The 143,197-nt window shown below is 40.2% G+C and overlaps 11 protein-coding genes, 1 long non-coding RNA gene and 3 pseudogenes across 13 annotated transcripts in view; 1 reads left to right on the top strand and 14 right to left on the bottom strand.

Annotated features, from left to right (window-relative positions):
- Window positions 1-260: 260 nt before the first annotated feature.
- LOC121645989 lies at window positions 261-3,743 on the bottom strand (annotated as a pseudogene).
- Window positions 3,744-10,664: 6,921 nt separating this feature from the next.
- On the bottom strand, window positions 10,665-14,004 carry LOC121645971 (extracellular calcium-sensing receptor-like). Its single transcript, XM_041994792.1, has 6 exons — window positions 13,937-14,004; window positions 13,490-13,787; window positions 12,512-13,303; window positions 12,205-12,435; window positions 11,941-12,064; window positions 10,665-11,563 (listed from the first exon to the last, which is right to left on the bottom strand). Exons 1-6 carry the CDS (start codon window positions 13,987-13,989, stop codon window positions 10,665-10,667), a joined length of 2,397 nt encoding a protein of 798 aa, XP_041850726.1. The 5' UTR covers window positions 13,990-14,004.
- Window positions 14,005-28,342: 14,338 nt separating this feature from the next.
- Window positions 28,343-29,489, bottom strand: LOC121646361. 2 transcript variants are annotated; one of them, XR_006011611.1, is made up of 4 exons: window positions 29,420-29,489; window positions 29,213-29,282; window positions 28,969-29,123; window positions 28,343-28,426 (listed from the first exon to the last, which is right to left on the bottom strand). It is a non-coding gene; the product is annotated as an uncharacterized LOC121646361 (long non-coding RNA). The 2 variants fall into 2 exon arrangements; XR_006011610.1 differs by having other exon boundaries at window positions 29,213-29,470.
- A 2,316-nt stretch (window positions 29,490-31,805) lies between these two features.
- LOC121646359 (extracellular calcium-sensing receptor-like) lies at window positions 31,806-34,905 on the bottom strand. The gene is made up of 5 exons (XM_041995285.1): window positions 34,627-34,905; window positions 33,661-34,452; window positions 33,354-33,584; window positions 33,069-33,192; window positions 31,806-32,704 (listed from the first exon to the last, which is right to left on the bottom strand). Exons 1-5 carry the CDS (start codon window positions 34,888-34,890, stop codon window positions 31,806-31,808), a joined length of 2,310 nt encoding a protein of 769 aa, XP_041851219.1. The 5' UTR covers window positions 34,891-34,905.
- Window positions 34,906-36,559: 1,654 nt separating this feature from the next.
- LOC121645514 (vomeronasal type-2 receptor 26-like) lies at window positions 36,560-37,740 on the bottom strand. Its single transcript, XM_041994007.1, has 2 exons — window positions 37,726-37,740; window positions 36,560-37,299 (listed from the first exon to the last, which is right to left on the bottom strand). Exons 1-2 carry the CDS (start codon window positions 37,738-37,740, stop codon window positions 36,604-36,606), a joined length of 711 nt encoding a protein of 236 aa, XP_041849941.1. The 3' UTR covers window positions 36,560-36,603.
- Window positions 37,741-39,408: 1,668 nt separating this feature from the next.
- Window positions 39,409-44,458, bottom strand: LOC121645515 (extracellular calcium-sensing receptor-like). Its single transcript, XM_041994008.1, is given in 7 exon segments — window positions 39,409-40,307; window positions 42,251-42,374; window positions 42,509-42,739; window positions 42,816-43,607; window positions 43,777-44,036; window positions 44,039-44,073; window positions 44,226-44,458. Coding segments are annotated over 7 exon segments (2,574 nt in total).
- Window positions 44,459-45,716: 1,258 nt separating this feature from the next.
- LOC121645981 (extracellular calcium-sensing receptor-like) lies at window positions 45,717-49,163 on the bottom strand. The gene is made up of 6 exons (XM_041994809.1): window positions 48,897-49,163; window positions 47,947-48,771; window positions 47,636-47,866; window positions 47,333-47,456; window positions 46,313-47,200; window positions 45,717-45,736 (listed from the first exon to the last, which is right to left on the bottom strand). The coding sequence occupies exons 1-6, from the start codon at window positions 49,146-49,148 to the stop codon at window positions 45,717-45,719; spliced, it is 2,340 nt and encodes a 779-aa protein (XP_041850743.1). The 5' UTR covers window positions 49,149-49,163.
- Window positions 49,164-52,936: 3,773 nt separating this feature from the next.
- LOC121645516 (extracellular calcium-sensing receptor-like) lies at window positions 52,937-59,512 on the bottom strand. The gene is given in 9 exon segments (XM_041994009.1): window positions 52,937-53,166; window positions 53,260-53,383; window positions 53,525-53,752; window positions 53,842-54,457; window positions 57,229-57,693; window positions 57,695-57,795; window positions 57,965-58,262; window positions 58,415-58,564; window positions 59,451-59,512. Coding segments are annotated over 9 exon segments (2,274 nt in total).
- Window positions 59,513-60,005: 493 nt separating this feature from the next.
- On the bottom strand, window positions 60,006-63,413 carry LOC121646002 (extracellular calcium-sensing receptor-like). Its single transcript, XM_041994849.1, has 6 exons — window positions 63,208-63,413; window positions 62,760-63,045; window positions 61,807-62,631; window positions 61,501-61,731; window positions 61,186-61,309; window positions 60,006-61,053 (listed from the first exon to the last, which is right to left on the bottom strand). Exons 1-6 carry the CDS (start codon window positions 63,411-63,413, stop codon window positions 60,140-60,142), a joined length of 2,586 nt encoding a protein of 861 aa, XP_041850783.1. The 3' UTR covers window positions 60,006-60,139.
- Window positions 63,414-64,746: 1,333 nt separating this feature from the next.
- On the bottom strand, window positions 64,747-67,931 carry LOC121645987 (extracellular calcium-sensing receptor-like). Its single transcript, XM_041994820.1, has 6 exons — window positions 67,711-67,931; window positions 67,344-67,632; window positions 66,322-67,119; window positions 66,005-66,232; window positions 65,739-65,862; window positions 64,747-65,645 (listed from the first exon to the last, which is right to left on the bottom strand). The coding sequence occupies exons 1-6, from the start codon at window positions 67,929-67,931 to the stop codon at window positions 64,747-64,749; spliced, it is 2,559 nt and encodes an 852-aa protein (XP_041850754.1).
- A 7,663-nt stretch (window positions 67,932-75,594) lies between these two features.
- LOC121646656 (extracellular calcium-sensing receptor-like) lies at window positions 75,595-78,809 on the bottom strand. Its single transcript, XM_041995777.1, has 6 exons — window positions 78,631-78,809; window positions 78,257-78,545; window positions 77,177-77,974; window positions 76,860-77,087; window positions 76,599-76,722; window positions 75,595-76,505 (listed from the first exon to the last, which is right to left on the bottom strand). Exons 1-6 carry the CDS (start codon window positions 78,807-78,809, stop codon window positions 75,595-75,597), a joined length of 2,529 nt encoding a protein of 842 aa, XP_041851711.1.
- Window positions 78,810-82,649: 3,840 nt separating this feature from the next.
- On the bottom strand, window positions 82,650-85,801 carry LOC121646657 (extracellular calcium-sensing receptor-like). The gene is made up of 6 exons (XM_041995778.1): window positions 85,644-85,801; window positions 85,272-85,560; window positions 84,447-85,196; window positions 83,927-84,154; window positions 83,708-83,831; window positions 82,650-83,554 (listed from the first exon to the last, which is right to left on the bottom strand). The coding sequence occupies exons 1-6, from the start codon at window positions 85,730-85,732 to the stop codon at window positions 82,650-82,652; spliced, it is 2,385 nt and encodes a 794-aa protein (XP_041851712.1). The 5' UTR covers window positions 85,733-85,801.
- A 20,659-nt stretch (window positions 85,802-106,460) lies between these two features.
- On the bottom strand, window positions 106,461-110,612 carry LOC121645518 (annotated as a pseudogene).
- A 13,130-nt stretch (window positions 110,613-123,742) lies between these two features.
- Window positions 123,743-127,895, bottom strand: LOC121645519 (annotated as a pseudogene).
- Window positions 127,896-142,641: 14,746 nt separating this feature from the next.
- Window positions 142,642-143,197, top strand: part of LOC121646420 (extracellular calcium-sensing receptor-like) — a 3,431-nt gene continuing 2,875 nt past the window's right edge. Inside the window, exons 1-2 of the mRNA XM_041995369.1 lie at window positions 142,642-142,781; window positions 142,903-143,197. The exon at window positions 142,903-143,197 is cut by the window's right edge and continues 9 nt beyond it. Of these exons, the coding sequence (XP_041851303.1) occupies window positions 142,657-142,781; window positions 142,903-143,197 (420 nt within the window). The 5' untranslated portion in view covers window positions 142,642-142,656. The remainder of the gene's footprint in view (window positions 142,782-142,902) is intronic.

Below are 143,197 nucleotides of genomic sequence, written 5' to 3' on the forward strand. Positions count from 1 at the left end.
AAACAAAGGAAGCTAATGGATTGGGTTTAATCTACAATCTTATTTAGTCTTTCATCCTGGGCTTGCTCTGGGAGGCAACTGACATTGGTGAAACAGAACCAAGAATCATGGCCATCTGCCTGAGCTGTTTTGGTTGTGGAAAGAGACACATAGCAATGCAAAACCACAAGTTTAACAATTTCCCAACGTATAGGAAAATGAAAGTGAAAATCATTATTATTTGGGTCTTTGGTTTCCTGCTTTTCTTTCCATTTTAAGAATTATTTTTGTCATTGCTTCCCCATCATATTCTTTTTTGTATTCCTGTCTGGTTTCAGTAACATGATATAACATTTTGGGAAGAAGATACAAATTAGCAGCCCAAAACTGGAAGCAAGAATAGCAAATATTTCTACGGCAACACTGAACTTCCCAGGAGAGCTGACATATGCTGGGATGAAAGTGATCCAGACTGCACAGAATATCAACATACTAAAGGTGATAAATTTGGCTTCATTGAAGTTATCGGGCAGTTTTCGAGCCAGAAAAGCAAAAATAAAACACAACATTGCAAGTATACCAATATACCCAAGCACAGCCCAGAAACCTACAACTGAGCCCAAAGCACACTCTAAGATGATTTTGTCTTTAAATTCCTTAAAATTTTTGAACGGGAAAGGAGGAGAAATGGTCAACCAGAGGATACATATAATAACCTGTATAAGAGTAAAACCCAGAACACTGAGTCTCTGGTTTGTAGGTCCAAACCATTTCATCACATTTCTCCCAGGAAGTCTGGCTTTAAACGCCATTAAAACCACCATCGTTTTCCCAAGAACGCAGGAGATGCAGAGGACAAAGGTGATGCCAAAAGCTGTGTGTCGCAGTTTGCAGGACCACTCAGAGGGTTGGCCGATGAAGGTCAGAGAGCACAGAAAACACAGAGTCAAGGAGAAGAGTAGTAGAAAGCTCAACTCAGTGTTGTTTGCCCTGACAAGAGGAGTTTTCCTGTGTTTGAAGAAAATCAGTGCAACAACAGTAGTGATGCTTGTTCCAAATAAAGAGGCTCCAGTGAGCAGTGCTCCCATAATTTCTTCATATGATAGAAACACAGCCTCCTTCTGGATACAAGCATCTCTCCTTTCATTTGACCAGGATTCATGGGGGCATCTCACACAAATAGGAGAATCTGCAAGTTAATATTAAAGCAGATTGTTTTTTGTTTTTTTTCATAAACTTTTGATGACTCATGATATTTTTTTTCCTCTCAATATTAATCAATATATAAGATCTTCTAGTTCCTCTGTTGGAAATTAGGCTATAAGAACTACTTTTACATGGCTGAAGCAGGGAGAGATTTCATCTGATGCTTGAACCGCTAATCATGCATATTTGTTTTGGCTTCTTTCTACGGACAGTTTGAATCACTTTGAAAAAGCATTTTGTTCTTTTAAAGATCTCATTTATAAATAATAAAAAACTTAAATAAATGAACAAAAAATAAAAAAAACCATTATGTAACCAATATTCAGTTTTAACTACATTTTTCCCCACAATGCTTAAGTATGCAATAAATAAATAAAAGTTTTGTATTAAAAAGTACTAAACCTGTAACGTTGCTTATTTCTCCCTCTGCACATCGTACACAATCATAGCAGCAGACCGGCCTTCCTTTCTGAAGCACCTTACGTGTTCCTGGGGGACACTTAGCACTGCAAACTGAGACAGGCACCTGTATAAACAATAGCAGCATGAAATTAAAATCTGTCATGTTGTCTTCATGAGCTTATTTTTATTTATATATATGCAATTACACCAAATAGAAGGAAACCAAAATAATGTTATCTAATATTCTGGTATTTCTCACCTGCAGTGAGTTCTGTGTCCAAATTAAAGACTTATTTGGATTCAGATTCAGTTTCTTGTCTGACGGTAAAGATGTATCATAAAGACCAACAGTGACAAAATCCACAATGCTGTTTTCTCTTGGCTGCCAGTTTATGATTTCATACTTTGCTGCTGGATCTCCATTCTCATTAAAGTAAACCTCATCTCCTTCCTTTGTTTTGAAGTGAATCTTCTGAATGTGCTGTAAAATCTAAGAACAATGGGTATTTTCTTAAATGTATTTATTTTCTAGTAAAAACTATAATTAATGTTGGTATTTGGCTCACCGTGAATGGATCTAGCTGCACGTTTGTGTCACATGTTTTATTGCAGTGCAGAACAGCATGAAGGGCATGAGCCACTGCATACACTCCTTTGTACACATTATTAAAGATGGGCATGAGTGACATGTCAGTGAAGCTGTTTTTCACTTCAGCCAAATCCTCATGTCCAGTGCAGTCTTTCCGAATTTCTCCTGACTTTGACTGCTTGAACTTACAGCTAAATAATGCCTCCCAGAACTCTGTGAACAAGTCATTGTTGGATGAGTTGAGCGGCTTCACGTCAAACATGAACTCTCTCAGTCCACTGACATGTGCTTTTGGGATGGAAAGACCTATAGCTCCATCCAGGATGTGATTCTCATCTACTATCGGAATTTGAGAATCAAAGATCCAGGATTCACTTCCTACCCACTGGTATCCAGTCATATTGTGGTTGGAAAACTCGTGTATAAGCACATCCATATCCATATGGTGGAGAAAAGCAACAATGACTTTTGAAGTGGAAGCCTTGATAATGTCAATAATCTTCAGTATTTTTTCTAATGGATCTGTTCTAAAGAAAGCTACAGAATATTCCAGACAGATGCCCAGCTGCTGGGCAGCTTCTGTGAATGTAGCCATGCCATTATTACCATAATCATCATTGGTTCTAACAGCTCCAACCCAAGTCCAACCAAAGTGCTTGACTAACTGGGCCAGGCCTCTGCTCTGGTAGTAGTCACTGGGTATTGTTCTAAGAAATGATGGGTACTTGGTCTTATCACTGAGACAAGCACATGTAGAGAAGTGGCTGATCTAAAAGAAAAAAAATAAATTAGTAAAACCTTCATGATAAAACAATAATAGAAACCAAATCTCTTAACAAAGAAAACATTGATCCTGTATTTGTTCGATCTGAAAAAGAATACCAAGTCACTTGTTTTCAGAAAATATATTTCAAAGTTAAATCCTACCTACCAGTGGGATGTGAAATGGTCCAATCACGGTAGCTGTCGCTGTGCTGAGAGAGGAGGAGGTTTCTCCTACTATGGCCTGCACTTGTGCAGGTCTGGTACATGGTCCTTCAGTAGTTGAAAAGATTATATCGTTGCCATTGGTCAAGATAAGTGCCACCTTCAAACTTCTGACAATCGAACTACAAGTATCATATATTTTATATCCCAGAGAGATACCCGGCAGCAGGTCTGAGCTGTTATTTATCTCCTCAATGGCAAAAAGCATAGCTTGAGCAAACTGGAACTCTCTGAAATTCAAACTATAGACTCAGATAGTCATGAAGAGTTTATAGAAAAAAACAGTTTCTTTGTTTTAAATAAAATTAAAAGCACAATAAATAAAATCATTCATTTACAATATTATAATTTCACAAAATAGTGACAATGTGAACATTTAATAACATTATTTACCTGATGCATTGCAGTGGCAGGGGTTTTTGTTTGTAGGTATTCTGCCTGTTTAACCAATTGCTGTGGAAAGAAAAGATCCCCCCCAGCATAATGTCCCCATCCTTAAACAGCTCGGGGCTCTCAGGATCTCCTCTCTGCCTGCACTCTGGCTCTTTAGTCTGAGAGAAAGACACCAACAACAGCAGTTGTAAAAGTGCACAGCCCTGTTCTGACCACCTCTTTGTGGATGTCATGCTGACTGGACACCTAAATCATTGAGTAGCACCATATGTAGCCTAATGGAGATAAAACGCTTGCACTGATATTTATGCAGTGTAGAGGGATAAAAGAGATAATGTATAAAAAAAAGAGAGAGAGTGAAGTGATGATCCATCTCTATGGACTTACAAGGTGGGTTGGGTGAAAGGAGATACTACAACAAAAAATTATTTTGCATACCTTGTTTTGAGAAGAAGAATAATAATTCTCATCACCATCCTCAGCATAATAATAATAATGATAATAATAATAATAATAATAAAAGAAAATGATTGTTATCTCATGAATATGTGTGCCAGAGTTTAGAAGGCAAAAAGGTCAATAAAATTGTGCCTCTAATGATAAAGCCCAGTTTTCATAAAACCAGGGATGTCAGCAGCAGGTGGGGGACAAATATCAGGTCACCAAGCCTAATATTTATTATAGATTGAAGCAATTTAAGGATAAAGGGCTGCACGGTCCAGGTTCTACTCTGCAATCATAAACAACAGTCCCAAAAATTCTAAACGACTTTTCTCAACAATAGATCGCCTTCTCAAACCACCCTCTCTCCCTTCCTACTTTGAGGCCACTGAGGACAGGTGTAATGTGTTTATCACATTCTTCAAACAGAAGGTGAATAACATCCGTTCACACCTCTCCACAGCGGGGGCTTTGTCTTCCCATACTGCTGACTCATCATCGGCGACCATCCAGGCCCTTTCTACTTTCCCTGCAGCCACACAGACTGAGGTGATGGACACCATTAAGAAAATGAAACCATCTACCTGTGCCCTGGACCCTTTCCCTTCTGTATTATTGAATGCAAATTTCTCTGCTGTTTCTCCACTTATCACCGAGATCATAAATCATTCCTTTCTGACTGGACATATTCCACCAGCGCTAAAGACTGCTGTCATCAGAGCTCTGCTGAAAAAACCCACCCTGGATCCGGAAGTTCTCTCCAACTACAGGCCTATTTCTAATCTTCCTTTTTTGTCAAAAACCCTGGAAAAAATAGTTGCGGCTCGACTTCATGCCCACCTTAAACACAATAACTTATATGAGAAGTTCCAGTCTGGTTTCCGCCCTGGCCACAGCACAGAAACAGCACTGGTCAGGGTTATAAACGATCTCCTGATGGCAGCAGATAATGGTTCCCCATCATTACTTATTCTTTTGGATCTAAGAGCTGCTTTTGATACGGTGGACCACAGCATTCTTCTCCACCGTTTGCAACATACCATTGGACTTTCAGGACAAGTCCTCAATTGGTTCACATCATATCTCACAAACAGAACTGAACACGTTGCCCTGGGGAACTCAAAATCTCTGACACACAATGTCACTTGTGGTGTCCCCCAGGGCTCTGTGCTTGGTCCCACTCTTTTTACCATATACATGCTACCCCTCCGTAATATCATCAGCAAACATGGTATATCTTTCCATTGCTATGCCGACGATACTCAGCTCTATCTCAAGACGACCCCTACCCATTCTGTTCCCTCACCGTTATCCAACCTGACTGCCTGCCTGGAGGAGATAGAGGCATGGATGAAGATGAACTTTCTTCAGTTAAACAGCTCAAAAACAGAAGCCATTCTTTTTGGTACTGCACACCAGCTCCATTTCTCCACCACCATCTCCAACATCACCTTCTCTGGGCAAAAGATACACCTTTCCACATCTGTTTCTAACTTGGGTATTAAAATGGATCCACACCTTGCTTTCGATGCCCATATCAAATACCTCTGTAAGATTTCTTTCTTTCATCTTAAGAACATTGCAAAACTTTGCTCATCACTTTCCCTGGTGGATGCAGAGAAGCTTGTCCATGCCTTTGTCTCCTCTAGGCTTGATTATTGCAATGCGCTCCTCATCGGGATCCCTGACAAGAGCATTCAGAAACTACAATATATTCAGAATAGCGCGGCCAGGATCCTGATGAGGGTGCGAAAGCAAGACCACATCACCCCCATCTTAAAATCTCTTCACTGGCTTCCCGTCTCGTTTAGAATCGAATACAAAGTATCTCTCCTCTCTTACCAGTGCATCCATGGACATGCCCCTACCTACCTACAGAAACTTCTTTCCCCTCACACTCCTTCACGTACCCGCCGGCCTGCCTATACAAACACCCTCCGTGCCCCCAGGACTAAGCTTCGCAGCATGGGTGATCGAGCCTTTTCAGCCGCTGCTCCAAGGTTTTGGAACGCCTTACCAGAACATCTGAGAGGCTCACAGTCTCTAAATGACTTTAAACGAAACTTGAAAACCTATCTTTTTAAAAAAGCTTTTTGCTAACCAGCATTTTGCAAGTTTTTAAACTTTTATCTTGGTTTAATATATGTGAACGATTGTAGTGAAATTTAATAGTTGTTCTTTTATCCTTTACACTGTTTATTATATTTTTATGGTGTGTTTTGTATGTTACTAAAATCCATTGTAGCACTTTGAGATTCCTTGGAATGTAAAGTGTGTTACAAATAAAATTTATTATTATTATTATTAAATATTGAGTCTAAAAAGGAGGCAGTATAGCAAGGCAATCAAAGGTCAATGATTTTTGGTCTTTTTGTCTTGGAATGAACCAGCTGTAGATGTTGATACCTGACTGATACCTGAGTATGGCGTCCATCCATCCATCCATCCATCCAGCCATCCAGCCAGCCAGCCATCCATCCATCCATCCATCCATCCATCCATCCATCCATCCATTCATTCATTCATTCTCTACCGCTTGTTTGAGGTTGGGTCATGGGGCCCCAAGACATCTCTCTCCTTTGCCACTTCCTCCAGATCTTCCAAGGGAATCCTGAGTCCTTCTAAGCTCAGCTGAGAGACATCCTGGTTCTTCCCGGGGCCTCCTCCCAGTGGGACATGCCTTTAACACCACACTGGGGAGACATCCAGGAGGCATCCTAACCGGATTCCAGAGGCACCTCATCTAGTTCCTCTTGAGTAGAGGAGCAGTGGCTCTACTCTGAGCCCCTCCTGGATGACTGAGGTTCTCAACCTATATTTAAATTTCTTTTGTATTTATTTGCTGTTAAGATCTAATATTTAGTGGATTTTATGTTTATAAGCCTGACTTGACCTTTTAAATGAGTTTTTGTTGGAAGTTGATTATGTTCCATGAATTATTATCCAATTGGGCGCTTTGTTGTATGTGCAGTTTCACATACATGTAATATATAAATGTGATGGTCTCATTGTATCATGTCATTTTTTTAGATATATATTTTATCATGTCATATTTCACAAGGTTTTAGCTGTTAAACTACAAGTGGGTTTGGTTTAGTTATTAGAATCAAATCCAGAGTGAGATCAATTAAACCCAAACAGTGTTCAGATCTGACTGGGCCCCAGACCACTTTGTACTGGGAAAGTTGGGCCCCCATGTAAAAAAGATTACCCCAGCCTTACACATTGTGATTAGTCTTACAGAGTAATTGAATGTGGACCATATTAAATAAATGATAATGCCATATTTTTCATCATGAAGATTTTAAGTTATTACCAAACTACAAAGATGTATCGATTTTGTTGTGTGCTGATGTCAGCATTATAATCGAGTAATATATCATCATTTTGCTTTACTTTGAATAATTAGTAGTTCATGTGATAAAACTGAACTGTGAGAGCATTTAAAGTTGTTTTGTTTAATATTTTACATGCACTTTTAAAGTACGTCTGTTAAATTCAACAACCTGTTGAAGAGCCAAATAGTGCCTCCTCAGTTGTTGCTGCTGGAATTTCAGGCAAAAAAAAAATCCACGTGTGCATTTTTTACATGTTTTGTTTTTGGGGGTGGCACAGTTGAGGCTCACCAAGGGCTCCACTTTGACCAGCACTGGTACAGCAGAGGAAAAGGGTTAAGGTGTCAGATTTGGAGGTGCTGGATCCTCATCCAAGCACTTTCACACTCGGCTGCTAACTGTTCCAGTGAGAGTTGAAGATCATGACTATTCTACAGTCATTTAGCAGACGCTTTTATCCAAAGCGACTTACATTTGAGAGTAAGAGACTCAATAAAGTAAACAATACTACACCATCCACAAAAACAGAGACCCAATCCTATGAATTGCTATCCACTGTTGCTATTTTCCATTATTATGGTTTCAATTTTTGATTCAAATATAATTTAATCTGTTGTCAGCCAAAATGGAGTAGTGTGTTATGCATGGACCCCACGGAGACACATGACAGATGAACAGACTTTATTATAATTCCAAGAATGCAAGGAACTAGGCTTACAGACTTTGCAGAAGACGGCTGGAGGAATAGGAACCAGGGAACCAGGGAAGGAGAAGGGATGAGTCCTATGTGTGCGTAGGTTAAGGTCCGATGAGGACTAAGGACAGAACAGGGGATTATAAGGACTGGAGGACAGGTGTGACTGACTGGACTTGATGATGATGAGCAGATCAGCACCAGGTGTGGAGGATCAGGGGATGGCAGATGGAGGAGTGGCATGACAGGCTGTGACCCCCCCCCCCAGGGGCCGGATTTCACATGGCCTGGGAGGACGGCAGGAAGGCTGCGACGATAGGAGCTGGATCTCTGGAGGACGACCACAAGGGGGAGACAACTGCAAAACAGGGCTCAGGCGATTGTCCTGGAAGACGGGCAAACCTGGACCAGACTTCTGGAGGACGATCAGACCAGGGCCGGATCTCTGGAGGATGACCCATAGGGTGAGCAGACTAGGGCCGGTCCTTGGGAGGATGAACTGACTGTGACCAGACCATGGGAAGATGAGCAGGCCGGGGCCGGATCTTGGGAGGACGAGCAGGTCAGGGCCAGGTCTCAGGAGGACGACCCAGTGGACGAGTAGAATTGGGCCAGGTCTCTGGAGGACGACCGGGAGGACAGGCAGGTCACGGCCAGGACTTTGGAGGACGGGCAGACCTAGACCGGATCTCTGGCAGGGGCGCAGAGTGGAGCTGCTGGATCTCTGGCAGGCGTGCAGAGTGGAGCTGCTGGACCTCTGGAAGGTGCTCTGACAGGAGCTGGATCTCAGGGATGTGTGCTAACTGGAGCTGGAGCTCAAGGATCCGCACTGATGGGAGCACTGACTGGAACTCTGGAAGACACACAGGTGTTAATATGATGTCTTGCAGGCGACCATTGCGTGGAGCACGGAAAGTCGCGCTGACTGGAGCTGGAGCGCAGGGAGGTGTGCTGACTGGAGCTGGAGCCCTGGAAGACAGGCACAATTTATTAATTCTGGCGGGTGACCGGGAGGTCTCACAGACAGGAGCAGAGTCTCTGGTGGGCAACTGGGAGGTCGCACAGACAGGAGCAGAGTCTCTGGCAGGCGAACGGGAGGTCGCACAGACAGGAGCAGAGTCTTCTCGGCAGAATATAACCCAGGTAACTGAAGAGGAGCGTCTTGAGCTGAGACCCCCTCGGCACTGGAAACCAACGGACAGGAAGGAGCCAGGACCTGGAGAGGAGCGTCATGACCATCGACCTCCTCGGGGACAGGAACCGACAGACAGGAAGGAACCAGAGGCTGGAGAGGAGCGTCTCGCTCAGAGACCCCCTCAGAGACTGGAGCCACTGGTTGGAGGGGAGCATCGTAACACTAGACCTCCTTGGACACAGGAACCACCAAAGGCTGTGTGGACCTAGGAGATGGCATCAGACATTGAAACGCCGGGCAGGACCAGGGCGCAGGCGTGGAAGTCTGCGTAGCCAGGCGAGACCATTGCGCATGTGTCGGAGGCCAAGCTGGAGCAGACCGTGGCATCGGCGTCGGACGTGGGAGAGCCGGGTAGACCCAAGGAGCAGGCATAGGAGGCTGCAGGACAGGCCCTGACCATGGCTGTGGCAAAATAATATGGTTCAGCAAAGAAATACTGGCATTTTTAATTTATTGGCTGCTACTTGCTTCTTCAGTTAAAACCATAACAATACCAGAGGGTTAAATTCCTCTGCGTTAGTGTGAGGCTTTTTAGATGGTTAAATCTGCACACTTGTTTATATGGAGTATGTTGAGCATTTCATGAGACAGATTCTGCTTTAGTAAAACAAGTCTGCAGTCTCCATGTAATAATAGTAAATCGATAGAGACAATAATCACAAAAAAATCAATGAAATAGTCTGCAGAATTTAAGTACTTTTTAATTTGTTTTAATTTTTTTTTCTTTTTCTCCCCTGTTATGTAGTTTCTTTTTGTTTTAATATGGATGAATTGACTTTTGCTGTAAAGCACTTTGTGTTGCCTCAGCATGAAAAGTGCTTTGTAAATAAAGTTTGATTGATTGATTGATTGAAAACATTTGTCAAACTTATAATCACATAAGCACAAAAACAGTCCTCAGTAATAAACGACTGAAAACAAACCCAATGCTTAAAACTAAAAGTCAAATTCATTGACAGTCTGGTTAATTGAGTTCAATTAATTGTAATCATACTACACCAGTTCAGAACAAATGTCATCATAGGAATCATTACAGATACATGTTAAAGTCAAATGAAATGAAATGAAATGAAGATGGAAATCAACAAACACTAATTCAATCCAAGTTAATTTAATAGAATTCAGTTGAATAGTGCCCTGTAGTATGTATGAAATGATTAATTGTAAAAAAATCAAACAAAGGAAGCTAATGGATTGGGTTTAATCTACAATCTACTTCAGTCTTTCATCCTGGGCTTGCTCTGGGAAGCAACTGACATTGGTGAAACAGAAACAAGAATCGTGGCCATCTGCCTGAGCTGTTTTGGTTGTGGAAAGAGACACATAGCAATGCAAAACCACAAGTTTAACAATTTCCCAAAGTATAGGAAAATGAAAGTGAAAATCATTATTATTTGGGCTTTTGGTTTCCTGCATTGCTTTCCATTTTAAGAATTATTTTTGTCATCGCTCCCCCATCATATTTTTTTTTGTATTCCTCTCTGGTTTCAGTAACATGATATAACATTTTGGGAAGAAGATACAAATTAGCAGCCCAAAACTGGAAGCAAGAATAGCAAATATTTCTACAGCAACACTGAACTTCCCAGGAGAGCTGACATATGCTGGGATGAAAGTGATCCAGACTGCAAAGAATATCAACATACTAAAGGTGATAAATTTGGCTTCATTGAAGTTATCGGGCAGTTTTCGAGCCAGAAAAGCAAAAATAAAACACAACATTGCAAGTATACCAATATACCCAAGCACAGCCCAGAAACCTACAACCGAGCCCAAAGCACACTCTAAGATGATTTTGTCTTTAAGTTCCTTAAAATTTTTGAATGGGAAAGGAGGAGAAATGGTCAACCAGAGGATACATATAATAACTTGTATAAGAGTAAAACCCAGAACACTGAGTCTCTGGCTTGTGGGTCCAAACCATTTCATCACATTTCTCCCAGGAAGTCTGGCTTTAAACGCCATTAAAACCACCATCGTTTTCCCAAGAACGCAGGAGATGCAGAGGACAAAGGTGATGCCAAAAGCTGTGTGTCGCAGTTTGCAGGACCACTCAGAGGGTTGGCCGATGAAGGTCAGAGAGCACAGAAAACACAGAGTCAAGGAGAAGAGTAGTAGAAAGCTCAACTCTGTGTTGTTTGCCCTGACAAGAGGAGTTTTCCTGTGTTTGAAGAAAATCAGTGCAACAACAGTAGTGATGCTTGTTCCAAATAAAGACGCTCCAGTGAGCAGTGCTCCCATGATTTCTTCATATGATAGAAACACAGCCTCCTTCTGGATACAAGCATCTCTCCTTTCATTTGACCAGGATTCATGGGGGCATCTCACACAGATAGGAGAATCTGTAAGATAACATTGAAGCAGATTTTGTACTTGCAGTTTTGATCTATATTCTCTGTGCAGATAAAAACCCTTTGCTGATGTATATATATATATATATATATATATTTATATATATATATATATATATATATATACACACACATCAGCCAATTGTCTAATTATATAGAGCTGTATGGAATTTTTAAGAAACGTTTTGCATTTCAAAGCTGTGTTAATGTGTGAATTTTTCATTATTTTTATAATTGATATATGTTATTTTTATTGTTGGGGAATAACAGCAAAGAGTGTCAATTTTTGAAGTTTGCACACCATCACAAACCTTTATTTAATAAAACCTAAATCAAAGTATTATTTCTTGCATTAAAAAGTACTAAACCTGTAATGTTGCTTATTTCTCCCTCTCCACATCGTATACAATCATAGCAGCAGACCGGCTTTCCTTTCTGAAGCACCTTACGTGTTCCTGGGGGACATTTCTCACTGCAAACTGAGACAGGTACCTGTATGTACAAAAATATGGTGAAAAATAATTAAGGATTTATCCTCTTTTCTTTCAGAGATTGTTTTTTTTTTTAATGTTATGATTTATATAAAAACCTATTATGAAGCAATATTGTCTAAACAATAAAGAGAAGCTTACCTGCAGTGAGTTCTGTGTCCAAATTAAAGACTTATTTAGATTCAGATTCAGTAGCTTGTCTGAAGGTAAAGATGCATCATAAAGACCAACAGTGACAAAATCCACAGTGCTGTTTTCTCTTGGCTGCCAGTTTATGATTTCATACTTTGCTGCTGGATCTCCATTCTCATTAAAGTAAACCTCGTCTCCTTCCTTTGTTTTGAAGTGAATCTTCTGAATGTGCTGTAAAATCTAAGAACAATGGATATTTTCTTAAATGTATTCATTTTCTAGTAAATACTATAATTAATGTTGGTATTTAGCTCACCGTGAATGGATCTAGCTGCACATTTCTGTCACATGTTTTATTGCAGCGCAGAACAGCATGAAGGGCATGAGCCACTGCGTACACTCCTTTGTACACATTATTAAAGATGGGCATGAGTGACATGTCAGTGAAGCTGTTTTTCACTTCAGCCAAATCCTCATGTCCAGTGCAGTCTTTCTGAATCTCTCCTGACTTTGACTGTTTAAACTTACAGCTAAATAATGCCTCCCAGAACTCTGTAAACAAGTCATTGTTGGATGAGTTGAGCGGCTTCACGTCAAACATGAACTCTCTCAGTCCACTGACATGTGCTTTTGGGATGGAAAGACCTATAGCTCCATCCAGGACATGATTCTTATTCAATGCTGCAATTTTAGAATCGAAGATCCAGGATTCACTGCCTACCCACTGGTATCCAGTCATATTGTGTTGGGAAAACTCATGTATAAGCACATCCATATCCATATATGAGAGAAAAGCAACAATGACTTTTGAAGTGGAAGCCTTGATAATGTCAATAATCTTCACTATTTTTTCCAATGGATCTGTTCTAAAGAAAGCTACAGAATATTCCAGACAGATGCCCAGCTGCTGGGCGGTTTCTGTGAATGTAGCCATGCCATTATTACCATAATCATCATTGGTTCTAACAGCTCCAACCCAAGTCCAACCAAAGTGCTTGACTAACTGGGCCAGGCCTCTGCTCTGGTAGTAGTCACTGGGTATTGTTCTAAGAAATGATGGGTACTTGGTCTTATCACTGAGACAAGCACATGTAGAGAAGTGGCTGATCTACAAGAAAAAATGTAAATTAATGAAAATACACAATAAAACACAAATCGAGCAAGTAGTAAAACATATATTAGACTACGTCTGACTATTACATAACATAAAATAATAATAATAATAATAATAATAGTTTATCATCATATGATCGATTATCTGAAATATTCTTCAAAGTCTGGCAACCTTACCCACCAGAGGGATATGAAATGGTCCAATGACAGTAGCTATTGCTGTGCTAGGAGAGGAGGAGGTTTCTCCCATTATGGCCTGCACTTGCGCAGGTCTGGTACATGGTGCTTCAGATGTTAAAGATGTGATATCATTCCCATTGGTCAAAGCAAGTGCAACTCTAACGCTTCTGGCTATGGAGCCACAGGTATCATAGATTTTATATCCCAGAGAGATACCCGGAAGCAGCTCTGAACTGTTATTAATCTCTTCAATGGCAAAAAACATAGCTTGAGCAACCTGGAACTCTCTGAAATTCAAACTATAGATTCAGATGGTTATAAAAACTTGGTATGGAAAACAGTTTTTCTTAAAAATGAGACAATACCATAATTTATATAAAACATTGTTATTCATAGCATTTTCATCCAAAACAAAGATAAGGGATGACTCTTCTGCTAGAAAATTTACCTGTTGCATTGCAGTGGCAGGGGCTTTTCTTTGTAGGTATTCTGCCTGTTCATCCAGCTGCTGTGGAAAGAGAAGATTCCCCCCAAAATAATGTCTCCATCCTTCGACAGCTCAGGGCTCTCAGGATCCCCTCTCCATTTGCACAACGGCTCTTTAGTGTGAGAGAATGTCACCAACAACAACAGATGTAACAATGCACAGCCCTGCTCTGGCCACTTCTGTGTAGACATCATGCTGTCTGACAGATCTGAATCACTGAATGTGATCTCATGTATTTCTGTGTAAATGAGCGATTTGAATAGGTATTTATGAATTTGAAACAGCTTATACATATTAATAAACGGTGATGCTTCATCACTGTGCAGTCACAAGGTGGGACCAGAGGAGGAACATGGTGACATGATTCCCTTGTGTCTGTGTAATCAGACAAAAAAAAAAAAAATGCTTCCCTGGTTATATGAAACTTTAAATAATTTCTTTCAGTGATCAGTGACTTTCTGCAGCTTTTTCTACCAAACACAAGCAAAATCATATAAGGATTTTTTTATTTTTATCTTTTTAAGGATGTATCAACCATCTTTCTGCTGTTCTAACCACACTGTTGTTTATATTCGCCATTGTTTTGTTGTGTAATCTATCTTTCAAAAGATAAGTTCTAACAATGAGCTGAACAAAAAGACCTAAGATCCGGAGAGATCCAAGAATGATACAAGTCTCCGTATCCGTGGCATATCCTGACTGTTTCTGGGTATATACGGGAAGATCGGTCTGTAACAGATCCTATTGTAGGATATCCTCCGTATACACATCTATAGCAAATCCTAGTATAGAATATGCCATTGATACACATCTGTGATAGATCTTAGCATTGTACCCTCCATATACAAAACTTTAAGAAATTCTAGTGTATGATATTCTCTGTATACACATCTCTCGCAGATCCTACGTCATATTCTCCGCATTCGTATCTGTGATAGATCCTATGAGATATCCTCCATACATACGTCAGGAACAAATCCCATATCCCAAATCGTACACAGCTTAATTTTGCCCTCTCTGGTGACCCCCGTCCATTTTTACCTCTTTAAATGACATTTTGTTTGAATGACTTATTTACTAATTATTCACTTTTTTACGTAAAAGAAATATAACAATTGGAGTTTTGGATATGTCCATGATTGGCAATAAAAAAATGGAAATTCTTTTTCATTGTATATTTACTGTTTTTTTACTGTATCAAATGTGTCTTCTTGAGATTTATGGGTAAAACTGTTCCATTGATTTTGATTACAACTATATATTTTAATTTAATTGTAATTATAGTTTAAAACTATTCATTATTTAAAGTTAGCATTTCATTTGCAAAAATGGTTAATTTTTGATATTTTTAATTTTCACCAGATTCAGCTGTTTTCCCATTGTAGGCAGATACAGGAAATCCTGCAATTTTCGACAGTGATGTTATGGCATCATGGACCCACCTAATGCTAATAGTGATTTCTTTGCTTGTGTTATTGTATTATTTCTGAATATCAACATGTTGATTTTGATGTTAATTATAAACTTGTTTCACACATACACCGGAAAAAATAAAAAAAATAAAAAATAAATCTCGGTGTTCCCATGTGGTCCCAAAGCTCCATAATATAACTCTCCATGAGAACGTCATGAGAAGAAGCATCTATTACTACATAAAAACAGAGGTGGAAAGTAAATAATTATATTTACTCAAATTGCTGCATCTAGAACATATGGATCTTCTGAACTCTTTTCCAAAAATAAAAAAAAAAACTGTCTCTGAAACTCAACACCGGCCTCTTGAGGACATCTAAGAGGTGGACCAGTGGAGCTGTGGACTGTACAGACGTGTTCAGGTTGTCCACCAACCCTATGCTTTTAAGGACAATGTGTTGGACCCAACATTCCACAACAGTCCCAGCAAACCAGCCGGTGTAAAGGTGGCAGCAGGGTCTCTACTGTATCATCAAATGTGAAGTCATGCTGAATATCATCACTGTCTGACAGAATTTTAAGCTTATGTAACTGCTCCATGCTTAGTATGTAGCTGCATTTTGATGCTGTTGTTTTTAATTCTATGTGATGGGATAATGTTTCGTGTGAACACTGTACCGGGTTACAATGTATTTTGTAAAAATCTCCAGTTGTCTGTGTCATTGCAAATCTTGAGTGTTTGAATAGAAGGTAATTAACTACTTGATTCTGGAGATGGTTCAGCTGTCTTGTGAATGAGCTATTCAGCTGTTAAACACACAGGTGGTAAAGTTTAGACTTAGAGGCTGCTGTTGGAACATCCAGGGCCGTTGAGGTCCCAGTCTTCTCACCAACACACTAACTATTCTCTTAGTCATCTGGAGCATTGTCATGTCTGAGCTGTTTACCCCCCTCAACTGGACAAGTATGGAGCTGAAACTGCCCTACTTGAGTAGAAGTATTGTAATGAATATTCCAGTGACTCTTAAGCTTTTTTCCATGAAGACACCTTTATGCAAATACCCAAAAGCTGTGCACCCCCACAGCCGCACTTTCCTGAAACCATACTTGAGTACACTCTATCACATTTTGGCTGGGTTCACTCGTTTCCTTTGACTAAACCGGAATTAACATGAAGCCTTTTACACTCATACTTTTTCTTTTTTAATCGGAATGCATCATCTGCACTGCAGATGCAAAATGGTGCAGTAAAAAGTATGGTTACCAAAATACACTGTTGCGCATGTTGCCAGAGGTGCGGACCCACTTGCAGGCAGTCGAGGCAGGAGACAGGTCGGTACAGATAAAGAAATTTATTAGACTCAACTCAGGGACAGGAAACACACGATACAGGTGCAGGAACCACACACAAGGATCTGACAAGGCAAAACTGAAAACCAACAGCATTTATAGACAGAGGGAGTAACAAGGAGCAGGTGACGTGAATGAAGAATCAAACCAGGTGGAGTAACGAGCTAGGAACAGAAACCAGAGCACATGAGGGAAAACAGGAAAACAGAACTGGACATGACAAAAACCCAGAAACCCAAACTATAATCAGAACCTAATAAACCAAGAAACACAAAAACCCAGTAACCATAACAGAACCCTAACATACACATGCATTACTAAAAAAAAAAAAAAATCAGTTGGATTTCTATTTCTATCTTGGAAAAGTGGCAGCTAATTGATGCTAGTGGTGTCTTCAGTCACCACCAAACATTCATACACAAGCAATGTGGATGCTGGAGACAAGGGGGCTGAAGTGTTTCAAAGTAACCAGTTACCACAGAATGACTTGGGGGCAGAAATCTGACTGCAGGCCTTTTAGTCACCGGATGACCAGCTTTACCACAATGGCCACTGCTGGCTCTCTACTACTGTAGCTCCACCAGTTCATTAGCCTCACCAAATAACACAGTACATGGACTCCAACTGTTTGTATGCATGTATGTCCGACTATTTTTTTAAATAGCAGATTCTCATTGCCACCATTTATTTACTGTTTGACCTGGCTTAAAACAACTGGTGTTTTCAGGCTCCTATAGGTTCCATGCCAACAAAATCGAAACTATAAAAACCTTAGGCAGATGAAACTCAAACAGTCTACTAGACATTGGCCTAATTTTAATAACAACACCTGAGTACAACAACTCTGATGTTAATGTCCAAAGCAACAGCCTTTAAGCCTGGAAATACCTACCATATGAATGAAGAAAGAAATAGCCTATTCATATGAGAACAGAAATAGAATCTCATTTTGCATACTGTATAGCTTACCTCTTTTTCGTCACTTTCAGGATCAGCTGTGGTTTCCTTGTTTCCACTTCCATTCCGTTGTTTCATTTCACAGTTTTCTTTGGGGCACCCCTGTGAGGAAGCTGCATACATCTCCTCACTAAGCAGGTGCTCAGTATGAGACCACACACACACATGCCCTGCATACACCTTAATATCCTTTTATTTGTGTTTCTTTAGTTTTTGTTAATGTATCTATCCACTAATACTGGATCCTATTAGGTTGGGTAATACATTGCGTTTGGATTATTTTCAGCATGTGTTTTTATTGCTAATCTCTCTCTCTCCCTCTGATGTGGTTTGGGGATCAGTGCCTTCATGGAGGCGCGCCCATGAGGGTGTTAACCAGGGCCTGGTGTGCTGAATTGGCTGATTTGGCACAAACCAAGTGACCAGAGAAAGGGGGGAAGGATGGGATGATGATAGTGTTCATTTTTTGTATTTGCTTTATTGATTTATGTAATTGTGTTAAGTTAAGCATTTGGGTTAAAGGGGGATGTAATGGTGTATTTGGTGGGCAATGGTGTATGTTAATCTGTGGTAGTGTTTTAAGAGTTACAATTGTATATACACCCGTTTCTGTATGGTAATGGGGCTGACCGTAGGTTTTTATGCACTGTGTAAATATGTAGGTGGTTGGCCTTGTGAGGGTCGGTCAGAGAATTGAAGTGTATACTGCTGATTGTAACTGGAAACCTGTGAGTAAAAACCCTGAGCTCAGTGAAGACTGGAGTTGAAGTGGGTTCTGTTCGTCATTGCTTGGATTACTCCGGAGGAAGTCGGTGTTCGGTCTCTTTAAAGGATTGAGGATCCGTATTGTGGGAGCCTCAAAACCTAACAACCCCCATGAGATGAATATTAAAAAACCATAGTGAGTGCATTTTATGAGTAAATGATACTTGCAAATGGAGGAAAAGTTATTGACACAGTTGTCAGTTTAGTTCAGAATGACCACAAATCAACATACTGTACACCAGAGAAAGCACACAGCAAAAACATGCACACTAAGAAGTTTACTATAGACCATGTACTTGTAGTGAACTAGATACTATCCTAGCAATATGTTTTAAGACTAAATATAATATTTTTTTAGGTTTTACACGGTACACTTTAAGTATATTACTTTATAAGGCAAGGCAGTTTATTTGTATAACACATTTCATGTACAGGACAATTCAAAGTCATTCTCCATGTTTAGTCTGGACTAGTTGACCAGAGTATTTGAATTTAAGAGCTCTGCTAGGTTTATATCCTCTGAACATATCACAGATGTATTCTGGGCCTAAACCATTCTGGGATTTGTAAACAATCAGAAGGGTTTTAAAATCTATTCTGTGAATAACTGGAAGCCAGTGTAACGATTTTAAAACTGGTGTGATGTGTCTAGTAGCACATCGGGACAGTGTCATCATCGCAGCTGGGGACTTTAACCACGCGGATCCATAGAAAACAGTGCTTCACAAATTCCACCGAAATGTGAAGTGTGCTACTAGAGGAGATGGAACGTTGGACCAGGTGTATACCAATGTAGCAGAGGCATATAGAGCCCAGGTCTACCCCCACCTGAGTCTTTCAGACCACCTTTCTCTTCTGCTACACCCACAGTACATACCAAAGATCAAGAGTACTGGGACCACAGTCAAAACAGTGAGAATATGGCCAGGGGATGCAATTGCTATGCTCCAAGATTGTTTCCAACACACGGATTGGGATGTATTCAGAGAACAGAGCATTGACAAGCGTGATGCACTGGATTATTACACCTCCACTGTTTTGAACTATATCTGCTTCTGTGTGGATTAAGTTACATTCTGGAGACAATACCGTGTATTTTCCAACACATCACCCTGGATGACAAAAGGAGTACAATAACTCATCCGACAAAGGAATCTTGCATTTAACTCTGGGGACCAGGGGGCATACAGCACTGCCAGGGCTGAGTTGAGGAGAGGCATTAAAGCTGCCAAAAAACAACACAAGAGGCGCATTGAGCCAGATTTGACATCACCACAGACCCGAGGCAGGTCTGGGAGGGCATCAGGGCCATCACGGATTACAGGAGGAAACCATCACCACCCTCAGCCGACTGTCCCACCTTGGCTGAGGACTTAAACCTCTTTTATGCCCATTTTGATAGGGATAACACTGACCCTGCCCTGCCCCCTCTCCCCTCTACAGATTTTGCTCCAGTCCTGAGCACACACAAGGTGAGACAAGTCTTCCGAGGCATAAACATCAGGAAAGCAGCTGGACCAGATGGAGTGCTGGGCTGTGTACTTAAGGACTGTGCTGTGGAGTTGGCAGATGTATTCACCTCCATCTACAACACCTCCCTGTCCTGCGCTCTGGTGTCCTGCTTCAAGGCCGCCACCATTGTTCCCCTCCCTAAACAGTCAAACGTCACATGTCTTTAACGACTACAGACCTGTGGCACTTACCTCCATTCCTGCCAAATGCCTGGAAAGACTGGTTATCAAACACATAAAAGCTGCAATATCACCTTCAATGGATCCACACCAATTTGCCTACAGAGAGAACCGCTCAACTGAGGACGCCATCGCCACAGTGCTGCACACGTTACTGGAGCACCTGGAACACAAGAACAGCTATGCACGGCTCCTCTTTGTGGACTACAGTTTGGCCTTTAATACCAGCTCGGACTCAACACCACCCTGTGCAACTGGATTGTGGACTTCTTAACTAATCATACACAGAGAGTCAGAGTGGGGAAAAACACCTCCTCCACCCTTGTCATCAACACCGGGGCCCCCCAAGGGTGTGTTCTGAGCCCCCTGCTCTACACTCTGTTTACCCACGACTGCTCTGTCACCTCCCCGTCCAATCTCATTGTCAAGTTCGCTGATGACACCACAGTGCTCGGTCTTATCAGCAATGATAATGAAACATATTATAGGACTGAAGTGCAACATCTGGTGTCTTGGTGCCATAATAACAACTTGGCTCTAAATAAATAGTCTAAAGACCAGCACCACCCTGCTCATCACCTTTTCCACCTGCTGCCCTCAGGAAGAAGGTACAGGGCCATAAAGGCCAGAACATCCAGACTGGCCAACAGCCTGTATCCTCAGGCTGGGAGATTACTGAACACTGCCCCCCTCCCCTTTCTGCCCCCCTCTCATGGACAATAACCACACCCACCATCAATAGCACTGAACTGGTTTTGCATTGCTGCATAATGTCACTATCCTCATGTATTTGTCTGAATGTCCCTGCTCTCAAATGCACTTTATCAACAACATGCCCTTATGCTGCTGCCAATACTGTTACTGTACTGATGTCATACTGTGCTAAATGTTTACACTAGGGTTTTTAGGGGTTACTTAGGTATTTCACTTTATAAACTATGCATGTGGATGCTTCAAACATAATTTCGTTGTTCTTCTGTGACAATGACAATAAATACTTGAATTGAATTCAGATCTCTTAGTCCTGGTTAAAAACTCTAGCAGCAGCATTTTGTATGAGCTGCAGATGTTTAAGGCTCTTTATAAGGAAGTTCTGTTTAAGGACCAAGGCAGACCATTTATAAGCTTATTTTAAGTTTCCACATTCCATTGCCAGTGTACTAAGTAGTCCATATTACATATTCTGAGAATACTTTTATGAACTATCTATGAACTAGTTATAATTTTTACTATTTTGTCCAAATAGTGATAACGTTAGTCTACACTGCAAGTACATGGTCTGTAATATACTTGGTATTCTTATACTTTAACAGTTATACTTTTTGCTAATGAAAAGACCGTAGTCATATAATTTGTTGATGTAGGTACAGCTGTTTATCAGATGTCCAATACAAAAAAAATAGTCTATGTACCATACATACCTCTTTTGTATCCACTTGTCCATATTTATGTAAGTGGTCATAGTTTTAGACACGATCCCTCTACTGTGGTCACAGTAGAGGTACCTAGTTTTTCTCTTACCTCCATGTTTAACTGGCGTAGTCATGATATCCTTCTGCTAAAGATGTAAACAGCACAATAAGGTAATGTATTATTATTTAAAACGTAATGTATTGCAGTTAATATGATTCAGCCTTGTCTCGTAAATTCTCGGGATATTGGACTGTTTGAGGAGCTTGATTTCATTGGCTACTTCCGCTAGCCAGTCATATTGAATCGGTTCGTATCTATTGCAGCTACGCTGCTGTCCCGAATTGTGTGTTTTCCAGTAGAGTTCTGGTCGGTTATTGTAACATAAAAGATATCTAGCTCAAGAAAACGACTCCTCTCCATATCCTCAGACCCTGAGGACTCCGACGACAGAAGTGCTCTTGTCAGCGGACGTTTAACTGAAACTCCAATATGCAGGTCTTCTCGGGCCGACACGTAAGGCGGCGGCACCTTACTGAAGTCAGTAGAGCCTATAGTCCCAAGACTACGGGCATCACATCAGATGATATGTAAGCTGAAACTTCTTTTGTAAACATTTACAGTTGTACAGCTGTAGATGTTGATACCTGACTGATACCTGAGTATGGTACAAGAGTGAAGGCTAGTTATTCATCCATCCATCCATCCATCCATCCATCCATCCACCCACCTTTTCTCTACCGCTTGTTTGAGGTTGAGTCATGGGGCCCCAAGACATCTCTCTCCTTTGCCACTTCCTCCAGATCTTCCAAAAGAATCCTGAGTCCTTCTAAACCCAGCTGAGAGACATCCTGGTTCTTCACGGGGCCTCCTCCCAGTGGGACATGCCTTTAACACCACACTGGAGAAACATCTAGTAGTCATCCTAACCAGATGCTAGAGGCACCTCATCTAGTTCCTCTTGAGTAGAGGAGCAGTGGCTCTAATCTGAGCCCCTCCTGGATGACTGAGCTTCTCATCCTATATTTAAATTTATTTTGTATTTATTTGCTGTTAGGATCTACTATTTAGTGGATTTTGTGTTTATAAGTCTGACTTGAGCTTTTAAATGAGTTTTTGTTGGAAGCTGATTCTGTTCCATGAGGCTCCAGTGTAAAAAAGCTTACCCCGCCTTAGACACGGTGATTAGTCTTACAGACTAATTAAATGTGGACCATATTAAATAAATGATAATGTCATATCATTTATCATGAAGATTTTAAGTTATTACCAAACTACAAAGATGTATTGATTTTGTTGTGTGCTGATGTCAGTAGCATTACAATCCAGTAATATATCATCATTTTGCTTTACTTTAAATAATTAGTAGTTCATATGATAAAACTGAACTGTGAGAGCATTTAAAGATATTTTTCTTAATATTTTAAATGCACTCAGAACAAGATCTGCAATGCTCCCAACACACGACAACCGTTCATGGTGTTTAACTCTCTTCTATCTCCACCACTTGCTCAGCCTCCCACTGTGCTGACTGCAGAAATGTTTGCTTCCTACTTCACTGAAAAGGTTGCTACCATCAGTAACCAATTCACTGAGCCTGACCAACTCAGCCTTACCAAACCAGTTACTGGTGCCTCACTCTGCTCTTTCTGCTCTCTAAATGAGGATGAAGTCTCTAGACTTCTAGTCAGCTTAAAATGCACAACCTGTCCTCTTGATCCTGTTCCCCCTGACATCCTGCAGCGCATTTCACCTACAGTCAAAACTGCAGTAACCCATATTATCAACTCCTCTCTTAAATCCGGTGTCTTTCCTTCTGCCTTCAAGCAAGCTCGGGTTACCCCGCTGCTGAAGAAACCCACACTCAACCCAGCCCAGGTTGAAAACTACCGGCCGGTCTCACTGCTTCCATTCATGTCTAAATTACTAGAGCGTGCCGTCTTCAGTCAAGTCTCACAGTTCCTCCAAGACAACAATCTGTTAGATCCATATCAATCTGGCTATAGACAAGGTCACTCTACTGAAACTGCTCTCCTGTCAGTTACTGATTCCCTACGGCTTGCCAGATCCACTGGTCAATCCTCAGTCCTTATACTGCTGGACCTGTCGGCTGCCTTTGACACGGTCAACCATCATATACTGTTCTCCACTCTCTTGGAGCTTGGCATCTCAGGATCTGTCCTCTCGTGGTTTACGTCCTACCTCACAGAGAGATCATTCAAAGTATCTTGGCAAGGGGGGATGTCCAGATCACATGGACTGACAACAGGGGTGCCTCAGGGCTCGGTGCTTGGCCCTCTTCTCTTTTCACTATACACCTCCTCACTCTGTGCAGTCATTAGCTCTCATGGTTTCTCCTACCACTGCTATGCGGATGACACTCAGCTTTTCCTTTCTTTCCCACCTGACGACACAACCGTCTCAATGAGAATATCAGCATGCCTTGCTGATATCTCCGCATGGATGAAGGATCGCCACCTTCAGCTAAATCTGTCCAAGACTGAGCTTATTGTCTGTTGTTCGCCGGTGGTGGAACGATCTACCAAACTCCATCCGATCTGCAGAGTCCTTATCCACTTTTAAGAGAAAGCTAAAGACTCAGTTGTTTAAAGGTCCCATATTATGCAAAATTCACTTTTTAATGGTTTTGGAACAGTCATACTGGTCCCCCCGCATGTGTAGGAGACCCGTAAGTGTGAAACTCTTTCAGGCGCTCTCTCTCCCCCCTGCTCCACCTCTAGGGAAGTAAGCGCTGAATTGAGCGAGTTTGAAAACGTGTACGTTATGACGTCATAAGGGACAATAACCACTCCCCACAGAGCGATGGACCCGCCTACCGGCTCTCAAAGCCCGCCCTCTAAAAATCACCTAGCTCCCAGTGTTTTTCCTTTTCGGCAACCCTCGTTAGCGGACATGGCTAAGCGACAGAAGCACTGTTCTGTTTGTGGCTGCATAAATGAACACGAAAACGTTTTTTTACTTCCATCCACTGAACCCACGAGGACTGAGTGGATTAATTTTATTTTTGGAGGAAATGTACCCGGAAAACTTCCAAAGGTTTTGCATGTCTGTGGCCAGCATTTCAAAGAGGACTGTTTCCACAACATGGGGGCATGGAAAGCAGGCTTCGCCGACCGTTTGAAGCTGAAGCCAGGTTCAATACCAACTGTCCGTGACACAGCTGGAGAGGTAAGAGCTGGCAGTTATTTTATCGTTTCGGCCTTATTAGTCTGATAGCTTGAAAATATATTAGCACTGTTGTAAATGTAGCCAAGTCACTGTTTCTACTGTTTGTATCCGGTGCCATTGTGCATCAGATTGATGAGCGTAGCTGGCTGTGTTCTACGTGCGTCGCGGTTTGGGTCGGGATATTACTATTGATTTCAGTTACCATGTAAACAGGGGTAACTGTCTGCTCATTCATGTCAACAGGTTATTCCTAATCTTTCTGCAACCTAGAATATTGACCATAACCTGAATTTTCATGGCATGTAAACATAGTATTGTTTACATTGTGAACACCTAAATTACAGTTCATGGATGTTTTTCAGATTACAGTATCTAACATTCTGTGTGTTGTGTACATACAATATGTAAATTATTTTACTTTAGTGCATTTGCTGTCAAAATGTTAGTGGTCTGCAGATGTTATAGATAATAATTTGAAAGCTGTCCTAGTGTAATTTCTGAGCATTTTATTCATTCCAAATGATATTTGGTTACAGGTGTACAGGCTACTGTGTCCTGCATAGATTTTGGTGTTGGGACCTCCACTGCAGACCCCATCTTTTTTTCATCCACACCTGTGAGGAGACCTTCAAAAAGACCTCGTTTTGCCCTTGAGGAAGAGCTGGAGCGGGATGACGATCCATTTGAGGGGAGCTCTTCAATGGCAGCCTCAAAGGGGCTAGATTCCACTTACGAGCCTGGTGATTCTGCCACATTAACAGAGCCTCCAGATTTGTTGTAAGTCTCTATACATCAAAATCATACACTAACTGGAACGAGTGTTGTACTTTTAATTACAGTACTGATGGGACACAAACTCTTTCATTGCTCAGAACATGTCTTCTATTTTTTTCCACATAGGGAAGAAAGCCAGATGCCTGTCCAAAACATAAAAAAATACATAGTATATGAGAGCTGTATCATGGAGCTGTTTGCAGTGTGTCCTGTCTGCACGCGTGCATGTGAGGTCAGGACACGAAAACTGGGAACATTCCTGTCTGTGGAGCAGCGTTGCCCCCATTGCGACTTCTATAGACAATGGAAAAGCCAGCCTCTACTTGGAAGCACACCAGCTGGGAACCTCCACCTTTCTGCAGCAGTGTACCTGAGTGGTGCATCTTTTCCAAAAATCGCAAGGGTAAAAGATTTTTAACTGTCTATTCTTGGATTGTGAATATGTTGTTGACTATAAAACTAATTCAGATAACATTACATGCATTATGTCAAGACAGACTTTTTGTGTTCTTTTTTTTTAACAATAGGTCTTCAAGGCAATGCAGCTGCAGTCATATCAATATGACACTTTTCGCCGACATGCCAGAGCCGTCATTGAACCTGCAGTCATTCACCACTGGAAAACATCACAGGATGCGATGCTGGAGCGGCTCAGTCAGGAGAGCAAAGTAATACTTGGTGGTGACATGAGGGCTGACTCTCCAGGTATTTATGATTTAAAATTAAGCAGGAGGTGATGGATTGCTACTGAGTGTAGAAAAATTTGCTTCTGGTGCTTAGCTGACATAAAGAACATACTGACATGAAGTAACATGAAGATTCGTACCCATGTTTAACAGGGCATTCTGCAAAGTTTGGGAGTTACACTGTGATGGACCTAAGTACAAACACGGTTGTGGACATCCAGTTGGTTCAGGTGAATGTTTCAAATTACAATTCTAATAAGATTTGTCAGTGTTATTTCAAAATGAATGCTAATTATATATTTTCTAATATGTTTTTTTTTGCCTGTATGTGTGTCTGTCTGATTTTGTGGTTGGGCAACAGAGCAATGAAGTTGGTGGTAGTTACCACATGGAGAAAGAGGGCCTGGTGAGGAGTCTGGCATTGCTGGAAGCACGTGGTGTGACTCTTGATTGCATAGTCACAGACCGTCATCCACAAATTCAGAAGTTTCTCAGGGACAGAAACATCACCCAGTACTATGATGTCTGGCACATGGCAAAAGGTAAATCTCCTGATCCTCTTTTTTTATCCATATCCTCATAGTAGCTGTCACTAAAAGTGCTTTATAAACAAAGTACTTATATGTATGAATTCAAAATGTATGCAAAAAAACATAAGATTATTTGTGTACAAACCAAAACATTGTAGAGGTATAAGTCTTTAGTATTGGATACTTTGCAGTTGATTATCATATGGTGTACTTGACTTAGGACACAGGGATGTTTTTACTATAACTTTTGTATCTTACATGGATTTTAGGAATTTCAAAAAAACTGGAGAAAATCAGTAAGCAGAAAGGGTGTGAGAAACTTCAGAAGTGGTTGAAAAGCATAAACAACCACATTTACTGGACTGCGGCTACCTCAACCACTGGGCCTGAGAGAGTGGCAAAGTGGACCTCTATCGTGAACCATGTGCAAAACATACACACACATGAGGATCCTCTTTTCCCCAAATGCCTGCATGACGCCCGGCAGACACGGGACAAGAAGAAATGGCTCCAACCAGGTACTTAAGAAACTACAACTTATTACATTAGGCCTCATTTATAAGTCATGGTCAGATAGTAACTTAGAAGCTTTCAAATTCATCATAGATAGTAATAGTGATTTTTTTCTCTGTTGTATTTCAAAATATGCTTCTTTTTTTTTTGTTCATAGCAACTCCACCATTCTACAAGTTGGAGAAGTTGCTGACCAACAAAAGAACTCTGAAGGATGTTTCCAAACTGAGCCCTCACCACCAGACATCATCATTGGAGGCTTTCCACAGCGTCATTCTTCGCTTTGCCCCAAAGAATGTTGTTTTTCCATTTATTGGAATGCTTTGCAGGTAAATCAAAATTTGTTCACGGAGTCATGACAGTGGTATCATAAACTTTGCTTCATTATCGACTTATGTGCGTCTGTTTTTTTTTTTTTTTTTTTTTTTCTTTTCTTGTACCTCCAGACTCTACCTGGCTGCAATGTACTACAATGAAAACGCAGACCGACCACAGGCCACAACCAAGGAAGGCGATCCTCTCTTCAAGGTTCACTTTCCAAAGGCTTTGAAAGGAGAATGCAGAGTAAAACCACATAAGACAGAGCCAACATTCAGTAAGTCTTACAATTCTTTTTATTATCTGTCAGAAAATATTTTGAACTTGATGTTATAATTATGGCTGTCATGTCTTTTTATAAATAATGAAAATCAAAGCACAATAAAAATAACTTTTGAAAAATAAATAAATAAAAAAAATTGAACAGGATATAACAGGATGTATTTAGCACAGTTTTAGTGTTTTCCAAAAGAGAAATTTTTCAATTACAATAAAAATAAATATCATCTTTTTGCTTGTGTTTTGTGAAACAGGGTATGTTGCTGACATGATGGACCTCATATTTGAAAAAGTCCTTGTGGACCCGACACCGTACACAGATGCACTCTTGTCCATCCATGTACCGGAGGACCTCACAGCCCAGTATGAGCGGCCTGAGAAGGAGGAGGTCATTGCCAGCTATGTGTCCCGATTTAATCGAGGGCCAGTTTAAATCCCACATAGTGGCCTTCTGCATCAGGGAATTCCCTGTGGATTCGCGGTACCATACAAGCTGGAATCACAACGCGAATTCTTTGTCCCAGGAAGCCCCAGCACCAGCTCACAAAGCTGCGATATGCCAAATACCTGAAACGACTAAAAACAATGGACAAATTATTTATCATTTCAGAGATTTGTTTAAAATCACTTTCATTATGCTGATTGCTTTCTACATTTCCCCCGAGTTCCTGTGAGCTTTATGCACAGCTCCAGTACTTCCTGATATTCAGTAAACTCCTTTATGTCCTGTCTCTTTTTACTGGATGAACTGATAAATCCTGGTGAGTCAGACCATTTACTGAAGTCAGACTCACCAGGATTAATAAGTTCATCCAGTAATGAGAGACCAGATATGTAGGAGTCTGCTGAATATCAGGAAGTACTGGGGCTATGCATAAAACCTATTGTGACATTTATTTGTGTTTTTCTGTTTATTTATTTGTTTGGTTTTTGATGTGCTGGTGGGGGATATTAATAAATAATTTGAAGTGTGTCATGACTCAGATCATTAGCAATTTTTGAATGTTACTTTTTCATGTATTTGTTTCACATTTATGTCTGATGAAGCAAATAAATGAGGATTTCACAGCATTTAGAGTTTTTATTCAGGCTAATACATTTTGTGAAGTAAATCATACCGGTGTATGCCTCTGAGCTGCAAACGACCATAGTCAGCTCTGTATATTTGGCTGGCATTCTGCAGGGAGTATATGTTTAGGCAGACCGGCTCAAACCCTGGATGGTCTACCATACATGTAAGGTCTTCATCAACCTCCTGTAGCCGCCTGGTGACCTACAGAAAATAGTGATATTGTAATTTGTAAGTCTAACTATTAGCATAACTACACGAGTTAGCTCTCATATTAGTATTGGCGTTCTTACCTGTGGGATCTCCAAGCAACAAACACATTCAGCTTCTGTTGGCATGGTTTCACAGTTTCCACAGGTGCACCTATCCACAATATATTGAAAAACTTTCAGAAAGTGACACAGTATGTGTTTGTGACAGTAAAAAGCTGCCGTTAGCTACATTGTACCAAATATGAAAAAAACTTGACAACATATTTAGAGACAATATTTACAACTAACCATGCAGAAACTCCCTGCTGCAGCCGCGGAGTTTGACCCTCCTCAGATATCTCTCCTTGTGGGTCCGACTATAGCTCAAACTGGTAAGGGAGAACGACAGCGTCTCTACCAGTTGCCATAACGCTGCTGTTCACGAGAGCGGCATGAACGGGCATCATCCATGAACATAGTTACAAAAGAGGGGGAAAAAATTCAAGACAGGGACTAATGGAATGGCTGAAATTTTACTGGCTGGACGAGTAAAAGTCACACTAACCTTTCACTAACGTCCTGTTAGTCTTCTTGCTCGAACTTCTTCAGGAATGGGTTCCGGTGTTCCGGCGTTTGTTTATCCTTCACTACGCGTCTAGTAACCGCTAAGGCCTAACCTGTCAATCACCTCATGACGGGCGATGCGATGGGCGGAGCCAACAGCTGAGCTGCTCCACCAGGGTTCCGCCCACCATAAACGGCACATTTCTGAAGCTGCTAAAAAGAGGGAGGTGAAGAGAAGCCGCTGCACTCAAACTGAGGGTCGATTTGTCCATACCATGGCGGAAATATTTCATTTAGATATTAATGAATGGTCTCAGATTGGGAATAAAGTGTATAATATGGGACCTTTAAGGAGCATTTCCACACTTAGCTGAACTGTTTTACTCAACAGAATGAGTTAGAAAGATTTGTCCAGCTCTTTGGCTCAACCAAGTACAGAAGAAGCTATGTGCACCTATGCCCAAGTTGATATTGTGTGATGAAATCATGATCTTGTATTTAAACAAAATGACTTAAAAAATAAATAAATAAATAAAAAGAAAAAAAAAAAATATATGCACTGCCTCTAGCACTACATGACAGCACCTGGGTCCAACTGGACTCAAAGTAGTCTGACTATCACTGTCCCATCTTGTTTGAATTCATGGTTGTGTTGTTCTCACTCTCAAATGTAAGTCGCTTTGAATAAAAGCGTCTGCTAAATGACTGTAGAAAAGAACTTTTAAAGTACATCTGTTTAATGCAAAAACCTGATGAAGAGCCAAGTAGTGCCTCCTCAGTTGTTTCTGCTGGAATTTCAGGTAAAAAATCAATGTGTGCATTTTTTACATGTTTTGTTTTTGGGGGTGGCACAGTTGAGGCTCACCAAGGGCTCCACTTTGACCAGCACTGGTACAGCAGAGGAAAAGGGTTAAGGTGTCGGATTTGGAGGTGATGGATCCTCATCCAAGCCTTTTCACACTCGGCTGCTAACTGTTCCAGTGAGAGTTGAAGATCATGAGTCAATGAAGTAAACAATACAACATTATCAACAAAAAAACAGAGACCCAATCCTATGAATTGTTATTCACTGTTGCTATTTTCCATTATTATGGTTTCAATTTTTGATTCAAATATAATTTAATCTGCTGTCAGTCAAAATGGAGTACTGTCTAAGGCATATGGGAGATAAACCTAAAATTTGTTTATGTTTATAGCAGTGGTTCCCGAAAACTTCCTGCTCTCCAACCCTTACAGTGAAACGCATGAAGAAATGCAGCACAAAATAGTATGGTTCAGCAAAGAAATACTGGCATTTTTAATTTATTGGCTACTACTTGCTTCTTCAGTTAAAACCATAACAATACCAGAGGGTTAAATTCCTCTGCGTTAGTGTGAAGCTTTTTAGATGGTTAAATCAGCATAATAGTTTATATGGAGTATGTTGAGCATTTCATGAGACAGATTCTGCTTTAGTAAAATAAGTCTGTAGTCTCCATGTAATAATAGTAAATTGACACAGACAATAATCACAGAAATAATCAATGAAATAGTCTGCAGAATTTAAGTACATAAAACATTTGTCAAACTTATAATCACATAAGCACAAAAACAGTCCTCAGTAATAAACGACTGAAAACAAACCCAATGCTTGAGACTACAAGTCAAATTCATTGACTGTCTGGTTAATTGAGTTCAATTAATTGTACTCATACTACACCAATTCGGAACAAATGTTATCATGGGAATCATTACAGATACAAGTTTAAGTCAAATGAAATGAAGATAGAAATCAACAAACACTAATTCAATCCAAGTTAATTTAATAGAATTCAGTTGAAAAGTGCCCTGTAGTATGTATGAAATGATTAATTGTAAAATATCAAAAAAGGAAGCTAATGGATTGGGTTTAATCTACAATCTAATTCAGTCTTTCATTCTGGGCTTGCTCTGTGAGGCAACTGACATTGGTGAAACGGAACCAAGAATGGTGGCCATCTGCCTGAGCTGTTTTGGTTGTGGAAAGAGACACATAGCAATGCAAAACCACAAGTTTAACAATTTCCCAACGTATAGGAAAATGAAAGTGAAAATCATTATTATTTGGGCTTTTGGTTTCCTGCATTGCTTTTCATTTTAAAAATTATTTTTGTCATCGCTTCCCCATCATATTCTTTTTTGTATTCCTGTCTGGTTTCAGTAACATGATATAACATTTTGGGAAGAAGATACAAATTAGCAGCCCAAAACTGGAAGCAAGAATAGCAAATATTTCTACGGCAACACTGAACTTCCCAGGAGAGCTGACATATGCTGGGATGAAAGTGATCCAGACTGCACAGAATATCAACATACTAAAGGTGATAAATTTGGCTTCATTGAAGTTATCGGGCAGTTTTCGAGCCAGAAAAGCAAAAATAAAACACAACATTGCAAGTATACCAATATACCCAAGCACAGCCCAGAAACCTACAACTGAGCCCAAAGCACACTCTAAGATGATTTTGTCTTTAAATTCCTTAAAATTTTTGAACGGGAAAGGAGGAGAAATGGTCAGCCAGAGGATACATATAATAACCTGTATAAGAGTAAAACCCAGAACACTGAGTCTCTGGTTTGTGGGTCCAAACCATTTCATCACATTTCTCCCAGGAAGTCTGGCTTTAAACGCCATTAAAACCACCATTGTTTTCCCAAGAACGCAGGAGATGCAGAGGACAAAGGTGATGCCAAAAGCTGTGTGTCGCAGTTTGCAGGACCACTCAGAGGGTTGGCCGATGAAGGTCAGAGAGCACAGAAAACACAAAGTCAAGGAGAACAGCAGCAGGAAGCTCAGCTCAGAGTTGGTGGCTCTCACAAGAGGAGTTTTCCTGTGTTTGAAGAAAATCAGTGCAACAACAGTAGTGATGCTTGTTCCAAATAAAGACGCTCCAGTGAGCAGTGCTCCCATGATTTCTTTATATGATAGAAACACAGCCTCCTTCTGGATACAAGCATCTCTCCTTTCATTTGACCAGGATTCATGGGGGCATCTCACACAGATAGGAGAATCTGTAAGATAACATTGAAGCAGATTTTGTACTTGCAGTTTTGATCTATATTCTCTGTGCAGATAAAAACCCTTTGCTGATGTATATATATATATATATATATATATATATATATATATATACACACACATCAGCCAATTGTCTAATTATATAGAGCTGTATGGAATTTTTAAGAAATGTTTTCCGTTTCAAAGCTGTATTAATGTGTGACTTTTTTATTATTATTGTTTAATTGATCTATTTTATTTTTATGGTTGGGAATAACAGCAATAAATATCAATTTTTGAAGTTTGCACACCATCACAAACCTTTATTTAATAAAACCTAAATTACAGTATTATTTCTTGAATGAAAAACTACTAAACCTGTAATGCTGCTCATTTCTCCCTCTGCACATCGTAGACAATCATAGCAGCAGACCGGCTTTCCTTTCTGAAGCACCTTACGTGTTCCTGGGGGACATTTCTCACTGCAAACTGAGACAGGCACCTGCATGTACAAGAAAATATGATATGATATGATATGAAAATATGATGAAAAATATTTAACGATTTATCATCTTTTCTTTCAGAGATTAAAAAAAAAATGTTATCTTCTATCCAAAAACCTATTATGAAGCAATATTGTCTAAACAATAAAGAGAAGCTTACCTGCAGTGAGTTCTGTGTCCAAATTAAAGACTTATTTAGATTCAGATTCAGTTGCTTGTCTGAAGGTAAAGATGTATCATAAAGACCAACAGTGACAAAATCCACAATGCTGTTTTCTCTTGGATGCCAGTTTATAATTTCATACTTTGCTGCTGGATCTCCATTCTCATTAAAGTAAACCTCGTCTCCTTCCTTTGTTTTGAAGTGAATCTTCTGAATGTGCTGTAAAATCTAAGAACAATGGATATTTTCTTGAATGTATTTATTTTCTAGTAAAAACTATAAATAATGTTGGTATTTAGCTCACCACGAATGGATCTAGCTGCACATTTGTGTCACATGTTTTATTGCAGCGCAGAACAGCATGAAGGGCATTAGCCACTGCATACACTCCTTTGTACACATTATTAAAGATGGGCATGAGTGACATGTCAGTGAAGCTGTTTTTCACTTCAGCAAAATCCTCATGTCCAGTGCAGTCTTTCTGAATCTCTCCTAACTTTGACTGCTTGAACTTACAGCTAAATAATGCCTCCCAGAACTCTGTGAACAAGTCATTGTTGGATGAGTTGAGCGGCTTCACGTCAAACATGAACTCTCTCAGTCCACTGACATGTGCTTTTGGGATGGAAAGGCCTATAGCTCCATCCAGAACATGATTCTTATCCACTGCCGCAATTTGAGAATCAAAGATCCAGGATTCACTGCCTACCCACTGGTATCCAGTCATATTGTGTTGGGAAAACTCATGTATAAGCACATCCATATCCATATGGGAGAGAAAAGCAACAATGACTTTTGAAGTGGAAGCCTTTATAATGTCAATTATCTTCAGTATTTTTTCTAATGGATCTGTTCTAAAGAAAGCTACAGAATATTCCAGACAGATGCCCAGCTGCTGGGCGGTTTCTGTGAATGTAGCCATGCCATTATTACCATAATCATCATTGGTTCTAACGGCTCCAACCCAAGTCCAACCAAAGTGCTTGACCAAGTGAGCCAGGCCTCTGCTCTGGTAGTAGTCACTGGGTATTGTTCTAAGAAATGATGGGTACTTGGTCTTATCACTGAGACAAGCACATGTGGAGAAGTGGCTGATCTAAAAGAAAAAAAATAAATGTATGAAATTACACAATAAAACACAAATAGAGCAAGTAGTAAAACTTACATTAGACTAGGTCTGACCATTAGAAAACATTAAAAAAAAAAAATCATTTACCATCATATCATCATTTAACTGAAATATTCTTCAAAGTCTGGCAACCTTACCCACCAGAGGGATATGAAATGGTCCAATGACAGTAGCTATTGCTGAGCTAGGAGAGGAGGAGGTTTCTCCCATTATGGCCTGCACTTGCGCAGGTCTGGTACATGGTGCTTCAGATGTTAAAGATGTGATATCATTCCCATTGGTCAAAGCAAGTGCAACTCTAACACTTCTGGCTATGGAGCCACAGGTATCATAGATTTTATATCCCAGAGAGATACCCGGAAGCAGGTCTGAACTGTTATTAATCTCTTCAATGGCAAAAAGCATAGCTTGAGCAAACTGGAACTCTCTGAAATTCAAACTATAGATTCAAATGGTTATAAAAACTTGGTATGGAAAACAGTTTTTTTTAAAAATGAGACAATATCATAATTTATATAAAACATTATGTTATTCATAGCATTTTCATCCAAAACAAAGGTAAGGGATGACTCTTCTGCTAGAAAATTTACCTGTTGCATTGCAGTGGCAGGGGCTTTTCTTTGTAGGTATTCTGCCTGTTTATCCAGCTGCTGTGGAAAGAGAAGATTCCCCCCAAAATAATGTCTCCATCCTTCGACAGCTCAGGGCTCTCAGGATCCCCTCTCCATTTGCACAACGGCTCTTTAGTGTGAGAGAATGTCACCAACAACAACAGATGTAACAATGCACAGCCCTGCTCTGGCCACCTCTGTGTAGACATCATGCTGTCTGACAGATCTGAATCCATGAATGGGATGTCATGTAAATCAGCGATTTGAATAGGTATTTATGAATTTGAAACAGCTTATACATATTAATAAACGGTGATGCTTCATCACTGTGCAGTCACAAGGTGGGGCCAGAGGAGGAACATGGTGACATGATTCCCTTGTGTCTGAGTAATCAGACAAAAAAATGCTTCCCTGGTTATATGAAACTTTTAATAATTTCTTTTAGTGACCAGTGACTTTCTGCAGCTGTTTCTACCAATTTAAACACAAGCAAAATCATGTAAGGATGTTTTTTTAAGGATGTATCAAACATGTTTCTGCTGTTCTAACCACACCGTTGTTTATATCCTCCATTGTTTTGTTGTGTAATCTATCTTTTAAAAGATAAGTTCTATAAATGAGTTTAGGTTTAATTTTTTTTTAGTTTTTCATTTATTTTTTTATTTTTATTTTTACTTGTTAGATTGTAAGCATGTTTAGGGAGGATATGAGAAATCTGTTCTGTGAAAGTGAGCCTCACAAACATTCTAGTTATATTTTTGTATTTATTTTGGATAATGACAGTTGTAGCCCCCCATTGCTGCCAGACTCCACTAATACTCTATTCTTATAGAGGATGACTATTGCCATTTTACAAAAACTAATACCTGAATAAGTAAACTTTCAATAATTGCTTTTGTTTTAGTGTAATGTTACTGGGGTTCAGTGATGAGACTGTGCTTTGCTCCTCTTATCCAGGCCGTCCTCTGCCCTGCTGATTTCTATCTTCTTATTCATCAAGCCACTACACATGTAGTGCCCTTATGTGCCCGTGCCCAAAAATGGAGCTTCCCTGATTCAGGACTCATTGCTGGGTCAAGCCCAGATCCTCTGTGCAGAGTGACCCGAAACAATCTGGTCAGCCTCGATTTGCCACCACAGAGTCTGAGTCTGTATAAAAACAACCTTGTTTATATTTCCATAAACCGTTTTACCTCACATTACTGGTCAAGTCTTTTTTTTAGTTAAACTAAAACGTACTGTTCACAAAGATCTTTTTAAGTTATTCTTAACAAAAAGAAAACAATACAATACAATAAAATGAAAAATCAGGATTCATTTGTGTTTATATGTGTTTAATTTACAATTTACTCATTCATTCAGATTTTATTAGTGCACCATTTTCCATTGTTTCATTGTGACCTGAGACACATTATCCAGCATTGCTATATTCTAAATATCAAAACTAAATAAGAGGCCTTAACAAAGGACAAACATTTTAAAATTCTGTTATGTTTAAGCAAACATTTCAAAGGGATCTTGAGGTGCCTTTACCCATCAAATGTTTCTTTGTGTTCTTCTCAGGTTTTAGCAAAATTATGTAGCACTTGGGGAGAAAAATACAGCATAGAATTCCATAACTTGATGCCAGAATGGCAAATATCTCCACAGCAACAGAAAATTTCCCAGGAGAGCTGACATAAGCTGGAATGAAGGTGATCCAGACTGCACAGAATATCAGCATGCTAAATGTGATAAACTTAGCCTCGTTGAAATTATCAGGCAGCCTTTGGCCCAAAAAAGCAAGTATGAAACAAAACATAGCCAGGAAGCCTATGTATCCTAACACTGCCCAGAACCCTATCCATGATCCCAGGGCACACTCCAGTATAATCTTGTCTTTGTAATATTGACTGTTTTTGTATGGAAATGGAGGGTTGATTGTCAGCCAAAGTAAAGAAATCAAAGCCTGTATGAAAGTGAAATCCACAAAACTGAGTCTTTGCTGTGCAGGCCCAAACCATTTCATCACATTACTTCCTGGGAGCGTTGCCCTAAAGGCTATTAAGACCACTATAGTTTTACCCAGTACACACGACATGCAGATGACAAAGGTGATGCCAAAAGCTGTGTGTCGCAACAGGCAGGACCACTCAGAGGGCTGGCTGATGTAGGTCAGAGAGCAAAGATTTAAATTTATTTTGTATTTATTTGCTGTTAAGATCTAATATTTAGTGGATTTTGTGTGTATAGCCTGACTTGAGCTTTTAAATAAGTTTTTGTTGGAAGTTGACTCTGTTCCATGAATTATTATCCAATTGGGTGTCTTGTTGTATGTGCAGTTTCACATACATGTGATATATAAATGTCTTTGTGGTGGTCTCATTGTATCATGTCATTTATATATATATATATATATATATATATATATATATATATATATATATATATATATATATATATATATATATATATATATTATCATGTCACATTTCATATGGTTTCAGCTGTTAAACTACAAGTGGGTTTGATGTAGTTATTAGATTCAAATCAAGAGTGAGAGCAATTAAACCCAAACAGTGTTCAGATCTGACTGGGCCCCAGACCACTTTGTACTGGGAAAGTTGGGGCTCAGTGTAAAAAAGCTTACCCCAGCCTTAGACATGGTGATTAGTCTTACAGAGTAAGTGAATGTGGACCATATTAAATGAATGATAATGCTATATTTTTCATCGTGAAGATTTTAAGTTATTACCAAACTACAAAGATGTATTGATGTTGTTGTGTGCTGATGTCAGTAGCATTATAATCCAGTAATATATTATCATTTTGGTGTACTTTAAATAATTAGTAGTTCATATAATAAAACTGAACAGTAAGAGCATTTAAAGATATTTTGTTTAATATTTTAAATGCACATTTAAAGTACATCTGTTTAATGTAAAAACCTGATGAAGAGCCAAACAGTTGCCTCCTCAGTTGTTGCTGCTGGAATTTTAGGTAAAAAATCAATGTGTGCATTTTTTACATGTTTTGTTTTTGGGGGTGGCACAGTTGAGGCTCACCAAGGGCTCCACTTTGACCAGCACTGGTACAGCAGAGGAAAAGGGTTAAGGTGTCGGATTTGGAGGTGATGGATCCTCATCCAAGCACCTTCACACTCGGCTGCTAACTGTTCCAGTGAGAGTTGAAGATCATGACTCAATAAAGTAAACAATACTACACCATCCACAAAAAACAGAGACCCAATCCTATGAATTGTTATCCACTGTTGCTATTTTCCATTATTATGGTTTCAATTTTTGATTCAAATATAATTTAATCTGTTGTCAGTCAAAATGGAGTACTGACTAACTCATATGGGAGATAAACCTAAAATTTCTTTATGTTCACAGCAGTAGTTCCAGAAACTTTCCTTCTCTCCAACCCTTACAATGAAACATATGAAGAAATGCAGCACAAAATAATATGGTTCAGCAAAGAAATACTCTGGCATTTTTTATTTATTGGCTGCTACTTGTTTCTTCAGTTAAAACCATAACAATACCAGAGGGTTAAATTCCTCTGCGTTAGAGTGAAGCTTTTTAGATGGTTAAATCAGCATAATAGTTTATATGGAGTATGTTGAGCATTTCATGAGACAGATTCTGCTTTAGTAAAATAAGTCTGTAGTCTCCATGTAATAATAGTAAATTGACACAGACAATAATCACAGAAATAATCAATGAAATAGTCTGCAGAATTTAAGTACATAAAACATTTGTCAAACTTATAATCACATAAGCACAAAAACAGTCCTCAGTAATAAACGACTGAAAACAAACCCAATGCTTGAGACTACAAGTCAAATTCATTGACAGTCTGGTTAATTGAGTTCAATTAATTGTAATCATACTACACCAGTTCAGAACAAATGTTATCATGGGAATCATTACAGATACAAGTTTAAGTCAAATGAAATGAAGATAGTAATCAACAAACACTAATTCAATCCAAGTTAATTTAATAGAATTCAGTTGAATAGTGCCCTGTAGTATGTATGAAATGATTATTTGTAACAAATCAAACAAAGGAAGCTAATGGATTGGGTTTAATCTACAATCTAGTTCAGTCTTTCATCCTGGGCTTGCTCTGGGAAGCAACTGACATTGGTGAAACAGAAACAAGAATCGTGGCCATCTGCCTGAGCTGTTTTGGTTGTGGAAAGAGACACATAGCAATGCAAAACCACAAGTTTGACAATTTCCCAACGTATAGGAAAATGAAAGTGAAAATCATTATTATTTGGGCTTTTGGTTTCCTGCATTGCTTTCCATTTTAAGAATTATTTTTGTCATCGCTCCCCCATCATGTTCTTTTTTGTATTCCTCTCTGGTTTCAGTAACATGATATAACATTTTGGGAAGAAGATACAAATTAGCAGCCCAAAACTGGAAGCAAGAATAGCAAATATTTCTACAGCAACACTGAACTTCCCAGGAGAGCTGACATATGCTGGGATGAAAGTGATCCAGACTGCACAGAATATCAACATACTAAAGGTGATAAATTTGGCTTCATTGAAGTTATCGGGCAGTTTTCGAGCCAGAAAAGCAAAAATAAAACACAACATTGCAAGTATACCAATATACCCAAGCACAGCCCAGAAACCTACAACTGAGCCCAAAGCACACTCTAAGATGATTTTGTCTTTAAATTCCTTAAAATTTTTGAACGGGAAAGGAGGAGAAATGGTCAACCAGAGGATACATATAATAACTTGTATAAGAGTAAAACCCAGAACACTGAGTCTTTGGTTTGTAGGTCCAAACCATTTCATCACATTTCTCCCAGGAAGTCTGGCTTTAAACGCCATTAAAACCACCATTGTTTTCCCAAGAACGCAGGAGATGCAGAGTACAAAGGTGATGCCAAAAGCTGTGTGTCGCAGTTTGCAGGACCACTCAGAGGGTTGGCCGATGAAGGTCAGAGAGCACAGAAAACACAGAGTCAAGGAGAAGAGTAGTAGAAAGCTCAACTCAGTGTTGTTTGCCCTGACAAGAGGAGTTTTCCTGTGTTTGAAGAAAATCAGTGCAACAACAGTAGTGATGCTTGTTCCAAATAAAGACGCTCCAGTGAGCAGTGCTCCCATGATTTCTTCATATGATAGAAACACAGCCTCCTTCTGTATACAAGCATCTCTCCTTTCATTTGACCAGGATTCATGGGGGCATCTCACACAGATAGGAGAATCTGTAACATAATATTGTAGCAGATTGTTTTGTTTTTTTCTTAAACTTTTGACGACTTGTGATATTTTTTTTCCTTTGAATATTAATCAATATATAATAATAATAATAATAATAACTTTATTTGTATAGCACTTTTCGAAACAAAGTTACAAAGTGCTTCACAGCATTTAAGAACACATACACAAAGGTAAAACAATAAAACATGAATTCAAAAGAGACAATAAAATTAATAAAACCAAATTCACAATAAGAAAGCCATTCTATAAAAGTAAGTTTTTAATTTAGTTTTAAAAGTACTTACAGTGTTGGCTACCCTGAGCTCCTCAGGCAGAGAGTTCCACAATTTAGGAGCTCTGACTGAGAAGGCCCGGTCTCCTCTAGTGAGGAGACGGGAGGGGGGCACAGTCAGAAGGCTCTGACCTGAGGAGCGCAGGCACCGACCCGGGACATAGGGGGAGAGCATGTCACAAATATAGGTGGGGGCTACACCATGGAGGGCTTTAAAAGTAATTAATAAGATTTTAAAATCAATTCTAAAATTGACCGGTAACCAATGTAAGGAAGCTAAGATAGGGGTGGTGTGTTCATGTTTTTTAGTGCCTGTTAAAAGTCTTGCTGCAGAGTTTTGGACCAGCTGGAGACGACTGAGCAACTTCAGACCTAAACCTGCGTATAGTGCATTACAATAGTCCAACTGGGAGGAAATTAGTGCGTGTATCACCTTTTCCAGGTCAGACTGGGAAATAAAATGTTTGATCTTGGCTATGTTACGAATCTGATAAAAACAAGATTGGACAACCTTTGTAATCTGAGGGCTAAAATCAAATTGTGAATCTAAAATAACCCCCAGGTTACGGGCAGATGATTTTACCAGATTGGATAAACTATCAAGAGAAGAGAGATTTTGAGTGACTTGAGGTGGACCGAATAGAATTATTTCTGTTTTTGATTCATTGAGTTCTAAAAAATTTTGGGACATCCAGACCTTTATGTCAGAAAGACAGTTAAAAATGGGAGTGAATGATTCAGGGTCGTCCATAGCCAGCGGGACGTATAGTTGTGTGTCGTCTGCATATAGATGGAAATTTATGTTGTGGTTTTGAATGATTTGACCTATGGGAAGCATGTAAATGGAAAATAAAATAGGTCCAAGGATTGAACCTTGTGGAACACCATATGATAGGGGGGCAGAGGAAGATGAAAACTCTCCAAGTACTACAGAAAATGACCGGGATGAAAGGTAAGAGGAGAACCAAGATAATGCAGAGTCAGTAATGCCAATAAAATTTCTGAGACGCTTTAACAGAGTGGCGTGGTCAACTGTATCGAATGCTGAACTTAAATCAAGTAAAATTAAAATTGAACATAGACCAGTATCAGCAGCTAAGAGCAGGTCATTGGTGACTTTTATAAGGGCAGTTTCGGTACTGTGGTGTGAGCGAAAGCCGGATTGAAACTTTTCAAACATGTTGTTATTTTTCATGTGCTCGGTCAGCTGGGTGGCAACAGTCTTTTCTAAAAGTTTGGCTAAAAAAGGCAGATTTGATATAGGTCTGAAATTGTTCAGGTCCAGAGGATTAAGTGAGGGTTTTTTTAGAATCGGTCGAACTACAGCACTATATAAGATCTTCTAGTTCCTCTATTGGAAATTAGGCTATAAGAACTACTTTTACATGGCTGAAGCAGGGAGAGACTTCATCTGATGCTTGAACCGCTAATCATGCATATTTGTTTTGGCTTCTTTCTACGGACAGTTTGAATCACTTTGAAAAAGCATTTTGTTCTTTTAAAGATCTCATTTATAAATAATAAAAAACTTAAATAAATGAACAAAAAATAAAAAAAACCATTATGTAACCAATATTCAGTTTTAACTACATTTTTCCCCACAATGCTTAAGTATGCAATAAATAAATAAAAGTTTTGTATTAAAAAGTACTAAACCTGTAACGTTGCTTATTTCTCCCTCTGCACATCGTAGACAATCATAGCAGCAGACCGGCTTTCCTTTCTGATGCACCTTACGTGTTCCTGGGGGACATTTCTCACTACAAACTGAGACAGGCACCTGTATGTACAAGAAAGTATGGTGAAAAATATCTAAGGATTTACCATCTTTTCTTTCAGAGATAAAAAAATGTTATTATCTATTTAAAAACCTATTAAGAAGCAATATTGTCTAAACAATAAAGAGAAGCTTACCTGCAGTGAGTTCTGTGTCCAAATTAAAGACTTATTTAGATTCAGATTTAGTTGCTTGTCTGAAGGTAAAGATGTATCATAAAGACCAACAGTGACAAAATCCACAATGCTGTTTTCTCTTGGCTGCCAGTTTATAATTTCATACTTTGCTGCTGGATCTCCATTCTCATTAAAGTAAACCTCGTCTCCTTCCTTTGTTTTGAAGTGAACCTTCCGAATGTGCTGTAAAATCTAAGAACAATGGGTATTTTCTTAAATGTATTCATTTTCTAGTAAAAACTATAATTAATGTTGGTATTTAGCTCACCGTGAATGGATCTAGCTGCACATTTATGCCACATGTTTTATTGCAGCGCAGAACAGCATGAAGGGCATGAGCCACTGCATACACTCCTTTGTACACATTATTAAAAATGGCCATGAGTGACATGTCAGTGAAGCTGTTTTTCACTTCAGCCAAATCCTCATGTCCAGTGCAGTCTTTCTGAATCTCTCCTGACTTTGACTGCTTAAACTTACAGCTAAATAATGCCTCCCAGAACTCTGTAAACAAGTCATTGTTGGATGAGTTGAGCGGCTTCACGTCAAACATGAACTCTCTCAGTCCACTGACATGTGCTTTTGGGATGGAAAGACCTATAGCTCCATCCAGAACATGATTCTTATCCAATGCTGCAATTTGAAAATCAAAGATCCAGGATTCACTGCCTACCCACTGGTATCCAGTCATATTGTGTTGGGAAAACTCATGTATGAGCACATCCAGATCCATATACGAGAGAAAAGCAACAATGACTTTTGAAGTGGAAGTCTTGATAATGTCAACAATCTTCACTATTTTTTCTAATGGATCTGTTCTAAAGAAAGCTACAGAATATTCCACACAGATGCCCAGCTGCTGGGCGGTTTCTATGAATGTAGCCATGCCATTATTACCATAATCATCATTGGTTCTAACAGCTCCAACCCAAGTCCAACCAAAGTGCTTGACTAACTGGGCCAGGCCTCTGCTCTGGTAGTAGTCACTGGGTATTGTTCTAAGAAATGATGGGTACTTGGTCTTATCACTGAGACAAGCACATGTGGAGAAGTGGCTGATCTAAAAGAAAAAAAATAAATGAATGAAAATACACAATAAAACACAAATCGAGTTAATAGTAAAACTTACATTAGACTTGGTCTGACCATTACAAGACATTAAAAAAATCATTTAACATCATTTCATCATTTAACTGAAATATTCTTCAAAGTCTGGCAACCTTACCCACCAGAGGGATATGAAATGGTCCAATGACAGTAGCTATTGCTGTGCTAGGAGAGGAGGAGGTTTCTCCCATTATGGCCTGCACTTGCGCAGGTCTGGTACATGGTGCTTCAGATGTTAAAGATGTGATATCATTCCCATTGGTCAAAGCAAGTGCAACTCTAACGCTTCTGGCTATGGAGTCACAGGTATCATAGATTTTATATCCCAGAGAGATACCCGGAAGCAGGTCTGAACTGTTATTAATCTCTTCAATGGCAAAAACATAGTTTGAGCACACTGGAACTCTCTGAAATTCAAACTATAGATTCAAATGGTTATAAAAACTTGGTATGGAAAACAGTTTTTCTTTAAAAATGAGACAATACCATAATTTATATAAAACATTATGTTATTCATAACATTTTCATCCAAAACAAAGATAAGGGATGACTCTTCTGCTAGAAAATTTACCTGTTGCATTGCAGTGGCAGGGGCTTTTCTTTGTAGGTATTCTGCCTGTTTATCCAGCTGGTGTGGAAAGAGAAGATTCCCCCCAAAATAATGTCTCCATCCTTCGACAGCTCAGGGCTCTCAGGATCCCCTCTCCATTTGCACAATGGCTCTTTAGTGTGAGAGAATGTCACCAACAACAACAGATGTAACAATGCACAGCCCTGCTCTGGCCACTTCTGTGTAGACATCATGCTGCCTGACAGATCCGAGTCACTGAATGGGATCTCATGTATTTCTATGTAAATGAGCGATTTGAAAAGGTATTTATGAATTTGAAACAGCTTATACATATTAATAAACAGTGATGCTTCTTCACTGTGCAGTCACAAGGTGGGGCCAGAGGAGGAACATGGTGACATGATCCCCTTGTGTCTGTGTAATCAGACAAAAAAAATGCTTCCCTGGTTATATGAAACTTTTAATAATTTCTTTTAGTGACCAGTGACTTTCTGCAGCTGTTTCTACCAATTTAAACACAAGCAAAATCATGTAAGGATGTTTTTTTAAGGATGTATCAAACATGTTTCTGCTGTTCTAACCACACCGTTGTTTATATCCTCCATTGTTTTGTTGTGTAATCTATCTTTCAAAAGATAAGTTCTATAAATGAGTTTAGGTTTAATTCTGTATGTTTTTTGTTAAAATTTTGTCTTGTTGACTATAATTATAATTCTCTGTGATTGTTTTTCTTTCTTTTTTCTTTTTTTTTTTTCTTTATTTTTTATTTTTATTTTTACTTGTTAGATTGTAAGCATGTTTAGGGAGGATATGAGAAATCTGTTCTGTGAAAGTGAGCCTCACAAACATTCTAGTTATATTTTTGTATTTATTTTGGATAATGACAGTTGTAGCCCTCCATAGCTGCCAGACTCCACTAATACTCTACTCTAATAGAGGATGACTATTGCCATTTTACAAAAACTAATACCTGAATAAGTAAACTTTCAATAATTGCTTTTGTTTTAGTGTAATGTTACTGGGGTTCAGTGATGAGACTGTGCTTTGCTCCTCTTATCCAGGCCGTCCTCTGCCCTGCTGATTTCTATCTTCTTATTCATCAAGCCACTACACATGTAGTGCCCTTATGTGTCCGTGCCCAAAAATGGAGCTTCCCTGATTCAGGACTCATTGCTGGGTCAAGCCCAGATCCTCTGTGCAGAGTGACCCGGAACAATCTGGTCAGCCTCGATTTGCCACCACAGCGTCTGAGTCTGTATAAAAACAACCTTGTTTATATTTCCATAAACCGTTTTACCTCACATTACTGGTCAAGTCTTTTTTTTAGTTAAACTAAAACGTACTGTTCACAAAGTGTCATGGGTCTGCACCTGCCGGTGCTGCTTCCGCCTTCCTCCTTATTTGGAAGAGAGGCGGCTTCACTCATCAGGGCCGCACAGCTGTGGTGTATCAGGCTCATTAGAGGACAGTATAAAAACTTCAGGATCTTCTCTAGTCGTCGCTGGATCGTACTACTAAAGTGGTAACCGTGTCTGCCCTGATCTACGTCCTGAGATATCATACGTCCTGAGATATCATCCTGTGTACTAACCGATCTTTATTCTTTTCCAAGCTCCCTGCCCTGGGTAATCCAATGGACTCGTGGACCCTATCTGCCCGCTCTCTCCCTTTCCTTCCAGCCTGCTCCTCGCCTTGCTCCACACCGGATTACACCTGGCTCCACTATCACGTTGTAAATAAACTCTCACAGAACACTAACCTTGTGCTCTCCTTCTTGGGTCCAGCTCCAAACCTTGACACAAAGACCTTTTTAAGTTATTCTTAACAAAAAGAAAACAATACAATACAATAAAATGAGACAACAGGATTCATTTGTGTTTATATGTGTTTAATTCACAATTTACTCATTCATTCAGATTTTATTAGTGCACCATTTTCCATAGTTTCATTGTGACCTGAGACGCATTATCCAGCATTGCTATATTCTAAATATCAAAACTAAATAAGAGGGCTTAACAAAGGACAAACATTTTAAAATTCTGTTATGTTTAAGCAAACATTTCAAAGGGATCTTGAGGTGCCTTTACCCATCAAATGTTTCTTTGTGTTCTTCTCAGGTTTTAGCAAAATTATGTAGCACTTGGGGAGAAAAATACAGCATAGAATTCCATAACTTGATGCCAGAATGGCAAATATCTCCACAGCAACAGAAAATTTCCCAGGAGAGCTGACATAAGCTGGAATGAAGGTGATCCAGACTGCACAGAATATCAGCATGCTAAATGTGATAAACTTAGCCTCATTGAAATTATCAGGCAGCTTCCGGGCCAAAAACGCAAGTATGAAACAAAACATAGCCAGGAAGCCTATGTATCCTAACACTGCCCAGAACCCTATCCATGACCCCAGGGCACACTCCAGTATAATCTTGTCTTTGTAATATTGACTGTTTTTGTATGGAAATGGAGGGTTGATTGTCAGCCAAAGTAAGCAAATCAAAACCTGTATGAAAGTGAAACCCAGAACACTGAGTCTTTGCTGTGCAGGCCCAAACCATTTCATCACATTACTTCCTGGGAGCGTTGCCCTAAAGGCTATTAAGACCACTATAGTTTTACCCAGTACACACGACATGCAGATGACAAAGGTGATGCCAAAAGCTGTGTGTCGCAGCATGCAGGACCACTCAGAGGGCTGGCTGATGTAGGTCAGAGAGCACAGAAAACACAGACTCAAGGAGAACAGCAGCAGGAAGCTCAGCTCAGAGTTGGTGGCTCTCACAAGAGGAGTCTGTCTGTAGTAGAAAAATATTAGGGCAACAGTCAAGGCAAGGCAGGCGCCAAAGACAGAGAAGGTGATCAACAGTGCACCCATTAACTCTTTGAACGTGAGAAACTCGATCATTTTCATGTCACAGTTATTCCTCTCTTCATTGGACTTGTACTCAGGTGGGCATTTGTCACATTTTACTGCATCTGAAAGCATAAATATGTTTAAGCTGTGCAGAGTATACATCTTGAGATAGAATAATAAAGTGCTTGCAGTGATTTTGCCCAAAAAGAACACAATGAGCACCAGGGTAAAGGCTATTAATCCTGCTGTCTCACTTGTACTGTTGCTAAATTCTCCATCAGCACAGGTGATGCAATCAAAACAGCAGATAGGTTTGCCCTTAACGAAAGCCTGACGACTCCCTGGCAAACAGCTCTCACTGCAAACGGACCTTGGCACCTGCATCACAGTTACAATAAGCACATTTACACATTTTGATTTTTATTCTATGCTTTTCCTACATTACATATTTACTGTACTTAGTTCTTGAAGAAGTCTCCATTATAAGATAAGGAAAAAATAAGTTAAAAATAAAGATTCAAAAAGCAGCTTTGCACTGGCAGCCTGGATTAACTCACCTTAAGATTCTCTCCTGCCCAGATCGCTTTTACACCTGCCTTCATCTCAAACTGTTGACCGTCAGGTTGGGAGGCGTCATATTCACCGATGGTTTCAAATTGTATGTACCCTGTCTTATCCATCTGCCAGTTTACCAGTGCATAACGTGCCACAGGGTCACCTAACTCGTCAAAGAAGACATTTTCACCCAACTTAGTGGTGAAATTTACTTGTGTTAAGTAGTGCAGTACCTATAGGAGAAACACGTCTGTTATTTGACTACAGAATCACAATACTTTATATTAGGGTACAAACTCTGTTTTATATGTACCTGCCATGGTTCTACATTTTCTTTGTCAGCACAAGTGTTGTTCTCAAAAGGCCCCTGTCCATTTTTACAGTTAATTAGCATATTCAGTGCATGAGCAACTGCATATGTAGCCTTGTAAACATTATTCAGCAGGCTGGCATCTGAAACATCAATAAATGGTGTCTTTACATCCCAGAGAGTCTCTGTTCCTTTGCAGGTTGCCACAGGATCCTGAGCATGAGTGTTTGGCTCGGGAAATAGCGTGCAGCTGAAAAGTGTCTCCCAGAACTCGACAAGTCCTTGATTTCCAGGTGTGGCGGAGGGCCTGCTGTTGGTGAGAAACTCCTGCAGTCCAGGGATGTGAGCATTCAGTGTTGCAAAGCCCACTGCTCCCTGAACCACAGCATAGTTTACTGGAGAGGCAATGAAGCGATATGTAATCCAGCCCTCACTTCCCACCCACTGCAAGCCTGTCACATTCTGAGCATGAAGCTCCTGGAGAAGTATGTCAAGATCTGTGCCATCAGCAAATGCAACTATTACTTTAGATGTGGCTCTCTTTATGATTTCCACCACTTCTAGGAATACCTTCTGAGGATCAGTTCGGTAAATTGCCACTGAGTACTCAACACATACACCTTCCTTTTGTGCTTCTTCCAAGAAAGTGGCCATGCCATCATTTCCATAGTCATTATTAGTTCTGATAGCACCTACCCATGTCCAGCCAAAGTATTTCATAAGCTTTGCAAGTGCTTTGCTTTGATAAATATCAGTAGGTATAGTTCTAAAAAAAGAGGGATAGTCTCTTCTGTTGCTAAGACATGCACAAGTGGCTGAATGACTGATCTAAAAGACAAAAAAAAGTACAATGTATATCATATAAGGTTTTGAATATTTTCACATGTAGCATTAGTTCTCATTACACAACATAATTTTCTTTTTAAAAAGGTTTGCATGCATTTATCACTCACCACAGGTATAAGGAAGGGTCCCAGTGTACGTGCAATATTTATTGTAGAGGTGGAAGTGGTGTCACCTATCACAGCATGCACACTGGATAATTTGTCACAGCTGCTTTCCCCACTTTCAAACCTATTCATCAGATTTAGAGATGCCCTGATGGACAGAGGTATACTGGGGCAGGAGTCAAAGATCCTGTAACCGAGAGTCACATCTGGCAGCAGCTCTGAGCTGTTGTTTATTTCCTCAATGGCAAACATCATGGTGTAGGCAAACTTAAGTTCACCTGGGTCCAGTCTGAAAAAAGGTAAGTGAAAAACTTGTTAGTTACTTCTTAAGGCTATAATTTCTTAAATATAATAATATATGACAGTAAAATAAAAGTTACATTTAAAGATGATTTTTTTTTATTGTAAATAACACACTAACATTTAGATTTTTTTTTGACTCATTCTTACCCTTCACACTGGATTGCACCAGGGTTGACTTCCAGAGTTTGATTGACAATAACTGGAAAATGGTGGAAGGAGAAAATGCCTCCAATGTTGATGTCTCCTTCCTTAGAAAACCCAGACAGCTCTTTTGTTTCATATGTTTGACACACAGGCTTTTCCCCTCTCACAGCCAGAAGCAATAAAAATAGCAGGTTGGCTATCAGCAGCATAGTTTCTCATCTATTACTACACAAGTACCAAAGATAAACCAGCTACACACCAACCAATATATAGTTTATATATAGCCACAGGGGCTTTGATGCGATATGTGTGGACATTATCTTTGTATCTACCAATGGTATTGGTGTCATGTGACTAACTGTAAGATGCCCTACAGCCTTTGCTTTATCTCCAACCCTGTCACAAATTATTGTTATTTATTGCATATTTTCATTCATTTGTTAGTTTTTATTTCAGTGTGTTGTGGAAATTTCATATATTCCCTTCAATATTGTGCTTTACTGATCACTCTCAAGGTAAACGGATTGTTTAAGTTCTTGGTAACAGAGATTAATGCTGAGTAGCCTGTGGCTATCGTAAGTTGATGCATTCCTTAAAGCAGTTCACACTGACCTGGGGACTTATCTGGATACTAGCCAGATATCTTCAGGGTGACCCAGCAGGGCATCCTGCCTTAATGTCACTGGGGTTGTTTATATGCTCAATAAATGCAAAAGCTCATTAGGTTTGCTGAAGTGTCTAATCCTGTGTGAGGAACAGACAGTCTCTTTGTTTTTATCTTACAAGATATATGATGTGCTGTGACATGATCATTCTGCTTAAAAGATGCTGCCTGTGTGTTTCTTATCAGATTCTCTTCAGATCTCTGTGCTGTCAGACCTCTGAACAGTCTCTCGAATTGCAATTCTACTCTTTCTATTCTTTGCATTCTAATTCTGTGTTCAATAAACTTGTAATCATTTTTCACTTCAGAACCAGACTCCTCATCCTTGACAGAGTAACTTTTTGCCTCTACAAATGACAGATTAAATGATAAAGCATGAGCACAATATGATTGTTGCATAAAGGATTTTATTTCTTTCTCCTTGAAAGAACCTTCCTTTTTGTTCTGATGAAGCTAAAACCTTAAGTGTTAATTCAAGAGCTTACCCCTTTTATCTATGGTAACCAAGTAAATCTTGCAGTACTTGATTGCACAGCAGTTGAAAGAGACATGGGTATGAATGAAAGAAATTCTGTCACTATTAGTGCTTAACAATATGGTTTTAATGTATTCTTTTGTACAGTAAGTGTGCAACAAAACTTTCAAAAGTAGTTTTTTTGTGCTGTTTTTATTTATTTATTTTTTATTTATTTATAAGCAATGACAATGAAGATGATTATTATTCTGAAGCTAACCCCCACCACAATCCCACCCCCTAAAACCCTACTTAAACTAACCAATTGCAGGGTTGTATGGGCAGCTTTAGTTCAGGAGGAAGAGCAGTTATCTACCAACCAGAAAGTCGGTTAAATCAATTCCAGGCTTCCCCAGACTACATGCAAAAGTGTCCTTGAGCAAGACTGAACCCCAAGTTGCCATCCGATGCGTCCACTGGGGTATGAATGTGTGTGATAGATGAAAAAGTAAGCACATAGTCAGGGCTCGAATTACACTGGGGCTTTCGGGGGAGCCTTATTTTCACATGTGCAACGCAACTGCACACATCACGTGCACACGCATTTATATTACAAAAATATGGTTACTATTTAAAAAAACAATTGAATGAAGCTTGTTTAATTAGAAACAGTGACGTAGAGTTCTTTAACCACAAAAAGAAGCACATCAGGTGGTTGTGTGGATGCTCACAGCACACAACTGACAAACGAATAGAACGGATCATCAGCATCGTTTGGAATATTTTTAGAGCTCCCTCTAAAGTATCAGCTGATTCTCTTTAGGGAAGCACCTATGTCTTTGTGGGGAGCCAAGCTCCCCTTAGCTCCACCGTAATTCAATCCCTGCACTAAGTATATATCAACAGAAGTGCTGTGTGTATGTAAAAGGGTGATTGTGACATGTAGTTTAAAAGCACTGAGTGGCAAACATATGATTAGAAAAGCGCAATATAAGTACTGTCCATTTACCAACAAGACAGAACCGGTTTGGTTTTAAAGAAGCTTTCTGTACAGATGGCAATTTTTTTAAGACATGTGTGCATCCACACAAAAACCACTGAATATGCTATAAAATATATGCCAGGCCTCTGAGGGTTGCTGTATTGTTTCCACAGACACATATCAAAATCTGAGAATAAGACATAGAGCATGCCCTTAAACTTGTGCAATGTAAACAATTGAGCTAAATTCAGGAATTGAGCTAAAAAGGGGGTGTTTGTTTTGACTGAATTTTTTTCTGGATTGTTTTGTGAAAGCCATTACAGTAGCTTCTGCAGAACAAACGCCACATTGTATTCCTCCATTGTTATAGGTGTTGCTGGGGTTTGCGCTTGGATTTTAAAGAAGTGGGGCTATGGTGTCATTTATTTTGGAAATATGAGTATGGATTCATTGAAACAAAACTAGAATTTTCAGATTTTTTTCACTTTGGGACCTGGATTAAATAAAGTAGCATTTTTGTTTTTCTTTCCAGCTGAAGTATAGTCAATTGTTAAACCATAGTTGGGTAGTGGAGATAAATAATCCACTACTTGGTTGTGTATGCATGGGATTGTATTTAAAAAAACACAGTATGGGATATTTTCCTATTTTATGCCATAGTTATATTACCTGGAGCAATAGTTTTAAGGAACTATTCTGAAGTTTTAAAATGTTCAGTTTCCTAACAAGTACTAGAAATAAAACAAAAACATTAAATTAACATCTTAACCAGCATATTGATAACAGCAATGTTGAAAGACATGTTTCGTGTTCATGGAAAAGATCATCATTATGCATCAAGCAGAGGAAACATCTGAAGAGATAGTAGAAACTACTAAAATCGGGTTAAAAAATGTCCAACGCATTATTAAAAACTAGAAAGATAGTGGGGAACCATATAAAGTCCTGGAAAACTGTTTGTATTCCTGTATTCCTGTTGCAACAGAAATACAAACATTTTAACTGCAACCTCAAATGGGAGTGGTATCCTTGTGGTTACAGAGGTGGTTTTGGGTCTGGAGAACTCAGGTTCAGGTCCCTGGTGTACCAACCAGAGTGAACCACTGCAAGGCCCTTAACCACTCCCGATTGCTTCCCTGGTGCTGAAACATGGCCACTCACAGCTCTCTGTTACATCTAAAGATGGATTAAAAGCGACGCTGGATTTCTCAATTGGGATGAATAAAGTGAAAGAAAAAAGTTCTGCGGCTGGGTAGCTTGGTTAGCAGGGAATCTGCCTCCCACGTGGGAGACCAGAGTCTGGGTCCCACAGGGGACATAGTACAATGGGTTAATATCTTCCAGTTGGGTCTTAGGCAAGACCCTTAATGCTACTGCTACTGTAAGTATCTTTGGCTAAAAGCATCTGCTAAATGACTGTAGAACTAGATATACACCCTTATGGTGTTTTTACTGGTCTCTCCCCATCATGTGGTTTTTAGTATTTCTCTCTGGTTTCAGTAGTAAAATATAACATTTAGGAGCAAATATGCAGAAAAGCAGTGACGGAACTGAAGGAAGATACAAAAGACCACCAGTGTTAAGGTAGCTCCAAATAGGGAGAAAGCAGCAAGGAGGGCCCCCATGGTTTCTCCATAAGACAGGAACTCCATCACCTTTGGAACACACTTGCTGTGATCTTCATTTGACCAGAACTCAAGCAGACACCGTGAACACTCTGCAGAATCTGAATGAGAAACATCAAACATGTTTATATTCAAATTTGTGAGATTTGATTGGATTTAAGATGTAAGAACATTGAAGTAAATGTTTTACTCACTGCTGGAGTTGCTGATCTCCCCAGCTGTACAGACAACACAGGAGAAACAGCAGAGAGGTTTGCCTATAATCATAGCCTGTCTGAAACCTGCCCGACAACTCTCACTGCAGACAGATAGTGGCCTCTGTAAAATTAGCACATTTTAGGCATCAGTTTGCTGATCCAATAATTCAGATTTTTTTTTTTTTTCAAATAGATTAAATTCAAGCTTTTGGCCTGGATTGTACGCATTAATCTGCACCAAAAGTGAAAATTTGGTTGGTACCTGTGGAGAATCTGCAGCCCATGTTATGTTAACACCATTCATGGTTAACTGTTTTCTATTTGGTAGTGAAGCATCATAGCTCCCTATAGCCACAAACATAGTATCACCCTGCGGGGTTCTCTGCCAGTTCACCAGCTCATAAGCTGCTGCAGGGTCTCCTTTTCCATCAAAATGCACTCTCTCTCCTGAACGAATTGTAAAATTCACATCCTGGAGGTGTTTCACAACCTACAAATACAGAGGAGTGCACTGGTAGACATAAAGGGAACTGCACATCATTTACATGTTTTACACATGTTATGAGTCTAATCTCTTACCTGCTTTGGCTCTAAAAGATCCTTCACATTACATGACTGATTGACTGCCTCACCACATTTGACCATGCTATGTATAGCATGAGCTACAGCATACACAGCCTTATACACATTGTTAGATATTCTTAGTTCTGATACATCTGTGAAGGGATTGTTTATGTCCTGCAGTCTCTCAGAGCCAGAGCATTGCTTTATGTTGTCCAGACTTGACTGGAAGCTGCAGCCAAATGTTACTTCCCAGAACTCTCTGAGCAGGTTGTTCTGAGGTTCCTGATTCGGGTTAACCTGTAAAAGAAATTCTCGCAAACCTGTAATTTTGGCTTTTCTGATGGCAAAGCCCAGAGACCCTGTCAGTTTGTCAGAATACTTTGTTTTGGCCAGATGTCCTGATGTAATCCAGGATTCACTACCCACCCATTGCAGCCCAGTCAGATTCTGCCTCAGAGCTTCTTCAAGCAGAACATCCATTTCATCATAAGCAAGAAAAGCAACTAAAACTGTTGCTGTGCCTTTACAGATCACGTTGACCACCCTCTCAACCTGTTCCCTGGAACCAGTCCTTGAAATGGCCTCAGAATACTCAACACAAACCCACGATGGCTGGGTCATCTGCAAACTTCTGGATGTGACACAGCTCTGAGTTGTAACAGAAGTCTGAGGTGTAGAGTGTGAGGAGGAGGGGGGCCAGCACCATCCCCTGGGGTGCTCCTGGGGGACATTTCTCACTACAAACTGAGACAGGCACCTGTATGTACAAAAAAGTACAATGAAAAATATTTAAGGATTTATCATCTTTTCTTTCAGAGATAAAATAAAAATGTTATGATCTATTTAAAAACCTATTAAGAAGCTATATTGTCTAAACAATAAAAAGAAGCTTCCCTACAGTGAGTTCTGTATCCAAATTAAAGACTTATTTAGATTCAGATTCAGTTGCTTGTCTGCAGGTAAAGATGTATCATAAAGACCAACAGTGACAAAATCCACAATGCTGTTTTCTCTTGGCTGCCAGTTTATGATTTCATACTTTGCTGCTGGATCTCCATTCTCATTAAAGTAAACCTCGTCTCCTTCCTTTGTTTTGAAGTGAATCTTCTGAATGTGCTGTAAAATCTAAGAACAATGGGTATTTTCTTAAATGTATTTATTTTCTAGTAAAAACTATAAATAATGTTGGTATTTAGCTCACCGTGAATGGATCTAGCTGCACATTTGTGTCACATGTTTTTTTTGCAGTGCAGAACAGCAAGAAGGGCATGAGCCACTGCATACACTCCTTTGTACACATTATTAAAGATGGGCATGAGTGACGTGTCAGTGAAGCTGTTTTTCACTTCAGCCAAATCCTCATGTCCAGTGCAGTCTTTCTGGATCTCTCCTGACTTTGAATGCTTGAACTTACAGCTAAATAATGCCTCCCAGAACTCTGTAAACAAGTCATTGTTGGATGAGTTGAGCGGCTTCACGTCTTTTTTTTTTTTTTTTTTTTTTTTTCTAAACTTGTCCTGTCCAGCATCATAGCAAGCAAAATGATAATCTGGTTGCTGTATCGTGCTGAACAAATTTGCTTTGCCAAGGGGAGGCCTATGGGTAAGGCTCCTCTTGATAATCTGATCAATTTATTTATTTATTTATTTTGAATCACAGAAACTATGTAATCTTGCTGGACCTGACCGGAGGGGACAGAAAAAGATGGAAAATAGCAAAAAGAGCAAAATGAAAAGAAGACAAAAAGATCCCAGACAGAAGGAAACGACCCTTCAATCCACACCATCACCAGACAACAAACTGTTACACCTGTACATGAACACACCAGAAAATTTCCTACAACTTTCACAAAAGCAGAAACACACACACAGAAAAAACAGGGCTGCCAGTCATTAAGAGTTTTTAAATAATAACCAAATCAAAAGATATAACAGCGACCAGATACTAACTCACAGGAAAAATACAAAAAAAAAAAAAAAAGAAAATTTAATAATTATCGCTTAGTATTAAAAACCCACTAGACAACTCAGTGACTGTGTCAGCATGCAGAGCATGAGAAACAAGGAGTGATCAGTGATGAAGAGTGGTGAGTGAGATCATGCAAATGCGACCTCGCCTCCACGGAGGCCAGAGGCAGACCAGGGCCTGGGCCGGGCCCTCAGCAGCAGACCCGGAGCACCAACCCAAGCTACCCCACCACAAAGACAACTCCAGCCCCACCCGAAGGGCGGCAGAGGAGAGCACAGCAAGAGCCCCCCACGGTCCCGGGGCACAGGCCCCAGTGGGCCAAGATCAGCAGCCGCCGGCCCCGCCAGGGACCGGCCACCCAGGGCAGCCCAAGCGAAGGGCCCAGGGCCCCAGGAGCCCAGAGGCGGCCGCCCCACCCCCCAAAGGCAGAGGGCCCGCAACATGCCTAGGAGGACCAGGCCCCCCCAGACAGCCACCCGGCGTAGGCCAGCACACACCCCGATGTTCCAGCCGCACACCTCGGGAACCAGGGTGCTATCGGCCCCCTCCCCCACTCCCCACCTACTTCAATCTGCACCCCATATAACCCTACACTCACACCCTCCCCCGCGCCTCACCCACAATCACTCACCACCACACAGTCACGCCACACACAACCCACCCACCATGCCCCGTGGGGGACACCCCAGGCGGACCAGCGGACAGTGAGCCCCAAGCACCCCCCCTTGACCCAACCCCCACAGAGCCAGCAGCCCACCAGCACAGCCACCCCGGGACCCGGCCCCGGGGCAACAACCCCCACCCCCAGACACACACAGGGGGAGCAGGGGTGTGAGAGGTCCCCAATACCCTCTCCCTCCCCACTCCTGACTGTTTATGTAGTGTGTGTTGTGTGCACTTAAAATTGAGGGGCAGTAACTGCAATGAGCCGGGAGCCCAGTAACTGCAATGAGCCGGGAGCCGGGCCACCTTAGTGGCCCTGCCCGCCATGCACCGCATGCCATGCCCCCCAGGTGTTGTTTGTGTGTTGTTTTTCTTGTGTTTTTGGTGTCTCTGTGCAATTAAAACTGAGAGGCGAGTAGCCACGGGGTGCATCCAAGGAGACCACTGAATGGTCTCCTCCGTTCCACCCCGCATGGCTCCATGCCTCCCAACTCCCTACGTGTGTGTGTGTGAGAGAGAGCGCGGGAAGTAAGAGGGGTCTGGGGATGTACGTCCAGAGGGAAGCAAACTTCCCTCTGGATGATGAGCCTTTAGTGGCATTAGGCACCCCTGCTCCCCAGGAGGCCCCCCAGGGCAAGACAGGCCAGGAGAGGCCGCCCCCCACGACCGGGCCATTCAGGGACTGCAGCCAGTGAGCCATCACCCACCCCAGAAAATACCCACCTTCCCACACCCCTAACGGGGAATGAGAGGATGGGGACAGCGGCAGACCCACGGCCCACCACCACCAGACCGTCCCCCCCCGCCCCCACAAGCGGCTTCACGTCAAACATGAACTCTCTCAGTCCACTGACATGTGCTTTTGGGATGGAAAGGCCTATAGCTCCATCCAGGACATGATTCTTCTCCACTGCTGCAATTTGAGAATCAAAGATCCAGGATTCACTGCCTACCCACTGGTACCCAGTCATATTGTGTTGGGAAAACTCATGTATAAGCACATCCATATCCATATATGAGAGAAAAGCAACAATGACTTTTGAAGTGGAAGCCTTGATAATGTCAATAATCTTCAGTATTTTTTCTAATGGATCTGTTCTAAAGAAAGCTACAGAATATTCCAGACAGATGCCCAGCTGCTGGGCGGTTTCTGTGAATGTAGGCATGCCATTATTACCATAATCATCATTGGTTCTAACAGCTCCAACCCAGGTCCAACCAAAGTGCTTGACTATGGGCCAGGCCTCTGCTCCGGTAGTAGTCACTGGGTATTGTTTTAAGAAATGATGGACATTTGGTCTTATCACTGAGACAAGCACATGTGGAGAAGTGGCTGATCTAAAAGATAAAACATAAATTAATGAAAATACACAATAAAACACAAGCCGAGTTAATAGTAAAACATACATTAGACTAGGTCTGGCCATTACAAGACATTAAAAAAATCATTTACCATCATATCATCATTTATCTGAAATATTCTTCAAAGTCTGGCAACCTTACCCACCAGAGGGATATGAAATGGTCCAATGACAGTAGCTATTGCTGTGCTAGGAGAGGAGGAGGTTTCTCCCATTATGGCCTGCACTTGCGCAGGTCTGGTACATGGTGCTTCAGATGTTAAAGATGTGATATCATTCCCATTGGTCAAAGCAAGTGCAACTCTAACGCTTCTGGCTATGGAGTCACAGGTATCATAGATTTTATATCCCAGAGAGATACCCGGAAGCAGGTCTGAACTGTTATTAATCTCTTCAATGGCAAAAAACATAGCTTGAGCACACTGGAACTCTCTGAAATTCAAACTATAGATTCAGATGGTTATAAAAACTTGGTATGGAAAACAGTTTTTCTTTAAAAATGAGACAATACCATAATTTATATAAAACATTATGTTATTCATAACATTTTCATCCAAAACAAAGATAAGGGATGACTCTTCTGCTAGAAAATTTACCTGTTGCATTGGAGTGGCAGGGGCTTTTCTTTGTAGGTATTCTGCCTGTTTATCAAGCTGGTGTGGAAAGAGAAGATTCCCCCCAAAATAATGTCTCCCTCCTTCGACAGCTCAGGGCTCTCAGGATCCCCTCTCCATTTGTGTTCCCCTCTTTAGTGTGAGAGAATGTCACCAACAACAACAGATATAACAATGCACAGCCCTGCTCTGGCCACTTTTGTGTAGACATCATGCTGTCTGACAGATCCGAGTCACTGAATGGGATCTCACGTATTTCAATGTAAATCAGCGATTTGAAAAGGTAATTTTCAATTTGAAACAGCTTATAAATATTAATAAATGGTGATGCTTCATCACTGTGCAGTCACAAGGTGGGGCCAGAGGAGGAATATGGTGACATGATTCTCTTGTGTTTGCTTTCCTGGTTATGTAAAGCTTTTAATAATTTCTTTCTGTGACCAGTGACTTTCTGCAGCTTTTTCTACCAACCTAAACACAAGTAAATCACATAAGTATTTTTTTTTTATTATTATTTTTTTTTAGGATGTATCAAACATGTTTCTGCTGTTCTAATATATATATATATATATATATATATATCCTCCATTGTTTTGTTGTGTAATCTATCTTTCAAAAGATAAGTTGCATAAATGAGTTTACGTTTCATTCCGTATGTTTTATGTTACAATTTTGTCTTGTTGACTATAATTATAATTCTCTGTGATTGTTTTTCTTTCTTTTTTCTTTTTTTTCTTTATTTTTTATTTTTATTTTTACTTGTTAGATTGCAAGCATGTTTAGGGAGGATATGAGAAATCTGTTCTGTGAAAGTGAGCCTCACAAACATTCTAGTTATATTTTTGTATTTATTTTGGATAATGACAGTTGTAGCCCTCCATTGCTGCCAGACTCCACTAATACTCTATTCTTATAGAGGATGACTATTGCCATTTTACAAAAACTAATACCTGAATAAGTAAACTTTCAATAATTGCTTTTGTTTTATTGTAATGTTACTGGGGTTCAGTGATGAGACTGTGCTTTGCTCCTCTTATCCAGGTTGTCCTCTGCCCTGCTGATTTCTTTCTTCTCATTCATCAAGCCACTACACATGTAGTGCCCTTATGTGTCCGTGCCCAAAAATGGAGCTTCCCTGATTCAGGACTCATTGCTGGGTCAAGCCCAGATCCTCTGTGCAGAGTGACCCGGAACAATCTGGTCAGCCTCGATTTGAGATATCATCCTGTGTACTAACCGATCTTTATTCTTTTCCAAGCTCCCTGCCCTGGGTAATCCAACGGACTCGTGGACCCTGTCTGCCCGCTCTCTCCCTTTCCTTCCAGCCTGCTCCTCGCCTTGCTCCACACCGGATTACACCTGGCTCCACTATCACTTTGTAAATAAACTCTCACAGAACACTAACCTTGTGCTCTCCTTCTTGGGTCCAGCTCCAAACCTTGACACAAAGACCTTTTTAAGTTATTCTTAACAAAAAGAAAACAATACAATACAATAAAATGAGACAACAGGATTCATTTGTGTTTATATGTGTTTAATTCACAATTTACTCATTCATTCAGATTTTATTAGTGCACCATTTTCCATAGTTTCATTGTGACCTGAGACACATTATCCAATATTGCTATATTCTAAATATCAAAACTAAATAAGAGGCCTTAACAAAGGACAAACATTTTAAAATTCTGTTATGTTTAAGCAAACATTTCAAAGGGATCTTGAGGTGCCTTTACCCATCAAATGTTTCTTTGTGTTCTTCTCAGGTTTTAGCAAAATTATGTAGCACTTGGGGAGAAAAATACAGCATAGAATTCCATAACTTGATGCCAGAATGGCAAATATCTCCACAGCAACAGCAAATTTCCCAGGAGAGCTGACATAAGCTGGAATGAAGGTGATCCAGACTGCACAGAATATCAGCATGCTAAATGTGATAAACTTAGCCTCATTGAAATTATCAGGCAGCTTCCGGGCCAAAAACGCAAGTATGAAACAAAACATAGCCAGGAAGCCTATGTATCCTAACACTGCCCAGAACCCTATCCATGACCCCAGGGCACACTCCAGTATAATCTTGTCTTTGTAATATTGACTGTTTTTGTATGGAAATGGAGGGTTGATTGTCAGCCAAAGTAAGCAAATCAAAACCTGTATGAAAGTGAAACCCAGAACACTGAGTCTTTGCTGTGCAGGCCCAAACCATTTCATCACATTACTTCCTGGGAGCGTTGCCCTAAAGGCTATTAAGACCACTATAGTTTTACCCAGTACACACGACATGCAGATGACAAAGGTGATGCCAAAAGCTGTGTGTCGCAGCATGCAGGACCACTCAGAGGGCTGGCTGATGTAGGTCAGAGAGCACAGAAAACACAGACTCAAGGAGAACAGCAGCAGGAAGCTCAGCTCAGAGTTGGTGGCTCTCACAAGAGGAGTCTGTCTGTAGTAGAAAAATATTAGGGCAACAGTCAAGGCAAGGCAGGCGCCAAAGACAGAGAAGGTGATCAACAGTGCACCCATTAACTCTTTGAACGTGAGAAACTCGATCATTTTCATGTCACAGTTATTCCTCTCTTCATTGGACTTGTACTCAGGTGGGCATTTGTCACATTTTACTGCATCTGAAAGCATAAATATGTTTAAGCTGTGCAGAGTATACATCTTGAGATAGAATAATAAAGTGCTTGCAGTGATTTTGCCCAAAAAGAACACAATGAGCACCAGGGTAAAGGCTATTAATCCTGCTGTCTCACTTGTACTGTTGCTAAATTCTCCATCAGCACAGGTGATGCAATCAAAACAGCAGATAGGTTTGCCCTTAACGAAAGCCTGACGACTCCCTGGCAAACAGCTCTCACTGCAAACGGACCTTGGCACCTGCATCACAGTTACAATAAGCACATTTACACATTTTGATTAGAAATGATTATAGACTCTATGCTTTTCCTACATTACATATTTACTGTACTTAGTTCTTGCAGAAGTCTTAATCATTAAAGATAAGAAAAAATTAAGTTAAAAGTAAAGATTCAAAAAGTGCTTTGCACTGGCAGCCTGGATTAACTCACCTTAAGATTCTCTCCTGCCCAGATTGCTTTTACACCTGCCTTCATCTCAAACTGTTGACCGTCAGGTTGGGAGGCGTCATATTCACCGATGGTTTCAAATTGTATGTACCCTGTCTTATCCATCTGCCAGTTTACCAGTGCATAACGTGCCACAGGGTCACCTAACTCATCAAAGAATACATTTTCACCCATCTTAGTGGTGAAATTTACTTGTGTTAAGTAGTGCAGTACCTGTTGGAGAAACACATATTTGACTACAGAATCACAATACTTTATATTAGGGTACAAACTCTGTTTTATATGTACCTGCCATGGTTCTACATTTTCTTTGTCAGCACAAGTGTTGTTCTCAAAAGGCCCCTGTCCATTTTTACAGTTAATTAGCATATTCAGTGCATGAGCAACTGCATATGTAGCCTTGTAAACATTATTCAGCAGGCTGGCATCTGAAACATCAATAAATGGTGTCTTTACATTCCAGAGAGTCTCTGTTCCTTTGCAGGTTGCCACAGGATCCTGAGCATGAGTGTTTGGTTCGGGAGATAGCGTGCAGCTGAAAAGTGTCTCCCAGAACTCGACAAGTCCTTGATTTCCAGGTGTGGTGGAGGGCCTGCTGTTGGTGAGAAACTCCTGCAGTCCAGGGATGTGAGCATTCAGTGTTGCAAAGCCCACTGCTCCCTGAACCACAGCATAGTTTACTGGAGAAGCAATGAAGCGATATGTAATCCAGCCCTCACTTCCCACCCACTGCAAGCCTGTCACATTCTGAGCATGAAGCTCCTGGAAAAGTATGTCAAGATCTGTGCCATCAGCAAATGCAACTATTACTTTAGAGGTGGCTCTCTTTATGATTTCCACCACTTCTAGGAATACCTTCTGAGGATCAGTTCGGTAAATTGCCACTGAGTACTCAACACATACACCTTCCTTTTGTGCTTCTTCCAAGAAAGTGGCCATGCCATCATTTCCATAGTCATTATTAGTTCTGATAGCACCTACCCATGTCCAGCCAAAGTGTTTCATAAGCTTTGCAAGTGCTTTGCTTTGATAAATATCAGTAGGTATAGTTCTAAAAAAAGAGGGATAGTCTCTTCTGTTGCTTAGACATGCACAAGTGGCTGAATGACTGATCTAAAAGACAAAAAAAAAGTACAATGCATATCATATAAGGTTTGAAAGATATTTTCACATGTAGCATTAGTTCTCATAACACAACATAATTTTCTTTTAAAAAAGGTTTGCATGCCCTTATCACTCACCACAGGTATAAGGAAGGGTCCCAGTGTACGTGCAATATCTATCGTAGAGGTGGAAGTGGTGTCACCTATCACAGCATGCACACTGGATAATTTGTCACAGCTGCTTTCCCCACTTTCAAACCTATTCATCAGATTTAAAGATGCCCTGATGGACAGAGGTATACTGGGGCAGGAGTCAAAGATCCTGTAACCGAGAGTCACATCTGGCAGCAGCTCTGAGCTGTTGTTTATTTCCTCAATGGCAAACATCATGGTGTAGGCATACTTAAGTTCACCTGGGTCCAGTCTGAGAAAAGGTAAGTAAAAAACTTGTTAGTTACTTCTTAAGGCTATAATTTCTTAAATATAATAATATATGACAGTAAAATAAAAGTTACATTTAAAGATGATTTTTTTTTTTTTTTGTAAATAACACACTAAGATTTAGATTTTTTTGACTCATTCTTACCCTTCACACTGGATTGCACCAGGGTTGACTTCCAGAGTTTGATTGACAGTAACTGGGTTCTGGTGGAAGGAGAAAATGCCTCCAATGTTGATGTCTCCTTCCTTAGAAAACCCAGACAGCTCTTTTGTTTCATATGTTTGACACACAGGCTTTTCCCCTCTCACAGCCAGAAGCAATAAAAATAGCAGGTTGGCTATCAGCAGCATAGTTTCTCATCTATTACTACGCAAGTACCAAAGATAAACCAGCTACACACCAACCAATATATAGTTTTCTATCATAAGCCACAGGGGCTTTGATGCGATATGTGTGGACATTATCTTTGTATCTACCAATGGTATTGGTGTCATGTGACTAACTGTAAGATGCCCTACAGCCTTTGCTTTATCTCCAACCCTGTCACAAATTATTGTTATTTATTGCATATTTTCATTCATTTATTAGTTTTTATTTCAATGACAGATTAAATGATAAAGCATGAGCACAATATGATTGTTGCATAAAGGATTTTATTTCTTTCTCCTTGAAAGAACCTGCCTTTTTGTTCTGATGAAGCTAAAATCTTAAGTGTTAATTCAAGAGCTCACCCCTTTTATCTATCGTAACCAAGTAAATCTTGCAGTAATTGATTGCACAGCAGTTGAAAGAGACATGGGTATGAATGAAAGAAATTCTGTCACTATTAGTGCTTAACAATATGGTTTTAATGTATTCTTTTGTACAGTAAGTGTGCAACAAAACTTTCAAAAGTAGTTTTTTTGTGCTGTTTTTATTTATTTATTTATTTATTATTTATAAGGAATGACAATCAAGATGATTACTATTCTGAAGCTAACCCCCACCACCATCCCACCCCCTAAAACCCTACTTAAACTAATCAGTTGCAGGGTTGTATGGGCAGCTGTAGTTCAGGAGGAAGAGCAGTTATCTACCAACCAGAAAGTCAGTGGATCGATTCCAGGCTTCCCCAGACTACATGCGAAAGTGTCCTTGAGCAAGACTGAACCCCAAGTTGCCACCCGGCAATTGCCATATAAATTCCTGGAAAACTGTTTGTATTCCTGTATTCCTGTTGCAACAGAAATTCAAACATTTTAACTGCAACCTCAAAGGGGAGCGGTATCCTTGTGGTTACAGAGGTGGTTTTGGGTCTGGAGAACTCAGGTTCAGAAGTAACCAACCAGAGTGAGCCACTGCAAGGCCCTTAACCACTCCCGATTGCTTCCCTGGTGCTGAAACATGGCCGCTCACTGCTCTCTGTTACATCTAAAGATGGGTTAAAAACGACAATGGATTTCTCAATTGGGATGAATAAAGTGAAAGAAAAAAGTTCTACGGCTGGATAGCTTGGTTAGCAGGGAATCTGCCTCCCACGTGGGAGACCAGAGTCTGAGTCCCACAGGGGACATAGTACAATGGGTTAATATCTTCCAGTTGGGTCTTAGGCAAGACCCTTAATGCTACTGCTACTGTAAGTATCTGTGGCTAAAAGCATCTGCTAAATGACTGTAGAACTAGATATACACCCTTATAGTGTTTTTACTGGTCTCTCCCCATCATGTGGTTTTTAGTATTTCTCTCTGGTTTCAGTAGTAAAATATAACATTTAGGAGCAAATATACAGAAAAGCAACCCAAAGCTTGAGGCCAGAATGGCAAAGATCTCTACAGCTACTGTAAACTTCCCTGGAGAGCTGACATATGCTGGGATAAACGTGACCCAGACTGCGCTGAATATCAACATGCTAAAGGTAATTAATTTAGCCTCGTTAAAATTATCAGGCAGCTTTCGAGCCAGAAAAGCAAGGACAAAGCATAGCACTGCCAGGAGTCCGATATATCCCAACACAACCCAAAATCCTACAGGTGAACCTAAATCACACTCTAGTATAATCCTGTCAGAGGCAGAAGCTGTATTTTTGTGTGGAAATGGAGGGGCCAAAGTTAACCACACCACACAAACCAGTACCTGCAGTAAAGTACAGCCAAGAACACTTGTTCTCTGAAGTGGAGCAGAACATTGAAGGGCTGTGTTTCCTGGCCTGGTAGCCTTAAAGGCCATCAGCACTGTTATAGTTTTAGCCAATATACATGATATACACAGAGCAAAGGTTATGCCAAAAGCCGTGTGGCGTAGCATGCAGGACCAATCAGTGGGTTGGCCGATGAAGGTCAGAGAACACAGGAAACATAGAGTCAGGGAGAAGAGCAGCAGGAAGCTCAGCTCAGAGTTACTGGCTTTGACAAGAGGTGTGTGACGGAACTGAAAGAAGATACAAAAGACCACCAGTGTTAAGGTAGCTCCAAATAGGGAGAAAGCAGCAAGGAGGGCCCCCATGGTTTCTCCATAAGACAGGAACTCCATCACCTTTGGAACACACTTGCTGTGATCTTCATTTGACCAGAACTCAAGCGGACAGCGTGAACACTCTGCAGAATCTGAATGAGAAACATCAAACATGTTTATATTCAAATTTGTGAGATTTAATTGGATTTAAGATGTAAGAACATTGAAGTAAATGTTTTACTCACTGCTGGAGTTGCTGATCTCCCCAGCTGTACAGGCAACGCAGGAGAAACAGCAGAGAGGTTTGCCTTTAATCATAGCCTGTCTGAAACCTGCCAGACAACTCTCACTGCAGACAGATAGTGGCCTCTGTAAAATTAGCACAATTTAGGCATCAGTTTGCTGATCCAATTATTCAGATTTTTTTTTTTTTTTCAATTAAATTAAATTCAAGCTTTTGGCCTGGATTGTACGCATTAATCTGCACCAAAAGTGAAAATTTGGTTGGTACCTGTGGAGAATCTGCAGCCCATGTTATGTTAACACCATTCATGGTAAACTGTTTTCCATTTGGTAGTGAAGCATCATAGCTCCCTATAGCCACAAACACAGTATCACCCTGTGGGGTTCTCTGCCAGTTCACCAGCTCATAAGCTGCTGCAGGGTCTCCTTTTCCATCAAAATGCACTCTCTCTCCTGAACGAATTGTAAAATTCACATCCTGGAGGTGTTTCACAACCTACAAATACAGAGGAGTGCACTGGTAGACATAAAGGGAACTGCACATCATTTACATGTTTTACACATGTTATGAGACTAATCTCTTACCTGCTTTGGCTCTAAATGATCCTTCACATTACATGACTGATTGACTGCCTCACCACATTTGACCATGCTATGTATAGCATGAGCTACAGCATACACAGCCTTATACACATTGTTAGATATTCTTAGTTCTGATACATCTGTGAAGGGATTGTTTATGTCCTGTAGTCTCTCAGAGCCAGAGCATTGCTTTATGTTGTCCAGACTTGACTGGAAGCTGCAGCCAAATGTTACTTCCCAGAACTCTCTGAGCAGGTTGTTCTGAGGTTCCTGATTCGGGTTAACCTGTAAAAGAAATTCTCGCAAACCTGTAATTTTGGCTTTTCTGATGGCAAAGCCCAGAGACCCTGTCAGTATGTCAGAATACTTTGTTTTGGCCAGATGTCCTGATGTAATCCAGGATTCACTACCCACCCATTGCAGCCCAGTCAGATTCTGCCTCAGAGCTTCTTCAAGCAGAACATCCATTTCATCATAAGCAAGAAAAGCAACTAAAACTGTTGCTGTACCTTTACGGATCACGTTGACCACCCTCTCAACCTGTTCCCTGGAACCAGTCCTTGAAATGGCCTCAGAATACTCAACACAAACACCCTCCTGACTTGCAGCTGAAATAAATGTTGCCATTCCATTATTTCCATAGTCATTGTCACTTCTCACTGCCCCGACCCATGTCCATCCAAAGTGCTTTACAAGTTTAGCCAGGGCTCTGCTCTGGTAATAATCACTGGGGATGGTTCTGAAAAAAGATGGGTACTCCTTTCTGTTACTGAGACAAGCACATGTTGCAAAGTGGCTGATCTGATTGAAAAGAACAGGAGAGAAACAAGTAGATGGACACCCATGCATTAAAATAAACATTGTTGTGGGATTTTTTTTTTTTTTTTGTTTGTTTTTTTTTTGTCTTTTGGTTATTGTATTAATATAATACAATATTTGTCTGCATGAGTTTTAAATATTAACTTGATTATTACTTCTGAAGAATCACAACACATACATGATAGACAATAACAATAAATATTTACCAGTGGTATTTGGAAAATCCCTGAAATTTGTAGCATTACAATCGTTGTGGATGACTCAGATGTTCCAACAACAGCATGAACAGAAGACTGACCAGAGCAGGTTTTTCCAAAAGTCCTTTCCTGTCCATTCATTAAACCCATTACCGCACGTGTTGAAGAAAGTGTTGAAGCACAGCTGTCAAATATCTTATAACCAACTGAGATGTTAGGCAGCAGAGAACTGCTGTTGTTGATCTCCTCAATGGCAAAAATCATTGTTTGAGCAAAGCGAAATTCTCTTAAATTTATCCTAGAAAGAGAAGTTTGAGTTTTTGCACTTCTTTTTACGTCTAAAACTTATAAAAAATAGAGCAAATATGTTCAATACCTGGAACAGATGACAGGTTCTGGAGTATCATTCAAGGACAGTAAAGGCTTTGAAATTTGGCTATGAATTGAAAAAGCTCCTCCAATAATTATTTCACCCTCCTTAGACAGAAGAGGAAACTCAGGGTTCCCCAGCATCTTACATAACACAGTGTCACTCTCTGCTCCAAAGGCTCCCATAATAACTGGAAACAGTAATAATACACAGATGCAGTCATACATACTTTACAGTGACACACATGCACTCACCAACCTCTGATGTGCAATGACTTCTTTGAATGTGGACCAAAATATGTTTCCTCTTACAGATTAGGCTTTATACATCTTCAGCAGATGATCATGGCTGACGTTCTCTAATCAGATCACAGTAGGAGGATGATGTCAGCTGCTTTTTCTTTTAATTATGTCTCATTAAACCCATCACATTATTCAGTAATGTAAAAGTACAGAAAACTACTAAATCAGTACAAAGGAAGGTAGACTTTTTTTCCTTCTTCTTCGCAGCATTTTTTAAACTTTTCTGTACAATATAATCTGTACCATTTTGGGATAATTAAGACCTTAAAAATAGAAGAAAACTGTACAGATGTACACAATGTTAAAGTAGTTACCTGCGGGCTGTCATTGCTGCACCTGAAGCAACTGGATCCACTTGTAAAGTAAAACTGTTTATGTCATGCCCAATTTCAATCACTGACCTAATTTGTTTGTGTAGCAGGTCATATTAATATTAGAAATTTTACATTGATAAATAAAACTAGTATTTTATTTAAGGGGATGTGTGTTGCTATCCGCGATCCTCCAGTTGAGCTCTGTATTCCCTTGTCAGCTCTGGAAGAGGGCTTTGCTCAGGTGTTCATACATTAGCTGTTTGCTTTATCACACTTTTGAATTGTCTTTATGACAACAACATATGTTTTCCTTATGCTCAATAGTGTTTTTATCGAACTTTTATATTGGATGGGATATGTTGTTCACTAAGGTGTTTTTGGTATTTGTCCACCATGCAGCAGTAGTTTTATTATGCATAATTTGTTTAAATAAAACTGCTTCAATTATAGAATAGAACAGAATAGAATAGAAAAGAAAAGAAATACTTTATTAATCCCTTTGGAGAGTCCTCAGGGAAATTTGGGTACCAGCAGCAATACAACACTAACAGTAAAGCAGGATAAGCACAAGATATAATATATACAGGTATAAAGTAAAATAGAGACAATAAGGTGCAAGAAAAGTATAAATAGAATGCAATAAATAATAATAAGATAAGTTAAATAAAATAATATAAACAAGCATTGCACACAGTAGAGGTGGTACAGATTCCCAGTTCACTTATTGCACGTATAAGTTATTGCAACTGTTTGTATGGGTTATTGTGCATGTGTTGTATCAGGCGGACTGCACACCTCCCTCTCCCCCCTCCTTCTCCCCCTCCTGCCTAATGCAGAGTTGTACAGTTTGATGGCTCGGGGGACAAAGGAGTCTGTGAGCCGGTTGGTCCTACTCTTGGGGAGGAGCAGCCTGTTGCTGGTCAGGCTTCTCTGTGCACTGATGAGAGTGTGCAGAGGGTGACTGGCATCATTCACAATAGCCAGTAGTTTTTTTAGTGTTCTCCTCTCTGCCACTGTCACCAGGGAGTCCAGCTTCATGCCAACCCCAGAGCCCGCCCGCCTGATGAGTTTTTCCAGCCTGTTAGCACACCTTTTTGTCATGTTACCCCCCCAGCAGACAACAGCATAAAAAAGCGTACTAGCAGACTGATAGAACATCCACAGGCATTTCCTGCAGATGTTGAAAGATCCCAGTCTTTGCAGGAAGTACAGAGGGCTTTGGCCCTTCTTGTACAGGTGATCTGTACAGCATGTCCAGTCCAGCTTGTTATCCAGCCACAACCCGAGGTACCTGTAGTTGTCTACAATCTCCACCTTGTCGTCCCTGATGGTCACTGGACGTGGTTGTGGGCTGGACTTCCTGAAGTCAATAACCAGCTCCTTAGTCTTTGAGGTGTTAAGCTGGAGATGGTTCATCTGACTCCAGGTGACAAAGTCACTGACCAGATTCCTGTACTCATCCTCTCCATCATCCCTGATACACCCCACGATGGCTGTGTCATCTGCAAACTTCTGGATGTGACACAGCTCTGAGTTGTAACAGAAGCCTGAGGTGTAGAGTGTGAAGAGGAGGGGGGGCAGCACCGTCCCCTGGGGTGCTCCTGTGCTGCTAATAACACTGTCAGATGTGATGTCCTTTAGCCTGACGTACTGCGGTCTCTCTGTGAGGTAGTTACCAATCCAGGACACCAAGCAGGGGTCCACCTGCATCTCACTCAGTTTGTCCAGAAGCATCAGGGGCTGGATTGTATTGAAGGCACTTCAAAAATCCAAGAAGAGGAGCCTCACTGTGCCCCTCCCCTTATCCAGATGTACTTGGACAAGGTGTAGGAGGTAGAGAATAGCATCCTCCACACCCACACCTGCACGATAGTCAAACTGTAGGGGGTCCTGGGCCTGTTGCACTTGGGGCTTGAGGAGATTGAGAATGAGCCGCTCCATCGTCTTCATCAGCTGGGATGTAAGTGCCACCGGTCTGTAATCGTTCAGCTCACCAGGGCGGTTTTTCTTTGCAACTGGAACAATACAGGATGTTTTCCCCAGGGTAGGCACTTTCCCCAGCTGTAGACTGTGGTTGAAGACATGCTGGAGTGGTTCCCCCAGTTCAGCAGCTCAGGTCCTAAGCAGACAAGGAGGCACTCTGTCAAGGCCTGCTGCTTTCCATGGGTGGAGCTTCCTCAATTCTCCCCTCAACTGTTCTGCTGTTATGTGTGGAGGGTGTTGAGATGGGGGGAGGGGTAAAGGTTGGCAGGGGGGCTGCACAGGGGATGAAATCAGGGAGGTTGTGTGCTGCAGTGGGGGAGGGGGTACCGTGGGCTGGTCAAAGCGGTTAAACAAGATGTTCAGCCTGTTTGCTTCTTCCACTGTCCACTTTAACTGCATTGCCTCCCTGTCATGGTTCATGAAAGCCACCTTCTTCCTGTTGAGGGCAGCTTTGACATCTTGTGTTATCCAAGGTTTGTTATTTGGATAACAATGGACAGTCTTATTGGGGGAGACTACGTCCAGCGAGAAGTTGATGTAGTCCGTCAGACAGTGAGTCTGCTCCTCTATGTCCTCACCATGTTGTCTCAGCAGTACATCCCAGTCAGTGATGTCAAAGCAGTCTCTCAGAGCATCCTCTGCCTCAGGTGACCACTTCCTGATTGAGCGTGTGGTTTTAGACATCCTTTTGACCAGGGTGTAGGTGAACCAGGTTGTGGTCAGACTTTCCAAGTGGGGGGAGGGGGGTGGCTCTGTAGGCATCCTTCACATTGGAGTACAGCAGGTCTATTGTTCTGTTGTTCCTTGTGGGACAGTCTACAGCCTGGAAGAAGGAGGCCAAGCTAGAGTCCAGGGAAGCATGATTAAAATCCCCAGATATGACCATAAACGCCTTGCTTTATCTGCAGCCTTGCTGTTACTGTGTGTATCTTCTCACAGGCAGCTGATGCTTCCACATTCGGCGGGATGTAAACACAAAGCACGATCACGTGACTAAGCTCCCTCGGCAAGTAATATGGCCGCAGACTAACGGCTAACAGTTCCAAGTCCTGGCAACACAGTTCCTTTTTCACTGAGACATGTCCTGGGCAACACCAACGTTTCTTCACATATATGATGAGCCCCCACCTCTGCTCTTACCGCAGGCGTTCTGTCTCTGTCAGCTCTCACAGCAGTGAAACCAGGTAGATCCACGTTAGCATCCAGTATCGCATCAGTGAGCCATGTCTCTGTGAAGATGTATAAGCTGCACTCGCGATAACTCCGTTGATTGTTCAGTGCCAACAGCTCGTCCATCTTGTTAGGTAGTGAGTTGACGTTAGTACAGAGGGGATCACTGGCTTAAAACGTTGTCGAGCAGCCTTTAGCTTAGATCCTGACTTGCAGCCTCTGTACTTCCTCCTCAGCTCTGTCGGTACGTTGTGCTGCATTCCGACATTAGTCTTCAATGCAAAATGTTCCTCTCTTGAATAAACAAGATGACGTGCAAGTGCCATGCTAGAGTTCAAAATTTTCAATAGGATATGTATATATATAAAATAAGGAATAAAACGATAAGAAAGAAAGAAAGTAAGAAACACTTGGGTGAGTAAGAGACACTGGTAAGGCAGCCATCTCCTACAGCGCTGTTAAAAAAAAAAATTATTATGTAGTAACTAAGTGTATCTTTTGCCATTTGATTAAAGTGCTGGACAAAATGATTGCCTTAAATTTGAGTTTTCAGTTGATGACTGTCATTTCTGTTGCTGCCCCAAGAGGTGATTGAAACTGTTCAGGATGGCGGATCTTCCTTCACTGTCCTTCAGCTTTTTTTTTTTTTTTTTTTTTTGTTTTCTTTTTGTGTGAGAACATTACCCTAAAAAAACAACAAGCAGTAAATGTGATGTACATTTACATTTAGTGTCTGTTTCAGTTATATTTGTATACACGATGCTTCATTTCCTTCTCAAAGTTAAAATCTCTTTTATCTTTTTTTTAGCAAAATGTTGAAGGCAGGAGCGTTGTCATCTGATACTTAATGGAGTTGCTCAACAAATCTGGAGAAGAGCTCTTCTGAGATTAGCAGGTAAATTCAGAAAATATGAACTAAACTCGTTTTCAAATTATTTAAACCATGTATTGATTTAAAACACTGAAAAGATAAAACACGGAATGTTGAGACTGAAATTAAGGTTAGCTGTTTAATGACAAATTTAGATTAACTATGAATATAAAGCAAATAGCATGTTTCAAAAACTTGGGAGAGGGACACATTTTCCACTGTTTTGTTTTCCACTGTGAACTTAGGTTTGATTTTTAAAACCATTTTATTTCAAATTATTTGACTTTATATTTTAATTTTAGGATAATTACTTTCACGTTTCTGTAATCACTTGTATAGGTTCAGGCAACAAACTAAGACGGAGGAAAGATTACACCTTGGCTTGAAATGGACGTTTATACAAAGTTAATTGTGCTTAAGAATTCTGAAACTTTTTTTTTTTTCCAGTGTGCATTTCCACATTGTTTTCTAAGTCAGAGTAAAATATGATGAGCCAGGAGTTTGGCAGATTCTAATAAAGCTAAACATCTGAGCGATTCAGCAACTACAAACAGCTGTAAATGTGATGCCCATTTACATTTAATGTCTATTTCTGTTACACTGCTATCAAACAATGGCAATTTATAAATGAGTAAAAATTGATGGGGAGCCAAATGTAGCCTGACAGAGTGTAACCCCGTTTTACACGGGATGTGTGCGGCACGTTACGGCCGTGCCTCGGCCTCAGCTGCTATTTGCAGCCATTTTAGTCAATGGTTTGGTTTCCAAATGCAGCGTGTATCAGAAGTGTCCCAGAAGCGCATTGTCGCGGTGCTCCGCTAAATTTGCACGCCGAGTCTATTTTTGACACTTCACACACCCAGAACGCATCAATTTTGCAGTTAACTGCATTCTCCACTCCACAGTTCTCCACTCCTCCTGTGATTTTGTGATCTCGCAGATCGTTCTAGGTGGACCACACTTGTGGACGCTCCATGCCTGACATGCTCCCGGTTAAAATTGCCACACCACAGAGGTCAGAACAAAACCGTGGTGCAGCCGTAACGTGGCGCACACGCACATGATGTAAAGGAGGGGTAATGTTTGAAGGACTCTGTAATAGAAAATTACAGTTAGTATAAGTTCATTTAAGTTCATATCTTTATTTCAGAGCATATGTTGCTGTGCTTATGACATTTGGAAAAAGTTTGTGTTTGTGTAATGACTGATTATGAAAGTTGTTTTTGTCACTGCAAGCTTAAAATTGCAGAAGTATGAAACATCTTATAATAGACCTGTTTTTGCATGTCTCGTATGTGGGGTTTTTTCACCCTATGCAGATGGGTGAGTGAACTCAGTTTGAATCGGACTGAGACCTCTTCACTTCTGTGAATAGCATCCTCACTCGCCTTTACTTGAGTAGAAGTGAAGGTCAACTTCTGTTATTCCGATGAGTTGTTGATATTGAAATCAGACTGTCGTGTTTTGCTTAACCACAACAGGGGTATAACTATCTGTGTCGTAGAGTCTGACTTCGGACTCGCCCAGCCAAAGCTGTTTGACTATGTGATTCCCATTGCTGCAGCTCTTAATTAAACATCCTTGCTATATTCTCGTCCAGTGTGTGATCCTTGTCCGGTGAAATTTCCACGACAGAATCCTTTATGTGTTTTTGCCCCTGCCCTGTTGAGCGTCCACTGAATGTGGGTGGAGTTTTCCCGCAAGAACATAAATGATTCCCGTCAAAAGTCATAACACATGCACCTGTGTGTGTGTGTGTGTGTGTGTGTGTGTGTGTGTGTGTGTGTGTGTGTGTGTGTGTGTGTGTGTGTGTGAATGGGGTGAAATATGTCTCACAGTTGCAAAGAAAGAAATAGTCTGACATTTTTGACACCCTTTTATTTCCGGTGACTGCTGGGTCAAATTGACCCAAACAGTATCTATGTGATATCAACATGCAGGGGGTGGTTGCAAATAGGCGAGATGAACCATTTTTTTTCAATTTATATGTTAATTACACTAAATAATGCAAGCAGAAGAAGTTTTATACTGAAAAAACACTTTTAACTATTTTTCTTAGATCTCCAAACTTTAAAACGGGTCAATTTGACCAGTAACATAACAGGAGGGTGAAAGTGGATTTTGACATTTTTCTATGGAAATAGTACATGTCAACCTTGCATAAAGGAAATGTTTAATTCTTGCTATTTTACTTAAACTTAAATAAGAGAGCAGAAGGACAGAATTACATGTGCCAGCTGAATCCCACTCTCTTTTCCCACTACCCTGCGTATCTCTTTGTGGCAAAGGGTTTCCACATTAAGCTGTAATGCTGGTTGAGGTGGTAACAATATGAATTTGATCCCGGTCAAAGAATCAGGCTCCAGAGAAGAGATGTCATTCAACTCGTTTTATTCACCGACATAGATGCACAGAACATGAGCGTGAAGTAGTTGAGCTTGGAGGTGTATGTGTGTGTGTGGTCTGCAACAGAAAACATATTGAGACCGAATTAAAGAAAGCTTTACACAGTTCCTTGAAGGACTAAGCTAAAGAGGAGGAATCCGCAATATTAACTCAAATATACATAGGCGTGGCGATTAGCTACTTTCTCCCGTCACACCTACATCATTAATATGACTATTACAGAACATCTGAACAGTACGGAGTATTAACGCGAAGCAATGAATTCCTCGATTGACAATAACTGCTAAATATGCTCGCAGATAAGCATACAGCTACATGCTAATAGCCTGCTAACAATGCCATGATTAGCTGCTTACAGAATACTGGAAAAGACATTGACTCGCATATATGTTATATTTACAATAATTATGAGAAAATAAAGAAAACTCGATCTGTCTGGTATCTCAATACTTACAAGTTATTCATGAATGCACGGTCAATTCACGCTGCACAAGTGTAATTGTCTCGATAACTGTTAACTCACTCTGCTACTGCTGCTACTGAATCTAAGGAAAAACAACTGAGCAGGGCTGCAGTACACATCTCCGCCACAAGGTGTCCTGTCCGGCTTCCAGACACTCTTTCTTTCTCTTTTCCTGAATACTACATGAGGTCTATGCATTTCTTATGCATGAAGTCTGCTATTTGTTATTGTGCTCCAATGCTGAGTTTGCAAATGCACTTCTCATACTTACTTTTTTAATTGTCTGCAACCCACATCTTTTGTAAATCAGAAGCAGAAGGAGAGTTTAATGACCAAATTAAAAAATGCAGACACTTTAATCTTAATACCTTATAGACCCCTTTATAGTGGCTTTAACTGGTCTCTCCCCATCATGTGGTTTTTAGTATTTCTCTCTGGTTTCAGTAGTAAAATATAACATTTAGGAGCAAATATGCAGAAAAGCAACCCAAAGCTTGAGGCCAGAATGGCAAAGATCTCTACAGCTACTGTAAACTTCCCTGGAGAGCTGACATATGCTGGGATAAACGTGACCCAGACTGCGCTGAATATCAACATGCTGAAGGTGATTAATTTGGCCTCGTTAAAATTATCAGGCAGCTTTCGAGCCAGAAAAGCAAGGACAAAGCATAGCACTGCCAGGAGTCCGACATACCCCAACACAGCCCAAAATCCTACAGGTGAACCTAAATCACACTCTAGTATAATCCTGTCAGAAGCATAAGCTGTATTTTTGTGTGGAAATGGAGGGGCCAAAGTTAACCACACCACACAAACCAGTACCTGCAGTAAAGTACAGCCAAGAACACTTGTTCTCTGAAGTGGAGCAGAACATTGAAGGGCTGTGTTTCTTAGCCTGGTAGCCTTGAAAGCCATCAGCACTGTTATAGTTTTAGCCAATATACATGATATACACAGAGCAAAGGTTATGCCAAAAGCCGTGTGGCGTAGCATGCAGGACCAATCAGTGGGTTGGCCGATGAAGGTCAGAGAACACAGGAAACATAGAGTCAGGGAGAAGAGCAGCAGGAAGCTCAGCTCAGAGTTACTGGCTTTGACAAGAGGTGTGTGACGGAACTGAAAGAAGATACAAAAGACCACCAGTGTTAAGGTAGCTCCAAATAGGGAGAAAGCAGCAAGGAGGGCCCCCATGGTTTCTCCATAAGATAGGAACTCCATCACCTTTGGAACACACTTGCTGTGATCTTCATTTGACCAGAACTCAAGCGGACAGCGTGAACACTCTGCAGAATCTGAATGAGAAACATCAAACATGTTTCTATTCAAATTTGTGAGATTTAATTGGATTTAAGATGTAAGAACATTGAAGTAAATGTTTTACTCACTGCTGGAGTTGCTGATCTCCCCAGCTGTACAGGCAACGCAGGAGAAACAGCAGAGAGGTTTACCTATAATCATAGCCTGTCTGAAACCTGCCCGACAACTCTCACTGCAGACAGATAGTGGCCTCTGTAAAATTAGCACATTTTAGGTATCAGTTTGCTGATCCAATTATTCAGATTTTTTTTTTCAAATAGATTAAATTCAAGCTTTTGGCCTGGATTGTGCACATTTATCTGCACCAAAAGTGAAAATTTGGTTGGTACCTGTGGAGAATCTGCAGCCCATGTTATGTTAACACCATTCATGGTAAACTGTTTTCCATTTGGTAGTGAAGCATCATAGCTCCCTATAGCCACAAACACAGTATCACCCTGCGGGGTTCTCTGCCAGTTCACCAGCTCATAAGCTGCTGCAGGGTCTCCTTTTCCATCAAAATGCACTCTCTCTCCTGAACGAATTGTAAAATTCACATCCTGGAGGTGTTTCACAACCTACAAATACAGAGGAGTGCACTGGTAGACATAAAGGGAACTGCACATCATTTACATGTTTTACACATGTTATGAGTCTAATCTCTTACCTGCTTTGGCTCTAAATGATCCTTCACATTACATGACTGATTGACTGCCTCACCACATTTGACCATGCTATGTATAGCATGAGCTACAGCATACACAGCCTTATACACATTGTTAGATATTCTTAGTTCTGATACATCTGTGAAGGGATTGTTTATGTCCTGTAGTCTCTCAGAGCCAGAGCATTGCTTTATGTTGTCCAGACTTGACTGGAAGCTGCAGCCAAATGTTACTTCCCAGAACTCTCTGAGCAGGTTGTTCTGAGGTTCCTGATTCGGGTTAACCTGTAAAAGAAATTCTCGCAAACCTGTAATTTTGGCTTTTCTGATGGCAAAACCCAGAGACCCTGTCAGTATGTCAGAATACTTTGTTTTGGCCAGATGTCCTGATGTAATCCAGGATTCACTACCCACCCATTGCAGCCCAGTCAGATTCTGCCTCAGAGCTTCTTCAAGCAGAATATCCATCTCAACCAGAGCAAGAAAAGCAACTAAAACTGTTGCTGTGCCTTTACGGATCACGTTGACCACCCTCTCAACCTGTTCCCTGGAACCAGTCCTTGAAATGGCCTCAGAATACTCAACACAAACACCCTCCTGACTTGCAGCTGAAATAAATGTTGCCATTCCATTATTTCCATAGTCATTGTCACTTCTCACTGCCCCGACCCATGTCCACCCAAAGTGCTTTACAAGTTTAGCCAGGGCTCTGCTCTGGTAATAGTCACTGGGGATGGTTCTGAAAAAAGATGGGTACTCCTTTCTGTTACTGAGACAAGCACATGTTGCAAAGTGGCTGATCTGATCGAAAAGAACAGGAGAGAAACAAGCAGAAAAAAAATTAATTTTGAGTTTACAGAGATGACACAAGTTTACAATATTAGAAATATTCAGAATTTGATATAAATAAATATCATCTATGGAAACCTATACTTCCTTTTTCTAATTGGCATAAGCTTAAAAATAACCATAACAGCACCAGACATTACTTTCTGCAGTTACTTTATAAGTTGGTTATTAACAAGAATTTCTGATGAGTTTTAAGCCATTTAGAAAAAGTTCCCAGATATCATAAATATTTACCATTGGTATTTGGAAAATCCCTGCAATTTGTAGCATTACAATGGTTGTTGATGACTCCGAGGATCCAATGATTGCATGGACAGAAGACTGACCAGAGCAGGTTTTTCCCATAATTCTTTCATCTCCATTTATTAGACCCATCACTGCATGTGTCGAAGCAAGCGTTGAACCACAGCTGTCAAATATCTTGTAACCAACCGAGATGTTAGGAAGTAGAAAGCTGCTGTTGTTGATCTCCTCAATTGCAAATATCATTGTTTGAGCAAAACGAAATTCTCTTAAATTTATCCTGAAAAAGAAAGGATCAGAGTTTTATGATATTCTTTTCATTTGAGACAATATCAGAAATGTAACAGAGCAAAAGCCATCAGTACCTGGAGCATTTAGGAGACGGTGGAGTATCAGTCAAAGAATACAAAGGCTTTGACATATAGTCATGAATGGAGAAAGCTCCTCCAATAGTAATATCACCCTTCTTAGAAAGCAGAGGAAACTCAGCACTCCCCAGTATCTCACATGAAGCAGTGTCATCATCTGCTACTAAGGATCCCATGATAACCGAAAAGAACATCACACAGATGCAGTCATACATATTTTATGTAATGATGTCCTCTGTCAGTGATCAAAATATGTGTCTCCTGTTACTGGCAGAGCTTTATATTTCTCCACACAATGATGACTGAAGTCCTCTTATCAAATCGCAGTGAGATGATGATGTCAGACTGCTTCTGTTTCCTTTTAGACCGTTTTTTTTTTTTTTTTTTTTGCAGACGAAGCCATTGATAATTTGCAGGAAGATATCATGAGAAGAATACCTGTCATTAACACATACTGTATTTGCATCTTTGTTGCTGAGGAAATCTTTCTGTAAAGTGGGACATTTCTTGTGTTGTGCCTAGGTGATAATTAGGCCCTGACACATAAGCTGGTGCTGCATCAGAAGCAATAAACATTTCTCATGATTTTAGGTTCTGAGTAATTAAAACAATATTCTTAACAATTAAGACAATGAAACTCCGTTGTGGTTCTTTTTCTACTGTGAAATATTAGATACCAAGAACTAGTGTATCAGGGCTCTGATTAGAACTGATTTAGGGGGAACTGCGCTGATTTTTTTTTTTTTTTTTTTTTTTTTTTTTTTTGAGCTAATCCATCAGTCTGACTCACAACAGGAAAATAGCAGCAAGTATATGACAATATAAGAAAAAAGAACTTAAAGAAGCACTACAAAACTTTTCCAGATTCCAGATCTTAGTAATGCGCCCCTTATCAACGGCTAATTTAACATCCATCTTGAATTCTAACTGTACTATGATCTCTCTCCAGCTAGTAAAAGGCAATCTTATTTTGACTTTTGTCTTATCTCTTGCACCGTCCCTTCTCTCTTATTCTTTTCCTCTGATTTTGTATTCTTGTGTTGCTTTTCTGACTTAGCCACAATGCATGTTCAAAATGGCCGGTGTGTTTATATCGACCTGCTTGCGTGTCAAACAGTGTGTAAAGCAGTGCGTGGTGTCCCGGATTGCAAAGATGCATAGTGTGATTTCTTAGCCTCAGGACACTGCTGGGAAGCAAAGGCCCCAGAGATGCATGTCATCAAACAAGCCTGGAATGCAGAGGAAGTTACGTAGTGCATCTTTAAACTAGTAATTGCATCAGATCTTTTGAAAATTTCTTTTCAGCATTTAGTGAGTTAACCCTTTAGGTGCCAAAGTCGCAAAGTTGTAACAAGCACCAGGTTAGTTACCATTTTTCCTAGCTAGATGGCAGACATGTGGATCTGTCATAAGCAATCAGCTGCCTCTGCCATTGACAGTTGGCTGTATACAACCGTCAATAACTCTAACATCTGAACACCTCCTGAACACTGAGTAATTTTACTGCCATTATAAACTTTAGTTCATATTTAACATTTTGTCTTATTGACAGTATGCCCTAAAAATTTTAAAAACTCTGATGCCTAAAGGGTAAAATTTAATCACTATACTGTGTGCATAATTATTAGGCAAGTGAGTATTTTGACCATATCATCATTTTTATACATTTTCTTTAATTCCAAGCTCTATAAACTTGAATGCTTATTGGATTTAAGCATACAAAGTGATGTGTATTCGTCTAACAAGGGTGTGTAACCTGAGGAGATCAATAACCTATATTAAAGGTGTGCATAATTATTAGTCAGCTTCTTTTCCTCTGGAAAAATGGGCCAAAAACAGCGATTTAACTGACTCTGAAATGTCAATTGTAAAAAGTCTTTCAAAGGGATGCAGCACTCTTGAAATTGCCTAGGGCCTAGGGCCTAGGGCATGATCACAAAACCATCAAACTTTTTGTTGTAAATAGTCAACAGTGTCGCAAGAAATGTGTTGGAAAAAAAAAAAGACAAATAGTAAATGCAAAAAATTTGAAAAGAATCAAACATGAAGCTACCAGGAACCCATTATCCTCCAGCGCAGTCATATTCCAGAACTGCAACCTCCCTGGAGTTTCCAGAAGTACAACGTGTTCAGTGCGCAGAGACATGGCCAAGGTAAGGAAGGCTGAAACCTAATCACCACTGAACAGGACACATCTGAAACGTCAAGACTGGGCCAAGAAATATTTGAAGAAAGAGTTTTCTAAGGTTTTATTGATTGATGAGATGAGAGTAACTCTTGAAGGACCAGATAGACAGACTCCTGTGTGGATCTGTAATGAGCACAGAGCTCCACTTCGACTCAGATGCCAGCAAGGTGGAGGTGGGATACTGGTATGGGCTGGTATTATTAAAGATGAGCTAGCTGGAACTATTTGGGTTGAAGATGAACTAAAAATGAACTCTTTAATCTAATGGCATTTTTAGAAGACACTTTGTTCAAGCAGTGGTGCAGGAAAAAATCTGCATCTTCCAAGAGGTCAATGACTTTTATGCTTAATTGATAACGAGAAAAACTTTGATCCAAATCCCTTGTTGTATCAGCAATTTAACTTGGCTGACACAACATGGGATGATGGCTTCATTATTTTTAGATCTTTCTCATAAATTGTTAACAGTTTGGAAATACAAATACTATCACCATGTAGACAGTTGGTGAGATAGCCCTGTATGAATGCTGGGAGTGGGACAGTCAGACAATTGTAGTTTTTTTTTTTTTTTTTTTAGTTTGTTTTTTCTATCATGAGATAATCAACTACATTATTTTAAATAAAAAGGTACCCCCTTTTTAGTATTACAACTGTAGCCAAACTGTTACTATATGTAATATTTTAAAATTTATGAAAGTCTGGTTGAAAAGACAGTACAGAGGCACTAATCATGACTGCTAAACCACAACAGACCCATCTATTCTCATTAAACAGGATTGACATTGTATGTCCACTTATGCTACGTGTTTTTGTTTTTTTTTTTTTTGTTTGTTTTTTTTGTAGCAGTAGGATGACACTTTTACCTTGACAATTAGTCATGCTATTTTAATTATGCACCAAAAGTATAAAATGCACACAAATGACAGGTGGAAAGTTCCTAAAGTGTTGTGCTAATGATGTCCATTACTATTAATTTACATTTCAAAGACAGGATGCCAGGTACAGGGTGCAAAAAAAGACGGTCCAGAACATAGCAGTAGTGTGTACGATACAGGCAGGTACAGCACACATAATCAAGCTGGACCAAAAACAGTTTGGAAGTCCCCGAAGTACTCCAAAGTAAAGTGAGTGATACCCCAAAGATGGTGAAAAAAGAGAGGGCAGAGGTCCTGTGGGATCTGGTGGTGGTTGACAAACTACTGGTGGAGGCAGTAGTGAAAGTGATAGTTCTACCAAGTAACAGCAACATCAAGTAGGATCATAAAAAGCTTGAATGCCAGTGATAAAAAAGAGGAAATAGAAATGATGTGGAGAGGAAAGGGCAGTTGTAGTTGTAGCACTCAGATCCATGACCCCAAAACAGAGAGAGTGGCTCCAACAGATCCCATAAACAACATCAGAGATCTCTGTCCAGAGGAGAGCACCCCTATGAACAGCTAGGATGCTGTGTAAAATTGTCAAGCTATTACTATACAGTATCTCTTTAGACTAATCAACATGTGCACACTACAAGATTTCAGAGACACACAACCATGCAGTTTATTTTTATTTAATTTTTTTTTTTATTCATAATAACCAAAAAAATAATTATGCTCTTTTTTATTTACCAACCACAATAAGTATAAAAGAACATTTTAAAATAATTGAAAGTTAAAATTCATTACATAAATATTTTAATATCAGGACTAAGATAATATTTTATATAGATAAAGATAATTGGAATGATACAATGCACAATTATTTACAAATGCACACGCAAACAATATAAGAGCACTAAGGATAAAACAAAACAATGAAAAAATGTGGGATATTTCAGAAACAGAAAGGATCAAGACTGCACTTTTCCCAAAATGTGTTTCTTTGTGTTCAGTTCAGGCCTCAATGCAAGAATAAAGCATTTTGGTGCAAATATACAAAAAAGTATCCCATAACTTGAAGCCAGAATGGCAAAAATCTCCACAGCAACAGTGAATTTCCCAGGTGAGCTGACATAAGCTGGTATGAAGGTGATCCAGACTGTGCAGAATATCAACATGCTGAAGGTGATAAATTTAGCTTCGTTGAAATTATCAGGCAACTTTCTGCCCAAAAAAGCTAGTACAAAACAAAGTGCAGCTAAAAGTCCTATGTATCCCAACACAGCCCAGAACCCAACAGCTGACCCCAGAGCACATTCAAGAATAATCCTATCCTTATAGTTAGTCATATTTTTGAAGGGAATAGGAGGATTTATTGTCAGCCATACAATACATATTATTATTTGTATAAGAGTGAAAACTAAAACACTGAGTCTCTGTTGTGCAGGCCCAAACCATTTCATCACATTGCTGCCTGGAAGTGTTGCTTTAAATGCCATTAAAACCACTATTGTTTTTCCAAGAATACATGAGATGCAAAGGACAAATGTGATGCCAAATGCTGTGTGTCGCAGCATGCAGGACCACTCTGAGGGTTGGCCGATGAAGGTTAGTGAGCACAGAAAACACAGAGACAGGGAGAATAGCAGCAAGAAGCTCAGCTCGGAGTTGTTTGCTTTCACCAATGGAGTGTCCTTATTGATTAGGAATAGAGTGACTACTATTAGGGTAAGAAGCACCCCAAACACAGTGAAAAACACAAGAATGTTGCCCATGACTTCAGTGAATGAGAGAAACTCTATATTTTTCAGCACACATGCATCTCTGTTCTGATTGGACCAAAATTCTTCAGGACACTTTTTGCAGTCATTAGAATCTGGAATAAAATAATATTTCTATTATTGCAATATAATCAGTTATATCATAAAAATGTTAATGAGAGACGTTACCATGGCAAATTTTAAAATGACACATACAGTATTGCAAGTGAACACTATGTGAAAATTTCCATCATTCAGGTCTGTGGTACCTGTAGTGTTGCTGATTTCTCCAAATGGACATGGTACACAGTCGTAACAGCACACAGGTTTTCCCTTTTGAAGGACTTTATGAGTCCCTGGATGACAGCTTTCACTGCACACTGATATTGGCAACTTTGAATAGAATAAATTATACACAGTTTTTTAAACAATTATTTAAGACATTATTATTGAACTTATAAAATTAAGTTTTATAGTCAGATATTTACCTCCTTGCTTCCTCCAGGCCACATTATAGCCTCAGTGTTGAGAACAAACATCTGTCCAGGAGGTAGGGAAGCATCATAGTAGCCAACTGGTTTAAAGAGAACCGATCCATCTGAGCCACGCTGCCAGTTCACCACCTCATACTTGGCCACTGCTGCTCCAGTGCTGTCAAACCACACCTGATCACCATTTTTTATAGTTAGGTTCACCTGCTTTAGAGACTCCACTACCTGAAGTACAATACACATATAAATGCATGTCAGTAAATTAATGTCAGTGTAGTGCACATATGTCAAACTGGTCCAGCAAAGGGCCGTGTGGCTGCAGGTTTTTCTTCCAACCAAGCAGCAGCACACCAGATTTGACTGATTCAATCAACTGATCTCAGTCTTCAGACAGCTGATTGGTCAAACTGTGTGCTCTTGGCTGGCTGGAACAAAAACCTGCAGCCACACGGCCCTTTGCTGGACCAGTTTGACATGCCTGGTGTAGTGTGATGTGTTGTAGATTAGTCTATTTTACCTGCCAGGGCTTAATCTCCACAGTGTTTTCACACCCCCGACTGTCTGAGCACTTCAGGATGCTGTGTATGGAAGAGGCTACAGCATAGACTGCTTTGTATATGTTACTGGAATATCTCAGCTCTTCCACATCATCATCATAACCTCTTAGCTCAACTAGATCTTCGTTGTTCTTGCAAGTTTCTGTAATACCATCCGTGTTTGTGTCATTGCACTGAAACTCCATTTCCCAGAAATCTTTGACTAAAAAATCATCTAACCCACTGATGTTGGCCTTTTGCACAGCAAAGCCGAGTGAACCTCCCAGCACACTAAAGCTGGTAGGAGTCACAAGGCTTTCAGCAGTGATCCAGGCCTCCACACCAATGAACTGCCGACCAGTGATGTTGTACAGACTTAACTGCTCTAGGAGATTGTTCATTTCTACATGTGCCATAAAAGCAACAATCACTCGAGCAGTACTCTTTTGGATCACTTCGACCACTTTCAGGAGTTTTTCCGGCTCTTCTCTGTGAAATTTCTCTGTATATTCCACACACACTCCCTCCTCTTTGGCTGCAGCAAGGAAGATGGCCATGCCGTTGTTGCCATATTCACTGTCGCTGTTGAGGGCCCCAACCCAGGTCCAGCCAAAGTGTTTGACCAGCTGGGCAAGGGCTCTGCTTTGATAGAGGTCACTGGCAATGGTTCGAAAGAAAGAGGGATACTCTTTCCTGCTGCTCAAACACTCACAAGTAGCTGAATGACTTATCTATGAACACACAACAGAAAGATGCAAGTGGTAGAATAAAAGACTTTGGATATGACACAATGACATCCTCCTTACCACTGGTATTCTGAAAGGTCCAGTAGTGCGTGATAGTACAATTGTTGAAGAGGATTCAGACTCCCCAATAATAGCATGAACAGCTGATTGACCAGAGCATGTCTTTCCCAAAATCCACTCATCACCGTTCATCAGAGCCATGGTTGCACGCATTGAGGATAATGTTGAGCCACAGTTGTCATAAATTCGATATCCAATAGAAACATTAGGAAGAAGAAATGTACTTTTGTTTATTTCCTCAATAGCGAATATCATTGTCTGGGCAAATCGAAACTCCCTGAGGTTGACACTTGGGCAAGAATACAAACAAGACAAATTCATGTTGACTGAAAAATTATGTAGCAGTAATTTCACACAAAGTATCAGAATTACCTTGAACACTTGAGAGGTCGTGGCTTCTCTGTGAAGGAAAGTGGAGGTTGTGTGATTTTGCTGTGGATGGAAAAGGCTCCTCCAATCATCACATCTCCTTTTTTATATAGCAGAGGAAACTCTGGACTCTGCAGAATTTGACAAAGAGGAGCATCCTCCTCTGCTGTTCCACATGCCATTAGAAGAGCCATTAAAACTAGTTCAGTTACTGCCAGTGTCATTTTCATTCTCAGAGACGGAGATGGGAAGACCAACTCAAGTTATAGAGACAATCCTGTTGTCATTCTTTCAACCAATCAGAGATAAGAGTTTTTTTTTTTTGTTCTTGTTAACGTATCATAAACCTTTTAGATATTTTTGTTGTTTGTGGCGAATTGTTCTTACCGCTGGCTGTACAAAAAGTTCCCCTCATGGGAGCTCCCATGGGCTCACCACCACCTGCAGGAGGGGCCATAGGGGTCGGTGCATTGTGAGCTTGGCGGCTGCCAGAGGCAGGGACCCTGGCAGTCTGATCATTGGCTGCAAAAGCTAGCTCTAGGGAAATGTTACCTCTCTGGCAGGGAAGGAGCCTGAGCTGGTGCGCGAGGTTGAACGGTTCCGGCTAGATATAGTTGGACTCACCTCGACGCACGGCTTGGGCTCTGGAACCACTGTCCTTTAGAGGGGCTGGACCCTCTTCCACTCTGGAGTGGCTCCCGGTGAGAGGCTCCGAGCAGGTGTGAGCATGCTCATTGCCCCCCAACTTGGTGCCTGTACGTTGGGGTTTACCCCCCGGTGGACGAAAGAGTAGCCTCCCTCCTCCTTCGGGTAGGGGGGACGGGTCCTGACTGTTGTTTGTGCTTATGCACCAAATAGCAGTTCAGAATACCCACCCTTTTTGGAGTGTTGGGTGAAGGGGGGTGTTGGAGAGCACTCCTTCCGGGGACTCCCTCGTTCTGCTGGGGGACTTCAATGCTCACGTGGGCAATGACAGCGAGACCTGGAGGGGCGTGATTGGGAGGAATGGCCCCCCCTGTGCTCGTCATGGACTGTCCATAACAAACACCTTGTTCAGGCATAAGAGTGTCCACATGAGCACTTGGCACCAGGACACTCTAGGCCGCAATTTGATGATCGACTTTGTAGTCGTGTCGTCGGACTTGCGGTCGCATGTCCTGGACACTCGGGTGAAGAGAGGGGCGGAGTTGTCAACTGATCACCACCTGGTGGTGAGTTGGCTCAGATGGTGGGGGAGGATGCTGGTCAGGCCTGGCAGACCCGAGCGTGTTGTGTGGGTCTGCTGGGAACTTCTGGCAGAGTCCACTGTCAGAAAGAGTTTCAACTCCCATCTCCGGCAGAGCTTCAACCATGTCTCGGGTGAGGCGGGGGACATTGAGTCCGAATGGGCTGTGTTCCGTGCCTCTATTGCCGAGGCAGCCAGCCGCAGCTGTGGCCATAAGATTGTTGGTGCCTGTCGTAGCGGTAACCCCCGAACTCGTTGGTGGACACAGGCAGAAAGGGATGCCGTCAAGCTGAAGAAGGAGTCCTATCGGGTCTTTTGGGCCTGTGGGACTCCAGAGGCAGCTGTTGGGTATAAGCGGGCTAAGCAGAGCGCAGCTTCGGCGGTCGCTAAGGCAAAAACTCAGGCGTGGGAGAGGTCATGGAGAATGACTTCCGGACAGCTTTGAGGAGATTCTGGTCCACCATCCGGCGGCTCAGGAGGGGAAAGCAGTGCTCCGTCAACACTGTGTACAGTGGGGATGGGGGGCTGCTGACCTCAATTCGGGACGTTGTGAGGCGGTGGAGGGAATACTTCGAAGACCTTCTCAATCTCACGAACACGTCTTCTGATGAGGAAGCAGAGTCTGGGGTAGCTGGTGCTGGCTCTCCTATCTCTGGGGCTGAGGTCGCTGAGGTGGTTAAAAAGCTCCTCGGTGGCAAGGCCCCGGGGGTTGATGAGGTCCACCCAGAGTTCCTTAAGGCTCTGGATGCTGTAGGGGTGTCTTGGTTGACACGCCTCTGCAGCATCGCGTGGACATCAGGGACAGTTCCCCTGGACTGGCAGACTGGGGTGGTGGTCCCCCTCTTCAAAACGGGGGACCAGAGGGTGTGCTACAGAGGGATCACACTCCTCAGCCTCTCCGGTAAGGTCTATTCAGGGGTGCTTGAGAGGAGGGTCCATCAGATAGTTGAACCTCGGATTGGTTTCGTCCCGGTCGTGGAACAGTGGACCAGCACCCTCTTTGGGGTCTTTGAGGGGGCATGGGAGTTTGCCCAACCAATCTACATGTGTTTTGTGGACTTGGAGAAGGCATTCGACTGTGTTCCTGGACTCCTGTGGGGGGTACTCCGGGAGTATGGAGTGCCGGACTCTCTTGTACGAGCTGTCCGGTCCCTGTACGACCAGTGTCAGAGCTTTGTCCACATTGCCGGCAGTAAATCAGAATTGTTTCCAGTAAGGTTTGGACATCGCCAAGGCTGCCCTCTGTCACCGATTCTCTTCATAACCTTTATAGACAGAATTTTTAGGCGCAGCCGTGGTGTTGAGGTGATCCGGTTCGGTGGCCTCAGGATTGGGTCTCTGCTCTTTGCGGATGATGTGGTTCTGTTGGCTTCATTGGGCCGTGATCTTCAGCTCTCAGTGCACTGGAGCGATTCGCAGCCGAGTGTGAAGCGGCTGGGATGAGAATCAGCACCTCCAAGTCCAAGACCATGGTCCTCAGCCGGAAAAGGGTGGAGTGCTCTCTCCAGGTCTGCAGTAGGGTACTGCCCCAAGTGGAGGAATTCATGTATCTCGGGGTCTTGTTCACGAGTAAGGGAAGGATGGAGCGGGAGATCAACAGGCGGATCGGTGCAGCGTTTGCAGTGATGCGGACTCTGCATCGGTCTGTCGTGTTGAAGAGGGTGCTGAGCCAAAAGGCAAAGCTCCCAATTTCCTGGTCGATCTACGTTCCTACCCTCACCTATGGTCATGACTTGTGGGTAGTGACCGAAAGAACGAGATCGCAAATACAAGCGGCCAAAATGAGTTTTCTCCGCAGGGTGGCCAGGCTCTCCCTTAGAGATAGGGTGAGATGCTCGGTAATCCGGGAGGGGCTCAGAGTAGAGCCACTGCTCCTCCACATCGAGAGGAGCCAGATGTGGTGGCATCTGGTTAGGATGCCTCCTGGATGCCTCCCTGGTGAGGTGTTCTGGGCACGTCCCACCGGAAAGCGGCCCCAGGACAGACCTAGGACACGCTGGACGGACTACATCTCTCGGCTGTCCTAGAACGCCTCGGGATCCCCCCAGATGAGCTAGTGAATGTGGCCGGGAAGAGGGAAGTCTGGGTTTCCCTGCTTAGGCAGCTGCCCCCGCAACCCGACTCCGGATAAGCGGCAGAAAATGGATGGATGGATGGGAAAATAAAGATTCCTCTAACCTTGAAACTTGAAGTGAGGTAGGAAAGTCTTGACCAGGTCCATCCTGACACAGTCATCACTCTAGCATGGAAAGACAGGGGAATGTCACAACCCTCAATCAACCCAGGGAAAACCCACACATTACTAGAACATGTGGATACACACAACCCAGTTGAGGCTCGAAGCAGGGTCTCTCTAACTATCAGACCACAGTGCTAACCACTTTGCTCATATAGTGGTGATGGAAGACCCTTTTAGGGTGCCTTAGGGTGTCAAAATGACCTTTCCAAAATAGATTCAGCTTTTAATCCATCATCTCTTGCCATGGTATTAAAGGAAGAACTGTGCCATCATTTTAATGTAAGGCAACACAGCATCCCGTGCTGCAAAAATACTATTGAATCTTTGGCTGCTATTGGTATAAATAAAGAAAAACTCCCGGTGTGGTCACTCCTATTGAGAACCTGTGGAGCAGCCTAAAAAAGGATCTGTGAGGATGGGCCATCATGGTATCTTCAAATGAGATACAGGCTGAAACTAGCCAAGGATTTATTGGTTTAAAAAATGACAGACTTGTTAAGGTGAAAACCATGAAGGACCCCTGTGCTAACATTAAAGTGATCTGTAAAAATGTTCTTTAAATTTTTATTAATTTCTAGAAAAATTATCAATGTATTGCAAAATAAATAAATACTACAGATATACATTTTCAGTTCTCCACAGCTTATTTACTGTTTTGAAGCAGTTATGCAGGATACTTTGAAATAAAATGTTTTGAGTATTTGGTAAAAAAAATGTATATATAAAAATAAAAAATCTGTTTTGTCATTAGTTGCTCAATTCAATTCAGATTATTATACAACCTAATTTAATTTTTAATGTTTAAAAATCATGTTAAATGTTTGATTCTTTTGGAGAATTAACAAAAATAGCATATGCATAATAATTTAGAACACAATGTAATTACATCTAATAAATAAATAAATAAAAGCTCTTTAAATTTGCTGTTCTTGTAATGAGAAAATTCAAACTAAGTCTGCTTGTTCCACCCTGTCATAGTCCATAGTATCATCATTAGTCCTCTTTGACAACATCTGCTACCTGATCACACTTGTGTTGAATATGTGATAAAGATATTTATTTTTATTGTTTGATGCATTTTACATGGAATAACAAACGCTAAGACAGGGATGAAACATTTTTAAACTACAAATGATAATATTATTTTAATTTAAATGTCATTAATCATCTTAAATATTGATACCTTCTAATAACAAAAGCTGTAAGTGAGTTAAAAAGACTGCTCTATCCATCTTTTGTTTAACCTTACATGTCACATCACTTGGCGTACTAAATTTGGATAAAGGAATTAAAGTTTCACTTCTGTCAACTGATCAGGAAAAGCAATTCACTATAGCAAAGCATTGAGCCATGTGATATTTAATTTGGTGTTTTTGTTATTTCTCAGCCTAAGGGATGTTAAAGAGTCAGTTGATCCGCTTAGAGTCTGTTTTTAATTAAAAACAAATTGTTGTTTGAGTGTTTTCAGAGATGTCTCTTAGTTTATGAAACACTCTAAACTCTGTTGGTTATGTCCTTTGGGAGCTTATTGATTGGAAGACAAGTCCTGTGCAGGTGCCTCAGGCCTCTTTCCAGTCACAAACTAACAAACTCCCCATGGAGCCCACAGTCCTCCAACCTGCTCCTACACCTCTGTTCTTAGTTACTGGAAACTTCCCTTCAGGGGTGTTGCATCATGATCCATGTTAGATGTCAGCTGGAGAACTTGTGTCTCATAGAGAGCAAAAGAGTTTCTCTTTGAACTTAACAAATCTGAACAAAGAAAGTTAGAGTTTATGTCTTTCTGCTTGTGTGGGAGCAGCATAAATGTTTGACACCAGACACTAATGTGTCATTTTAGATCAGTTTTTAATAGAGATTATTCAAATAGAGTATACCGTAAAGGAAAATTACATGTTTCAGAACACACAAAAATAAACTGCTTGGTGTTATCTCATCCATTCTTCCTACAGAGTGTTGTATCTTTCTTCCTGTGCAGCAAATCTGAATATTTCTTTGATCCATCTGTTTTCTTACAATTTTCTACGATTAAATGAAGACAAAACTGTGATTATTCTGTTTGGTAGCAAAGAGAAGAGGGTCAGCATTGGCAAACATCTGGAGACTCAGGCTCTTAAAATCATCGACCAAGTTAGTAACCTTTCAGCAGCCACATCAAAGCTGTCACTAAGAAGCTTTTTACCAGCTCAGAAACATCAACAGAATTAAAAGTTTAGTCTCCCAGAAAGACCAGGAGAAACTCATCCATGCATTCATCTCCAGTAGGCTGGATTACTGTAATGGTCTTTTAACAGGACTTCCTAAAAAGAGCATTAAACACCTGCAGCTCATCCAAAATGCTGCTGCTAGAGTTTTAACCAGGACTAAGAGATCTGAACACATCACACCAGTTTTGAAATCTTTACACTGGCTTCCAGTCAGTCACAGAATAGATTTTAAAACCCTTCTGATTGTTTACAAATGCCAGAATGGTTTAGACCCAGAATACATCTGTGATATGTTCAGAGATAATAAACCTAGCAGAGCTCTTAAATCCAAAGACTCTAGTCCAAACCAGAGTCCAGACTAAACATGGAGAAGCAGCATTTAGCTGTTATGCTGCAAACAAGTGGAACAAACTGCCAGTGGAGATTAAACTTTCACCAAATGTAGACATTTTAAAATCCAGGTTAAAAACATTTCTTTTCTCATGCGCCTATGCATGAAATCTGCATGGAAACTTATCTTGCTTTTAATCATTTTAATGTAATTTTATATTTTATTGTGATTATGTGTTGATGCCTTTTACTATTTCTTAATATCTGTAATGCTTTTGTTTTATGTAAAGCACTTTGAATTGTCCTGTATATGAAATGTGCTATACAAATAAACTACCTTGCCTTTCTTACTTACATTCTAATGAAAAGGATTTAGATAACGGCTCTGTGCAGACATGTTAAGTTCTTCCATTCCAGACTGACGCCTTAGCTGACCTGGTTTTAATGTTCAATAAAGAAAAAACTTTTACTACACTGATGCAGCAAAAATGGATGAAATAATGTGTCTGAATCATATAAGTTAACTAGTGTTAATTTTGTTAACGAAAACTAAAAATAATTTCGTCAACGCACATTTTTGCACCGGATGAAAATTAAACCCCAATTAATAAACAATAATTGGGACTAAATCAGAATGTATTTTCGTGGACTAATAAAGATGAGTCAAATATGAAGTTCACTAAATAAAAACTGGGTTAAAATCTATGGACATTTTAGTTCACGAACAAAGACGAGACGAAAATTATATTATATCATATGACTTTGTCAAATCCTGTCTCCTCCTCCTCGGTTCTTTGGCCACTCACACACATCCCCTTTCAAACCTGCAGCGAGCAGGTGCACAAACACATGGGACAGACGAGAAGTGGATTCATGGTGAAAAATTAAAATAAAACATTAATGGCTATGCTTTGCACAGAGCCCAAGAGAAAGAGAAGATGTGATAAGGGGAGGAAAAAAAAACAAAAAAAACTTATGCTTGATTTTAGTGGAAGGAAATGTAGCTGGAAAAACACAACAAACCTGAAGAGACACGTCACAGTTCACCACAAAGACATTGTGGTAAGTTAACAAAAGGTTTGGTGGTGGTTGTTTAAAACATAACATTAAACCACCGGCATAATGTTCCAACAATAACGTTAAACCCACCGCAAACTAATGCTGGCTAACTTACTAGCTTCATAGCTTGTAGCAATAGTAGCCACTTGTTGATAGAATTTTGTGTGAAGCTGAATTTATGCTAACTTAGATACGTTATACTGGTTGGGCAACTACGTTTACAGTTGAATTGCATGTTTAATTAAAGCAGACAGAAATATGAGCTAATCTAGGAGGTGCAAGCGAACTATAATTAACACAAACACCTGGGCAGTTACACATGGATGCAAAGCAAAACTAAAACATACTAAAACAAATCATGTTGTTAAAATAATACACCACACTTATTCAAGACTACTTTAACTTACATTTTAATACATGAAATAGCCTAAATGTGGTATAAAAGTAGGTAAAATTGTGTCTTGACTGTCTGTGGTTGCCAGAGTTTTGTGATAACAAAATGGGGCTTCAAGCTAAAAAAGGTTGGGAACCACTGCTCTAGGAGTTCGCATCCCAATGTATTTATTTGGTGACATAAAATGCTGTTCTGTTTGTCTTCAGGTTACCATCACAAGGACATTTGATTTGAATTGGCATCAATATTAATATAAATAAATGCATGCAAACACAAAAATGCCTGCAATTATTTCTGCATAAAATGGGATAGTTATGTTTTAAGTATGAGTTTTAAATGTACTAACTACACTCCAAAAAGAAATGTTTTTGATCAACAACAAAAATTAACGCAACAGTTTGCATTAGTCTTTTTGAGTTACTGTGACGGAGACCGGTGGTTCCATCACCACCACAAGTCTGGCACATATTATTGGAATGTTTGGCAGATAGGACCACACAGATTAATTAATTGTTTTATTGAATGTTAAAACAGAGAAAAGTGTTTATTTGTTTGCAGAGGGGGACTGGCCATCCTGCCCAGGGAAAAGAGAACTTAAATTAGTATTTTAACATTTAACAACATTTTGATACTCATTTTTACTTTGATCTGTGTCTAATTGTGTAAAGCTATAAGCTCAAGAAGGAAATGGCAATACTCACCTCTTGTCTTCATTGCAGGGCAGGAGAGGTAAAAGGGGGAAGTAGGCCTAATTTCCTGTTTAAGAGGTTTCGGAACAAACCATGTTAACAAAGAGGGGTGGGAAGTAGTTTATATAAATTAAATGTGTATTTGAAGCATGCTGTAAAATTATTAAGTGGATTATGTTTAAGTTTGTATATATGTAAATATTGATTTATGATGTTTGCTTTACAGGTGTTATTTTAAGTAAGATATTTTGTGGATATGTTAACTTGTATAGTCTAGTCCCACGTCAACAGGTGGTTCCGGCTAATTACCTGCAGCAGGAGGGTATAAAAGCCCTTAGTTGCTCTTTAGAAGGTTGTTGATGGTTGTGGTTTAGATACCAATAAATTTTGCCAATCCCAGGCTTAAATGGACCCAAGTCTCACGCCTTTTTTTTAAAAGATTGTTGGGATCGTCGGCCAAATTGACAAGTGGTGTCAGAAGTGTGGGCTTAAAAAAAAAAAAAAAAAAAAAAAAAAAAAAAAAAAAAAAGAGAGAGAAGATATGATGACCAGAGGTGGAAAAAAGACTGATTCCAAGGAACTGGAGGAAGACAATGAAGCTGCTGCCACAGCTGGTCCAGGTGACAGACTGGAGGAATTAGCTGACATGGTTAAGTCGCTAATTCAGTCTCAAGCGGCAAGAGACCAGAGAATGGATAAAGAATCAGCTCGCCAAGAACAAAGATGGAAGAGTATGCAACATCAATTTCAGCAGATCCAAATCCAAGTAAGAGAAATGAGAGAGGAACAGGAGCTGGACCAGACTGAACATGAGATGGAAAATGAGACGTATGGGGAGGATGAAGAGGATCCAGATGAGGGCCCAAGTCAAAAAATGGTGCTGAGACGGGAACCTTCCACCCACAGAGACCCTAAATTACTTCCACTCACTGCAGAGGATGATATTGAGCACTTTCTGACTACATTTGAGAGGATGGCTCAAGTCTGCCGTTGGCCTAGAGAAGAGTGGGCTGTCCGACTAGTTCCATTGCTCACCGGTAAAGCACGAAGTGCTTATGTTCACATGGACATTAAAGATTCTGAAGCTTATGACAAAGTGAAGGATGCCATTCTTGCCAAATATGAGATAACTGCGGACACCTATCGACGACGGTTTAGGTCCCTGGATGTTCATCATGGTGAAACCCCAAGAGAACTCTATGTTCGTCTGAAGGACATGTTTTATAAATGGGTGAAACCTGAGAAATCCACTGTGAAAAACCTTTCTGAAGTGATGATCATGGAGCAGTTTCTCAGGATGGTAAATCCCGACTTGGAAGTGTGGATCAGGGAACGTGCCCCTAAGACAGCAGAGGAGGCTGCACAACTAGCTGAGACCTTCATGTCAGCAAGAACGGGAACCAGGAGGATCACCTTTGGTCGGGACACCTTCTCCACTGCTCGAAGTAAGTCTGATGGGGGTGAAAGGGGTGGTGGTACAGGTCAGAGTAGGAATTATTCTGGTAACAGACATTTCACTCCTAGTAAACCCAATCCTTCCAAGAAATTTTCTGCAGGTGCAAAGCCAGATGTGAGATGTTATCAATGTAATCAGATTGGTCACACTCAGTATACTTGTCCAGCTACTACACACAGCAAGCCATCCCTTTTGTGTTCAGTTCCTAGGCCCCCTCATCCAGTTTCGGCTCATGAATTGTCACAAACAGCACCAGTACTTGTAAATGGCCATCGTGAAATAGCCCTCTTAGATACAGGAAGCTCACAGTCTGTAGTTCTGTCCAGTTTAGTACCTAGAGAGCTATGGAGCGATGCTAAGACTAAGATAAGCTGTGTTCATGGTGATGAGAGAGATTATCCGGTTGCTGAAGTTTATTTGACTGTTGGTGGCCAAACATTTCTTTTGCCTGTAGCTTTAGCACCAAAGTTGCCCTATGCAGTCATTCTTGGGCTTGATGTTCCCACTTTGCTAGATTTGGTACACAATGCAAAAGCTGAAACTCAAGATATTGCTAATGATCAAGAGGTCCAGTCAAATAATTATGGCTTGGACCTGACTTTAGACCCAGGGTTTACGGGACCCAGTTGCAGTTATGTGACCACAAGAGCACAGAAAGTTATTAATCCTCTTAAAGAGCTACCATTTTATAATGATGAACTGGAGTCAGGTCCTTGTAGACCAGTTAAGTCTAGAGCTGAGAGGAGAAGGGATAAGTTTCTGGGTTCAGCTAAGTTAGAAAATGTGCAGCCAGGAAGACCGAGTCAAAGTGTAGATTTTGATGTTCCTTCAGATATATCAGGGCTTCAGAGGGCTGATCCAACATTAAAACCATGGTTTGACAGAGTCTCTGAGGTTAATGGGAACAAGCTTGGCAAAGTGGATGTTCTGGCAGATGCCACGTATGTCATGAGAGATGGCATTCTTTACCAGTGTAAAGGAAAAACTGAGGCCATAGCTCTACCACAGTCTCTTAGGCAGAAGGTAATGGAGCTGGGTCATTCAATACCATGGGCAGGCCACCTTGCTTTTCAAAAGTCTCTCTATAGGATCTCTTCTCGCTTTGTATGGCCTGGCATGTTCACTCATGTGCAGCAGTTTTGTTCCTCATGTAAGATATGTCAGCTATCCTCGAACAAAGGTGTGGCTCGTGCTAGGCTACAGCCATTGCCCATCATAGATACACCCTTTGACAGAATAGGAATGGACATTGTGGGCCCCCTTGAGAGAAGCTCCTGTGGTAGCCGGTTCATATTGGTAATATGTGACTATGCTACTCGCTACCCCGAGGCTTTCCCGCTTAGATCAGTCAAAGCTCGTCAGGTTGCTAATTGCCTTTTACAGTTCTTTTCTAGAGTGGGTATACCTAGGGAGATTCTCACAGATTGTGGAACAAATTTCCTGTCTAAGCTATTAAAGCAGGTTTATCAGTTGCTTGGTATTAAGGGTATTAAAACCACCCCATACCACCCCCAGTCAGATGGACTGGTTGAGCGGTTTAACCAAACTTTAAAAACCATGCTACGCAAGTTTGTTTCAGAGACTGGATCGGATTGGGACCAGTGGCTGCCTTACTTATTGTTTGCATATCGTGAGGTGCCACAGGCCTCCACTGGATTTTCACCATTTGAGTTGCTGTATGGTCGTCAAGTTAGAGGACCACTGGACTTGCTGAAGGAACATTGGGAGAACCCAAAGGCAGCTGGAGAAAACGTGGTGGCATATGTGGTGCGAATGAGGGAGAAGCTGGAACGGATGACTGAACTGGCCCAGCAGAACATGAGGTTGGCTCAGATCAAACAGAAGACCTGGTATGATAAAAAGGCCAGGGAGAGGATTTTTCAACCAGGACAACAGGTGATGTTGCTGCTTCCCACTTGTGACAGTAAATTGCTAGCCAAGTGGCAGGGACCTTACAGAGTGACAAGATGTTTGGGTAAAGTAACCTATGAACTGTACATGCCTGAAAAGAAAAAGAAATATCAAATCTTTCATGTGAATTTGTTGAAGGAGTTCCTGGTGCAGCCACAGCCATCTCTATCGTCAAACCCCTCATCGACTTCACAGTGGCCTCAGGATAGTCCAGCCCAGGCGCCGAAACATCCACAGCCTGTCAGACAACAGCTCCTGGCTCGTGTGGTTGAGGATGGAGAGGAGGGTGAGCAGTTTTTTCCTACAGGCAACGCAGAGGCAAGTTCAGTCACACTCTCACATCTCCAGCCTTCTCAGCAAGAGGATATAAGGCCTCTTCTGGACCCGAATTTGTTTCAGGAAAAACCAGGTTTCACTACTTTGGTTCAACATAAAATTCATTTGAAAGATGATGCCATTCCTCACAGGAAGTTCTATAGGATTCCTGAACGGCTAGTGCCACAACTCAAGAAGGAGATTGAACTAATGTTGGAGCTTGGAATTATTGAAGTTTCAGTGAGTGAATGGTGCAGTCCAGTTGTGCTGGTTCCAAAAAAGGATGGATCTTTGAGGTTTTGCATTGACTTCAGATATATAAATGCAATCTCCAGGTTTGACCCTTATCCAATGCCTCGTATTGATGAACTGTTGGAAAGAGTTGGGAGGGGCAAGTTCATCACCACTCTTGATCTGTGTAAGGGTTACTGGCAACTGCCCCTTGCACTGGAAGCAAGAGAACTAACAGCCTTCAAAACACCTTTTGGCTTGTTTCAGTTTAAGGTGATGCCATTTGGTTTACAGGGGGCGCCTGCAACATTTCAGCGGCTCATGGACCAGCTGCTGATGGGAGTGTCGGAGTTTGCTGCCGCATACCTGGATGATGTGGTTATCTTCAGCCAGACCTGGGAGGAGCACGTGGCTCACCTGCACCATGTTCTCAGCCTCATTGAATCTGCTGGTCTTACCATTAATCCCCACAAGTGTAAAGTGGCACAGAGCCAAGTGGAGTATCTGGGCTATGTGGTGGGGCAAGGACAGGTTAAGCCTCAGGTGGGAAAGGTGGAGGCAATTCACTCATATCCAGTGCCCACAACGAAGAGGAAAGTGCGTGCATTTGTTGGACTGGTGGGATGGTATAGTAAGTTTATTCCCCATTTTGCTGAGAGGGCAGCAGTTCTCACTGACCTTACAAAAGCCTCTGCACCAAACAAGGTCAAGTGGACTGAGAACTGTGATAGAGCCTTCAAGGATCTCAAGTCAGCCATTGCAAGTGACTGTGTTCTGCATAGCCCTGACTTCACACAATCATTCACGCTACAGACCGATGCCTCTGGAGTGGGTTTGGGGGCAGTGCTGTTGCAAGAGTTGGATGGAGGACAACGTCCAGTGGTCTTCCTCAGTCGGAAACTTCGAGACCGGGAGACAAGATACTCTACAGTGGAGAAAGAGTGTCTTGCGGTGAAGTGGGCTGTAGAGTCACTGCGGTATTATCTATTGGGTCGACATTTTATTCTGGAAACGGATCATCGAGCGCTTCAGTGGCTGCATCAGATGAAAGACTCCAATATGCGGATTACGAGATGGTATATTAGTCTGCAACCCTACAACTTTACAGTGCAGTATCGGGCAGGAAAGTCTAACGTTGTGGCTGACTCTCTTTCCCGTATGTATGAGGACTGATGGACTGGAGTCTTAGGGGAGGAGGGAGGAAATGTGACGGAGACCGGTGGTTCCATCACCACCACAAGTCTGGCACATATTATTGGAATGTTTGGCAGATAGGACCACACAGATTAATTAATTGTTTTATTGAATGTTAAAACAGAGAAAAGTGTTTATTTGTTTGCAGAGGGGGACTGGCCATCCTGCCCAGGGAAAAGAGAACTTAAATTAGTATTTTAACATTTAACAACATTTTGATACTCATTTTTACTTTGATCTGTGTCTAATTGTGTAAAGCTATAAGCTCAAGAAGGAAATGGCAATACTCACCTCTTGTCTTCATTGCAGGGCAGGAGAGGTAAAAGGGGGAAGTAGGCCTAATTTCCTGTTTAAGAGGTTTCGGAACAAACCATGTTAACAAAGAGGGGTGGGAAGTAGTTTATATAAATTAAATGTGTATTTGAAGCATGCTGTAAAATTATTAAGTGGATTATGTTTAAGTTTGTATATATGTAAATATTGATTTATGATGTTTGCTTTACAGGTGTTATTTTAAGTAAGATATTTTGTGGATATGTTAACTTGTATAGTCTAGTCCCACGTCAACAGGTGGTTCCGGCTAATTACCTGCAGCAGGAGGGTATAAAAGCCCTTAGTTGCTCTTTAGAAGGTTGTTGATGGTTGTGGTTTAGATACCAATAAATTTTGCCAATCCCAGGCTTAAATGGACCCAAGTCTCACGCCTTTTTTTTAAAAGATTGTTGGGATCGTCGGCCAAATTGACAGTTACGATAACTTCTTATAAAATTATTTTCAACCAACATACTATATTAAGTTAGATAAATTACAGTTACAAAGGTATTTTTAATTACCACTCACTCAATAATTAGCAGCATAAACACATGTTTTTAAGTTGAATGCTCATATAAAGCAGGTTTTTCCAACTAGTTTTTCCACATTATTTTAAACAAATTTTTAAGTGTTATGAACTAAATTGAACAAAGGTTTTCAAGTTGATTACCATTAAAAAATTAAGTTGTTCCAATTAGATTTTCCTCATGTTTCATGTTTTTGTTCATGCATTAGTTTCCAAGAAAATAATTGGTTCAACAACAAAAATGTTTGACAATTAACTTTTTTTTTAAACTGTAACTGTGTTTTTGAACACACAATATTTATATCTTGAAAAAACAGAAAAAAAAAAAAAAAAAAAAAAAAAACAGCACAGATTTAAAGTGCCCCCCAGCAGTAAGCACACTCAGTTATGCTATCAGAGCAAAGTTCTAGGCCTTTACATATTTAAAATCACAGTGCCTAACATGTAAATCTGTTCAATTTAAAAGCATATTGTGAAACATATTTAAACATTTTGTAATAATACAGTAAAGTTCTGAGCAAGTGCTCCTTAAACATTACATTCTAATGGCCACCAATCTTCTAAAGTTCCATTAAAAAAAAAAAAAAAACTATTTCAAACAAGAAACAGAATTCTTGGTCATCTATCAGTACACTGCTTTGAGGATGAAATGATGGTGCAGTATAAAAAGCTGTACCAAGGGTAGTATAGAAGATTTTGGAATCTTTTATACTACATCTTGGACAGCTAAATACATCTTAAACAATTGTGACCTGCTCAAGTCTCCAGTGAGATAACATCCAAAGTCAAGACACTTGTGATGAAACTCTCCTAAGTTGTTATACATAGTTAGCCCATAACAACAGGGTTTTCAATTACTAAACATGATTCATTCAGGAAATCAAGCAGGGGTGTTGGAATAAGAGTCAGCTATGGCAAAGCAAATGGCATTTCTAACGCATATGCTGTATATTATGGGTCAATGCCTCCTACTTATTCATCTGACAAGTTTACTGTGCAAGACAAATTCTAGTTTGCATTAAAGGAAAGGAGCAGTAGAGAAGGTTTCTGCCCAGTGTGGATTCAATTTCCTTTCAAGATGTTGGATTACTTACACCAAACTTGTTGAAAAGGTCCTCTTCCTTCTCTCCAATGACAAGGCAGCGGATAGCTACTTCTCTACCGATTCCAATTGTATTGTGCTATTTAAGAAATATATAAAGAGAATTATCTAAATTAATATAATCTGATTGGATGAATGCAAAAAGCCTTTCATTTCAAAGACAAGTCTAGATAATCATCTCACCTCAAGAAGCATGTTCTTGATCTGCCTAATTCTCAATCCTGTAGCTCCTACCCTTGATGAAACTATCAAATCAAACTTTATTTATAAAGCACCTTTCATGCCACAGGAAACAAAGTGCTTTACATGATTAAAAACATTTATGCATATAAAACAAAAGTAGGAATACATAACAATAGAAACACTCACCAAAATATTTCACACAGCTGCACGCACACACACACACACACACCAAGTAGCCTTCCCTCCCCATTTTATACAAACATGATTCTCTTATTTCTGTCTCGAACTGAATGTTATTAAAAATATTAAAAGTGATAAGCATCCGGCCTGATGCTGCTGTGAGGAAACAATATCAGTGTCATGGGGATCCATCCACACCAGGGGCCAGTCCACCCATGTCAAACAGCGGCAACCACCCACATCAGAACAGACCGGGGCCCACACCACAGCCAAAAGGCCGCAGTGCAGGGCCCCAGCCGGATCCTAGGAGGACGCCCCGGAGGATGAGCAGGCCAGGGCCGGGACTTGGGAGGCCGGACTGACTGGGACCGGACCTCTGGAGGATGGCCTGGAGGGCTAGCAGACCGGGACCGGATCTTGGGAGGATGGGCTGGCCTGGGCCGGATCCCTGGAGGAGGACCCGGAGGACAAGCAGACCTGGGCTGGATCTCTGGAGGAGGACCCGGAGGACGAGCAGACCTGGGCCGGGTCATGGAAGGAGTCTGGAGCCCCTGGCGGATGGGCATGCTCCAGAGCTCTGGAGGACAGGCTGGCTGGATCTCTGGCAGCAGACAGGTAGGCTGGACCTCCGGCGGCTGAGCAGGCTGGACCTCCGGCGGACCGCCAGAGGGCTGCTCGGGCAGGAGCTCAGGCGGACGGCCTGAGGGATGCACGGGCTGGAGCTGGAACTCAGGCAGGCGCGCTGACTGGAGCTGGATCTCTGGCAGGCGCGCTGACTGGAGCTGGTGCACAGGAAGGCAAACTGACTGGAGCTGGTGCACAGGAAGGTGCGCAGACAGGAGCTGAGTCTCTGGCGGGCGACCGGGAGGTCGCACAGACTGGAGCTGGAAACAGGAAGGACCCAGAGGCTGGAGAGGAGCGTCCTGCTTGGAGACCCCCTTGGAGACTGGACCCACTTGTGGGAGAGGAGCGTAGAAACCATCTACCTCCTCGGAGACATGAATTGACCTCGGACTGGTAAGCGCCGGGCAGGACCGTTGCGCTGGTGTCAGAGGTAATACTGGAGCAGCCCGTGGAGCAGACGTCGGAGACCGAGCAGGAACAGTCCGTGGCATCGGCGTCGGACATGGGAGAGCCGGTGAAGACCAGGGAGCAGGCACGGGAGGCTGAAGGACAGGAACAGACCGGGGCTGTAGTGTCTGACACTGTAGAGCCAGACCGGACTGGGAAGCAGGCGTAGAAGGCTGCAGGACTGGTGCTGCCTGTGGCATCGGACGCTGTGGAGCCGGGACTGACCGTTGCTGTGGCGTCGTACACTGTAGAGCCATGCATGACCGAAGAGCAGTCATCGGAGGCTGCGGAGCAGAACAGGACTGGGAGGCAGACATGGGAGGCTGCAGGACCGGGGCTGATCGTGGCTGTGGCGTCGGACGCTATAGAGCCGGGACTGACAGTTGCTGTGGCGTCGGACGCTGTAGAGCCGTACAGGACCGGGGAGCAGGCATAGGAGGCTGCAAGACAGGTGCTGACCGTTGCTGGGGCGTCAGACGCCGTAGAGCCGGAGCAGACGTCAGCTCAGGGGACGTGAGCCTGGGAGCGGGAGGCGACACAGAGGGACGTGAGCCTGGGAGCGGGAGGCGACACTGGGGACGTGGGCCTGGGAGCGGGAGGCGACACTGGGGATGTGGGCCTGGGAGCGGGAGGCGACACTGGGGACTTGAGCTTGGGAGCTGGACCTCGCCGGATCGCCAACCTGGAACCCTGGAATGGCGACCAGCCAGAGAAACTGTCCCAGAGAGATATCATTAGATCCAGCCATTCCCTCATCTCAGCCTCAGTAGTGAAGGGTGGTCCAGTGTTGAGGAATCCATTCCTCGTTCTCCTTCCTCGGCTCATTCTGTCCTTGGTCAGACCTTCTATTACACATAGACTCCAGGCCGACAAGGGCACGTTAACAAGGGTTTATTCAATGAATAGTACACGGAAGATAAACATACTGGTACCGGTACTGGAGGAGGTAGTAGGGTTGCGGAATCCGGGAATGGAGAGGAAGTGAGTCTATAAGATGTGTGGTTTGAGGTCCGACAAGGAGTAACTGAGATGGTGGAGTATATAAGGACTGGAGAGTCAATGGGGAACAGGTGGGACAGGTTGGGTTAATGCTGATGAGTGGATCAGGAACTGGTGTGAAGAATCAGGGGAGTGCTGGAGGAGTGGCAGGACAGGGGAGTGCTGGAGGAGTGCTTGAGTGACTGTAACACCGCGACGGTTCACAATTTAAAAGCAAGTCGGATAAATAAGAGGGCCCAAGACCATTAAGACATTTATAAACTACTAAAAGAACCTTAAAATCAATCCTGAAGCGCACAGGGAGCCAATGCAGCGATTTTAAAACTGGTGTGATGTGTTCCTGCCCTCTGGTCCTCGTCAGAACACCTGCCGCTGAGTTCTGAAGTAGTTGTAAGTTTAAGATGGACTTTTTAGGAAGACCAGAGAGCAGGGCATTACCGTAATCTAATCTACTTGAAATAAAGGCATGCATCAGCACCTCCGTGCTGGCAAGGGAGAGAAATGGGCGGACTCTGGCGATGTTTTTAAGATGATAAAATCCTGTCTTTGTGACATTTCTGATGTGTGGAATAAAATCAAGCTCAGAGTCGAAAAGAACACCCAGATTTCTCACACACTGAGAGGGATTGAAATGATGTAGTTTTGATAAAATGATTTCTCTCTTGCCCTCAGGACCGATAATTAAAACTTCAGTTTTGTCCTGATTGAGCTGTAAGAAGTTCTCTGCCATCCATGACTTAATATCTAAAATACAGTTTAAAAGGACGTTAACTGGCTCCAGGTCATCAGGAGACACGGCGATGTAAAGCTGTGTATCATCAGCATAGCTGTGAAAATCAATGCTGTGTCTCCTGATGACATCCCCAAGAGGTAACATGTACAAATTAAAAAGTACTGGGCCTAAAATTGATCCTTGGGGAACCCCACACTTAACTTTATGGATCCTTGAGGAGCATGTATCCATAATTACATAAAACTGGCGATCTGTGAGATAGGAGTAAAACCATTTAAGAACAGTACCTGAGAGGCCCACCAGATTTCTGAGTCTATCTAGTAAAATCTGGTGATCAACTGTATCGAAGGCGGCACTAAGATCCAGTAAAACCAGGACAGAAAGTTTCTGTGAGTCTAAATTAAGTCTAAGGTCATTAACAATTTTTAAAAGGGTCGTCTCGGTACTGTGGTTTGTCCTAAAACCAGACTGATATTTTTCTAAAATCTTGTGTTCATTCAAAAACTCATGCAATTGAATAAAAACAGTTCTTTCTGTCATTTTACTTAAAAACGGTAAGTTGGATACAGGTCGGTAGTTATCAGGAATGTTTGGATCTAAATGACTCTTCTTCAGAAGGGGCCTCACCACTGCTGTTTTAAAGGCTGCAGGGAAGACATCCGCCTGAGGAGAGTAATTCACTATGTTTAAAAGGTCAGGCTCAAAGAAGCCATAAAATGTTTTTAAAAGTGATGTGGGAATTGGGTCTAAAAGGCAGGTTGTTGGATTTAGTTGGGAGAAAACTTGACCAAGCATTTTTGCATCAAACAGGACAAAACTCTCCAGTGTTTCCTCAGGTAAAAACAAAGCCTCAGTTCTGTTAAAATCAACATGTTGTTGAGATAAAAGACTGGATCTAATAGTATTGATCTTGCTTGTGAAGTGGTCTGCAAAATCAAGTTTCATTTAATACATTTTTTTCTATGAATCTTATATATGGTTTCTTTCTCGTAGGCATCACATAAAAGTTTCACACAAGACAGATACAAACTTAAGAAAATTTATATATATCTTCTCCGTATGGGTATTCAGGGGGAACTGCAATGATTTACTTTTTTTTTTTTTTGAGTGAGTCCATCAATCTGAGTCACAACAGGAAATTAACAGCAAGTATATGACGATATTAAAAAAAAAAAAAAAACTTAAGGAAGGACTACAAAACTTTTCCCGATTTTCTTAATAATTCACCCCTTATCAACGGCTAAGTTGACATCCATCTTTAAATCTAACTGTACTGTGATCTCTCTCCAGCTAGTAAAAGGCAGTCTCATTTTGACTCTTGTCTTATCCCTTGCACCGCCCCTCTCTCTTTTTCTTTTCCTCTGATATTGTATTCTTGTGTTGCTTTTCTGAATTAGCCACGATACATGTTCAAAATGGCCGGTGTGTTTATATCGACCTACTTGCGTGTGAAACAGTGTGTAAAGCAGTGCGTAGTGTCCCGGATTGAAAGGATGCATAGTGGGATTTCTTAGCCTCAAGAAACTGCTGGGACACCAGGTGCAGGGAGCAAAAAACAGACAGTTCAGAACATAGCAGTAGTGTGTACAATGCAGGCAGGTACAGCACACATAACCAAGCTGGAATAATGTACAGGAACAACTGGACCAAAAACAGTTTGGAAGTCCAAAGTAAAGTGAGTGATACCCCAAAACTGGTGAAAAATGAGAGGGCAGAGGTCCTGTGGGATATGCTGGTGGTTGACAAATTACTGATTGAGGCAGTAGTGAAAATGTTAGTTCTACCAAGTAACAGCATCATCAAGTAGGATCATAAAAAGCTTGAATTCCAGTGATAAAAAAGAGGAAATAGAAATGATGTGGAGAGGGAAGAAAACAGTGTGCCAGTTGTAGTTGTAGGACTCAGATCCTTCTTTAGGGGTGGAATGGCTCAGCAAGGTAGAGCCGTTGTCTTGTAAGACAAGGGTTGCTGGTTCGATCCTCAGCGAAATCAAGTTCATGTTGAGGTGTCCATGGGCAAGACACCAAACCCCTGATTGCTCCTGATATGGGTGAATGTGATGTAGAGTGCTTTTGGTATCATCCCAGATACAGTAAAGAGCTATATACATTTACCATTTAATCAACCATGTGCACACTACAAGATTTAAGAGACACACAGCCATGCAGTTTATTTTTCATTAAATTATTTTTTATTCATAATAACCAAACAAAATAATTATACTCTTTTTTTATTTATTTACCAACAACAATAAGTATAAAAGAACATTTTGAACGAATTGAAAGTTAAAATTCATTACATAAATATTTTAATATCAGGACTAACATAATATTTTATATAGATAAAGATAATTGGAATAATATAATGCACAATTATTTACAAATGCACAAGCAAACAATATAGGGGCACTAAGGATAAAACAAAACAATTAAAAAATGTGAAAATATTTCAGATACAGAATGGATCAAGACTGCACTTTTCCCAAAATGTGTTTCTTTGTGTTCAGTTCAGGCCTCAGTGCAAGAATAAAGCATTTTGGTGCAAATATACAAAAAAGTATCCCATAACTTGAAGCCAGAATGGCAAAAATCTCCACAGCAACAGTGAATTTCCCAGGTGAGCTGACATAAGCTGGTATGAAGGTGATCCAGACTGTGCAGAATATCAACATGCTGAAGGTGATAAATTTAGCTTCGTTGAAATTATCAGGCAACTTTCTGCCCAAAAAAGCTAGTACAAAACAAAGCGCAGCTAAAAGTCCTATGTATCCCAACATAGCCCAGAACCCAACAGGTGACCCCAGAGCACATTCAAGAATAATCCTATCCTTATAGTTAGTCATATTTTTGAAGGGAATAGGAGGATTTATTGTCAGCCATAGAATACATATTATTATTTGTATAAGAGTGAAAACTAAAACACTGAGTCTCTGTTGTGCAGGCCCAAACCATTTCATCGCATTGCTGCCTGGAAGTGTTGCTTTAAATGCCATTAAAACCACTATTGTTTTTCCAAGAATACATGAGATGCAAAGGACAAATGTGATGCCAAATGCTGTGTGTCGCAGCATGCAGGACCACTCTGAGGGTTGGCCGATGAAGGTTAGTGAGCACAGAAAACACAGAGACAGGGAGAATAGCAGCAAGAAGCTCAGCTCGGAGTTGTTTGCTTTCACCAATGGAGTGTCCTTATTGATTAGGAATAGAGTGACTACTATTAGGGTAAGAAGCACCCCAAACACAGTGAAAAACACAAATATTTTGCCCATGACTTCAGTGAATGAGAGAAACTCTATATTTTTCAGCACACATGCATCTTTGTTCTGATTGGACAAAAACTCTTCAGGACACTTTTTGCAGTCATTAGAATCTGTAATAAAAATAATATTTCTATTATTGCAATATAATCAGTTACATCATAAAAATGTTAATGAATGACATTACCATGGCAAATTTTAAAAATGACATATAGTATTGCAAGTGAACACTATATGCCAGTGACGTGCGGTGAAGTTCATGGCTGGTGAGGGACTGATTCACCATTGCAAGAACTGAAAAGTGCATCTTATTTAAATATTCATTTAACAGCATGCAACTACTCATAATGCCTAATATCCCATCAGCATTCCTCTTTCAATTACACTCACACACCCACTGTTACCAACTCTTTAGTGAGAAAAATAGCTATTGGCTGCCCTAAAAGTCGCTAAATGATGTTAACATCATCTAATGTGCATATCAACCTGGTACATATAGTAGTAATGGAGGCTGCAGTGGAGAGGAATGTCGTGGGAAAGGCAAAAATTGATGGAAAGACAAGCTAAAAATGTCTTAAAAAAATAAAACCATTTCATTGGTTAATATTTTTTTGTAGTTTAATTTTATTATATGTAGGTTGTTTTCTGTCTGCAACATTTCACAACACTTTTAACTTTCTAAATGTTTTCCTTTACACTCCACACTGAAGCCTCTTCTGAGTGCTTTTGGACAGGGGGAGGGGCCTGTGCAGCACCTATTCCTCATGTAGAAGAATGAACTACGTTCATATATGTCAGTCTCCAAATGTCTCCAATAATACCTGAAAAAATTCACTAGATTTGTCGCTAGTCGCCTTTTTAAAAAACAAAAAAGTGCTAGAGGGGTCTGAAAACTAGCTAAATATAGCGTCAAGGTCGTTAAGTTGGCAACACTTCACACACCATGTTGGTGTCTGAGTGTGCAGTACTGTTTTCCTCACTTGATGACTTTTCTCTGCACTTTATTGTACAATAAACATGATTATTTCTGTCACAAAGACATTAAAGACATTAAGATACTGTAGGGAGTCATGGTGTATAAGAAATATTTCTGTAAAGGTCATATTGGCGATATGCTGAAGAACAGAAACATGTGTCATGCAACCCAGTTTGTATTGGATCGCGCAGTCAGAGTTGAGGCGCAGCTCGCCCGTGCCTCCACTGGGTTTCTGCTTTGTACTTGATCGGGAAATACTCAAATTTGGCTATTTTTACTTAATAAACTGTCAAAAACATGTTAGAGTCATACTGAAAATGCATTTTAACACAGATCAGTGGAAAATACTATTTATTTTATGTTTTTTTTTTTTTTTTTTTTTTTTATCATGACAGGTAAGGCAGTCCCTCACCTGCCTCTCCTGACCGCATGTCACTGCTATATGCAAATTTTCATCATTCAGGTCTGTGGTACCTGTAGTGTTGCTGATTTCTCCAAATGGACATGGTACACAGTCGTAACAGCAGACAGGTTTTCCCCTTTGAAGGACTTTATGAGTCCCTGGATGACAGCTTTCACTGCACACTGATATTGGCAACTTTGAATAAAATAAATTAAAGTTTTTAAAACAGTTATTTAAGACATTATAAAGACATTAGAAAGACTTATAAAATTAAGTTTTATAGTCAGATATTTACCTCCTTGCTTCCTCCAGGCCACATTATAGCCTCAGTGTTGAGAGCTAACATCTGCCCAGGAGGTAGGGAAGCATCATAGTAGCCAACTGGTTTAAAGAGAACTGATCCATCTGAGCCACGCTGCCAGTTCACAACCTCATACTTGGCCACTGCTGCTCCAGTGCTGTCAAACCACACCTGATCACCATTTTTCATACTTAGGTTCACCTGCTTTAGAGACTCCACTACCTGAAGTACAATACACATATAAATGTATGTCAGTAAATTAATGTCAGTGTAGTGTGATGTGTTGTAGATTAGTCTATTTTACCTGCCAGGGCTTAATCTCCACAGTGTTTTCACACCCCCGTCTGTCCGAGCACTTCAGGATGCTGTGTATGGAAGAGGCTACAGCATAGACTGCTTTGTATATGTTACTGGAATATCTCAGCTCTTCCACATCATCATCATTACCTCTTAGCTCAACTAGATCTTTGTTGTTCTTGCAAGTTTCTGTAATACCATCCATGTTTGTGTCATTGCACTGAAACTCTGTTTCCCAGAAATCTTTGACTAAAAAATCATCTAACCCACTGAAGTTGGCCTTTTCCACAGCAAAGCCAAGTGAGCCTCCCAGCACACTAAAGCTGGTAGGAGTCACAAGGCTTTCAGCAGTGATCCAGGCCTCCACACCAATGAACTGCCGACCAGTGATGTTGTACAGACTTAACTGCTCTAGGAGATTGTTCATTTCTACATGTGCCATAAAAGCAACAATCACTCGAGCAGTACTCTTTTGGATCACTTCGACCACTTTCAGGAGTTTTTCCGGCTCTTCTCTGTGAAATTTCACTGTATATTCCACACACACTCCCTCCTCTTTGGCTGCAGCAAGGAAGATGGCCATGCCGTTGTTGCCATATTCACTGTCGCTGTTGACGGCCCCAACCCAGGTCCAGCCAAAGTGTTTGACCAGCTGGGCAAGGGCTCTGCCTTGATAGAGGTCACTGGCAATGGTTCGAAAGAAAGAGGGATACTCTTTCCTGCTGCTCAAACACTCACAAGTAGCTGAATGACTTATCTATGAACACACAACAGAAAGATGCAAGTGGTAGAATAAAAGACTTTGGATATGACACAATGACATCCTCCTTACCACTGGTATTCTGAAAGGTCCAGTAGTGCGTGATAGTACAATTGTTGAAGCGGATTCAGACTCCCCAATAATAGCATGAACAGCTGATTGACCAGAGCATGTCTTTCCCAAAATCCACTCATCACCGTTCATCAGAGCCATGGTTGCACGCATTGAGGATAATGTTGAGCCACAGTTGTCATAAATTCGATATCCAATAGAAACATTAGGAAGAAGAAATGTACTTTTGTTTATTTCCTCAATAGCGAATATCATTGTCTGGGCAAATCGAAACTCCCTGAGGTTGACACTTGGGCAAGAATACAAACAAGACAAATTCATGTTGACTGAAAAATTATGTAGCAGTAATTTCACACAAAGTATCAGAATTACCTTGAACACTTGAGAGGTCGTGGCTTCTCTGTGAAGGAAAGTGGAGGTTGTGTGATTTTGCTGTGGATGGAAAAGGCTCCTCCAACCATCACATCTCCTTTTTTATATAGCAGAGGAAACTCTGGACTCTGCAGAATTTGACAAAGAGGAGCATCCTCCTCCGCTGTTCCACATGCCATTAGAAGAGCCATTAAAACTAGTTCAGTTACTGCCAGTGACATTTTCATTCTCAGACGCGGTGATGGGAAGACCGACTCAAGTTATAGAGACAATCCTGTTGTCATTCTTTCAACCAATCAGCGATAAGAGATTTTTTTTTTTTTTTTTTTTTTTTTTTGTTAACGTATCATAGTCCTTTTAGATATTTATTGTTGTTTGTGTGTTTGTGATGAATTATTTGTACTGCTCGCTGTACAAAAATTTCCCCTCATGGGATCATAAAGATTCCTCTTACCTTGAAACTTGAAGTGAGGTAGGAAAGTCTTGACTTCGCCTCACTGTGAAATTATTACACAAAATTATTGTGTTTTAGCCAGAGAAAATATGTTAAACTATTAAATACAGTCCAATGTAACAAAGCAAACTGTCTATCAGCATATTAAGCACACAGAGAAACGTGAAAAGATGTATTTTTCACAACCTAAAATAGACGGATATGCGAAGACGTCCTCAGACTTTTATATTTGATTGAGAAACAATGTTTATGTAAAAAGTCCCTTCACTGTTCATAACTGCTTATTCCAATGCAGGGTTGCAGAGGATGGCGTGTATGTCAGCAGCTACTAGGACACAGGCCAGGTCCATCCTGAAGCAGTCATCACTCCAGCATGGAAAGACAGGGGAATGTCACAACCCTCAATCAACTCAGGGAAAACCCACACATTACAAGAACATGTGGATACACACAACCCAGTTGAGGCTCGAAGCAGGGTCTCTCTAACTATCAGACCACAGTGCTAACCACTTTGCTCATATAGTGGTGATGGAAGACCCTTTCAGGGTGCCTTAGGGTGTCAGAATCACCTTTCCAAAATAGATTCAGCTTTTTAATCCATCATCTCCTGCCAAGGCATTAAAGGAAGAACTGTGCCATCATTTTAATGCAAGACAACACAGCATCCCATGCTGCAAAAATACTATTGAATCTTTGGCTGCTATTGTTGTAAATGAAGCAAAACTCCCGGTGTGGTCACCATCATCCCCTGACCTCAATCCTATTGAGAACCTCTGGAGCAGCCTAACAAAAAAAGAAGATCTGAGAGAATGGGTCGTTATGGCATCTTCAAATGAGATACAGGCTGAAACTAGCCAAGGATTCGTTGGTTTAAAAAATGACAGACTTGTTAAAGTGAAAACCATGAAGGACCCCTGTGCTAACATTAAAGTGATCTGTAAAAATGTTCTTTAAATTTTGATTAATTTCTAGAAAAATTATCAATGTATTGCAAAATAAGAAAATAAATAAAAAAATAAATACTACAGATGTACATTTTCAGTTCTTTACAGCTTATTTACTGTTTTTAAGCAGTTATGCAGGATACTTTGAAGTACTATATTTTGGTATTTGGTAAAAATGTATAAATAATAATAATAATAAAATCTGTTTTGTCATTAGTTGCTCAATTCAGTTCAGATTATTATACAACCTAATTTAATTTTTAATTTTTAAAAATCATGTTAAATGTTTGATTCTTTTGGAGAAATAACAAAAATAGCATATGCATAATAATTTTGAACACAATGTAATTACATCTAAGAAATAAATAAAAGCTCCTTAAATTTGCTGTTTTTGTAATGAGAAAATTCAAACTAAATCTGCATGTTCCACCCTGTCATAGTCCATGGTATCATCATTAGTCCTCTTTGACAACATCTGCTACCTGATCACACTTGTGTTGAATATGTGATAAAGATATTTATTTTTATTGATTGATGCATTTTACATGGAATAACAAACGCTAAGACAGGGATGAAACATTTTTAAACTACAAATGATAATATTATTTTAATTTAAATGTCATTAATCATCTTAAATATTGATACCTTCTAATAACAAAAGCTGTAAGTGTGTTAAAAAGACTGCTCTATCCATCTTTTGTTTAACCTTACATGTTACATCACTTGGCGTACTAAATTTGGATAAAGGAATTAAAGTTTCACTTCTGTCAACTGACCAGGAAAAGCAATTCACCATACCTGGCTGAGCAAAGCATTGAGCCATGTGATATTTAATTTGATGTTTTTGTTATTTCTCAGCCTAAGGGATGTTAAAGAGTCCGCTGATCTGCTTAGAGTCTGTTTTTAATTAAAAACAAATTGTTGTTTGAGTGTTTTCAGAGATGTCTCTTAGTTTATGAAACACTCTAAACTCTGTTGGTTATGTCCTTTGGGAGCTTATTGATTGGAAGACGAGTCCTGCGCAGGTGCCTTTGGCCTCATTCCAGTCACAAACTAACAAACTCCCCATGGAGCCCACAGTCCTCCAACCTGCTCCTACACCTCTGTTCTTAGTTACTGGAAACTTCCCTTCAGGGGTGTTGCATCATGATCCATGTTAGATGTCAGCTGGAGAACTTGTGTCCCATAGAGAGCAAAAGAGTTTCTCTTTGAACTTAACAAATCTGAACAAAGAAAGTTAGTGTTTATGTCTTTGTGCTTGTGTGGGAGCAGCATAAATGTTTGACACCAGACACTAATGTGTCATTTTAGATCAGTTTTAAAAGAGATTATTCAAACAGGGTATACCGTAAAGGAAAATTACATGTTTCAGAACACACAAAAATAAACTGCTTGGTGGTATCTCATCCATTCTTCCTACAGAGTGTTGTATCTTACGGAGCCCGTCTAGTGTCAGTGGTGAAAAAAATAAAGACTGGTAGGATTCCGTGCACGCGGATTATGAAACCGTGCTCACAGTTTAACAATCCGTTAGCACAGATTATGAAACCGTGCTCACAGTTTAACAATCCGTTAGCACAGATTATGAAACCGTGCTCACAGTTTAACAACCCGTTAGCACAGATTATGAAACCGTGCTCACAGTTTATATTTTGCCATTCTCTTCATTCATCCTTTTGTTTTCAGTTTTTTCTGTTTATGCCATCAGTTAATGTTTTGCATTTGTTTTTGTTGTAATTTTTGACATATGTATCGGATCTCAGGTAGAACAAGTAAAATTTGTCTGCTGTTTCTGGGGTTTGGTGCATTTAGTTTTCCTTTACCTTAAGAGTTCACAGTCAGATTTAGAATGGCAAGGATGTAACTGTAATTCCTACACTTCACCACGAGAGGGCATGTAACAGTGAGCGCTACTGTCTCGATGTGTGAAAGTGGTCATATCCTGAATATAAAGAGTTTAAGTTGTATCCACATCAATGTATTAACCTATACACCCATTGTATACTGATAGATACATAAGGGAAGTTTCTTGAGTTTAAAACTTTGAAAATAAATGAGTATTGTTTGGTTTCGTATGCAAGGTTTATTTGTTTTGGAGCATCAACAATGGCAAGTGCTCATCAGACCTCTGCAGCTCTTAAAATAACATGACTGCAAATGATTAGAAAAAAATCCCTTAGCCTGTGAACTGCCCCTCCAACATTAACTTTGGAAAGAAAAACAGCTCCAAAAGTAAATATTTTACAACATGCAAATGTCCAGACTTGTCAGTGTGCAATTACAACGCATATATCTTTGAAAACAACAGTATTTCTACTTAAATATGTGGCCTTAAGAAATTAACAATGTCATTTGTATTGATAACATTTTGACTCGATTTGCTAATTCAATAAAATGTTCACGTGGTTATGTAAATTAAAGTTGTTTATGATTTTTTTAAAAACGGTTTCATAATCTGTGCTAACGGATTGTTAAACTGTGAGCACGGTTTCATAATCTGTGCTAACGGATTGTTAAACTGTGAGCACGGTTTCATAATCTGTGCTAACGGGTTGTTAAACTGTGAGCACGGTTTCATAATCCGCGTGCACGGAATCCTACCGGTCTTTATTTTTTTCACCACTGACACTAGACGGGCTCCGTAGTATCTTTCTTCCTGTGCAGCAAATCTGAATATTTCTTTGATCCATCTGTTTTCTTACAATTTTCTACGATTAAATGAAGACAAAACTGTGATTATTCTGTTTGGTAGCAAAGAGAAGAGGGTCAGCATTGGCAAACATCTGGAGACTCAGGCTCTTAAAATCATCGACCAAGTTCGTAACCTTTCAGCAGCCACATCAAAGCTGTCACTTAGAAGCTTTTTACCAGCTCAGAAACATCAACAGAATTAAAAGTTTAGTCTCCCAGAAAGACCAGGAGAAACTCATCCATGCATTCATCTCCAGTAGACTGGATTACTGTAATGGTCTTTTAACAGGACTTCCTAAAAAGAGCATTAAACACCTGCAGCTCATCCAAAATGCTGCTGCTAGAGTTTTAACCAGGACTAAGAGATCTGAACACATCACATCAGTTTTGAAATCTTTACACTGGCTTCCAGTCAGTTTCTAATGAAAAGGATTTAGATAACGGCTCTGTGCAGACATGTTAATTTCTTCCATTCCAGACTGACGCCTTAGCTGACCTGGTTTTAAGTCTTATATTTTAATGTTCAAGAAAGAAATGACTTTTACTACACTGATGCTGCAAAAATGGAAGAAATAATGTGTCTGAATCATATAAGTTAACTAGTGTTAATTTCGTTAACGAAAACTAAACAAAATTATTTTTGTCAATGCACATTTTGCACCGGATGAAAATTAGACTAGACGAGACTAAAACCCCCATTAATGAACAATAGTTGGAACTAAGTCAGAATTATTTTCGGGGACTAATAAAGACGAGTCAAAAATGAAATTCACTAAATAAAAACTGGGCTAAAATCTATGGACATTTTAGTTCACGAACAAAGACGAGATGAAAATTATATTATAATATCATATGACTTCAAATAGATGTCAAATTCTGTCTCCTCCTCTTCGGTTCTTTGGCCACTCAGTATTTATTTGGTGACATAAAATGCTATTCTGTTTGTCTTCAGGTTACCATCACAAGAACATTTGATTTGAATTGGCATCAATATTAATATAAAAAATGCCTGCAATTATTTCTGCATAAAATAGGATAGTTATGTTTTAAGTATGAGTTTTAAATGTATTGTTAAATGCAGTTTAACAATGTTAAACTGCATTTAACAATGTTCTAAACAATGTTCAATATTATCTGCTGACAAAAACAGTGAAAGGGTAAAATGATTGTCCTGAATGACCAGGTTGACTAAATGTGATACAAACTAATAGGCATGATTGAAAATGGGCTAAAACTGAGACTAAATTTAAAAATGGCTGATAAAATTAACACTAAAGTTAACCCTTTACCCTCTTAAGGTTTTTAGGGCATACTATAAATTAGAAAAAATGTTGAATATGAACCAGAACTTTATAATTGCAGTATAATTACTCATATGATTCTATATTGTGGCATCACAGGTTGGCAGCTGTATTAGATTCTGGGTTAGGAAGATAATGGTTGGGTTTCCGTAACATAAAGGTACAAGAGCTGTTATTTCAATAACTGATATCATGGCATCAAGACATAATGTTTAACAAATCCTTGGTCTGATTTTCCAAAATGAAGATGCTGATAGTGATTTGGAGGACAAAGTGTCAGGGTAGGAAGACAACGTGTAAACTCTCAGCATCTCGATGTAGATGAATGATGGTGTGGAGCAGGCGGTCAACACGGAAAAGTGAAGGAGATATGTTTAAATTAAAATAAATATGCAGACATTTTAGTCTTAATACGTTATAGTCCCCTTTATAGTGTTTTTAACTGGTCTCTCCCCAGAAAGTATTAGTATTTCGCTCTGGTTGCAGTAGTAAAATATAACATTTAAGAGCAAATATGCAGAAAAGCAACCCAAAGCTTGAGGCCAGAATGGCAAAGATCCCCACAGCTACTGTAAACTTCCCAGGAGAGCTGACATATGCTCGGATAAACGTGACCCAGATTGCACTAAATATCAACATGCTGAAGGTGATTAATTTGGCCTCGTTAAAATTATTAGGCAGCTTTCGAGCCAGAAAAGCATACTCATACTCAAATTTGTGAGATTTAATTCAATTTAAGATGTAAGAACAGTGAAGTAAATGTTTTACTCACTGCTGGAGTTGCTGATTTCTCCAGCTGTACAGGCAATACTAGAGAAACAGCAGAGAGGTTTGCCTTTAATCATAGCCTGTCTGAAACCTGGCAGACAACTCTCACTGCAGACGGATAGTGGCCTCTGTAAAATTAGCACAGTTTAGGCATCAGTTTGCTGCTCCAATAATCCAGATATTTTATTTGGATATTTTATTTTCCAGATATTTGGCTGATTGAGCTCAGAAACCCAAGAGGATATGGTTGGAGGAGGAGAGGAAATAAAAGAGAGAACATGACAGAGTAAGACATTAGACTTCAGACTGACTTTTCCAGCTGGAGAGAGCTCAGAAAAGAAACAGGATGCAAGAAGGATGCCAAAAGAGTTATTGTAAGGGGGTGCCTAAGTGTGAAAATCTGCCAAAGTTCAGCAGTGGGACTTTAACGTGGTTTCATCCTGACTCTTATTTATAGCAGAGTAGTCCGAAAGACTCAGTTTGACTGGGCGGGTATTCTGAAAAATTTCGCAATTTCCTTTGGTTTGATTTCATCCAAATGACTCCTTCCCTCTCCCTCCAAGCAGTGGCGGTTCAATTTTACAGACACCCTGCAGTAATTTTTTTTTATTTTGTTCCCACTCCACAGGTCCACTCTGACTTGGGAAGGAATGGACGTTAAGATATATCAAAGATCTGGAAAGTTTCTGAAAATTAATCTTCTACCAGCTACAAATCTGTCATGATTTGCCTCACAACAAGCTGAATGTTTAATGGATTTCAGACGGAACTCTTCATCCGCAACGTGGTCTATTTTGAAACTGTTTTTCTTTAACTGATAAGTGTGACTGCAGCTGACCCTACTTCTGCAACTGCACCATTAGTCAGCAAAACTGTGTTTGGAAAGGAGGAGGAGCTGTAATATATAAGGGTCCAGGGATAGAAAGAGGGTGTCCTGTCTGTTGTGGGCAGCCAGACATCTCTTATGTCTGTTTGCCAGGGATAGATTTGGACCCGGGGCTCTGTAATTTGCACATTCTCATACTTTGTAAATGAATAAATTGTTAACTTGAGAGAAGTAGTCTGTCATATTTTGATCCATCAAAGAACACGCTGGAGGAAAACCTCAGGTAAAAGAAATTAGTGGGAACAGTATCTAGTAACTAAAATTGTGGGAATCTATAAGTACCTGTTTAGTTTTATTCAGAAAAGAAGTACCTGTTCGATTACTTGTTCATTTAAAGGTTTTCTTCAACATGGTAAAACAGTTTTAAAGCATAAAAGTTGTCATAATGAATTTTCTTCATCTAAAAAGACAAGAATAAATTACTATTTTTTCTACACCTCTAGTCATGTGGAATTTGTGTAATTGCTGATTTTGTGCAAAAATAAAATTGTTATTTAACAAGAATGAAATCAATGGTCTTTTCTATCTTTTCTATCAATATTGAATACATTAGAAAGAGATTTTGAATATTTGCTATGTTTATTTAATCATTTGTCAAACTTATTGGATAAACAGTACCAGTCAAAAGTTTGGACACGTTTTCTCATTAAATCTAAGGGTAAAGTGTGTCCAAACTTTTCACTGTTACTGTATTTGTTCTTTAAATGTCAGCCACTATTACCCATGCAATAACAGAAAAAGTCTTATTTAATAGTTAGGAATATGATGCGTGCCTTTATGAAAATAAAGCTAATTTTGGCCAAATTTTATTTCTTTTTTTTTTTTTTTTTTTTTTTTTTAATTTACATTTTCCCCTTCAATTTTATAGTCATAATATGTGTTTTAGTTGTATGTCGCATTTGTGGCAAAACAAGCAAATCCTGTGTTTTCTAGGATACTTAACATAGTTTTGTTTCACTAATAATTCATATGAGTTTGATATTACATTTTTCTTCTAAGGGTATTGTATGTGGAATTATTGTCATATATTGTTGTTATTGTTATTATTGTTAAAGAACGCAAATCAACAAGTTTCATTTTATACATGTTTTCTATGAATCTTATATGGTTTCTTTCTCGTATGCGTTACATAAAATTTTCACACAAGACAGATACAAACTTAAGAAAATTTATATATATCTTTTCCATATGGGGATTCAGGGGGAACTGCAATGATTTACTTTTTTTTTTGTTTTGTTTTTTTTTTTTTTTGTTTTGTTTTTCGAGTGAGTCCATCAATCTGAGTCACAACAGGAAATTAACAGCAAGTATATGACGACATTTAAAAAAAAAAAAAAAAAAAACTTAAAGAAGGACTACAAAACTTTTCCAGATTTTCTTAATAATGCGCCCCTTATCAACGACTACGGAGGGCAACGGAGGGAGTTACGTAGTGCATCTTTAAGCTAGTAAGTGCATCAGATCTTTTGAAAGTTTCTTTTAGGCGTTTAGTGTGTTAATCCTTTAGGACAAACACCAGGCTAGAGAACTTAAACCTGTTACCATTTTCCCCGGCTAGATGGCAGACATGTCGATCTGTCATAAGCAATCAGCTGCCTCTGCCATTGACAGTCAGCTGCTTTTAACCATCAATAATTCTAACATCTGAAAACTTCCTTGACAAGTTGTACCAGCCGAATAAGTTGGCTGATACAACTTGGATGTGATCAACTAGATCTGGTGGCATCATTATTTTTAGACCTTTTTCATAAATTGTAAAAAGTTTGGAAATACAAATAGTATTATCCTGTAGCAGTAGGATGACACTTTTACCCTGATAATTAGCCGTGCTATTTAAATTATGTACCAAAAGCATAACATGCACATAAATGGCAGGCAGAAGGTTCCTAAAGTGTTGTACTAATGATGTGTATTACTATTAATTTACATTTCTGGGACACCAGGTGCTGAGAGCAAAAAAAGACAGTCCAGAACATAGCAGTACTGTGTACAATACAGGCAGGTACAGCACACATAACCAAGCTGGAATAATGTACAGTAACAACTGGACCAAAAACAGTTTGGAAGTCCAAAGTAAAGTGAGTGATACCCCAAAACTGGTGAAAAATGAGAGGGCAGAGGTTCTGTGGGATATGCTGGTGGTTGACAAATTACTGATTGAGGCAGTAGTGAAAGTGTTAGTTCTACCAAGTAACAGCAACACCAAGTAGGATCATAAAAAGCTTAAATGCCAGTGACAAAAAGAGGAAATAGAAAAGACGTGGAGAGGGAAGAAATCAGTGGTGCCAGTTGTAGTTGTAGGACTCAAATCTTTCTTTAGGGTTGCAATGGCTCAGCAAAGTAGAGCCGTTGTCTTGTAAGCCAAGGGTTGCCGGTTCGATCCTCAGCTAAATCAAGTTCATGTTGAGGCGTCCGTGGGCAAGACACCAAACCCCTAATTACTCCTGATATGTGTGTGAATGGGTGAATGTGATGTAAAGCGCTTTGGGTATCATCCCAGGTACAGTAAAGAGCTATATACATTTACCATTTAATCAACCATGTGCACACTACAAGATTTAAGAGACCTTTAAGAGAAGGTAAAGACCTGCAAGTCTACCTGCACAAGTCCACCGAGCAAGGGCACAAGCTTAAACCTCCTCACACCTATATTAACCCCAATGTGCTTCAAACCCATCGCTGTCAGATATGGGTACGGACCAAGGCGTGTCACCCATAGACACCGCAATCCGCAAAACCTGTCCTTTCCAATGGCATGCACGTCAGTCACACCCTCTGTTACCTTTGGTCTCTGGAACTGTCAGTCTGCAGTGAACAAAACAGAATTCATCAGTTCATTGATAAATCTCTCTGACATTTAGGTCCTAGCCATGACTGAAACCTGGATCCGTCCAGAAAACACAGCTACACCAGCTGCCCTTTCTGTCAATGCAGAGTTTACCCAAACACCTCGCTCTGCTGGACGAGGAGGTGGAACGGGCATTCTTATTTCTAAAAAGTGGAACTTTACTTCTGTCCGTCCTATGGCTAACTGCTCATCACTTGAGTATCACGCAGTAAAAGTCTCTACACCCATCACTGCATACATTCTGATCATTTACCGCCTCCGGGTGGCAGTATAGATGAGTTTGTCTCTGAAATGGACATGATTCTCTCTGACATTCCTGATGATGGCACATCACTAATTGTCATGGGAGACATGAACATTCACATTGGCAAACCACAGGCAACTGACTTTCTGGCTCTTATCTACTCTTTCAATCTCAAACTGGTACAGACTCCTCCAACACACAAAGCTGGCAATACTCTTGACTTGGTGCTGACCAGAAACTGCTCCACAGTCAACCTGTCCGTCACCCTGCTGCATCTCTCAGACCACTTCCTGGTTAAATTCTCTGTCTTCCTTCCTCATGTCAATCAAACGGCTCCAAAAATGGTGTTCTACCACAGAAACTTGAGATCCCTCAGACCTACACAGCTGTCTGATGAGGTTTACTCTACCTTCCCTTCCCACTCAGACTTCTCCTTACTGTCTGTTAATGAGGCTACAGAAACACTCTGCTCCTCTCTCGCCTCCTCTCTGGACAAACTCTGTCCTCTGGTGTCAAAACCAGCCAGACAAAACCCTACCAGTCCATGGCTCACAGAGGTTTTGAGGGAGCACAGAGCCGGACTCAGGGCTGCAGAAAGAAAGTGGCGCAAATCAAAAGAGCACACTGACTTGTCTGAGTACCAGCAAAAACTTGAAGCTTCACATTCGGCCTAAAGGCAGCCAAGATAGCCTTTTATCAGAACAAGATCCGCAATGCTCCCAACACACGACAACTGTTCATGGCGTTTAACTCTCTTCTATCTCCACCACTTGCTCAGCCTCCCACTGTGCTGACTGCAGAAATGTTTGCTTCCTACTTCACTGAAAAGGTTGCTACCATCAGTAACCAATTCACTGAGCCTGACCAACTCAGCCATGCCAAACCAGCTACTGGTGCCTCACTCTGCTCTTTCCGCTTTCTAAATGAGGACGAAGTCTCTAAACTTCTAGTCAGCTCAAAACGCACAACCTGTCCTCTTGATCCTGTTCCCTCTGACATCCTGCAGAACATTTTACCTACAGTCAAAACTGCAGTAACTCATATTATCAACTCCTCTCTTAAATCCGGTGTCTTTCCTTCTGCCTTCAAGCAAGCTCGGGTTACCCCGCTGCTGAAGAAACCCACACTCAACCCAGCCCAGGTTGAAAACTACCGGCCGGTCTCATTGCTTCCATTCATGTCTAAATTACTAGAGCGTGCCGTCTTCAGTCAGGTCTCACAGTTCCTCCAAGACAACAACCTGTTTGATCCATATCAATCTGGCTATAGGCAAGGTCACTCTACTGAAACTGCTCTCCTGTCAGTTACTGATTCCCTACGGCTTGCCAGATCCACTGGTCAATCCTCAGTCCTTATACTGCTGGACCTGTCGGCTGCCTTTGACACGGTCAACCATCATATACTGTTCTCCACTCTCTTGGAGCTTGGCATCTCAGGATCTGTCCTCTCGTGGTTTACGTCCTACCTCACAGAGAGATCATTCAAAGTATCTTGGCAAGGGGGAATGTCCATATCACATAGGCTGACAACAGGGGTGCCTCAGGGCTCGGTGCTTGGCCCTCTTCTCTTTTCACTATACACCTCCTCACTCGGTGCAGTCATTAGCTCTCATGGTTTCTCCTACCATTGCTATGCAGATGACACTCAGCTTTTCCTTTCTTTCCCACCTGACGACACAACCGTCTCAATGCGAATATCAGCATGCCTTGCTGATATCTCCACATGGATGAATGATCTCCACCTTCAGCTAAATCTGTCCAAGACTGAGCTTATTGTCTTTCCAGCCAATCCTTCTTTACTGCCACAGATAAGTGTGCAGCTTGACTCAATCACACTAGTGCCTACGTCTTCTACCAGGAATCTTGGTGTCATGGTAGAAAACCAGCTGACCTTTAAGGACCATGTTGCCTCGGTTTCCCGGTCTTGCCGATTTGCTCTCTACAACATCAGGAGGATCAGACCCTACCTGACTGAACACACTACCCAGCTCCTGGTCCAGGCTCTGGTCATTTCACGCATTGACTACTGCAACTCCTTACTGGCTGGCCTGCCTGCATGCTCAGTTAAACCTTTGCAGATGATCCCGAACGCAGCAGCACGGCTGGTCTTCAACCAGCCCAAAACAGCTCATTTCCCTCTGCTGCTAATCACTCTTCACTGGCTTCCAGTTGCAGCATGCATCAAATTCAAAGCTCTGCTTCTGGCTTACAAAACAATAACCCAAACGGCTCCTGTCTACCTTCACTCCTTAATCCAGAGTTACACTCCCTCTCGACAAATATGCTCTGCCAGCGAAAGACGCCTTGTGCTCCCACCACAACGTGGCGCAAAATCAGTAGCTAGACTCTTCTTCTCTGTTGTTCCCCGGTGGTGGAATGATCTACCAAGCGCTGTCCGATCCGCAGAGTCCTTATCCACTTTTAAGAGCAAGCTAAAGACTCAGTTGTTTAAAGAGCATTTCCACATTTAACTTAACTAAATGAGTTAGAAAGATTTGTCCAGCTCTTTGGCTCAACCAAGTACTGAAGAAGCTGTGTGCACTTATGCCCAAGATGATATTGTGTGATGAAATCATACACTTATGACCAAGTTGATTTTGTGTGATGAAATCGTGATCTTGTATTTAAATAAAATGACTTAAAAAAAAAAAAAAAAAAAAAGAAAAAGAATTATATGCACTGCCTCTAGCACTACATGACAGCACCTGGGTCCAACTGGACTCAAAGCAGTCTGACTATCACTTAATTATGACATCTCATCTTGTTTGAAATCATGCTTGTGTTGTTCTTACTCTCAAATGTAAGTCGCTTTGGATAAAAGTGTCTGCTAAATGACTGTAGAATAGAATAGAATAGAAGGGACACACAACCATGCAGTTTACTTTTCATTAAATTATTTTTTATTCATAATAACCAAATAAAATAATTATACTCTTTTTTTATTTATTTACCAACAACAATAAGTATAAAACAACATTTTGAACGAATTAAAAGTTAAAATTCATTACATAAATATTTTAATATCAGGACTAAGATAATATTTTATATAGATAAAGATAATTGGAATGATATAATGCACAATTATTTACAAATGCACAAGCAAGCAATATAGGGGCACTAAAAGGATAAAACAAAACAATTAAAAAATGTGGGATATTTCAGGTACAGAATAGATCAAGACTGCACTTTTCCCAAAATGTGTTTCTTTGTGTTCAGTTCAGGCCTCAGTGCAAGAATAAAGCATTTTGGTGCAAATATACAAAAAAGTATCCCATAACTTGAAGCCAGAATGGCAAAAATCTCCACAGCAACAGTGAATTTCCCAGGTGAGCTGACATAAGCTGGTATGAAGGTGATCCAGACTGTGCAGAATATCAACATGCTGAAGGTGATAAATTTAGCTTCGTTGAAATTATCAGGCAACTTTCTGCCCAAAAAAGCTAGTACAAAACAAAGCGCAGCTAAAAGTCCTATGTATCCCAACATAGCCCAGAACCCAACAGGTGACCCCAGAGCACATTCAAGAATAATCCTATCCTTATAGTTAGTCATATTTTTGAAGGGAATAGGAGGATTTATTGTCAGCCATAGAATACATATTATTATTTGTATAAGAGTGAAAACTAAAACACTGAGTCTCTGTTGTGCAGGCCCAAACCATTTCATCGCATTGCTGCCTGGAAGTGTTGCTTTAAATGCCATTAAAACCACTATTGTTTTTCCAAGAATACATGAGATGCAAAGGACAAATGTGATGCCAAATGCTGTGTGTCGCAGCATGCAGGACCACTCTGAGGGTTGGCCGATGAAGGTTAGTGAGCACAGAAAACACAGAGACAGGGAGAATAGCAGCAAGAAGCTCAGCTCGGAGTTGTTTGCTTTCACCAATGGAGTGTCCTTATTGATTAGGAATAGAGTGACTACTATTAGGGTAAGAAGCACCCCAAACACAGTGAAAAACACAAATATTTTGCCCATGACTTCAGTGAATGAGAGAAACTCTATATTTTTCAGCACACATGCATCTTTGTTCTGATTGGACAAAAACTCTTCAGGACACTTTTTGCAGTCATTAGAATCTGTAATAAAAATAATATTTCTATTATTGCAATATAATCAGTTACATCATAAAAATGTTAATGAATGACATTACCATGGCAAATTTTAAAAATGACATATAGTATTGCAAGTGAACACTATATGCCAGTGACGTGCAGTGAAGTTCGAGGCTGGTGAGGGACTGATTCACCATTGCAAGAACTGAAAAGTGCATCTTATTTCAATATTCATTCAACAGCATGCAACTACTCGTAATGCCTAATATCCCATCAGCATTCCTCTTTCAATTACACTCACACACCCACTGTTACCAACTCTTTAGTGAGAAAATTAGCTACTGGTTGCCCTAAAAGTCGCTAAATGATGTGAACATCATCTAATGTGCATATCAACCTGGTACATATAGTAGTAATGGAGGCTGCTGTGGAGAGGAATGTCGTGGGAAAGGCAAAAATTGATGGAAAGACAAGCTAAAAATGTCTAAAAAAAATAAAACCATTTCATTGGTTAATATTTTATTTTTTTGTAGTTTAATTTTATTATATGTAGGTTGTTTTCTGTCTGCAACATTTCACAACACTTTTAACTTTCTAAATGTTTTCCTTCACACTCCACACTGAAGCCTCTTCTGAGTGCTTTTGGACAGGGGCCTGTGCAACACCTATTCCTCATGTAGAAGAATGAACTACGTTCATATATGTCAGTCTCCAAATGTCTCTAATAATACCTGAAAAAAGTCACTAGATTTGTCGCTAGTCGCCTTTTTAAAAAACAAAAAAGTGCTAGAGGGGTCTGAAAACTAGCTAAATATAGCGACAAGGTCGTTAAGTTGGCAACACTTCACACACCATGTTGGTGTCTGAGTGTGCAGTACTGTTTTCCTCACTTGATGACTTTTCTCTGCACTTTATTGTACAATAAACATGATTATTTCTGTCACAAAGACATTAAAGACATTAAGATACTGTAGGGAGTCATGGTGTATAAGAAATATTTTTGTAAAGGTCATATTGGCGATATGCTGAAGAACAGAAACATGTGTCATGCAACCCAGTTTGTATTGGATCACGCAGTCAGAGTTGAGGCGCAGCTCGCCCGTGCCTCCACTGGGTTTCTGCTTTGTACTTGATCGGGAAATACTCAAATTTGGCTATTTTTACTTAATAAACTGTCAAAAACATGTTAGAGTCATACTGAAAATGCATTTTAACACAGATCAGTGGAAAATACTATTTATTTTATGTTTTTTTTTTTTATTATTTTTTTTTTATCATGACAGGTAAGGCAGTTCCTCACCTGCCTCTCCTGACCGCATGTCACTGCTATATGCAAATTTTCATCATTCAGGTCTGTGGTACCTGTAGTGTTGCTGATTTCTCCAAATGGACATGGTACACAGTCGTAACAGCAGACAGGTTTTCCCCTTTGAAGGACTTTATGAGTCCCTGGATGACAGCTTTCACTGCACACTGATATTGGCAACTTTGAATAAAATAAATTAAAGTTTTTAAAACAGTTATTTAAGACATTATAAAGACATTAGAAAGACTTATAAAATTAAGTTTTATAGTCAGATATTTACCTCCTTGCTTCCTCCAGGCCACATTATAGCCTCAGTGTTGAGAGCAAACATCTGTCCAGGAGGTAGGGAAGCATCATAGTAGCCAACTGGTTTAAAGAGAACCGATCCATCTGAGCCACGCTGCCAGTTCACAACCTCATACTTGGCCACTACTGCTCCAGTGCTGTCAAACCACACCTGATCACCATTTTTTATACTTAAGTTCACCTGCTTTAGAGACTCCACTACCTGAAGTACAATACACATATAAATGTATGTCAGTAAATTAATGTCAGTGTAGTGTGATGTGTTGTAGATTAGTCTATTTTACCTGCCAGGGCTTAATCTCCACAGTGTTTTCACACCCCCGTCTGTCCGAGCACTTCAGGATGCTGTGTATGGAAGAGGCTACAGCATAGACTGCTTTGTATATGTTACTGGAATATCTCAGCTCTTCCACATCATCATCATTACCTCTTAGCTCAACTAGATCTTTGTTGTTCTTGCAAGTTTCTGTAATACCATCCATGTTTGTGTCATTGCACTGAAACTCTGTTTCCCAGAAATCTTTGACTAAAAAATCATCTAACCCACTGATGTTGGCCTTTTGCACAGCAAAGCCGAGTGAGCCTCCCAGCACACTAAAGCTGGTAGGAGTCACAAGGCTTTCAGCAGTGATCCAGCCCTCCACACCAATGAACTGCCGACCAGTGATGTTGTACAGACTTAACTGCTCTAGGAGAATGTTCATTTCCACATGTGCCATAAAAGCAACAATCACTCGAGCAGTACTCTTTTGGATCACTTCGACCACTTTCAGGAGTTTTTCCGGCTCTTCTCTGTAAAATTTCTCTGTATATTCCACACACACTCCCTCCTCTTTGGCTGCAGCAAGGAAGATGGCCATGCCGTTGTTGCCATATTCACTGTCGCTGTTGACGGCCCCAACCCAGGTCCAGCCAAAGTGTTTGACCAGCTGGGCAAGGGCTCTGCTTAGATAGAGGTCACTGGCAATGGTTCGAAAGAAAGAGGGATACTCTTTCCTGCTGCTCAAACACTCACAAGTAGCTGAATGACTTATCTATGAACACACAACAGAAAGATGCAAGTGGTAGAATAAAAGACTTTGGATATGACACAATGACATCCTCCTTACCACTGGTATTCTGAAAGGTCCAGTAGTGCGTGATAGTACAATTGTTGAAGCGGATTCAGACTCCCCAATAATAGCATGAACAGCTGATTGACCAGAGCATGTCTTTCCCAAAATCCACTCATCACCGTTCATCAGAGCCATGGTTACACGCATTGAGGATAATGTTGAGCCACAGTTGTCATAAATTCGATATCCAATAGAAACATTAGGAAGAAGAAATGTACTTTTGTTTATTTCCTCAATAGCGAATATCATTGTCTGGGCAAATCGAAACTCCCTGAGGTTGACACTTGGGCAAGAACACAAACGAGACAAATGCATGTTGACTGAAAAATTATGTAGCAGTAATTTCACACAAAGTATCAGAATTACCTTAAACACTTGAGAGGTCGTGGCTTCTCTGTGAAGGAAAGTGGAGGTTGTGTGATTTTGCTGTGGATGGAAAAGGCTCCTCCAACCATTACATCACCTTTTTTATATAGCAGAGGAAACTCTGGACTCTGCAGAATTTGACAAAGAGGAGCATCCTCCTCTGCTGTTCCACATGCCATTAGAAGAGCCATTAAAACCAGTTCAGTTACTGTGAGTGACATTTTCATTCTGAAAGACTGTGATGGGAAGACCAACTCAATTTATAGAGACAATCCTGCTGTCATTCTTTCAACCAATCAGAGAAAAGAGATTTTTTTTTTAAGTTATCCTAGTCCTTTTAGATATTTATTGTTGTTTGTGTGTTTGTGACGAATTGTTTTTACTGCTGGCTGTTCAAAGAATTTCCCCTCTTGGGATAATAAAGATTCCTTGAACCTTGAAGTGAGGTAGGACAGCCTTGACTTGGCCTTACTGTGTGGCCAATAAGAGTAGGCTAGACAGCGCAGTCTGCAAACACTTTGAACATAGAAGAATAGATCATTTTAGCTTAATAAAACGCAGCCGTGTGGTGCCAGAGTGAATTAGTCCGAACGTAGGTTCTGGATTTATCTGGATCAACCTTGAGGTCCATGAAATGATGATATTCACAATGCTGTTTCCTATTTTGTAAACTTGGATAAACACAGAGTTGTCTCTCATTTATACAGTAAACTGCAAGATTTCTATCAATTCTTGCAAAATCTTCTGACTCTCTGTCATACTTTGTTTCATCACAGACTGGTTTGAAAATGTCAAAATCCCCACCAATATCTTAACCAATCAAATTTCTTGGAGAAAAGCGATCTTAGAGCAAGATACACAGCACTGCTGCTGTCGCTGTCCTTGGTCGTCTCCCGTGTGTTCGGTTTCACAAAGGTTGCGATGAGTTTTGCCTGTCGCTGTCGTTGGTCGCCTCCCGTGTGTCGAGCCCATAATCAACATTGTAATTTGGTCGAAGACAGAAAGGCGAAAAGATGTATTTTTCACAACCTAGAATAGACATCTATGCAAAGACGTCCTCAGACTTTTATATTTGATTGATAAGTGAAACATGGAAGGATGTTTTTTTCATGATGTAGAAACAATGTTTATATAAAAAGTTCCTTCACTGTTCATACAGAGGATGGCGTGTATGTCAGCAGTTACTAGACACAGGCCAGGTCCATCCTGACGCAGTCATCATTCCAGCATGGAAAGACAGGGGAATGTCACAACCCTCAATCAACCCAGGGAAAACCCAGACATCACTAGAACATGTGGATACACACAACCAAGTTGAGGCTCGAAGCAGGGTCTCTCTAACTAGCAGACCACAGTGTTAACCACTTTGCTCATATAGTGGTGGTGGAAGACCCTTTTAGGGTGCCTGAGGGTATCAAAATGACCTTTGCAAAATACATTCAGTTTTTAATCCATCATCTCCTGCCATTGTATAAAAGGAAGAACTGTGCCCAATATTTTAATGCAAGGCAACACAGCATCCCATGCTGCAAAAATACTATTGAATCTTTGGCTGCTATTGGTATAAATGAAGAAAAACTCTTGCTGTGGTCACCATCATCCCCTGACTTCAATCCTATTAAGAACCTGTGGAGCAGCCTAACAAAAAAGATCTATCGCACTTCGTTTAGCCTCAAAAGGCTGCTGGTAATGCATCCTTGGCGGCCTCTTTCTCCCAGAATTCATTTCGCACAAGATGTTGGCGAATCAGCAACCAAGCTCAGAAAAGTCGTATTAAGTTTAAATAAAGTTTCATTTAAAAAAAAAAAAAAAGGTGCTTTTTTTAACTACACTTTAGTAGTTACAAAAAGTAAATTTAAAGTATGTTTGTTAAATGGTGACATTAAAATTTAGTAATATTTGATATTCATGGACTTTAAAGGGGTTAATGAAGCGTGTACCAGCTGGAAAACAACAGAGCCTCAGACAGTGTTTAATTATTTATTTATTTATTTATTAACTTAAGTGTTTTGACTTAAGTATCCTATGAGTTGTTTTAAAGGTTTAAGTGATTTAACATCCTGTGTTGTTGCTATGGGCATTTCTTGTTGGTTAGGTAGGCTGTCCCATTTCACAAACGTTGAGTGGGCTTCGAAGTGTGTGAACTCTGTAGTCTACGTAGTCTTACATGAAATGTGATCTGTAAAAATGTTCTTTAAATTTTGATGAATTTCTGGAAAACTATCTATGTAATGCAAAAAATAAATAAAAAATACTACAGGTGTACATTTTAAGTTCTTTAAAACTTATTTACTGTTTTGAAGCAGTTATCCAGGATACATTGAAGTAATATATTTTGAGTAATTGGTAAAAAAAAACTAAATAAAAATAATCTGTTTTTAATTAGTGGCTTCAATTCAGTCCAGATTGTTACACAACATAATTTAATTTTTCAATTTTTAAAAGTCATGTTAAATGTTTGATTCTTTTGGAGAATAAACAAAAATAGCATATGCATAATAATCTGGAAAACAAAGTAATTACATCTAAGAAATAAATAAAAGCTATTTAAATTTGCTGCTTTTTAGTGAGAAAATTAAAACTAAATCTGCTTATTCCACCCTGTCATAGGAGCAGAGGAAGGTGTTTGTGGAATAGGTTTCATAATTAGTCATGTAGAACTGGCTCAACCCATCAACCTAGGCCCTGATTTTTAGGACTGAAATGTAGACAAACTTGCCCAGCTGGAACCTTGCATTCACTCGATTCTGGTTTGATTTGAAGTTTCTACCAATTTAAGTGATTTAAGTTATTAAAGTATTGTAGTGTTCTGAGCTAACACAGTGGCAAAGGCTCATGGGTAGACAAGTCTTAGTTGGAATAGCCCTTTGATTATTGTTAACAGTTAAGTTCAAGTAATATTATTAATTACTTTTATCTGTTGTTTATCTAAGTTCATGTTGGGTTTTGCTTGTAGTTCTGGGTTTATGTTGCCACCGTGACCCAAGGAGATTGTACCAAGATAGACGTCTCCCTCTGCTGGGCTATGTGGGTGTAGAATAATAAGGGTCTGTTAAGCATTGGCATTTAATTGCTGACTGAACTTCATCGTTATAGTATTTTATTTTTTATACACCCATTATACCTTGTTTTCTTCCTCTTATTTGACATCTTTTTCAGTTAAAAAATGTCATATGTCTTTGGTAGAGATGGAATTTCTGGCTCTTTGAATGGAGCTGGATCATGATGAGCCATTTCTTTCAAAGAGCTATTCAAAGAATGGCTCGTTCTCACAATATCTTACAAAATTTTAAGATATATAAGAAACAAACAAACAAAATATGTACATATATAAAATCTGCTATACAAGATTAAATAATTATAGGAAAAATATAGATAAAAAAGGATTAACCTGAGCACTGTGTGCAAATTCTAGTAAATGTTTTGGATAGAACTCACAGTATTTGTTTCCAAACAATACTCTATGCCCATAGATGTTTCACATGAATGGAGCGTGTTGGACATCAGACTTCTATGATGCCACAAATGTTATTTATTTTATTTTCATTTGATTCAACTGTACTACTTCTTATTTACTTATTTGTTCATTTATTTATTCATTCAGTCCTTTTTTAGCTGGGAGGGGGGGGGGGGGGAGGCTTGGGCTTGGCGTGTGTATACATGTGGGCATGTGACTGTGTGAAAGATTTCATGGAGTGTTTTTATTCTTATTCTTATTCTACTTTGATGTATGTGAAGGCTTATTTTATTGATATGAACTGAGATATGCATAAATGTTTTTAATCATGTAAAGAACTTTGTGTTGCCTATGGCATGAAAAGCGCTTTATAAATAAAGTTTGATTTGATTTGATTTGATTTGATTTGATTTGATTTGATTCGAAAATTTGTATATAAAAAGAATGGCTCACAAATTAACGGCTCACAGCTGTGAATCGGTTCCCATCGTTCATTTAAAGGAGTCGTTCAAAAGAGTTGATTCGTTCATGAACGTCACATCTCTACTCTGACAACATCTGCTACCTGATCACACTTGTGTTGAACATGTGATAAAGATGATTTAGAGTTTTTACAATATCACCTTGATTGATGCATTTACGTGGAATAACATATGCTAAGACAGGGATGAAACATTTTAAAACTACAAATGATAATTATATCATTTTTATTTTAATGTCATTAATCATCTTAAATATTGATACTTTGTAATAACAAAAGCTGTAAGTGTGTTAAAAAGACTGCTCTATCTTTTGTTTAACCTTACATGTCACATCACTTGGCGTACTAAATTTGGATAAAGGAATTAAAGTTTAACTTCTGTCAACTGATCAGGAAAAGCAATTCATCATACCTGGCTGAGCAAAGCATTGAGCCATGTGATATTTAATTTGGTGTTTTTGTTATTTCTCAGCCTAAGGGAAAGAGTCAGCCGATACGCTTAGAGTCCATTTTTAATTAAAAACAAATTGTTGTTTGAGTGTTTTCAGAGATGTCTCTTAGTTTATGAAACACTCTAAACTCTGTTGGTTATGTCCTTTGGGAGCTTATTGATTGGAAGACAAGTCCTGTGCAGGTGCCTTTGGCCTCATTCCAGTCACAAACTAACAAACTCCCCGTGGAGCCCACAGTCCCCCAACCTGCTCCTACACCTCTGTTCTTAGTTACTGGAAACTTCCCTTCAGGGGTGTTGCATCATAATCCATGTTAGATGTCAACTGGAGAACTTGTGTCCCATAGAGAGCGAAAGAGTTTCTCTTTAAACTTAACAAATCTGAATAATAAAAAAGTTAAAGTTTATGTCTTTCTGCTTGTGTGGGAGCAGCATAAATGTTTGACACTAGACACTAATTTGTAATTTTAGTTTTTAATAGAGATTATTCAAATAGAGTATACAGTAAAGGAAAATTACAGAACACACAAAAATAAACAGCTTGGTGTTATCTCACCCATTCTTCCTACAGTGTTGTGTATTTCTTCCTGTGCAGCAAATCTGAATATTTCTTTGATCCATCTGTTTTCTTACTTACATTCTAATTCTAGATAACAGCCCTGTCAGAGGACAAACTAGTGAACTACAGGCCAAAGAAAAATGACTGACAAGTGAAGCCCTATTAGTATGAAAAAAAAGCTTGATGAAACCAAAAAAAAAAACTCAGTGTAATTGTGACTTTTTCATTCCTAGAACATATGCATGCAGTACATACAGCTAAACAATCATCTTATGACCTTGAACAGGATAAAGTAGATCTGTTAGATGGATGGACCTACGCCGGTATCAAGTTTTACCATATCATATACAATGCTGCCATCTCCTGGTTTTGTTGTGTCATTGTTGAAAACAGCAATAACATCATACTGTGGTGCTACTAATGTTTACAGAGTATGAATACTAATAACTAAAAATAGGAAAAGAAAAATAAAAGAAACATTTTAAAAAAGTGTATAAAGTGCCCTCATGTGAACAACATTTTGGGGCAATATTCAAAGGCAAAAAGAAAACACTGATTGAGGTCATTCACTGTGAGCAATAGTGTTTGTCCCTGCTATACTGTCTTGGCTAACATGTTCCCATAGCATGTAAGTGTATTTTGTGAGACATACATGAATTTTAAACCTTTTGGGTGTCACTTTGTGTTGTTAAATTGACACAAGAAATGATTAGGATAAGAATAAAAGTTAAAAAGGTGTCATACCTTCACAGTACATGGTGTGTAATAAAACACAATGTCCAGTAATGACATGGAGCTTGGAAAGGTATTGCATTATGGTGGCAATGAACACAGTCTATATAAATATGGTTAATTAATATACTTTTCTCCACTGAACAAATGATAATCAACTAAAAGACTTGTGTGATTGAAATTTTGCTAAATTAAAAAAATCTGAGTGCAGCTTGAATGTTCTCCTGTATGTGTGTTTTTTCTCAAATAATTTCTGGTTTCTTCTTCTTGTTTATTCAGTAAACAAGCATCATAGATTACCTAGGATTAATCAGGGAGCAGCAGAGCTGATTGTCCAGAGGGTTGACAGTTCAAACCCTGCTTTTTTCCCACTCATTCAATCATTGCGTCCTTGGGCCAGAGACTTCACCCAACGCACCTCCAATGTTGGCAGAATTATAAATTTTTAGTGGTAAGCAGAGAGGATGTTAACAGAGACCAGCATGCCTCTGTCAGTTTGCCCCAGGGCAGCTGTGGCTACACTTGTAGTTTATCACCACCAGTGTAAATGTGAACAATTAATGGCTCCGTTGCAAAGTGCTTTGAGTGTCCTGGATAGCGCTCTACAAATCCAGTCCATTATTATTATTCTAAACTGTTAGTCTGTGTGTGCTTTGTTGTCTGTTTCGCTTTGTTGGCTTTGTGATGGGATGGCAGCCTAACCAGATACATCTTGCCTCTTGACCTTTAACACCTATGGATATCGGCTGGATTCAGTCTTCAGATTGAACTTCTGAATTCTCATTACCACATATTGCATACTCCATCCATCGATCCATTTTCTTCCGCTTATCCGGAGTCGGGTTGCGGGGGCAGCTGCCTAAGCAGGGAAACCCAGACTTCCCTCTCCCTGGCCACATTCACCAGCTCATCTGGAGGGATCCCGAGGCGTTCCCAGGCCAGCCGAGAGATGTAGTCCATCCAGCGTGTCCTAGGTCTTCCCCGGGGCCTCTTTCCGGTGGGACGTGCCCGGAATACCTCACCAGGGAGGCGTCCAGGAGGCATCCTAACCAGGTGCCCGAGCCACCTCATCTGGTTCCTCTCGATGTGGAGGAGCAGCGGCTCTACTCTGAGCCCCTCCCGGATAAACCCAACCAAGGCAGCCCTACAGCATCCAGAGCCTTAAGGAACTCTGGGTGGACCTCATCCACCCCCGGGGCTTGCCACCAAGGAACTTTTTAACCACCTCAGCGACCTCAGCCCCAGAGATAGGAGAGCCAGCACCAGCTACCCCAGACCCTGCTTCCTCATCAGAAGACGTGTTGGTGGGATTGAGAAGGTCTTCGAAGTATTCCCTCCACTGCCTCACAACGTCCCGAGTTGAGGTCAGCAGCCCCCCATCCCCACTGTACACAGTGTTGACGGAACACTGCTTTCCCCTCCTGTGCCGCCGGATGGTGGACCAGACTCTCCTCGAAGCCGTCCAGAAGTCATTTTCCATGGCCTCTCTAAACTCCTCCCATGCCCGAGCTTTTGCCTTAGCGACCGCCGAAGCTGCGCTCCACTTAGCTCGCCGATACCCATCAGCTGCCTCTGGAGTCACACAGGCCAAAAAGGCCCGATAGGACTCCTTCTTCAGCTTGACGGCATCCCTTACTGCAGGTGTCCACCAACGAGTACGGGGGTTACCGTCACGACAGGCACCGACGACCTTATGGCCACAGCCGCGGCTGGCCGCCTCGACAATAGAGGCACGGAACACAGCCCACTCGGACTCAATGTCCCCTGCCTCACCTGGGACATGGTTGAAGTTCTGCCGAAGATGGAAGTTGAAACTCTTTTTGACAGGGGACTCTGCCAGACGTTCCCAGCAGCAAAATTGACATTGATAAATGTGACATTTAAAATCGACATGAATTAGACTTGGGACTAAATGTAAACCTTTAATCATAATTTTTATTTGCTGTGTTAAAAAAATGCTTTGTTATTTAACCTTGAAAAGCTTTCCTACTTTTTAATATCAAATTAATTATTGCTTATAGGAAGAATTATTCTGCTTCAATCTTGCTAATTCATGTGTTTTGAAGGAGTCAAGATCACCTTCAATTAAAGACAAACTAAATTAATTAATTTCAGACACAACACCTGATGAGCTCTTATTTAGTGGCTTCAGGCCAAGATGTAATCACTCTTGTCGGAAACAGTTACTTGTCTTTGCTTGCCCAGCTGGCCCCTTGTTCCCCCTTGCCGCCCCCAGGGTAAAGTGGCAGGTTTAGGATGATGTCATGATGTTGTGTCTCTTTCATGGCTTACACAAAAACAAGTTTAAATGTTCCCCAAGTGCGTGTTGTGCTTCGGGACATATTGTTATCAAAGGATGACTTAGATTAAAACATTTATAGTTCACTTGTTATTTTCCTAATACACAAGTTCACAAACAAGCTGCATGTACAAAAAAAAAAAGAAGAAGAAAAATAGAATAAAAAGAAAAAAACTTCCACATGTTTTAAAAGATATGAGTGTGTGTTTGAGCAAAAAAAAAAAAAAAATTTAATACCACATTTGCACAAAATATGTGTGCAATCAGTGTTATTATTCAAACAGCTGTTAATTACTAATTAACAATGACATTTTATTATACTTTTTTTATTATTTCAAATTGATGCACAAATAGGACTAAAAATCTGTTGAAAGAGATGCAGTTCAAATATATTACGAGTATCAGGTTCAATTTGAAGCTGTACTGAGCTTAACTGGACAAAGGGTTTGTATCCCAGTAATATAGTGTCTAGAATACCCACTAGAAAATGTTTTATGACTGATATTTTTAATTCCGTTAAACATCTTAGCAGACAATACCTGTCTTGAGTGTAAAACTTATGAAAATCATTAAAGAATGAGTCTCTTCCTTTATAAATCTTTGTAGGGCCTCTGATGCAAATATCTTCTGTTGCTGAAATTTTCAGCCTTGTTTGTTTTCAGTAAATAAAGTAGCTCAGTCAGATGAGATAAGAAAAATAAAGGTGTTAGGTGGCCATTGCAAATATAAAACTTTCATTAATCTGTCCCTTGAAATAACATCCACTCAGCTTTATTGCATTTGTATTTCTAACATTCATAGCTCCATTGGCCGCATAGTAGGAATAATCAGGAAAGTGTCTAGTATTAATTATTATTATTTATAATATTATATTACTTAATGAATAATAATTTTATAATTATAAAAATTATTTTACTATGTTACTTATTAATAATATGAAATTAAACTAAATTAAAAGTAAAAATACTTTATTTATCCCCAGAGGGAAATTGTAGTGTTGTAGATATAATATAATAATATATAATAATAAACGTCTTGTTGTGAAGGGTGATGGCTGCTGGCAGGAACGACTTCCTGCATCTTTTTGTTCTGCAGTGTACTTGCAGAAGCCTCTCGCAGAACACTCTGTTAGCTTCTCACTGTATTGTGTAAAGGATGTGAAAACTGTCTATTACATTTAGTAGCATCATCAGCATTCTTCTCTTTACAATTAACTCTAGCAGTGCGTTATCCGCAGCACTGAACCAGCCTTCTGGATTAGTTTGTTCAGTTTCTTTAGTCTTTGGTTCTGATGCTGCTGCCCCAACAGGTGGCTGCATGGCAGATTGCACTTTCATAACAGACGTAGAGCTATAGAAGATGTGTAAAATCTTGATGCAGACATTAACTGATCTCATCTTCCTTGAGAAATAGAATGTGCTCTGTCCCTTCGTGTAGATGCTTCTGTGTTGCATTTCCAGTTTAGACTGTTGGCCAGCTGAACTTCCAGTTTATATATTCTTTCACTACTTCCACCTCTTCTCCCAGGATGTAAACAGTGGTTTTACTTAGTCCTGTTCCTGAAATCTCCTGAAATCCACAATGATCTCTTTTGTTGTGTTGATTGATGATTGTTTCTGCACCATCTCACAAACTAATTGACCAGTTCTTTGTATTCAGCTTCTACTATCGCTAACACTTCCCACAGCTGCAGACATATTTAAAAAAGTGAAACTGGGGGATTTTTATAGTTACAAGCATCAAAAAGTAATTTGAACAAAACGATTCCATATTATCAAGGTAAAGGTTATTAAACTATGTAAGATTTGCATAAACTTCAACTTAACACTTGTTAGATTCATTATAGATTCATTATCCAAAATAAGCTTCTATAAGATCCTACAGATCTTGTAACAGAGACTTTGTTTAACTAACATTCCAGATGGGTCCTGAAACGCAGAAAAGGGTTTTCTACACTTCATCTGAAAACCCCTGATGAGACCGGGAAAACACTCTCTTTATCTGAGATATAAGTCTCTTCTTCTTACGAAAATAAGGGAATTCACTCAACACAAAACTGTTCTTTTAAATTTTTATCTGTGTGATATCGAAAGTCTTCTTACCAGCTCTGTCACTGTGTGGTTTGGTAATCTCACTGTGAAAGAAAAGAAAACTTTAAACAGAGTGGTTTGCTGTGCTCACAGGACAATAGGCTGTGATCCACCAGTCCTGGAGGACATTTACAAATCTAGAATTTTAACAAGAGCTCTACAGATCATCAATGACCCCTCTGGCCACCCTGCAACAGAGATGTTTGACCTCCTGCCCTCAGGGAAACAATGTTGCGCCATCTCCTCATACTAAAAGTTTGTTTTCCACAAGCTGTCAGGGGTTTGAACAATGCACTTTGAAACACCTCAGACATGCACTTTAATGTTTTAGTGACCTTCTTTTACTGCTATTTATTTATACAGTGTTTTATTCTTTCATAGTATTTATGCATTTTAGGATGTGTCCATGTATTGTATTTTTTAGGCTTGTGTTTTGTATGTTTTGTCTATTTAAATGTTGACAGTGCACTTTGAGCTCTTTTCAGCTGTTCAATATGTGTGTTTTTTTTATACTGCAAATGGCAAATAAACTGAACTGAACTGAAGAAAGAACAAAGGTCTTGTTTTACCATTAAATAATGCCCATTACATATATGCTGTTGATAAGCTGTATGTACTCAAGAAGAAGACCATTCAAGTTACTAGGATTGGTATAATGTTTAATCAACAGGAGTTGATCCATTTATGCTGAGCCTTATAATTCTTTTTTGTTCTTTAATGTTTTATAACCAGTGTTGGGTTAGTTACTCTAAAAAAGTAAATAGTTACTAGTTACTCATTACTTCTGTAAATTGTAATTAAATTACTTTACTCATTACTGCATTTGAAAAGTAACATCAACCAACCATTTTTAGCTTGGAACCCCATTTTGATATCACAAAACTCTGGCGGCCCCAGACATTCAAAACACAGACAATTTTATTTACTTTTATACCACATTTAGGCTATTTCATCTATTAAAATGTAGGTTAAAGTTGTTTTGAATTAAGTGTGTCGTATTATTTTATTTTATCTAGATGATTTGGTTTAGTACGTTTTAGTTTTTAGTTTGTATCCATGTGTAGCTGCCCAGGTGTTTTGTGTTAACTAGAGTTTGCTTGCAGCTCCAAGATTAGCTCATATTTCTGTCTGCTTTAATTAAGCTTGCAATCCAACTGAAAAGATAGTTGCCCGACCAGTATAATGTATCTAAGTTAGCATAAATTCAACTTCACACACAATTCTATCAACAAGTGGCTATCTCGCTATATCGCTACAAACTATGAAGCTAGTAAGTTAGCCAGCATTAGTTTGCAGTTGGTTTAACGTTATTGTTGGAACATTATGCCGGTGGTTTAATGTTACGTTATAAACAACCACCACCAAACCTTTTGTTAACTTACCACAATGTCTTTGTGGTGAACTGTGACGTGTCTCTTCAGGTTTGTTGTGTTTTTCCAGCTACATTTCCAGACCACATTCCATTGAACTAAAATGAATCAAGTTTTTTCTTTTTCCACTTCAGTGTAGCGAAAATGGGTCCATATATCACATCTCTTTCTCTTGGGCCCCATGCAAATCATGGCTATTAATGTTTTACTTTTAACTTTTCGCCATGAATCCACATCCTGTTTGACCCTTATGTTTGTAAACCTGCCCACTGCAGGTTTGAAAGGGGGGTGTGTGTTAGTGGTGGAAGAGCCGAGGAGGAGGAGGAGGAGACAGGATTTGACAAAATCATATCATCTAATAATATAATTTTTGTCTTGTCTTTGTTTCGTGAACTAAAATGTCCATAGATTTTAACCCAGTTTTTATTTAGTGAACTACATTTTTGTCTCGTCTTTATTAGTCCATGAAAATTAATTCTGATTTTGTCCCAGTTATTGTTTATTAATGGTGGTTTTAGTGTCATCTAATCTAGTTCTCATCTGGTGAAAAATGTGCGTTGGTGACTCTCATTGGCTGGAAGAAGTAAGACACTTCCTTGTGGGTGGACCACCTCAAAACTTAAAAAAAAGAACTAAGACGTTTTTACACACACAGAGACATACACTTTCTCCCTCACTTTTTGCTCTTCTTCTCATTCTTCTTGTCTTGCGACTCTTCACTCTTCACAATACTCTTGTCTTTTTTTTTTCTTTTTTTTCCCCCCTCTTTTGTCACAAACTTACAAAATCCTCCCTTGAAAATCAGCAATACACAGACACTGAAACTGTGGAACTTGTTAAATAGAAAAAAACAAGCATTTCCAAATGACAAATATATATATATATATATATATATATATATATATATATATATATATATATATATATTTATGCCTTACATGTCATGTCAGTTTGTCTCATTTTTTTTTTACATCCCTTGTCTGTCCTGTCTGTCTGGCATGTTTAAAAAATATGACCAGGTGCTTTTACTTCCCACCTGATGACACAACCGTCTCAATGCAAATATCAGCAGTCCTTGTGCCTACATCTTCTACCAGGAATCTCGGTGTCATGGCTGACAATCAGCTGACCTTTAATGACATGTTGCCTCGGTTGCCTGGTCTTGCTGATTTGCTCTCTACAACATCAGGAGGATCAGACCCTACCTGACTGAATACACAACACAGCTCCTGGTCCAGGCTTTGGTCATTTCATGCACTAACTTCTGCAACTCCTTACTGACAGGCCTGCTTGCATGCTCAGTTAAACCTCTGCAGATGATTCAGAATGCAGCAGTACATCTGGTCTTCAACCAGCTCAAAAGAGCTCATGTCACTCCACTGCTAATCACTCTTCACTGGCTTCCAGTTGCAGTTCCAGTCGCGTCAAAATGGCTCCTGTCTACCTTCACTCCTTAATCCAGAGTTACACTCCCTCTTGACATTTACGATCTGCCAGCATAAGACGCCAAGTGCTCTCACCACAACATGAAGCAAAATCAGTAGCTAGACTCTTTTCCTCTGTTGCTCCTCGGTGGTGGAACGATCTACTGAGCTCCGTCTGATCCGCAGAGCCCTTATCCACTTTTAAGAGCAAGCTAAAGACTCAGCTGTTTAAGGAACATTTTCGCACTTAGCTTAACTCTTGAAACATTTGTCCAGCTCTTAGGCACAACTCAGTCCTGAATAAACACTTACATTCAGTTACCAAATAGAAATTAGGGGTTTGAGTTCATGTTTGTGCAGAATAGGTAGTGGCGGGGGGGTTAGTGTGTATGTATGATTGTGTATGAAAGAGACTAGAATCAGATGTGTGTTTTAAATTTGTTGTATTAAATGTGTGTGAAGGCTCGTTTTACCTTTATTCTATTTTACTGTCAATAAGTTGTTTTATTTTTTTTTTGTTTGTTTTTTAAAGCACTTTGTCTTGATCTTTGCATGAAAAGTGCTTTATAAACAAAGTTTGATTTAATTTGATTTCTGAAACTCTTATTGACTGAACTCATTTATTTCCTCACTTAGAAAGGTGACTATGCTAGATTTGTTTTCTTCCTTTCTGATAGGCCCTTTTATCAGTACAATTTGGGCAAAATCACAATCAAGTAAAACACCCTGTACTCAGAGGCTTAAAAAATGTTGGCACTTATTATTCTTTTTTTTTTTTAAATAAACTAAAAGCTTGTTTTCAGTAACACAACTGACCCTGTCCTTTAAGACAGTTTACTTTGAGCTAAAGATTTTGTTCAAGGTTTACCTACAAGGAAAGGAAAACATTGTATATTAGAGCTAAGGAGCTTACCCCACCTCCCCTTCCTTTAATGTGTCACACACAAGAACATATTAAGTGGATAAGGACACCTGTATGGCCTGAGGCAGTGCAACATACTGCATGTAATAATCCTTTTGCTTCATGATCTCTGGTGCTCTGTTTTCTAGCCTGCAGGACTCCACTGATAATGATAAGCAAATTACTTAAATGGCTGTTTTATTACCCCACAGGAAAATGTTTTATGCAAATTTTCCTGTACAAATAAATACATTAAATTCATTATTTTTCTGTACACTTCTGTTACTTATGCTGTGAGGACTCAAATATGTTTTTGCTTTTCTTTTGTGGACCATTAAAGAAATTGTTAGATTTAGGCTTTGTTAAAGATTAAAAGAATAATGGTTTAAATGTGAAAAAATACCATGCCTGTTTAAAGTGAAAGACTAAAAAGAATTAAGTCAATATAATGTCCTCTGAAATGATGAGAACACGGCTGTGTCGGTTTACCAAAGGGGGGAAAAAACTGCATGTAGTGTAGTTTAGCAGCCCCAGGTGATGCTTGGCTATTGTGTGCCTCATCATATCAATGAAGGATGAGTAAGTTCTACTCAGGCATAACACTGCAATATGATACAGCTCATGTCTGTCTCCATTATGATCAAGTACCCATTCTGGCTTCTTTTTATTGTTGTTACATGCTGTGAAACTGGGGGGTTCTTTTCCATTGATCAGAAGCCCAGGGGAAATTGTCAGTCTGACACTTGTAGAATGAGGCTGGGACTGTTGTGTTTAAATAAGCTACAGTGCAGCATCTCTCACTTGATACTAGAAACTGGATGCATGACATTTTTCTGAGTTATTAAGTGTTGCAAATTTTTTATATAGATTGTGTTGGTGTCTGAGCTGGGTATGTATTGTTTTGTTTTTTAACTCTATCTTTTCTTTTTTTTTAATAGCTTGGTAAATAGTTGTTTTGAAGGATCACATGTTTATATTTTGAAATGTTTAATATTGTTATGTATTCTCTAAGACTTATCTTTTTATATAAACATGCATATGCTGTGCTATAGGATGAATCTCAGTCTTTCTTGGAGAGGACCCAGGCTTTTGCTTTTGGGTCTCCTATGGAATGTTTTTTTTCCTTATGAATCCCATCAAGACCAGAGCTTACAATGTCAAATAATTCCCAGCACTATGTCCCTGCCTGTACTGGAGAAAAAGGGAGACATAATGTTGGGGGGACTCTTCTCCCTTCATGACACAGTAGTGGAGCCCAGTCTATCTTTCACATCCTCACCTCCACCCACACAATGCTCCAGGTAAGCTTCTTTTAGATTGTCTTTGATAGCTGTACCAGCAAAGCAAACAAAGAATAAGCAATATCTGCTCAGCACTTGCTCTTCACTGTGTTGTCTTAAATTTCATCTCATCTTAACCCAGATTAAATTTCCGCACTTTCCGTTGGATGCAAACAATGATTTTTGCCATTGAAGAAGTCAATAGAGATGGTAAACTCCTTCCAAACATCACACTCGGTTATAAGATGTATGACTCATGCAGTACCCCGCATCAGGCTTTGAAGGCTGCCATGGAGTTAATGGGAAGTGAAAAGGGTTTACCAGTTGAAGGAAAGAACCTGACTAAAGACGCCTGCCATGGGACTGTACCAGTGGTGATTGGAGACGGTGGCTCCTCTCAGTCTCTCGTTGTGGCTCATTTCCTTGGAGTCTTCTAT

This window comes from Melanotaenia boesemani, chromosome 9, assembly GCF_017639745.1.
Source record: "Melanotaenia boesemani isolate fMelBoe1 chromosome 9, fMelBoe1.pri, whole genome shotgun sequence".
Classification (NCBI taxonomy): domain Eukaryota; kingdom Metazoa; phylum Chordata; class Actinopteri; order Atheriniformes; family Melanotaeniidae; genus Melanotaenia; species Melanotaenia boesemani.

Bases quoted from the DNA above. Each gene is read 5' to 3' on its own strand.
- LOC121645971 (XM_041994792.1), bottom strand. From the start codon at position 13,989: ATGAACAGGCAGAATACCTACAAAGAAAAGCCCCTGCCACTGCAATGC. The intron at 13,788-13,936 runs GTAAATTTTCTA...CTGAATCTATAG, and splicing joins CTGCCACTGCAATGCAACAG to TTTGAATTTCAGAGAGTTCC. The intron at 11,564-11,940 runs GTTTAGTACTTT...GTTATCTTACAG, and splicing joins AGAAATAAGCAACATTACAG to ATTCTCCTATCTGTGTGAGA.
- LOC121646002 (XM_041994849.1), bottom strand. From the start codon at position 63,413: ATGCTGCTGATAGCCAACCTGCTATTTTTATTGCTTCTGGCTGTGAGA. The intron at 62,632-62,759 runs GTGAGTGATAAG...TTTGTCTTTTAG, and splicing joins GACCCTTCCTTATACCTGTG to ATCAGTCATTCAGCCACTTG. The intron at 61,054-61,185 runs GTGAGACAGCAG...TTATGCTTTCAG, and splicing joins AGAATTTAGCAACAGTACAA to ATGCAGTAAAATGTGACAAA.
- LOC121646656 (XM_041995777.1), bottom strand. From the start codon at position 78,809: ATGGGATCCTTAGTAGCAGATGATGACACTGCTTCATGTGAGATACTG. The intron at 78,546-78,630 runs GTACTGATGGCT...TTTCTTTTTCAG, and splicing joins CCGTCTCCTAAATGCTCCAG to GATAAATTTAAGAGAATTTC. The intron at 77,088-77,176 runs GTAAGAGATTAG...CTGTATTTGTAG, and splicing joins ATCATTTAGAGCCAAAGCAG to GTTGTGAAACACCTCCAGGA.
- LOC121646359 (XM_041995285.1), bottom strand. From the start codon at position 34,890: ATGCTTTTTGCCATTGAAGAGATTAATAACAGTTCAGACCTGCTTCCG. The intron at 34,453-34,626 runs GTGGGTAAGGTT...TTTTTCTTTTAG, and splicing joins GACCATTTCATATCCCTCTG to ATCAGCCACTTCTCCACATG. The intron at 33,585-33,660 runs GTGAGCTAAATA...CATTGTTCTTAG, and splicing joins TGCAGCTAGATCCATTCGTG to ATTTTACAGCACATTCAGAA.
- LOC121646657 (XM_041995778.1), bottom strand. From the start codon at position 85,732: ATGATTGGAGGAGCCTTTTCCATCCACAGCAAAATCACACAACCTCCA. The intron at 85,561-85,643 runs GTAATTCTGATA...TTCTTGCCCAAG, and splicing joins CGACCTCTCAAGTGTTCAAG to TGTCAACCTCAGGGAGTTTC. The intron at 85,197-85,271 runs GTAAGGAGGATG...GTGTGTTCATAG, and splicing joins GACCTTTCAGAATACCAGTG to ATAAGTCATTCAGCTACTTG.
- LOC121645981 (XM_041994809.1), bottom strand. From the start codon at position 49,148: ATGATGTTTGCCATTGAGGAAATAAACAACAGCTCAGAGCTGCTGCCA. The intron at 48,772-48,896 runs GTGAGTGATAAA...TTTGTCTTTTAG, and splicing joins GACCCTTCCTTATACCTGTG to ATCAGTCATTCAGCCACTTG. The intron at 47,867-47,946 runs GTACATATAAAA...TTTCTCCTATAG, and splicing joins AAAATGTAGAACCATGGCAG to GTACTGCACTACTTAACACA.
- LOC121645987 (XM_041994820.1), bottom strand. From the start codon at position 67,931: ATGTATGACTGCATCTGTGTATTATTACTGTTTCCAGTTATTATGGGA. The intron at 67,633-67,710 runs GTATTGAACATA...TTCTCTTTCTAG, and splicing joins GAACCTGTCATCTGTTCCAG to GATAAATTTAAGAGAATTTC. The intron at 65,646-65,738 runs GTGAGTAAAACA...TTTCTCATTCAG, and splicing joins GGAGATCAGCAACTCCAGCA to ATTCTGCAGAGTGTTCACGC.